This window comes from Bos grunniens, chromosome 23, assembly GCF_055505025.1.
Source record: "Bos grunniens cultivar Pamir isolate PY7600 chromosome 23, Bosgru_T2T1.0, whole genome shotgun sequence".
Lineage (NCBI taxonomy): Eukaryota > Metazoa > Chordata > Mammalia > Artiodactyla > Bovidae > Bos > Bos grunniens.
In genome coordinates, this window is record NC_141187.1 from 26,416,800 (window position 1) to 26,560,978 (window position 144,179).

At 44.3% G+C, this 144,179-nt stretch overlaps 1 protein-coding gene across 3 annotated transcripts; it reads right to left on the reverse strand.

Moving 5' to 3' along the window:
- Positions 1-8,585: 8,585 nt before the first annotated feature.
- Positions 8,586-82,325, reverse strand: ELOVL5 (ELOVL fatty acid elongase 5). 3 transcript variants are annotated; one of them, XM_086370774.1, is made up of 8 exons: positions 82,153-82,325; positions 40,051-40,116; positions 36,894-37,081; positions 16,967-17,044; positions 16,028-16,199; positions 14,079-14,203; positions 11,742-11,876; positions 8,586-10,460 (listed from the first exon to the last, which is right to left on the reverse strand). In XM_086370774.1, exons 2-8 carry the CDS (start codon positions 40,106-40,108, stop codon positions 10,317-10,319), a joined length of 900 nt encoding a protein of 299 aa, XP_086226900.1. In that variant the 5' UTR covers positions 40,109-40,116; positions 82,153-82,325; the 3' UTR covers positions 8,586-10,316. The 3 variants fall into 3 exon arrangements, with proteins under 3 accessions (XP_086226900.1, XP_086226901.1, XP_086226899.1); XM_086370775.1 differs by lacking the exon at positions 82,153-82,325 and adding an exon at positions 73,838-73,973; XM_086370773.1 differs by lacking the exon at positions 82,153-82,325 and adding an exon at positions 72,555-72,691.
- Positions 82,326-144,179: the final 61,854 nt, after the last annotated feature.

A 144,179-nucleotide genomic window follows, 5' to 3' on the forward strand; every position in this document is an offset into this window, starting at 1 on the left:
TCAGAAAACTTATTTTTCTCTAAAGGTGATTGGTCAGGAGCCACCCTCCAAAAGCATTAGATAAAGTTGCATTCCTACAGAGCAAAGGTGTGGTGGGCTATAACAAGAAAAAGAATTAACTCAAGGGTCCCAGGTTACAAACATTAAAGCTACTACTTACACCAATTATATTAATCAATACACTGCCAGGGACACAGCAGGTAAGGGATATAGAGACTTAGCAGCAAACATTGGCCCAACAAGTGAAAATCCCTTCACCAATACAATTTCTAATCAATCTTTTAACTGCTCAAAGGAATCTGTATTTAGACAGTTTAGAACATCTCATGCCTCTCAGTTTGGAGGCTCTGAGCAATCACATGTGGCCGGAAAAACCTATTCAGGCAGGCTAGAGGACTTCCAAGGGAGTTTGTAGGTTGAAACACTGTCACACCCAGGAATTATTAACTGGAGCTGTAAGCTAACTCTTTTTTCAGAGAGAGGTAGTGGGGGACAGCCCCCCGTAAAGTCAGAGGTGTAGGTGAAAGCAGAAAGTAGGCAGACTCTGGTTTTGGGGGTAGATTGCTCGAGAATTTCCAGGGAGACTCCTGAGGCTTGATCCCGCCTTTGCGTATGCCAAGCCTCCTTCCTCATGACCTTTGCCAGGGGCGGAGCTCGCTCCCCGCAATTTACAACGTCATGTTAGTTTCAGGTATATAGCATAGTGGTTCAGTTACACATATACATAAACATAGACGTTCTTCTTTTACATTCTCTTCCAGGACGGTGTCCTTCTTGTGAAGGACAAGATGACTGCAGCCCCCCACCCCACTCAGAGACGGTGTGAGCGACCTCCACGCTTATCATCTCCTGTCCATTCATTCACAAAGTCATTTATTCAAACCTCTGAGACTCTCCTATGTGCCAGGCAAGAAAAAAAGCCCTCAGTCTTCTAGGTGGGAGACAAATACATACATAACAATGAAACTCTTACAAGGGAAAATAAAGCCAACTTGAGACAGGCGTGTGTGAGGAGGGTCTGGGGGAGGTATTTTAGATCTGCTACTTAGGGAAGGGGACTTCCCTGGTGGCTTAGTGGTAAAGAATCTGCCTGCCAATGCAGGAGACCTGGGTTTGATCCCTGGGTTGGAAAGATTTTCTGGAGAAGACATGGCTACCTACTCCAGTATTCTTGCTGGGAAATCCCATGGACAGAGAAGCCTGGTGGGCTACAGTCCTTGAGGCCGAAAAAAGTCAGATACGACTGAGCAACTAAACAACGACTACTTAGAGAAGGCCTCCAAGTTTAGGCAAGTGGCATTTAAGGTGGCAAGATCAAGTCACAGAAATAGCTTATCTGGGGATGAAGAAGCAAGGAAGAGGCCTCAAGATGGTAAGGGCTCTGAGAGGGAACCGGTGAAGAGGAGTGTGGCTGAAGCTCTGAGCAAGAGTGTGGCGTGAGGCCTGAGGGAGTTTGGCAGGTCAGGGAGATCCTACAGGCCACGGGAAAGATCTAGATTTTTATTGTTGGCGAGCAATTGTTTGGAGGTGGCCCTGAGGCAGGGGGAGGCTGGCGACCCTGAGGGGACCTTGGTCAGCTCTACCATGCTGTATTCCAAATGCCATTCACTGCACACTCTGGGGTCCCTGGACCCAGTGGTGACCACCTTGAATCCCAACAAGCTGGGGGCATTTAGTGACTTTTTAAAAACTGACCTGTATAGTTGATTTACAATGTTGTTACTTTCTAGTGTACTGCAAAGTGATCCAGTTAAACATATGTGTATCTATTCTTTTCCAGATTCTTTTCCATTATAGGTTATTACAAGGTATTAAATATAGTATCCTGTGCCATACAGAAAGTCCTTCTTTTCTGTTTTATAGATAGTAATGTGTATCTGCTAATCCCAACCTCCTAATTTACCCTCCCCTACCTCTTTTCCTTCCTGATAAACAAGTATTTCTCACAGTTCTGGAAGCTGGAAGTCTGAGATCAGGTGCCATCATGGTCGGGTTCTGGTGAGACTTTCTTTGGGGCTGCAGACTACCAACTTCTCCTAGCATCCCCATATGATGGAAAGTAGAGAAACAAGCTCTCCTGTGATTCTTAGAAGGGCACTAATCCCATAAATGGGGATTCCACCCTCAGGACCTCATCTTATCTTCATTGCCTCCCAAAGCCCATCTCCTAAAACCATCACATGGGGTAGGAGGAATAGGGTTTCAACATATGCCTTTTTTGGGGTCACATATTCAGTCCATGACACATGATGTAATGTAAACTCAGATCTAATTGGCTTGAGAGCCTGTTTTTCTTACTGTACCTCATGTTGTCTAGTCCTTTCTGAGTCCTCCGTTCATTCATCAAAACACTGAACGTTTGTTGTGTCTGGTGCTATGCTCGGCACACACTAGGGATTAGACACGAGACAATTCCTGCCTTCAAGTGTCTTACAATCAAATGGGCTGTTCAGAAAACATATTGCATCCCCCAGAAAGGAATGAGATTGTAACATAGTCTCTACCACCCATACACGCACCCACACCATTTGAGATTTTCTGAAATGGAGATTTGTTTTATTCTCATTAAAGGATGCTGGCAGCTGCCAGGCAGGACGGGCCGCGGCCAGGCATGAAAATCACCCATTGCCAATTCAGTTGGATATCACTTAAATTTGGATCCTTGTCACTTAAAAAAATCTTCCAAGAGCTCACCGTATGGTGCAGGGCTGAAGTATGGTGCAGAGCTGAAATGATAAGGTATCAGTGTGGAAGCCTGCCAGGCACGTGGAGAGCAGCAGGAACCCCGGGTGCTCAAGGAAGTGTCAGAGCCCAGCATGGGGCTCACTCACCCTCCGCTGAGGGCCACAGTTCAGGTGGAGGACAGCTCTATCAAGACCTTCCAGATGGCTTCTCAGAGAATGTGGGAAACTTCCAGTGATATCTTATTCAGCTCAAGAAAATAAGAACCACCGATTTAAACACATAGGCAGACACCCCAATATCCTTCCATATGCCTCAACACCATCTCAAGTATAATAGCACCCGAGATATTCTCAGCGTCAGTACCCCACTTGTGTCATTCAGAACAGTCATGATAATATGTAATTATTCGGTTTGGTTGTTTTCGTCTTTCCTCCAAAATGAGGTTATCTTTTCATTGCTGTTTCCCCAGCAACTGGCAAAATGCCTGGAGCAGAGCTGGATCATCAGTAAGGGTGGGGGGAAGGGCATATTTCTGAGACAGCATTTACTTATTATCAGTGACCAAAGCGATTTGGAATGGTCTTCAGTGTCTGAGAAACTGACTCAAAAGTTCTACGGTAATGCTGATGAAATACGTGCTGTATTGATATCTAAGTAAATATATGCTATTGTCAGTTCTTTACAAAACAGTAATAATGCAAAATGTGATTTTTTTTCTGACAAAAATTTTTATTAAAATTTATAGGTATGATTTGGTATTATCTTTTAGGACTTGGCAGTTTTCTTTACTCAATGGCATCACAGAAGGAAGAAATATACATAATAAGCGTAAATCAGATAGTTTGATATTTGGGGATCTTTGTACAATTCTCCCAGAATCTCTAATCCATTAACTGAAACCTCTCACTAGACAATGTGTAGGTTCCGAATAATTTAAAGTCACACCCACGTAGCGTGGAGCTAAATGATCACCCTGGTTGGAAGGGAAGCAGCCAACATGGGAGTAACGTGGCTGTAATCCTGTGCTTTAGGAGCTGGTCTGAGGGGCTGCCTTCTGGTCAGCTCCTTGCAGGGTGAGTGCATCAGCTTGGAACAGGTGGGTCCATTAGAGCTCTGATGTCATGCTTACCTGGGCAGGTCACGGATGCTGGGTCTGAGCTTCCTCATTTGTGAAGTGGGGATGACAGACATCACTACCTGACATGAGGAGGAAAGCACGTGTGTCTCATGCTCAGTGGACGCAAGGTACAGGGCTCAAGTCTCAGCCGGTTGGTGCTGCTGTGACACCACCACAGACCAGCAGGGTTAGGACAGCAAACACTTCTTGCTGGCAGTTCTGTAGGTTGGAAAGGCTGAGACCAAGGTGCAGCCTGGCAGAAGGGATGCTCAAGCTCTCTGGGGCCTCTTTCCTTTATAAAAGGCGCTCATCCCAATCACAAGGGGTCCACCCTCATGACCTCATTCCCTCCCAATCCCACCGCCTTAGGTTTCAACACAGGAACTTTACAGGGACACAGACATGCAGACCACAGCGGTGCTCCCCACCTGACTCCCTTCTAGAACTCCTGAACCGAGCTGTGTGCCTTCAGCGATTTGAAGCATCAGGGCTGCTCAGCTCAGATGGGAAGAGAAACTGCTGCATCTACAACCGTCCTCCCTTTCTGGTGCTTTTATTCCATCGGTGTGTCTTTTTCTTTTTAATCTGAACTTTGTACTTGCCTCTTCTGCCTCTGCATCTTCAGAAACCTCATCACTGATCCCACTGCAGGTCTTGGGACACAAGACACATGCACTTTGATCTTGGGTCAGTGTGGACACTTGGCAGGTACTTGAATCCTTGACCTCCTTTCATAAAGTGCCACATTTAAACCACTGCCCATCTATTTTTTCTGTACTGAGATATATTTAAAACATACTGTAAGTTCTTTCTCAAATATATTCTTCAAACATCAGGCCCACAACCTAAGTTTTCAGACTCTAAAGCCCTGTCTTTGGTTTGGAGGAATTCTTCAGAAGGTCCGAGTCCTCTTTGAGTCTGCTCCCTCTTATGATTCCCTTCAGGTGTTTTTTTTTTTTAATATTTATTTGGCTGCACTGGATCTTAGTTGTATATATATATGTGTGTGTGTGTGTATATATATATATATATATTTTTTTTTTTTTAAGTTGTGGCATGTGGGATCTAGCTCCCTGACCAGGGATTGAACCTGGGCCCCCTGCATTGAGAGCTCAGAGTCTTAGCCACTGGACACCGGGGAAGTTCCATGCATGACTCCCTTCATTTTATAACATGAGTGCCAATTCTTGTTGTAATCACCCTTTTGTTCCTCCTTAGCTCTGCTCGAAAGGGAGAAGAGGAGGTGGGCATCTGGACAGGAGGCATGGCTACCAATGGTTCTTTTACGGCTAATTACTAGGAAGGAAGGCAGGCGTAATTCCAGAGAAAGAACCCTGGGAACTCTGAGCGACATTCTACACATTTACCAATGGGAACACCCAAATTACACTCTCCTTCCACTTTACCTCTTATTTTAAAAAGAAGCTGCTTCTCCCACACATCCAATAGTTCTGTGAAATGTGTTGTGTCTCTCCATACTTGTTTCCTGAACTTGGAATGCTGTCTCCCTAGCAACCTTCAGCCACCATCTATCGAAATCCAGGTCATCTCTGAAGACTCAGATTGAACGCGCTCTTCTTAGTCACCTTGCTAGAAGGATTCTCTCTCCTGGGTCTCTTATGGTTCCTGTCAACGTCATGCTCCCACCACAAACCATCCTGTGCGGGAGTCATCTGTGTGTATATCTGATCCCAGTCTAGAAACGGCTCCTCTGGGGACTGGCATTTCTCACACATCCCTGTTTGCCCAATACCCCTCAGTCCTCTGCACTAGGTGCTCTCCCAGCTAACCAGATGGTCAACACAAAACACACTCACGGGAGACACAGGGGATGGTGAGCACTAGGCAGAAGAGTTTGGATTATCTGAGAAAGTGGATGCCCACTGACCACCACGATTGGCTCTCTGTCACCACACCAGTCACGGGGTCCCACTCTGCTTGTTCCTACAACTTCCGTCCCGGAGCCCAGGATGTCTTCATAAGCTGGGTGCAACATCTCACACAAACTATGGCAAAAGTCAGCCTGGGAACTTTCTCGCTTTGAGTAAGTACCATAAATATGTTGGGAAAGAGAGAAAATGAAGCTCATAAAAATGTCAAGGATGACACAGGTAAGTTTTAAATCTATGCCTGGAATGAGAATTAGTGAGAGCAGAGAGCAAACTGAGGCAAGCACTATTCTGCTGCCATCTCCACGGAGGGCACTATTCTCCAAACTGATGCTGAAGAGGAGAAGCTATTAGTATTTGAAATCCTAGACTGATAAGGGAAGAGTGTGAGACATCTGTTTAAAATCAGTTCACGTGAAACATACCCATGTCTGTGGATGGATCACAGAACTACCAGCAGGGCACTGCAGGAATGATGCGACAGACCAGAGACCAATAAACCTGCCATTTTCCCAAGAGGGAATAAAGCAGATTCCAGAAATTCCAAAACAGTAGTGTAATGTAAAACTCGGACAAAATTTGAAATAATACAGTCGTACTCCCAACAATTGCTGGTTTCTTTTCAACTTCAATACGGTATACTAACGCATATATATGGAATTTAGAAAGATGGTAACAATAACCCTGTGTATGAGACAGCAAAAGAGACACTGATGTATAGATCAGTCTTATAGACTCTATGGGAGAGGGAGAGGGTGGGAAGATTTGGGAGAACGGCATTGAAACATGTAAAATATCATTTATGAAACGAGATGTCAGTCCAGGTTCGATGCACGATACTGGATGCTTGGGGCTAGTGTACTGGGACGACCCAGAGGGATGGTATGGGGAGGGAGGAGGGAGGAGGGTTCAGGATGGGGAACACATGTATACCTGTGGTGGATTCATTTTGATATTTGGCAAAACTAATACAATTATGTAAAGTTTAAAAATAAAATAAAATTAAAAAAAAATTGTTTTTATTTGGCTGCATCAGATCTTCATTGTGGGCATGCAGACCTCTTGGAATCTTCCTACAGCAGGGATTGAACCCATGTTCCCTGTGTTGTAAGGCAGATTCTTTACCACTGAGCCACCAGGGAAGTCCACTTTTCAACTCTTTCAATTCAACAAAGTATCCTACCCAAGAACTTCCTCTCCTTTGTGATAGGATTGTTAGAGCAACTAGTCAAGGAACTAACAGTAAAACAACAGCTGATCTTTAGAGAGACCAGTGGTACGGACTGAAGGTAATAGATAACAGAGTTCACGCTTTGCTGGATGTGGCTCCAAGAGCTTTGTATACTTTATTCATCTATTTAACCCTTGTAATGAGCCTGTAAGGTAGGTACTGACTTTATCCCAATTGGGTAGATGGGAACACTGAGGCCAAGATAAAACAATTTGCCTAAAGGTCATACAGATAGGATTCCAGCCAGGCAGTGTGGCCTCCAAGCTGTGCTTTAGCTGTGCTTCCCTGTAAATGGCAAGGCTGCTCAGAAGGGTAACGGAATCTTCCCTTTTCCATACGGGTGTGTGAACTTGCCCTTCCACTTCCATACAGATGAGAGAAAAGGGTGGAAACCATCTGACCTACTCTGCCCTCTGACTCACTCACTTCTCTAAAGGGAAGAGGGCGACTTTCTGGTCGCCCAAGTTGGAGATACTATTGAGCATCGTAGGCATCAGGACACAACCTGACACAGAAAGGGAGCTTGTAGCTAAAACTGGGTAAATTCCAGGGCTGATATTCAAAACATCTTAATCATCAGTTCATCACCACACCAACAGACTAGGGCAGCCACAACCATCAGCGAGCTGGAGCTGACCGTGGTATGTCAACAGGGTATTCGGAGAGCCCTATTGCTGTCTTTGTGTCACCAGCCAGCCTCCTCAGTGACAGATAAACTATGCTGATTTCCATCAGTCTGGTTTTGATGTCTTTTCAATTTGTTCTGGACTCAGAGGGGAAGGACAAGGATGTAAGTAATCATTATCACCAAAGCCCAACAGTCCTCTGCACTTTTCAAATGATATTCCCAATACTAAATTCAGTTTCTGATGACATTTTGAAGGTGATATTGACAAATCAGAACACACTCAAAGCCAGGGTCAGGCCTGCACTAGTAACTATGTGGTATGAAGTGGAGGAAGGGACAATAGGCTGTTCATTTCCTCACTTCTATGGGTATGGACGGACTCAGTAAGTCAGACTGGGGAAGGCGTGGGGGGTGGGGGGGGGTGTGGCGTGGGGCAGGACCTGGGACGTGCAATGGTCTTTGGCAAAGAAACTGACAAGGTGGGCCCTTGTTACTCTAAACTGGGGGTCACAGAACTACAGCCACAGGTCTTCTGTTTTGCAAATAAAGTTCTACTGGAACATAGCTAGGGCCCACCATTTACATATTAACTGTGTAATTATCTGTGTATTAGGCTGCTTTTGAACTCTACAAAAAGTGGTTGAGCAGTGTGGTCTGCAAAGCCTAAGACAGGTAGTAGCTGGCTCTTTCCAGAAAAAATGTGCAGACTTCTGGTCTAGATCTAGGAAAGTAATTGTAACAGCTTGGGGAAAGGAAGGGGGAGGGGAGGGGAGGGAAGAAAAAGGAGTGGGCTCAGAGCTGGGGTCTTTAGTATGGAAACCAGGGAAGGCTTAGAGGAAGGAACTGGGATGCAGCCACCACCATGCCTAACAATGTGGGGATCCCTCCTAATGTGAGCTGAGCCACAGTATAACCTTCCAAACTGAATTATCTACATCATTTTTTTGGGTGACTTCCTAGATGGTGAAGAAAAGAAGACTTCTCTCCAGTCTTTCAGAATTAGCAGCATATTAACAATGTAAAACCAAGCACAGGTAATCAAAAACGTTTTAATGATTAATTTTAGACATTATTTAACATTGTGGGTATATCCAGATGAGCTTAAGCACACTTTGACAGCACACTATTGAATGTTATAGTTTCTGTGTTGAAATATGTAAAGACATTCTCAAACTAGTACCTAGGAAGACATACATTTACAAATATACACATTCTAGATTTGATAAGGTAAATGTAAACAGATGCCGTGACTCCTTCCAAACAGAAAACCCACAAGACTAATTAAGAGAACCCAACTGGCTCCCTGTAATATGAATGTGCAAAATTAAAGCATGATAAACTGATATTTACATAAATATCAAACCATTCATTTATACATTGTCAATGACCTTCTCAGATGTGTCACGAGTGGTTCAATGAATGTATTTTTCCTCCTGTGGAGAAGGTATTCAGAGGCTAAATTCCAACACTTTAAAATGACACACACACAAAACAGTCTATCTGTTTGACCCCTGCTTCTAGGGTATGAGACATGATTTTATGATAAGCAGTCTTATTTTTAAACAAGCATTTCTAAATAAATCTTTAGAGTCAGAGCAGGGAAAAAAAAACCTTACAGGTGCTATTAGATTCACATTAACCAAACCATCTCTACTCAGTTCTCCAGTTTTCTCATGCTGCAGCTATCTGTTTAATTTTACCTTGAATTTTTCTAAAGTCCTTCCCACCCCACCCTTCCCCATTCATTATGGTAAGCTAGGCACATTTTCAAAGGAAGTTTGTGTCAAAACAGATAGATAGCAGTAGAGAAATCAATCCGAATTTGGACCCTGGCAACTGGTCCCCGCACTGCTCATCTATGGGCCTCTGTCAAATGGTTAACTATTCAGTTATGTCTCTTGAAAAGTATATATCTTCTCTAAGTGGAAAGCAAAATGGGCTTTGTTTCCTGTATAAAAACACTTACACTTCTGACATTTAAAACGGCCTACTCATCCTACACACTTCCTGAAATCTTGAAGACAAAGAATATATATTTAAGTTTCATCAAGACTGCTTTAGCTCCTCCCTCCCTTTTTTACATTATTAATAGTGGCACTCAAAATAAAAAAATAAGATCTGTTAAAAAGTTAAACTGACTGTTCCACTAGATCTGAACCTGCCTGATTTAAAGCCAACATTACAAAAACTGAAGGTGCCGATTTCACACAGACAAGTCACCTGAAGTTCTGTGTCACACGTTAGGTTTCATAAATCATGGTTGTTGATTTTTCTGAACGGAGCTATAAGAAATGAATAAAAACTTGAAACATACCCTAATTGAACTAATAAGCTTTGGGCCCTGCTTTTTCAATTTTAAGGCATGTGTGTTTCTCTACTGTAACAACATTATACAAATTTACAATCACATGCATGATCTATAGTTAAAAAAAAAAGTTTGGATTACAGTGTTATTAAATTGTGAATCACAATTCAGCACCTATCATGTTATAACTAATAAGGCAACAGCAGTGTCGTGTACTACAATAACACGCCCTCCACAGTCTAGCGCAGGGGTCGGTGAGAGCCCAGAAATGTTAAAAAATCTTATGCCTACTTGGATAATCTGTCTACATTTTCTAGGGGTTTGGAATTGATGGAAGAGGTCCTACGTGAGTCACACTATTGTAGGCTGACTAGTTACAGCAGCTGTTAACGAGCATCGGGCACAACTCAGATGTGCTTACAATCAGACGATGTGGTTCAGAGGCTGCCAACCCTCGGACCTCAGTCCTTCCGCTGCTTCCTTGGCTTCACATTGTTCTCCAGGGAAGAAAAGCTGCTGATGTGGCCGTTCACGGCGGCCACAGAGCCGTTCTGGTGGTCCTTTTGGTGCTCTCTCCTCCGGGAGACCCCCTTCTTGTTGTAGGTCTGCAACACATAAGGGCAGATGGGAGCCACGGCGGGGGTGGGGGTGGGGCCCGGCCACATCCCTAATGCCAGGGCAAGAGCCTCTGGGGACCGGTGCTACCGTATTAAGAAGCAATGTCTGTGCCCAAGCGACCTGGAAAATGTTTTGGGTTTTTTTTTTTTGCCACTGGTTTCAATCATTCTTTCATTTTCTGAGGCTCAGCCTGGGTATGTTCACTGAGTCACGGGCAGAGGTATGGATGTTGTTTGACGATTAGACTGAAAATACAGTTCACACTTCACTCGGCTCTGCCCTGCTGTCTCCCGCTGTCACTCACATCCTCTGCCTTCAAACTGTCTCATGGCTTTAGCAACTGTCTTGGCCCTTTACTTACAACAGCACTCTGCCATGAATGGCAGTCAAAACAGGTGTGACTTCAGCTCTGTTGGGCCCCATCTTTTCTCTAATAACCTCCCTTGTATCTGTCATTGCCCTGAAGTGCAGCATGAGCTACCAGCCAGGCAGGAGGAAGATGCAACCCAGAGCTGCACCCCAGATATGTCTGGGAAAAGGTGTCTGTCTGGAAGGGGCGCAGGGAGGCCAAATGTGCTGGGCACCCCCCGCCCTGGCATGGAGGGGGGCTGGTGCTGCTGCATGTGATCTGCCTTTCCTGCCTCTGCTCAGGGACTCTGATTTTGCTCCTGCCCAGCCCCTGTGCCTGCTCGGAGCCAGGCCCAGCTCACGGAGCAGGGACACACGAGACCCAGGGGGAATGGGAAGTAGGAGAGTCAACAGTGACCACACAGGTCAGGCTCCCCCAAAGCATCAGCCCTGAACAAGCCCTTCTGTGGGCAGAAACCTACACCGCATCGTGCACTTGAGAACGATCTGCGCCCCCAAGCCCGAGCAGTGTGGGGAGGAAGTGTAAGAAAACCGGGGAAAAGGCTGATTTCTTTCTGTAGCTGGGGACTGTAATGGAAAATTCTTCAGATATTTAATTTAGCCCTGGAGTTCAGGGCAGTGGGGCTGAGAGACTGAGATTGAGACTCATCTATGCCATGTCTGCAGCAGCCCCAGGGAAGCAGAACGGGACAGCTCTGCTTTCCCACAGGGACCTGGAACCTCTTGTGCCAAAGCCCCAGAACTCCAAGGTCTGGCCAGACTTCAGCACCTTCCACAGTGGCAGTGACCCCACCTCCACCCTGCTCCTGCCAAGGCAGGGGCTTCTCAATAAAGGAATGAATGAGGGCCTTGGCTGCAAAGACCCCAAATCCCAATCACCACACAAGAGTGAGATTTACCTGAATGTAGAAGTTTGTGAAGAGGGTGATCAGAGAAATCATGTATCCAATCTGGAAATACAACCAACCGAGAGGGAAGGTACACGGCCAGATGACCCCACAGCTGGTCTGGATGATGGTCAGCACAAACTGAAGCTGGGTGGGGAGGAGACAGAGCTGAATATGCGGCCATGGCCCAAGGTCAAGGCGTCTGCCAAATGGGCGCTGTACCCTGCACCCCCGAGTCTGGGAATGAACACTTACTAACCTTTCTGTAGGTACAGAGGTCATTTCAAAATCATGAAGCATATGCTAAACATATCCCAAACCTCTTATGCATCTGTGTTTGTCTTATGTGTACACTCCTCCCTTTCCAACTGCTGCAGTCACCTTCTCTAAAGCTCGGGGAATAGCCAGCAACGCTTTCATTGTATATTTGGAAGTTCTGGGAGTAGATTTACAACATACACACATCAAAATCCTTATGTTGTACACTATAAACTAATACAGTATTATATGTGAATTAGCTCTCAATGAAGCTGGAAGGAAGGAAAAAAGTGAAAACATTTTAAAAAACCCAACACACACACACACTTCAGAAATACAGTATAGGAGATGCAACTGTACTTTTTGCTAATTCTTCATAAAGGAAGGATGGGCATGGAGTGTATGTTTAGAGGGACCAGGAACCTCACTGCAGGATGTGCAATCCCATGGGACCCTTTCCCCATCCTTATCCGTGGACCTTCTGATTTGGTGAAGGCTGGGGTTGGGAGACAGACTTACTTTCTTCCTAGGATATAGTGCTAATTCCATAGATTATTTCTGGCAGGTACATCTTGAGAAGCAGGGAACGGCGAGAAGGGGTTAAGATAAGGGACAGCTGCTGGACGGGGACCTTTAAGGAGTGAGTGGAGGACGAGGCTCCGCCCACGGGATTTCGGGCCACCTCTCAGTGTTTCTATGTAGGGAACTGTTTTTTTTTGTTGTTGCTGTTGTTGTTTCCTTTTTTTAAGGTAAGTTTTCTAGACAGAAGTAACTGTAAGTGGCGCATAGAATAAATACAGGGAAACTAGGTGCAATCGTCCACCTCAAAGGGCAGAGGCCAACAGGAGACCAGCTCTCCAGCCTGCTCTACATGTGGCTTCAGCAGAACCACACTACGTGCAGCAAGTCAAGCCTGGCATCACTTCTCATGTGTAATGAGGAGGCGGATGAACAGTGAGTCTTCCTCACAAGTGGGTGAGGGGACACAACAAGGATCGTCCGGCAGCCGGCAAAGAGGTGCTAATGAAACACCAAACACAGAAGCAGCTCAGAAGGTCTTCTCAAATTTTTTTTCCCTAGATGGTTATTTTGCAACATTGAAGAATCACAACTGACACAGAGGGATCTGAATCAGCTTGGTTTCCTTAGAAAAGAATGTGTTAAGAAGGCAAGACCAGGGCTAAGAATTTAGTATCTAATGTCAACGAGTCAGCTAGCCCTAGGCTATCGCCTCCGCATCCTCCTCTATAAAGTAGGGATAACAACATAAAATCAGGCTACTGGAACAATCCCTGTAAAACTGCTCGCTTGACATGAGCACGTGGTAAGCTCAAGGAATGTCAGCATTCGAACAGTAGTGATAGTATTAGTAATCAGTTTATGAAAGAAATCACAAGGGGGGAAGAAAAGGCTATATAGTATACTGACAACCAAGGAAAGCTTTAACAAGGACGGTGGGAAATAACCATCAAGTGCAAACAGCTGCTGGGACGTGGGCCCAGGAAGGGGCTGTCACCTGGGGCACTGCAGTGCCATCCCCGCCACCACACGGGCTGAGCGGTCGCCTGGCACCTGCATCCTTGCTGCCTAGTAACCTACTGGCAAGCTGGGCTCGTCTGGCGGGCTACAGTCCATAGGGGCGCAAAGGGTCGGACATGACTGAAGCGACTTAGCACAGCCTGGACTCGCGCTCCTCCCAGCAAATCCTGGCACTCCTGGAAACATAGGCACACAGACGCACCTTGGATTTGGATTATAATTAGAAAACACGGACACACATGGATGTTCTGTGCACAAACTAAGAAGAAAGGGCTGAACTTAAGAGTCCAAGGATTCTGTTTAGTCTTTGTTCCCTGATTCAACTAGCTGCCTGCCCACTGGCGTGGTGTCTCCATTGACTGAAATGGATGGAATTCTCCGCTCTGCTCACTTCAAGGTGTTTAACTGGATTGAGAGAGAGGAAGGATGGGAAAGGCACCTCTCAGGAGCTAGTCAACAACACCGAAGCCAGGAGGGCAGCAAGGGCGGCCCAGGAAGAGCTCAGCGCCCCCCAGGCGGCAAGTCCTGGCAGAAAGAGGCTGCCTGACTCACCAGCTGGCCCTGCGTGATGTACTTCTTCCACCAGAGGTACGGCCGCATGGACGGGATGGACGACAGGCCGTAGTACGAGTACATGAGGACGTGGATGAAGCTGTTAAGTGTGGCGCCAAAGTAAGCTGTAGGAACAGAGGGAATTGGTGAGGAGGATGCATCAGTGTCCTGTATGTGACAGGTAACAAAACCCAAGATTCTTTTTAAATTCAAAAATGAAAAAAAAAAAAAAAAAAGTTTTTGAACAGGCAAACACTGCAGCAGCAAGCTGGCACTGCACGGGCGTGTGACCAGAAATCAATTTCCACACGGGCAGGCAGCCGTCAAGAGGCTTCAAGCCCAGGGTCAGCTATCAGGTGGGCATCCAACCAGGAGTCAGGAACCACCCACCTCGCTCTGGAATCTAAAGGCTTTGCTGCTTGGCCGCCACCCACTCCCAGAGGATGCTGCCCAAGTGCCCCGATACTGCATTGAAGCCTTGGGGAAAGACAGCCGCAAAGAGTGGGAAGCTCAAAGCTGGCCGTCTCTACACATTTGCTGAGGTCTGGGGAGGAGGGCTGTGGTGCAGAGGCCATATATCCTTATCAGTAAGACAGAGTCTAGAGCCCAGTTCCTTAGAGATGAGAGATCCATTATTTACGTCACAATTTGTCATTTCCAGTAGAATCACCCAGTCTTTTCTCAGACTCTCGGTCCTCTGCCCCCATAGCCAGCAACCAAGCAAAGCAACCAGCTTTCCCCTCCCTCTGTGGTCAGGCTGGGCTATGACAGTAACTGGGGGTGTGACCTTGGACGAGTCATATCCATTCTCTGATTGTTTCTCATTTGTCATTCTGCGGGATCTGACATTTAAAGCCTTCTTCCATTGGGGCTTTCCAGGTAGCTCGGACGGTAAAAGAATCTGTCTGAAATGCAGGAGACCCGGGTTCAATCCCTGGGCCAGGAAGATCGCCCTGGGAAAGGGAATGGCTACCTGCTCCAATATTCTTGCCTGGGAAACTCCATAGACAGAGGAACCTGGCAGGCTACAGTCCTTGGGGTTACAAAGAGTTGGATAAAACTGGGTGACTAACACACTTTAAAATGTGGGCAGGTGCCGTTTCTATTAGAAAGTTAAGTCAGATAACCTACAGCCAGGGAGCGCGAGCTCTACCAATCCTTCTACTGTCTCAGGGTTCTCCCAAAGTGGAAGGAGCTGTACTTGGAAAGCTCTTGCTGGTTCTAGATTCCTCTAACTGTGTGCATCCTGGTGGGCCAAGTTAATCAAGGGCGGTGCTATCCTGGGGGAAAACACGTGAGCAGACTGAGAGGATCAAGTTTGTCGGTGATGGATATCAGGAACTCTGACCGGGACATATTAGCCCTCCTGGGCTGAACCCGACGGGGACAACCTCATCGTAGGGAACTACGGGACACTTCCAGACCACAAGCTTTCCATATCCTTCTTAGAGAATTTACTTCAAATGTTGGTGCTTGTCCCAGAAGCTGCCCAGCTAAACATGCTCCAGGAATGTGAGGGTCACTATGTCAGAGGATGTGCAGACGCCTTGAGGTACTGCAGCGAAAGCTTGTTCCCTGAAGCCCACTCCTTGGCACGTTTCCATCTTCCTGGTCTGTCCCTGCCAGTCAAACACCTTCCAAATGTGTATAGAAACAAGGATAAACAACCTGGAACAGAGAATTCTGCCCAGATTTGTTCAAGTGCCCCAGACTGGAATCTGGTCTTTCCCTCATCCTGCCGCATTAGCACAGGGTGTGCCCCAAACCAGAGAAAGGATCTGTCGGCTTGCTGAGTGCACAGGCCACGCAGACCGTCATTAAAGGCAATCTGGACACCACGGTCAAAGGCCTGACCCAGAAACCTGCAGAAACGGCACCTTTCCCCTCAGAGCCTTAGTTTCAACTCAGCCTCTCTGCTCACACCTGTCCCCAAAGACGTTCAGACTCACAGTGGCCGCAGGGGACCCAGTTCATCACGAACCACCAGATGTTGAGCATGCTGGCGTGGTGATACACATGCAGGACCGTGATCTGGTGGTTGTTCTTGCGGAGGATGAAGAAGAAGGTGTCCATGAACTCGATGAGCTTGGAGAAGTAGTACCACCACAGGACGCGGATGATCTAGGACGAAGGGGCTGTCAGCGTCTCCCGCAGGGTTGTGCGCCCACCCCGGGACCTCACCGCCCCACTAGCCCCGCTGAAGCTAGTCTCTCTGCAGGGCCTTTGACCAGAACACCTGGGGGTGGGTGGGGGGTTGTGAACGCAGGGCAAGCTCTACAAGGGCTTCACGCCCTTCACAACTCTTTAACAAATCCCTGTAGGCTGCCTGTTCCCTCTGGAGCCATCGGAGGAGGAAAACCACGAGAAAGGCACTTCCGATTTCAGGGGCTGGCGTGGAGCAGGTGACAGGACACACGGCAGAGCGAGAAAGAAACCTGGATGTCCAGTGCTGTGCTGTGCCTGGTGAAATGCCGTACAGGGGGCTCTTCATGGGGGCTCTGAGGAAATGACTGCCAGGCTGAGGGTAGACTGCAGCCTTTTATTTAAAACAAAACCCTGAAAAATACTCCAGTATGGAAGCTGGACTCTATAGATCACACCCAGAGGTGATGATTAAAGACATCACCTGATGAACCTGTTTATGTAAACAGAGAGCAAATACTGGTAAGCGCATGCACGCTGTCTTCCCTGGAAGATGTTAACAGGACTCACTTTTGCAGACAGGGAGATTTTAGTTCCCCTCCTATACGTTCCAGGCTGCTTAATTTCCCTTACCATGGGCACACACCGCTTTTAAAATTCTTTTTAAACAATGTCCACAGGGATTACCTGGATGGCCATCTTGTCTCTGGTACAATTTCTTTATTAAGAAAACAAAGAGCCAGTACCTTCATGTCCGCTTCTCCTCCACTGCGTGTGCCCTGACAGAAGAAGTTGTACTGGCCTTCCCATACTCCCGTCACTAACTGGGGAAAAAAGGAAAAGAGAGAAAAACCCAGTCACCAACAAAATCAGAATCAGGAAATGCCCTATTCAATTAGACTTCATAGTTTGAGAATCCGTGTAGACTGTGGGCTGTGCGGGGTCAAGGGTGCTCTGGGCAAGAAAACCATGATGACAGGGGAGGGTGAATTGGGGGAGTTCAAAAGCCTAGGGACTCAGTTTCCTGAAGGGTGGGCCCAGAGCCACTGCAGCCGCCTCTACAGGCCCTGCTTGGCCACGCTGCCTTTCTTCAGAACCCTCTGTCACAAGCACCTCCCCAATCCTGAGGCCCAAGGGATCCAAACATGTGTGGGCTCCTGCTCTGATCCGATCAGGGTCCTGCCCTGCCACGGCCTTGGGGGAAACCACTGGCTTTCTCAAACCTGAATGCGTAGGCCCAGAATGAAGTTAAGGACACGTTGAAAGGCAGATGGATGGGCATCCAGCAGGTCTGGGGTGGGGCCCAAGAATTCCTATTTCTCGTAGGTTCCCAGGTGAACCTGAGGCTGGTCTAGAGCCCTCACTTAGAGAACCATTGCTGCCAGCTTGGGGCAACTGAGTCCAGCCTCAGCCTCTTCACTGTTTTCTGCATCACCTGCAGATCCATGGCTCAGATCTCTGAGAACTGAGCTGTGCCCACAATGCAGAATTCATCTGTGGCAGGGTGGGCACTGCAGTGCCACAGAGAGGACCCTGACGTGAGGGGCAGAGTGCAGGGTCGCCAGCTCCCCCTGGGGGCCTCAGCTGCCATACCAGGTCAACACCTGCTGGGGGGGACCTAAGGACCTGTTCCAGAGGGAAGGTGTAATCTGAGCCCCTGTGCATGTCCACTGTCTACCCACTGCATCCCAGCCAGCCAGACACCCACGAGATGGGCCTCTTTCTCCATGTAGACTGCAGCTCACCACCTCCTTCTGAAGCTTTGGCGTCCTCAAGTGTTCCTGGTGGCCCTCCCTCTGGTGGTCAACGGGGCAGGGGAGGAGAAATCAGAGGTGGTCTACTTCATGCCTGAGCTCATCGTGGATCCCAAATGAGGAACCGGCCCCCAGGCCTCAGTGTGTGGTTCTTGGCATGTTCCCCAGTCCAGATGCATGAGCATCACAAGGCAACTCAAGTGACATGCAAATGCCAGGGCCCCAGCTGGACTGTCAGAACCAAAACCCCAGAGAATCTAACACTGTGCTTTTTAACGTGTGGTTCCCACCCAACAGCAGCCTCTCCCAGGAGCACCCAGGAATTTGCTAGAAATACAGAATCTGGGGCCCAACCCTAGACCCACCAAATCAGACATTGCTGGGTGTGAAATTCCGTGGTGTAAGAACAGGCTGTTTAGGTGATTTTCGAGGCAACTGATGTTTCAGAACCACTGGCTTTAAACAGTGGTTCCCATCCCAGCTGTATGACAGGCTTACCGGGGGAACTTTTAAAAATGACGAATGGCTGGCCTCCTCCAGGCCACTGTGGGGCCTTTCACAACACACTCAGGCAAGTGGGATGTGCAACTAGGAGTGGGAGCCACTGGTTTCATGCTATCTGATTCCAGCAAGAAACAGTTCACCTACCAGTGTTGTGAGAAAGATGTAACTGACACACAACAGAACCTCAAGGTTCTCCCACAGAGCATGACTAGGGCCGGGGGCTGCATGCAGGGAACGTCAGCTGATCACAAGGGTCTGAAGACAAACAGGTCAACTTCCATCCAGTCTGACCTCAGAGATAGAAGCCAGCAGTGGGTGTAGCCACTGTGCTCACACTCAACACCCTGCTTCAATATGACTTTCCTTCTACTAACTTCCCTTGTTATTTTTGCTTTGCATTGTCATCTTGTGCACCTGAAAAAAGCATGAGTTATGTGGCCAAAGACAAGCACAATGATTCAGAGCACATCATTTTCTAACGAAAATAATCCAGGAGTAGGGAGCAGAATTTACCAAGTCACCTAAATTCCCCTAGCCCTTGATCATGTTTTACTCTAAGAGGAGAAGGCTGGATTAAATTATTTCCAAAGGTTCTGTTTTAATTTTTTACAGTACTACATTAATATTTTTTGAAAACAGGTCACATGTAAACTATACTATCTTCAAAAAACCAGACCCACAGAGAATTTATTGGAAGGTGTATTATCTTTCTGGTCTTTCCCTTTCTAAAGTCATGCCCGTTAAGCATACTGCATACAGACCTATTAGAAGTCCCAGCAATCAAGAAATAAAGCCTGAGTCTAAAGCAGAGACAGAGAGAGAGAGAGTGTGTGTGTGTAGCACTTGTGCTAGGGTGGAAACCTGAGGGGAGAGAGGTGTCATCTCAACTCAGTGTTCTTTGCTGCCCTTCCTTCTATCCTATGAGGAAACTGATAAATTATCTACTGCAGCTGGAGGGTACGGAAAAAGAACTTTTTGGAACTCTACTGGATTAAAGGATGGAGACAAAGAAGCCCAGATTACAGGTGTGATCCTCTCCCAGGTGGGATACACTCTCCAAGGGCAAAATCTGTTTCTTCTTCTATAAAGTGCACACCGCTCCCCTCCCCACTCTGCACCTTGAGCCCAGTGGGCTGTTTCCTGAATTGATGTTTCTGATCACAGGTGCAGCGAGTAGAGACAGCGTAGAAAGTTCAAAGCAAACTCAACACCACTTCTGGGCATCTGCTCTAAGTATGCGTACTTTTTCCCCTTGACAGTAAGAAGGGGCAAATGTTTTCAAATACACCAGAAGAGAATGTAAAGTCTTTGTTCACAGAGGCCTTCTCTTAAAAATAGAAACTTGAAGGACTTCCCTGGTGGTCTAGTGGTTAAGACTCCTCCTTCCAAAGCTGGGGACGTGGTTCAATCCCTGGTCCAGGAATTAAGATCCCGCATGCTGTGGGGCAACTAAGCCCCCAAGCCACAATGAAGAGCTCTCCCAGCCAAAGAAATTTAAAAAAACAACAATATTAAAGGTTAGTTAGTGCTTGTGCTCAGTAGTGTCCGACTCTCTGCAACCCCAAGGTCTGTAGCTTGCTAGGCTCCTCTGTCCAGGGAATTTTCCAGGCAAGAATACTGGAGTGGGTTGCCATTTCCTCCTCCAGGGGATCTTCCTGACCCATGGATCAAACTTGAGTCTCCTGAATTGGCAGATTCTTTCACTGCAGCACCTGGGAAGCCCCCAAAATAAAGGTAGACTTAAAAAAAAAAAAGAAACTTGTAGTTCTTTCATATCATATCACCAATGGCGGGGGTGGGGGGGGGAGGGGGAGGAGTGCACTTAAATACCATAAAACAGGAAACCAATAAAACTTTATTTACAAAAACAGACAGCAGCTCTTTAGATCTTAGTTTCCTCACTCCTCAAATAGGATAAAGACTGTCTCCTGTTCAGGTTGCCATGGGAAGTTAATGAGATGAAGTATGGAAGGCTTATCTCACCCAGCCTGGTAGAAAAGGTAAGCACAGTAACTGCTGGAAACAACCATTACTTTATCCTTTTCAACTGCAATGCTCTCAAAATTTTCTCTATCCTTCAAAGGTCAGCTAAAATTCTATTTCTTCATGACTGCTCTCTTGAGCACTCCAGGTCAAGCCTGGTCTCCTGCCTCTGGGCCAACCCTACCATGACTTACACCTATCTGCTCACGTGATCTTTAAGCCCTGTGTCACTGGCTCTGTCTTAAGCTCTGCTGTCTAAGTTCTTGGCGGCACTGGCTGCAGCTCCCTCATCCACAAAATCCAACAGAGGGAGGACTAATACACAAGAGATGCTGAACAAATATCTGCTCAACTAACCACAGAGTTCAAGGTGCTGCTTCTTGTCCCTTAAATCTAGACCTGCTGTTTTATTTGCAGGAAAAAAGTCTTCTGTTCACAAGATGAAAACCAGTCCTCATCAAATGTCCTACTGGGGACATGTTAAGTTTTAATTCTTGAATATCCTTGGCTTCAAAAGGGATAGGATAAAAAAAGGAGGTGGGGAGCAGGGGGCAGGATAATTTAACACATGAGGATTGAGCATTGGAGTTCAAGTTGATTTATCTAAGCCTCTCTGCACCTTTTGTAAAGGTGGCCGGTATCAGGACCCTGGTCTCTCTGTTCCCATCAGAAGAAAACAGTGTGTCTGAGTAACAGCCCAGAAGCTCTCAGAGCCAAGGCCTGGCCTCCCCTCCAGCCTGTGAGGAGTGCTTCAGAGGAGACAAAGCTCTCGACAGGCCTGGCTTCCTCCCAAGAGCAGCTCTGGTCCATCCCTGAACGTTCAGCACCCTGCAGCCTGGGGGAGGACCCAGGGGGCGGGGCCAGCGGCGAGGTACCGGAAGTGAGGGCAGCAGGGTTCAACCTTGACTTCTGAGCATCACCTCGAGAGGGCAGGACCGTGCTGCAGTGGAAAAGCAGGCATTGGCGAGCAGCTGGCCACCACCCTCCCCAGTCCTTGATCCCTCCAGCGACCGAGGCAGCACCAGGTACCCTACATCTGGCTTTTCCCAAGTAACCAAGACATAAACAGCACCACAGCAAAGCATTGCTCCCCTTCTTTGGAGTAAAGCAAACTTAGTTAGGCCAGGAGCATGTGCAGAGCTATAATTAAAGCCCAGCTAGAAGCTTTCTTCTCTCCTTATGAGACAAATTCAATAAGCAAAGGGGGTTTCATGCATCTTTTCAAAGAAGAAAACTGAGGAGAACATCACTGCTGGGTCTGGATGATGCAGTTCATGGAGAAAAGCATTTCAAGTTGATTTTCTGGGTAAGAGATGACTTTTCTCATCTAATACCACAATTTAACCACAAATAGGGCACATACCCTGTAGTACGATAACCACTTCCATGGCACTTACTGAAACGCTACCGCAGCATCTCAAGAAAACAAAGTCACCTGAAACACTAAGAAGACAAACGTCCTCCTGTGTGGCCCTTATCAGTCACTCACCCGACATCCCAAGATCTCAGAGCAACACGATGATCCCTTTTGAAAAGGGGCTAATGGTTTTAGTGATGAGAGTTTGATGAGCTGTGTGGTTATATCCATCTAAGCAGAAATGGAATGAAAGGTAACGAGAACAGACACGAGAACAGACACTAACCATGGTAAAATTCAACCATCTTAGGACCCGAGGGACTTTGCTAAAATGAGCAACCCCACCAACAGTGTGTGAGGCTGACGTCTTCACAGATTTGACTGTCCCTGTGGGTGTGTACAAGTGTGTACTTTTTTAGACCTGGATCAAGTTCATGTTTTTACTAAGGAAACGTGAGTAGCGACGTGTGTGGTCCAGAGTCACACAGCTTCTACATGGCACTGGTGGGACCAGCACCTGAGAAAATCTGACTCTGGGTTCAAATGTAATCTCCAACAGAACTTCCAAGCTCCTCTGACCTTCTTTGTCTGTTCTGAGTCCTTAATAAGAACACAACGGAGACACTCTAACCATGAAGAATTTTATGGAAAATCAGACCTTTCACTGGATCTTTACCTTCAGCAGATGTTTGGTTTAAAATGAACCATAAGACCTAGAGAAACCTATGCAGGTCAGGAAGCAACAGTTAGAACTGGACAGTTAGAACAGTCTGGAACAACAGACTGGTTCCAAATAGGAAAAGGAGTATGTCAAGGCTGTGTATTGTCACCCTGCTTATTTAACTTATATGCAGAGTACATCATGAGAAACACTGGGCTGGAAGAAGCACAAGCTGGAATCAAGATTGCCGGGAGAAACATCAGTAACCTCAGATATGCAGATGACACCACCCTCATGGCACAAAGTGAAGAGGAACTAAAAAGCCTCTTGATGAAAGTGAAAGAGGAGAGTGAAAAAGTTGGCTTAAAGCTCAACATTCAGAAAATGAAGATCATGGCATCTGGTCTCATCACTTCATGGGAAATAGATGGGGAAACAGTGGAAACAGTGTCAGACTTTATTTTTTTGGGCTCCAAAATCACTGCAGATGGTGACTGCAGCCATGAAATTAAAAGATGTTTACTCCTTGGAAGGAAAGTTATGACCAACCTAGATAGCATATTCAAAAGCAGAGACATTGCTTTGCCAACAAAGGTCCATCTAGTCAAGGCTATGGTTTTTCCTATGGTCATGTATGGATGTGAGAGTTGGACTGTGAAGAAGGCTGAGTGCCAAAGAATTGATGCTTTTGAACTGTGGTGTTGGAGAAGACTCTTCAGAGTCCCTTGGACTGCGAGGAGATCCAACCAGTCCATTGTGAAGATCAGCCCTGGGATTTCTTTGGAAGGAATGATGCTAAAGCTGAAACTCCAGTACTTTGGCCACCTCATGCGAAGAGTTGAAAAGACTCATTGGAAAAGACTCTGATGCTGGGAGGGATTGGGGGCAGGAGGAGAAGGGGACGACAGAGGATGAGATGGCTGGATGGCATCACCGACTCAATGAATGTAAGTCTGAGTGAACTCCGGGAGTTGGTGATGGACAGGGAGGCCTGGCATGCTGCGATTCATGGGGTCGCAAAGAGTCGGACACGGCTGAGTGACTGAACTGAACTGAACTGAAGACCTAGAGACTGTCATACTGAGTAAAGTCAGTCAGACAGAAGGAGAAATATCGTATGACATCCCTTACATGTGGAATCTAAAATGAAATGATACAAATCAACTTAGAATGCAGAAAGAGACTCACAGACTTAAAGAATGAACTTATGGTTGCCGGAGGAGGCAAGGATGAGGGGGAAAAGAGATAGTCAGGGAGTTTGGGATGGACATGTACACACCACTATATTTAAAATGGATGACCACAAAGACCTCCTGTATAGCACATGGAACTCTGCTCAAAGTTATGTGGCAGCCCAGATGGAAGGGGAGTTTGGGGAAGAATGGATGCATGTATATGGATGGCTGAGCCCCTTCACTGTTCACCTGAAACTATCACAACATTGTCAATCAACTATCAGATCAGATCAGTTGCTCAGTCGTGTCCGACTCTTTGCGACCCCATGAATTGCAGACCTATAGCCCAAAACAAAAAGTCTAAAAAAATTAAAAAAATAAAATGAACCATGAATACTCCCAAATGAAAAGTACCTTTTCTCTAGGGTTTAGCTGATCAATCTTAGCAGTGCTATTATGGAACAGGGTCAAGTCAAAGCATGTGGGTTTGAATTTCACATCTCTCCTGTCCAGAGCAGAAGGATGCCCATTAAGATAATTTCATACCCGTGACCTCCAAATGTGCTTTTTTCCACTTAGGACCAGGAACACCCCTGGGTTACAGCTGACTGCAATATTCTTGGTTACGTCATAAGGACAGGCTCTGTGCACTAGAGGAGGCTTCAGAACAAAGCAGAAACAAACAGCTTGTCCTCAGAGCAGCCTGACACAGGCATGTCTGGCATTCTCCCCCAGCCTCGGGCCCTATTCTCTTACGCTGCAGTTTGTTTCTCTCACTGTTCAGTGTCCTGAGCGGTGGTTTCCGGTAGGCTGCTTCCACACGTCCCACAAAGAACACTCATTTTGTATTTTATGGGGCTGCAGGTGGCTGGGAGAGAAAACCCAAGCTGAGATAGTGTTCTGAGAAGGTGATGCACAATGGCCTGAATCTCAGACTCGAATCCCAGGTCCAACCAGGACTTTGCCTCTGCAGGATGGAGTCAGTAACCATGTGACGAACACTGAGTGAGCGGGACCAGTACCAGGCACAGGCAGGTAGTGTATATGTCTTTGCTGTGATTCCAGACAAGTGCCTGCTCTTCTTGCCCAAATACTTGAAGGCTCGTGACTAGGTCTGTCTTGCTGTATACAGAAGCCCCAGGAGAGCATCCTCTGAGATTTCCAGCTTACCTACTGACTCCTGCTTTGCAAACTGAGTCTGCTTTAGCTGAGCATTTGTAGACTGGTACCTTGTTATACCGGGCTTCCCTGGTGGGTCAGCAGTAAAGAATCTGCCTGCAATGCAGGAGATGAGGGTTCAATCCCTGGGTCAGGAATTGGAGAAGGAAATGACAACCCACTCCAGGATTCATGGAAATCCCATGGACAGAGGAGCCTGCCAGGCTACAGTTCATGGGGTCGCGGAGAGTTGGACAACCCAAATGACGACTGAACAACCCACCACCAGCTTGTTAACAGCGGCTGCAAGGCCAGGTTAACAAGGTCTGCAGGTCAGTTAAGAAGAGTCTAGCCTGGCTCTGGACCAACGTCAAAGCTTTGTCTCTACTGAAAGGCCTTCCCTCCCCGTCCCCTGTGTATGCAGCTCAGGCAGAAGCTGTCTGGGCTGCATCCTTCTCTCTGAGTGCCCACTGCAGGCATTCTCTAGGGCAGTGCCAGGTGAATGGATGGGCAAGTAACTGAGGCAATGCTTCCCCTCGAGAGAGGTTTCTTTCTGAGCAAGGAATTTCAGCTGTCAGGGAACTGTGAGTAAGAAGTGTCTGAGGCAACAGTCAGGTCTTTCTTGTAAGTATTAACCTCACCAACATTTTAGCCTCTCTACACCTCTGTTCAATAGGCAAAAGCAGAAGAGTACTAAACGTCTTTTTCAAAATATTTTTGTAAACAAAATCATTTTTAAATAAAATGCAATAATTACTTGCCAGGTCTTTCAAGTGTTTTTCTAAATCTGGTTTTTCCCACAATAACCTATCTATTTTAGGAAAGCCTGAAGGGAAAGAAAAACAAGGCTGTTTAGAATATAATGTTACCAGAGCAACTGCTCTGTAGCTCTATTGAGGACCTTCAAAGCCAGAGGCGGGGAGGCAGTGCTGCAGGTGCCTGGGGAGACGTGTCGACAGCACTGACTCCACAATTACAGAGAGGCTGGAAAATAAAACACCTGTCCCATCAAATGCTCGATGTCTTTCATCTTCCCTATAAAGAAGTCCCGGACGTTTTGATGAGAAGATTCAAATGAAAAAATGACTTCTGTTCTCGCAGTGCAGGCAACCGGACTAAGCACAACCATCACCCCCGCTGTTAGCACAGTGCACAGATGCTACAGGGACCAGCCAAAGGGCTCCAGCACCACTGATGCCTAACTGTGAGGCGAGTGTCGTGTTAACTGCTCAGTCGTGTCTGACTCTGCGACCCCATGGACTACAGCCCACCAGGCTCCTCTGTCCATGGAATTCTCCAGTCAAGAATACTGGAGTGAGTAGCCATTCTCTTCTCCAGGGGATCTTTCCAATTCAAGGATCGAACCTGCGTCTCCCACATTGCAGGCAGATTCTTTACCATCTGAGCCACCAGGGAAGCCCTGATATAAGGTGCTGCTTCCCTGAGAAAGAACTCAGAAAAGAGGAAGTGAGCTTATATTCAAGTCCTTTAAAAAAAAAATCTCTCTTCTTTAGTTCAGTTGCTCAGTTGTGTCCGACTCTTGAATCGCAGCACGCCAGGCCTCCCTGTCCATCACCAACTCCCGGAGTTCACCCAGACTCATGTCCATCGAGTCAGTGATGCCATCCAGCCATCTCATTCACTGTCGTCCCCTTCTCCTCCTGCCCCCAATCCCTCCCAGCATCAGAGTCTTTTCCAATGAGTCAACTCTTTGCATGAGGTGGCCAAAGTACTGGAGTTTCAGCTTTAGCATCATTCCTTCCAAAGAAATCCCAGGGCTGATTTCCTTCAGAATGGACTGGTTGGATCTCCTTGCAGTCCAAGGGACTCTCAAGAGTCTTCCCCAACACCACAGTTCAAAAGCAGCAATTCTTTGTCGCTCAGCCTTCTTCACAGTCCAACTCTCAGATCCATACATGACCACAGGAAAAACCATAGCCTTGACTAAACAAAACTTTGTTGGCAAAGCAATGTCTCTGCTGTTGAATATGCTATCTAGGTTGGTCATAACTTTCCTTCCAAGGAGTAAGCGTCTTTTAATTTCATGGCTGCAGTCACCATCTGCAGTGATTTTGGAGCCCCCCAAAATAAAATCTGACACTGTTTCCACTGTTTCCCCATCTATTTCCCATGAAGTGATGGGACCGGATGCCATGATCTTCATTTTCTGAATGTTGAGCTTTAAGCCAACTTTTTCACTCTCCTCTTTCACTTTCATCAAGAGGCTTTTTAGTTCCTCTTCACTTTCTGCCGTAAGGGTGGTGTCATCTGCAAATCTGAGGTTATTGATATTTCTCCCGGCAATCTTGATTCCAGCTTGTGCTTCTTCCAGCCCAGCGTTTCTCATGATGTACTCTGCATGTAAGTTAAATAAGCAGGCTGACAATATACAGCCTTAACTTACTCCTTTTCCTATTTGGAACCAGTCTGTTGTTCCATGTCCAGTTCTAACTGTTGATTCCTGACCTGCATACAGATTTCTCAAGAGGCAGATCAGGTGGTGTGGTATTCACATCTCTTTCAGAATTTTCCACAGTTTATTGTGATCCACACAGTCAAAGGCTTTGGCATAGTCAATAAAGCAGAAATAGATGTTTTTCTGGAACTCTCTTGCTTTTTCGATGATCCAGATGTTCGCAATTTGATCTCTGGTTCCTCTGCCTTTTCTAAAACCAGCTTGAACATCAGGAAGTTCACGGTTCACGTATTGCTGAAGCCTGGCTTGGAGAATTTTGAGCATTACTTTACTAGCATGTAAGATGAGTGCAATTGTGCAGTAGTCTGAGCATTCTTTGGCATTGCCTTTCTTTGGGATTGGAATGAAAACTGACCTTTTCCAGTCCTGTGGCCACTGCTGAGTTTTCCAAATTTGCTGGCATATTGAGTGTAGCACTTTCATGGCATCATCTTTCAGGATTTGAAATAGTTCAACTGGAATTCCACCACCTCCACTAGCTTTGTTCGTAGTGATGCTTTCTAAGGCCCACTTGACTTCACATTCCAGGATGTCTGGCTCTAGGTCAGTGATCACACCATCGTGATTATCTGGGTCGTGAACATCTTTTTTGTACAGTTCTTCTGTGTATTCTTGCCACCTCTTCTTAATATCTTCTGCTTCTGTTAGGTCCATACCATTTCTGTCCTTTATCGAGCTCATCTTTGCATGAAATGTTCCCTTAGTATCTCTAATTTTCTTGAAGAGATCTCTAGTGTTTCCCATTCTGTTGTTTTCCTCTATTTCTTTGCATTGATTTTTGAAGAAGGCTTTCTTATCTCTTCTTGCTATTCTTTGGAACTCTGCATTCAGATGCTTGTATCTTTCCTTTTCTCCTTTGCTTTTTGCTTCTCTTCTTTTCACAGCTATTTGTAAGGCCTCCCCAGACAGCCATTTTGCTTTTTTGCATTTCTTTTCCATGGGGATGGTCTTGATCCCTGTCTCCTGTACAATGTCATGAACCTCCATCCATAGTTCATCAGGTACTCTATCTATCAGATCTAGACCCTTAAATCTATTTCTCACTTCCACTGTATAATCATAAGGGATTTGACTTAGGTCATACCTGAATGATCTAGTGGTTTTCCCTACTTTCTTCAATTTAAGTCTGAATTTGGCAATAAGGACTTCATGGTCTGAGGCACAGTCAGCTCCTGGTTTTGTTTTTGCTGACTGTATAGAACTTCTCCATCTTTGGCTGCAAAGAATATAATCAATCTGATTTTGGTGTTGACCATCTGGTGATGTCCATGTATAGAGTCTTCTCTTGTGTTGTTGGAAGAGGGTGTTTGTTATGACCAGTGCATTTTCTTGGCAAAACTCTGTTAGACTTTGCCCTGCTTCATTCCGTATTCCAAGGCCAAATTTGCCTGTTACTCTAGGAGTTTCTTGACTTCCTACTTTTGCATTCCAGTCCCGTACAATGAAAAAGACATCTTTTTTGGGTGTTAGTTCTAAAAGATCTTGTAGGTCTTCATAGAACCGCTCCACTTCAGCTTCTTCAGCGTTACTGGTTGGGACATAGACTTGGATTACTGTGATACTGAATGGTTTGCCTTGGAAACGAACAAAGATCTTTCTGTCGTTTTTGAGATTGCATCCAAGTACTGCATTTCGGACTCTTTTGTTGACCATGATGGCTACTCCATTTCTTCTGAGGGATTCCTGCCTGCCGTAGTAGATATAATGGTCACCTGAATTAAATTCACCCATTCCAGTCCATTTTAGTTCGCTGATTCCTAGAATGTCGACATTCACTCTTGCCATCTCTTGTTTGACCACTTCCAATTTCCCTTGATTCATGGACCTGACATTCCAGGTTCCTATGCAATATTGCTCTTTACAGCATCGGACCTTACTTCTATCACCAGTCACATCCACAGCTGGGTATTGTTTTTGCTTTAGCTCCATCCCTTCATTCTTTCTGGAGTTATTTCTCCGCTGATCTCCAGTAGCATACTGGGCACCTACTGACCTGGGGAGTTCCTCTTTCAGTATCCTATCATTTTGTCTTTTCATACTGTTCATGGGGTTCTCAAGGCAAGAATACTGAAGTGGTTTGCCATTCCCTTCTCCAGTGGACCACATTCTGTCAGATGTCTCCACCATGACCTGCCCATCTTGGGTTGCCCCACGGGCATGGCTTAGTTTCATTGAGTTAGACAAGGCTGTGGTCCTAGTGTGATTAGATTGACTAGTTTTCTCTGAGCATGGTTTCAGTGTGTCTGCCCTCTGATGCCCTCTTGCAACACCTACCGTCTTACTTGGGTTTCTCTTACCTTGGACGTGGGCTATCTCTTCACGGTTCTCCAGCAAAGCGCAGCCGCTGCTCCTTACCCTGGAGGAGGGCTATCTCCTCACCGCCGCCCTTCCTGATCTTAAACGTGGGATAGCTCCTCTAGGCCCTCCTGTGCCCGTGCAGCCACGGCTCCTTTGACGTGGGGTTGGTTCTCCCTGCCGCAGCCCCTAGCCTTGGGTGTGGGGTTGGTCTTCCCCGCTGCAGCCTCTGGCTTCGGGCGTGGAGGCGTGGGGTAGCTCCTCCCGGCCGCCGCCCCTGGCCTCGAGCGTGGAGGCGTGGGGTAGCTCCTCCCGGCCGCCGCCCCTGGCCTCGAGCGTGGGGGCGTGGGGTAGCTCCTCCCGGCCGCCGCCCCTGGCCTCGAGCGTGGGGGCGTGGGGTAGCTCCTCCCGGCCGCCGCCCCTGGCCTCGAGCGTGGGGGCGTGGGGTAGCTCCTCCCGGCCGCCGCCCCTGGCCTCGAGCGTGGGGGCGTGGGGTAGCTCCTCCCGGCCGCCGCCCCTGGCCTCGAGCGTGGGGGCGTGGGGTAGCTCCTCCCGGCCGCCGCCCCTGGCCTCGAGCGTGGGGGCGTGGGGTAGCTCCTCCCGGCCGCCGCCCCTGGCCTCGAGCGTGGGGGCGTGGGGTAGCTCCTCCCGGCCGCCGCCCCTGGCCTCGAGCGTGGGGGCGTGGGGTAGCTCCTCCCGGCCGCCGCCCCTGGCCTCGAGCGTGGGGGCGTGGGGTAGCTCCTCCCGGCCGCCGCCCCTGGCCTCGAGCGTGGAGGCGTGGGGTAGCTCCTCCCGGCCGCCGCCCCTGGCCTCGAGCGTGGGGGCGTGGGGTAGCTCCTCCCGGCCGCCGCCCCTGGCCTCAGGCGTGGGGGCGTGGGGTAGCTCCTCTCGTTGCAGCCCCTGACCTCGGACACGGGGTAGCTCCTCTCAGCCTTTCCTGCGCCGTCGCAGCCTGGCACTCTCGGCCGCTGCCCCTGACCTCGGACGTGGGGTAGCTCTTCTTGGCCGCCGCCCTTCGGGCATGGGGTACCTTCTCTTGGCCACGCTTCGCCTGCGCTTAGTGCGCCGGTCGCAGCCGCCACATTTACCTGAGATGACCCTACCGACACCAGCTTCAGATGCTTTACACAGGACACCCAACAAATCGTCCAGTTTTTGTTTTTAAAAAGAAGGTCAACATAGATATAACAATTATCCCAGAGGCATGACCTCACAGATACAGCTGAAAGAACACTTTTTAAAGACTATTTTAAAAAGCAGTACAGCAAATGGTTAAGTTTGAGACCCAGTCATCTCCAACCACGGATGAAAAAAAAAAATTCCAGGTTATGGAGTGGGAAAAAGAACAAGCAGTGAATTTTTGATACATAGTAACTGAAGCTAGAAATGGATGAAATAGCAGATTAGACCCAACTGAGAGTACAAGTGAATTAGAGGAATGCAGAAGAGAAAAAAGGTGCAAAAAACTCGAGAGAGAGTACGCAGGTGTGAGAATGTCCACCACACATGTAACAGGAGTTCCAGACAGAACTGATGGAGGAGGAGGAAGTATGGAGAAGACAAAGCCTAAGGACTTTCCAAAATTAAGAAATACATGAATCCATGACTTGGATGCATACAATCCTGAGACAAGAGTGAACTACTATTTAGGTACATTTTGTTTTTATTCTTAAACACAAGTTTAGAAACATCTTTAAAGAAAAAGGTTACCTACAAAACAAACAAAAATGGGACTGCAGCAGACTTCTCTGGAATAAATCTGCAACGTGCTGGGGGAAAATAACTGCTAGTTTAGAATTCTATGCCCTGCTAAATTATGTTCAAGCATACACACACACAGATGATACTCAGGGACTTAGAGTTTAGCTTTCACTGAAAAGGAACTACTTCAGAAGAAAACTGAAGCTCAAAGCAAAGAATGGGTTTCACAGATGAACAGTGTACAAAAAAAAAAAAAAAAACAGTAAGCACGGACTGTAATGATGACTGTTTAGGGTCTCAGAAAGAGGCAGAATGAAGCACTGACAACAATATCATGGATGATGGGGGCCCAAAGCGCAAATCATCTATGATCCTTGCAATGCTCAGGAGTAGAAACAGCAATTCACTTTAGAGTTTATTAAGTCAAAGGTGCATGTTGAAAACTTACAAGTAGCTACTAAATAATAAGTAACTTTCAAATCAGCAAAATGAAAAAAAAGTTCAACAGAAAGCAGGAAAGAAAGCAAAAAAGTAAAGAAAACTTACACACAAAAGGTGATAGAAATCATTCTAAAATAATAATGAGCATACCAAGTGAAAATGGATTAAAATTTCCCCATTAAAAGTGTCAAGATTCAATCATTAACTCCTAACTGTATGCCTGGCAAAAATCACTCACTCACTCACATCGGCACAGGCGACACATCCAAGAACATTCAATGCAGCATTGTTTTTTGTTTTGGGGGGAGGTTTCTGATCAGAGAGAAAAGAAGTACTTTTTAATTCCTTCTTAACTGCAAAAGCCCTTTATCTCAAATGCCAACATATACATTTATTTCTAGCTAGTAAAGCACATGAGAACTGCAGCCTAGGAGAATAAATAGGAAAATAACGAAACTGTGCTTATGTACTATATCAGAAAAATACAAAATGCAAAACAAGAATGAAGTTTCTGTGACAGAGAAAGATAGTGTTGGGAGATAATTCTTCAAGGATCTCCACACTGTTAAATTGGAAACAATGTACATGTCCACCCAAAGAAAAATGGACCAAATGACTGATCCAACAGTTAAGTAATAAAGAGAAGTTAAAACTAATGAATGAAATCCCTAAGATTCAAAGTATCTTCTCAAAACATAATGCTGACTGAAAAAAGCTACTTGAAAAAGAGTATATATAAGCCATACACCACTCATGTAAGTTTAAAAAAAAAACAATTCTCCAAATAGCCTATAAGTTGTCACATATATACATACATATGTGGAAAATGTATAGAAACATAGCCAGGAAAGAAACATGCACTTCAGAAGAACATTACATCTGTGAAGGGGCTACACCTCTGATGCCTTTTTGTCATGTTTTCTTTTTAAACAAAAAACAAACCAGTAATGTCAATATTTGTTAGGTACCTAGAGAACTATTCGTGATTTTATTTTCCATATTCTGAAGTAGTTTCAAACTTACAATTCTAAGTAAAAATTGAAAAAGGAAAGAAAAAAGAATAAGTTCTGAATCTATGCCAATTCAGATCACCGATCCAGTTGGCAACCAATCATTTTCTAAAATTATATTTAAATGTTCTGAATCTTTGTTGCATGTTACTGAATTTTCTCACACTACTTTACCAACACACAGTTCTCACTGCAAGGGAATAAACAAACTAACACTCAAAAAACAATCGTGTTTTTAGTCTGTGATTTATCTTTGTTAAAGTATTGATAAAACATGGTTCCAACATTTGCTTTTTTCTGTCTCAATGCTGGAGCCATGCTAACAACAGGACAAAAAATATGTGCAAGGAACACCGTAACCACAGCCAGTGAGGTGCCTGTGAGGGACAGGCTGGAGGGCACATCCCCAGGACACCGTGATGGGGGAGAAGGCATCAGGCTCCGTGGGACCATGAGGAGGCAGGAGAGGCTGGGATCACTGCTTCAGAGCCAAGCCCTCAAGAGGACACAGAGGAACTGACCTTGAGACAGGTCCTCAGAAATGAGACAGGGACTGTCAAACTGAGGCAGGTTTGGGTCTGAAGAAATCGGGAGTTTCTAGGGGGCAGAGACCCAAAGAAAGGAAGAACCTGGTCTTGGGGGTTTGAGTGGATGGGGTACAGGAAGGCAGCCAGCAGTTCTCTTCATTCAAGTTCAAGGTCTACGTGCTGACTGCTTCCTGCTGCTACTGCTGAGTCCTAGATTTCTGCACAGGATGCTCCCCTCTGGACTGTGACACAACAAGCAGTTAGATCCTCCTTGCTTTGGTGACAAGAGCCCAGAGGCCAGGAGAGCATGGCAGACACACCAGAAAAGTTCTAGGTCAGGACAGAGCAGCCACCTGAGTGTTTGAGATGTTAACTAAGGAGTTATTCTACTGGCTGAGAACAACAGGGGAAACCCAGTCCAGTGCAGCCCTGAATAAGGAGGGCAAAGTCACAACCTGGCATTGGTGGGTGGGGATTCTCTGATCTTGGGGATGAGGGAAGGGAAAGACATATGGATGATCTGAAAACACAGTAGGGCTTCCATTCAGATGAAACATGCCCTGCCCCTCGGGGGCAGGGTTGGCAGAAAGGCTTGCAAGATTTTTATGTCTACTGTAAGCACACAGTTTTACAAAGCTGAGTAAGTAATACAAAATTAGTTGTTTCTCTTTTATAACTTGACACTTTATTTTCAAGCCTTTACCACTGACTGTGATCTCAGACAACACCTAATCCCAATCTAAAACATACTGTTGTTCAAACATACAAAACTTCTAATTCAGAGATCTGTGACCTTTTCCCTGGAAATAAACATCAAGTTCCTGAGGTAATTAGAAGTAAAGCCATAGGTATACCTATGGCTGATTCATGTTGATGCTTGGCAGAAACAAACAAAATTATCCTTCAATTAAAAATAAATAAATTTAATTATTAAAAAAAGTTAAGCCATGTCTCTCCTTTTGATTTCCTTTCTACCAAGTGCATAAGCTATACCTTAAACTGAATTTCACAGTTTTAAGATAGTCATTTGGTTATTTTCCTTCTTCAGGTCATTTTAAAGCTTCAGTGACTCCCCTTTCATTTTCATCTCCCTCTTTCAAATAAGATTTCTCTTGTCTACTTGCAACAGTTAATTTTATTTATATTAATCCAGAACTTATGGGGAGGGAGGCGGGAGTGGGGTTCAGGATGAGGAACACATATACACCAGTGGGGGATTCATGTCATTGTATGGCAAAACCAATACAATATTGTAAAGTAATTAGCCTCCAATTAAAATAAGTAAATTTATATTAAAAAAAAACCCAGAACTTTGCCAAACAGGTATGAATTCATACCACAGGATTAAACAAACAAAAATATCAATGGTTACATATTTATTTTTAAAATTCTTTACAGACCCAAATACACAGATAAGCAGAATAAATAAAGACTAATGGTCATGACCACACCAATGGTGTGACCACAGGCAATGGATCCAACTCTTGGCATACTTCCCTGAAGTGAGGGGCCCAGCTGGGCTCCAGGATCCCTTTAATTTGTTCCGTTATAAAACCCCATAATTGTCCTATGTTTTAGTATTCACTGGACTATAAATGCTAAGAAAAGAAAAAAGGGAAAAACCAGTAGCTACAATGAAATTTAAAAGTTGACAAAAGATACGTTATCAGGATATTCCTGAAGGGTTTATGTAAGTACAGGAAAAAAAAAAAAGTCAGACAAAATCCAAAGTAAATATCATCTAATGTGGATACTAGGGTTAATTTTCAACTCAAGAATATCTGCTCTGGCTCTATTTTTATAAACTTGATTTAAGGATTATTGTCTCCGTATCCATTACTTCTCTACGTATTCTAAGTTGTGAGTTAAACATATTTAACCTCCTTTGTATATTTCCTCCATCTCTATATTCAGGGCTTAGATACTGCTCAACGTTTTCTAATGTTCCCACCAAGCTGTCTTGGAGGAAAAATTGGTACTTCCTATTACAACGCTCTTATTAATAGATCCCCCAAATCCAGTTACATGCACTTGGCAGCGATTTACCCAGCACTTTCTTCCCCTCTTTACCAGTGAATTAGCTGTTTGAGAGGTTCAATTATGAAGTTGTGATTATATCTCTACGGCTTGAGAAATATATTCGGCAGATAACTTAAGTTCTATAAGATTTAACAGTCTTAAATATTTTTTCTCTAGAATATTGCTATGTGTAATAATTAACTCTATAAGAGCCTTCATAAGGAAATGGCTCTCTTATCTATCAAGTATGGGAAAGTATGCGGTTCACTCTGAGACCTGACAGTTCACTGCGGCTTTGTCCCTGGAACACAGAGATGAGCACAGGGCTGGGCCCAGGCCTGTCACTGCCCCTGCCTCCAGGCCTGCAATCTCCATCTTGGAGGCTAATTAAACTGCTTTCGCTCTAGAACAGGACAGAAAAGAAGCAAAAAAAGGAGTTGTAAGCATTTCACAGACTGTTGGCATAAAAGCAATGAGAACAGCATCTATAAATTCTTAATCATAAAACCTTTACCTCGCTTTATGAAATTTACGTGGGGGAACCTAACCCAGGCCTCCCTCTGCAGCAGTGTCTCTGACCATCAGACACAGTGGTTCCCACCAGCTCCTGCATCACAGACCCCCGCACATACCCACACAGTCAGGCAGACCCCCATCACAGCTCGAGGCTGGTGGGGAAATCACTGTAAGATTCATATTAATTTCTCTCCTTTTCCTCTCCTTGGAGAATTAAAGTCACAATGAAAGGTTAAAAATCTAAGCAGGAGTACTTGAAAGTGTTTGTTTTATGTATGGCGTCATTCTCCGCCCCAGAGATTTAGGAGTCGTTTTGTGCTGTAAACCTGAACAGTGTAGTTCTGCTCCTAAAATGCATATAAATCGTGCTTATCCCAGAGAGAGCTTTCCTCTCCTTCTACTTTAAAGCCTGACTGTACTGTCTAAACAGGAGGCTTAAGTGCTGATCTGATGTTATCGTTCACTCTTACTTAAGCCTTTCAGATCATCAAATTTGGTTTTCAACATCTTTGTTTTATAGAATAAACAATCTGGCCTGAACTTACACAGACCATTCAAACCCTAAACACCAACCTCACTATCTACTCTTCTCAGCTTTTTATAAAAATAACTTGTCCAATCTCCAAGCTGTTGACAGTGATCAGATCAAAGTGGAGAGAGGCTGGCTGACCACAAACACACCAGACCCAGACTCTGCCCACTTCCTCCCCCCACCGCCTCCCAGTAAGAATCAGGCATTTATTAAACGCTTCCTAATAAGATGCTCACAGATCTGTTTTTTTGCGTTTTGTTCAATTTCTACTCTGTACTTTGCTTGCATGAGCACGTTTCTGAAAATGTTTAATTCTGAGCGTAACACAAAACATACATAACAAAAGAATAGCAAAGGCTTCTATTTTAGATATTCCAGAAGGCACATTTGTACAAATAACTCCAGTGTTTTGAAAAATCGATTTTAGAACATCCTCAAAATGCATTCCTGTACCTGTCCTCCCCTCCCCCACCCCACCGCTGGCCTTTTCCACTTAGGCCTGGGATCCAGGACAGTGACACAAGTACCCTGAAGCAAGGGGAAGCGTGTCAGCCTCTGACTTACCTCACAGAACATATAGAGAGACAGCAGAGTGAGTCCGAGATTGTACACCACTAAAATCCCCCGGCAGGAGAACGGTTGCCTAGTCTTCATATATTTTGGTCCCAGCCACACGATTAGCAAGTACAGGATGGAACAGACCAAGGTGGGGACGTAATTGTCCAGAAGAAACCATCCTTCTACTCGAGTATCTGGAAAATTGTAAAAGAAAAAACATTCAGTGATAATAAAGTAGATATAAAAATAATAACAATGTGCTTCGAACATGAAAAAATTTTCTCTAACCACAATGTTCCCAAGCCAAAAAAGCAACTCAAAGAGGAACTGTGAGTCTTCAATACATAGGCTCAAGGTGAGGCTCTCATTCATGTTCTAAACAGTAATGTGCATATTACCAGGGGCTTTGCTAAATGACTTTTATAAAATCTGTTCTTAAGAATCTTAAAGAAAACAAGGAGAAAGCTCAATTTTTCACTAACTGGATTGATTAACCAGGCTTGCTGAATTATGCATGGGTCAAGGAAACCCTAGAGGTGGCAATCTTTGAGCGCCGAAGCTCTCCATGTCAGCCCAGTGTCAGCCAGTTTGTCTGGCACGCAGACTCAGAAAACATGCCGCTTGGCCAGCTCAGAGATCATCTCTGATTCAACAGGCCTCGTCTGCGGAGTGCCATGGTTAACACAAGCAGGGGCGATAACTTTTTAAAAAGTGAGAGTGAAGCAGCAAACGACCGGATAAGAGAAGAGCAGAAGCATGAGAGAGAAGACCTACATTATCGATTCAAGGACATTGCTGATGCAGGAAGGACCTCCTGCCTCCCCTTCCCTCCCCTCGGCAGGAAGGAGGAGGAAAAGGACAGTGGACCAGCCCCTTCTTTGACCTCCTGGCTCAGCCATCTTGCTACTCTCTCTCCAGGGCTCTCTCCCTTGACCTTGCAGGACAAGCACAGCTTTAGTAGAACACACGTTCACTTGGGGAACCACTGTCAGTCTCCTTTCTTGCAGACACACCCTAAATTCTCCCAGCGTCTCTTTTTCTTGGCTTCAGAAGGAGACTCCATCCACCCTCTGCCCACTGATGCTAGGGTGGTGGTGATGGTGGTTTCACTGATCTGTGCTTCTCAGAAGCCCTTTAGGGAAGTGGCTGCCCCAGCAAACTTATTAGTAACAAGAGGATTCTTAACACCTTTTGTTCTCAGCTGTGGGCCTGAGTCAATTCTGAGAACCCAAGTTCCTACTTAGCAAGTAACATCAGACCTTTATGTATGTTTATGTGTTGGTGATGGACAGGGAGGCCTGGCATGCTGCAATTCACGGGGTCACAAAGAGTAGGACACGACTGAGTGACTGAACTGAACTGATGTGTACATAACAACACAAACACAATGAATGCCCCTATGAAAACCTCCCATTTCCTTTTATTTAAAGCTGTTTTGCATCTTGCAAATTTATTTTAATTAAATTAAATTTTCTAACAGATCTTCACTTTCCTACGTCACCAAGTAACCAAGTATTTCCTGGGTGGCTGGCCCTAACCCCAGGTGGTAAATCCTTAGGGAGCTAGTCAATCATGAAGCCCTAACGCACCCCCAGGAAACTGGTTCAGATAAGAGCATGTGGAGCAACTGCAGCCACTGAGCTCTGAGGAGACGACAGTCTGTAAAGTGCTCTGGGGAAGAGTTTTCTGGTTCTTAAAACCATGCAAAAGATCAGACTTTTTTCTCCTCCTCTGGAGGTGCAGCCTGGAGCTTCAGCAGCCAATCTGCAACCACAAAAGCTGGGGGGGGGCCTGACCTGAGCACAGAGCTGCTGACACACTCAGGAGCCAAGGTAGGAAATGACAAGCACAGGGTCCTTGGGCAACATCACAGAGCCCCTAGAATAACTCAGATCTCACAATGTTCCCATTGCTGTTGTTCGGTTGCTAAGTTGTGTCTGACTCTCTGCGACCCCATGGACTGCAGTGTGCCAGGCTTCCCTGTCCTTACAACAGCTCAAACTCATGTCCACTGAGTCAGTGATGTCATCCAACCATCTCATCTTGTCATCCCCTTCTCCTCCTGCCCTCAATCATTCTCAGCATCAGGGTCTTTTCCAATGAGTTGACTCTGCATCAGGTGGTCCAAGTATTGGAGCTTCAGTCCTTCCAATGAAAGCTAATAATTTTTATTACTGTTTCAGCCATTTAAAATTAGAATTTTGATCCTACAACACTGAAAGAAGGCATCATCCCAACATGAGCACAGACAGATGGATCTGGCTTGTTCTTTTCCAGGGGCCACACAGTAATTTAGCTTGTTCCCCATGGAACAAGTCTTGACAAGCAGTACCACTAAGCAGCCTCCTTATACACATCTCTGCTGAGTCAAAGGGCACATGCATTTTAATTTCAACAGAAAACACAACTGCCCTCCAGAGAGGTTACCCCTGTAGACTTTCTCCACTTCCTCACTATTATCACAGATGGCATAAGCCTTACTGCATCCCTGCCTTACTAACAGATGAAGTTCCTTTTATTGCTTTCTTTATATTTTAAAAACCATGAGTCAAATGGAGATTCTATCTGTTTAAAAGCCTCTGGGAGCTTTCCTATGAATTGTTCTGTGAACCTCCCAAGTTCCCTCTTTACAGGTGACATGTTAGAGATGAGATTAGAAGAAGGTATACTATCTGGAGCTGACTTACTTGTCCTGAAGGACAATGAAAGATGAGGGTAAGAAGTGAGCTCAGGCACATATACTTATCCAGTGATGTGACACATCACAAAAAAGGGCTTTAGAAAGCCCTTAAAACTGTAAAACCGGAAGGGTTTTAAACCCCTATTGCAGCAGTGTATTTTGAAAATCGGATTCAGCTGGAGACTCACAAGAACTGAGCAACCCATGCCACCAACAGTGGTGAAATCTGTGGTACGCTCAGGCTGTAAGCTTGCAACATAATCCCATCTCCACTGAAGTCAGCAGAGGTTCCCAGCACCTGTGTCTCTGCCCCAGCAGTCAGGGGACCTTGCGCCTGTTCATGACTTCAGGACTCCAAGCCCCTGGTATCTAATCACTGGAAAATGAGCATGGTTTCTAGACTGTCTTCATGCAATATTCACAAGTTGCCTATAACAAGGAGTGGGAGGAAGGATGGGAGAGCAAGACTCAAAACCACCTTACCTCGGGGGCCAAGCCATGCCCGGAAATAGGTGCTAAGCGATGCATCAAAGTGCTCCATTTTAAAACCTATTAAGAAAAAGAGACATTGATTAATCTCTACTCAAAATGCTTTCTGTAGTTTTTTTTTTTTTTCATAAAACAAGAACAAATTCTTTTCAGAGAAGACACTCTGGACAAGGTTAAGTTCCTCATGTTCAAACAACTTCTTTTTTAAACTCACAAAAGTAACTTACGTGCTAAGTTCTCATTTGAAAAGCAAAAGGAAAGACACAATCCCGTGAATTCACTTTATAAATAAGTGAAGCGCCAGTTTTCTGTGCTTTTCTCAGCTCCATAAAAATTCTCTCTGTGAAGCTGAAATCTCAGAGGGGAGAAGGACAGAACCGGATAGAAAGTGGGCAGAAGGGGGAAAGTCCATCAGGGCAAACAGGACTGCCATGGGGAGAAAATGGTTCCTCTGCTGGGTGTTTTTATTAATTACTGTCCTAACATACTTCACGTCCAAAGCAAAAAATTCAAACATTTAAAATGAAAAGAGGCAGTAAGAAAAATCTCATCATTCTGATCCAACACAATCCCTCAGACCCACTGTCAGAAGGAGCTTACTGGTACCATTTCTTGGGTACACTTCTGGAGGGTTCTCTCCTCTAAGCACAAAAGATGACACATGCTGAATGAGAGTTTCTGTAACTGTTGATCGCAACCCATTAATACTGATACATGATCAAGTCAACTTCGCATTAAATAGAACAAACTAATCACCATAATCAGAGTGCTGTGTCCTTAGGTAGAATGAATAAATACTGCCATGAACCTTCAATGTTTGTACCATTATTTATGAGTGCGATGTAAACTACATTCTTACTGAGGTAAGCACAAAAGAATAAAGTTGGGAAAACATGTACACTGAGTACTGTATGTATTATGACATCTTGGAGATTGTCTCATAACAGTGGTTAGAGACCCACCTCCATCTTCAAAGATTTTACAACTCCCTACTTTCCCCCCATTTGAAATTTACAAGTTAGCGAAGCATCTTTTCATCTGTGCATTTATTTACTATATGTTCTATATGAAAGTCAGGAGGCACATTTTTAACTGTCGTGGTCGTTACTATTATAGAAATAACCACAAGTATTTTTCCTTCCAAGGGCAAAGGAAAAATTGGTTTCATCAACTAGCAGTTTAATGCAATGACTCTCCCTTAGCTGGCCACGCCGAAGCCTACGTCTTATCCTTTGTCTAATTTCATGGATAACTACCTTAAAGTAGTTTGGAATTCCCTAATGGATTCTAGTAGTTAAAACAACTGAGTCAACCCAGCCTGGCTGTGGGAGGCACAGGCGTAGCCATCAATGACATCTTGAAAGCCACAGCTACTAGGGTTCTGTCCCAACATCTGTCCCTCCCTGGGGATGACTCAGGAGGTCACCTGGCGGACTCCTTTCAGCCAAGAAGCCACCAGCTCCCCACACACCCAAATGCCAACAATGAGACACACCACCTTTGCCCCTCAGCAGTTAGCCAACCAGAGAAGCACAACAGGCTGGCAGGGGGTTAAGTGGTTCCATGTGGGCTCTTTCTCAGACAATCTGGGTTTGAAACCCATTTTCTCCGCTTACTAGTAATATGACCTTGGACCACAGGAGTTATTTAACCTCCTACCTGCTGTTGTTGCTGTTTAGTCGCTCAGTTGTGTCTAACTTGCTTGCAACCCCACAGACTGTAGCCCTCCAGGCTTCTCTGTCCATGGAATTCTCCAGGCAAGAATACTGGAGTGGGTTGCCATTTCCTTCTCCAGGGGATCTTCGTGACCCAAAGACTGAACTTGCATCTCCTGCACTGGCAGGAGGATTCTTTACTGCTGGGCCACCACAGAAGTGCCTCCCATGTTCCTACCCGCAACATGTGGAAAATAATTGCCCCTTGGGGGCAAAAATTCCAGCTGGGGCAGGAACACACACGCGTAAAATATGTAAAGTAAATGTTGGCATGAAAAATAAAGCACGGTAAAGGGGATGGGATCGTGGAGCAAAAATTTTCTTTGGAAAATGAAGTTGCCACTCGCAGAAGGTAACCACAGAGCAAAGAGAAAGGGCACTCCAGTTCAAGGGCCGGCTGGGGGCAGTGGCCCGGAGACATCTGTGCCCCACCTCCCCGCCCACCAGGGTTCACAGAAATCAACCCCAAGGCGTGGGGAGCATGTGGCCACAGGCTGGCAGGAGAGGCGGCACCTTAGCTGTGCTCACAGCCTGTCCCCACATCCCCTTCACAGCTAGCTCCCCAGCTGCCCAGCCACTGCAGAACAGGACAAAAGGTCCCAGCGAGTGAACTCCTCCCGCCGGGTGGCCCGCCCCGCTGGGTGAACTGGGCACTCGCTGAGCGGCCTGTGGGCTGAGCTGTACTCTTTTGTACTGTTCTAAAAGAACAGGAGAGGCACGGGGCCCTGCCAAGCCCTTGACACTCTGCCTGGTGATCGGGGATCACGGGAACAGCATGACCCACTTTGCACAACGTCCAAGTGCTCGGCCAGGTCTGCGGCCTGACAACCCATGGCAGATTCCCATCTTCTGAGCCACCCGTGGGCCGGGAACGTCACTTCACCACCAGAGTCATCCTACTGGCGGCTCCAGGCGAGCTGGGCCACGCAGGCACACAGCTGCTCTGGACAATTGTACTGGCAGGGACCAAGCCCAGGCACTGGGCCCATGCTAGAGGAGCTCTGGTCCTGAGCTCAGCAAAGAATAAGCCATTCTTTGATGTGACTGGTTCCCCACACTGAGACGGGAAAAGGGGATGTCAGTCCTCCCAGGAGGCTGACCATGCTGACACCAAGCCAAGCATCACCTCCCTACCCTCTTTAACCAGGAGTCTCCGGCACCCACCCAACCTACGGGGGCTTCCAGAACCACAGGTCATGACGGGGAGGGGTCGGATCCATTAAAGAAAAAAAAAAAATCTAACCACGACAGTATCCAAAAGTTCTTCATCAGGTCAAGGGCCACACACACAAAATGATGATAAGGAAAACATGCTAAGGGTCAAAAACAGAGGCAGGTACATTAGAACAGATTTTGAAGAATCCCTCTTTTACGCACATTTTCCAAAAAGACACTATCTGTTGAACATTACTTCCCACTATCAAATTCTAGAGTGTTTCTGGTAACCACGTGGCTGTATTACAATTGTGTCTCTGGGGACGACAGAGGATGAGATGGCTGGATGGCATCACCAACCCTATGGACGTGAGTTTGAGTGAACTCCGGGAGATGGTGGTGGACAGGGAGGCCTGGCATGCTGCGATTCATGGGGTTGCAAGGAGTCGGACACGACTGAGCGACTGAACTGAACTGTACTAAGAAAACAAATTACTAACTGGGGCTAGGAATTACTCTGTATTAAAAACAGGATGCAACACAGTTCAGTGTACCTTCACCTAAATCAAAGGAGAAAAGGAAAGATAAAAACATCTGAATGCAGAGTTCCAAAGAATAGCAAGGAGAGATAAGAAAGCCTTCTTCAGCGATCAATGCAAAGAAGTAGAGGAAAACAACAGAATGGGAAAGACTAGAGATCTCTTCAAGAAAATTAGAGATACCAAGGGAACATTTCATGCAAAGATGGGCTCGATAAAGGACAGAAATGGTATGGACCTAACAGAAGCAGAAGATATTAAGAAGAGGTGGCAAGAATACACAGAAGAACTGTACAAAAAAGATGTTCACGACCCAGATAATCACGATGGTGTGATCACTCACCTAGACCCAGACATCCTGGAATGTGAAGTCAAGTGAGCCTTAGGAAGTGTCACTATGAACAAAGCCAGTGGAGGTCATGGAATTCCAGTTGAGCTATTTCAAATACTGAAGGATGATGCTGTGAAAGTGCTACACTCAATATGCCAGCAAATTTGGAAAACTCAGCAGTGGCCACAGGACTGGAAAAGGTCAGTTTTCATTCCAATCCCAAAGAAAGGCAATGCCAAAGAATGCTCAAACTACCGCACAACTGCACTCATCTCACACGCTAGTAAAGTAATGCTCAAAATTCTCCAAGCGAGGCTTCAACAATACGTGAACCGTGAACTTCCTGATGTTCAAGCTGGTTTTAGAAAAGGCAGAGGAACCAGAGATCAAATTGCCAACATCTGCTGGATCATGGAAAAAGCAAGAGAGTTCCAGAAAAACATCTATTTCTGCTTTATTGACTATGCCAAAGCCTTTGACTGTGTGGATCACAATAAACTGTGGAAAATTCTGAAAGAGATGTGAATACCACACCACCTGATCTGCCTCTTGAGAAATCTGTATGCAGGTCAGGAAGCAACAGTTAGAACTGGACATGGAACAACAGACTGGTTCCAAATAGGAAAAGGAGTACGTCAAGGCTGTATATTGTCACCCTGCTTATTTAACTTATATGCAGAGTACATCATGAGAAACACTGGGCTGGAAGAAGCACAAGCTGGAATCAAGATTGCCGGGAGAAATATCAATAACCTCAGATATGCAGATGACACCACCCTTATGGCAGAAAGTGAAGAGGAACTAAAAGCCTCTTGATGAAAGTGAACGAGGAGAGTGAAAAAGTTGGCTTAAAGCTCAACATTCAGAAAACGAAGATCATGGCATCCGGTCCCATCACTTCATGGGAAATAGATGGGGAAACAGTGGAAACAGTGTCAGACTTTATTTTTTTGGGCTCCAAAATCACTGCAGATGGTGACTGCAGCCATGAAATTAAAAGACGTTTACTCCTTGGAAGGAAAGTTATGACCAACCTAGATAGCATATTCAAAAGCAGAGACATTCCTTTGCCAACAAAGGTTTGTCTAGTCAAGGCTGTGGTTTTTCCTGTGGTCATGTATGGATCTGAGAGTTGCACTGTGAAGAAGGCTGAGTGCCGAAGAATTGATGCTTTTGAACTGTGGTGTTGGAGAAGACTCTTGAGAGTCCCTTGGACTGCAAGGAGATCCAACCAGTCCATTCTGAAGGAGATCAGCCCTGGGATTTCTTTGGAAGGAATGATGCTAAAGCTGAAACTCCAGTACTTTGGCCACCTCATGCGAAGAATTGACTCATTGGAAAAGACTCTGATGCTGGGAGGGATTGGGGGCAGGAGGAGAAGGGGACGACAGTGAATGAGATGGCTGGATGGCATCACTGACTCGATGGACGTGAGTCTGGGTGAACTCCGGGAGTTGGTGATGGACAGGGAGGCCTGGCGTGCTGCGATTCATGGGGTTGCAAAGAGTCGGACTGAGGGACTGAACTGAACTGACTCACCTAAATCAAGGATTAGTCCTGTGACCCCGGCCAAGTTCCTGGCACACCTGCTAAGTATTTCAGGATTGAGGTTAGCCTCAGGCCTAACTCAAGAGAAGTGTTGAAACTGCCAGAGCTCAGAATATAAAAAACCTGGAAACAGACAGCAGAGTACAAAAGGCCAAAATCCGAACCGCCTAAGAGAGCCGGGCTCCTGTGGACGATCCATCTGTCCAGGAGTCAGCTCTGCCCAGGAGAAGTGCCAGGTGAGTCACCTGCGTGAGGCTGAACAAGCGTTCTTTTTTCACTATGATCCAGAATCACACAGAATTGGTGGAGGCTTGAAATAAGATACTACAACAAGTTTCCCAGCAAACCAGTCCCCCCTCTCGCTTTCCACTTGGCCCTGGAGAGGGACAACAAGCTGTGAGCAAACAAGGCGGAGGGGGTGGCCACAGGGGAAGGTGGCTGGGACTAAAGAGAGCTGCTCCCGTCACAGTTCTTGAGATGCAGTTATGAGTCTCAGTTAGAGTGCAAATACTAATCATGTTGGCCATTTACACCTGGAGCAGGAGAAAGCGAGAAAGCTGCTGAGCACATGAAAAGTACCAGGATCTTAAGGCAAATCTGCTTTAAAAGATAACCGAGATTTTTAAAAATTACTATAATAAAGGAGGTTAATTTTCATAAACCCACAACTAGGCTTCTTGGTGACTCTAAAGCTTAGCAGTGAAGACTTGTTTTCAGGGTCAAGCCTTGGTTTCTTTTGCTGCCAAGGCAGTTGTAGCAGGGAGCAGCTAGTCTGCTTTGAAAGCCCCCTTTCCTGTAAAAATCAGTCAAGTCACACTGCTCCTGGTTTAAAAATGTGTTTACAGCAGACACTTAACTACTGTTAACTTCCTCAACATGCCCTGTTCTACTTGTTTACTCATTTAGAATCTCACGGTCCGGCTAAAAATGAGTCAGCTAAGCCAAGCTTCCAGCTCCCAGGGGTCAGGAGGAGGTCTCCCTCAGCTTTCTGTTCTCCGACCCATTTACCCCCTTAAGAGTCCACTCCTGTTAAGCAGGCAGGGGAATCCTGTTCAGGTCGCTGCCAACAACACAAAACATTAAATGGTGCTTTAATTTGGTCATCACAACACTGTTTCTTGAATTGACAAAGGTTTTTCTCAGCTGGAGAAAATCAGCTCAGGAGTGAGAGGAGGAAGCCAACCCCACCTGCTCAGAAATGTTCAAATATAAAACGATCCTAAAGACCCTCAGGGGGAAAAACATCCAAGTACTTCCAGACAGGAAAGCAAATTGAGGAGAGAATCCCTTCAGAAAGCCAGCACTTAAATAGATGTTAACTCCAGATTACATCTTGGCTTGGAAGAAATTATCTGCCACATCGACAGTAGCCTCCTCACTCTGACAACTCAGGAATCTATGCCTTTTCTCCTTCCCCCACAGGCTTCTCATACTTTCTTACCCTCGTTCTAAGGGCATGTCCAACTCCTGTTAATGTTCTGATGGAGTCGTTTTCTCTGGCTGTGCACTGAGAAAGGACATGGCTCTGCTGGGCTTCAGACAAGTCACTGCAAAGCTGGGGCACTGCCAATTCGGGCTGCCGCACCGTGGTTGAAGGCTGAGGCCGTTGTTCTGGTGCAACGGACAATCGAGGGGAAGCTAAGTGCTGCCACACTCAAGTATTCTGCCTTCCAATGCCAGGGCCACGGGTTCGAGTCCTGGTCAGGGAACTAAAATCCCACATGCCATGGGGCAGCTAGAGAAGTCTGCACGCCGCAAAGAAAAATCCCGACTGCGGCAACTAAGACCCATCTAAATCAGATAAGTAACTATAAAAACTTTTTTTTTAATTAAAAAAAAAATTAGGTTAAAAGGGAAGCCCCCTCCATTGTCTCCAGCTCCTTGACTGCCCCCCAGTTAACTGAAAAGCACTATTCTAACCATTGCCAGAGAAGGACATTCCATTCTTTTAAAGCGGTGGAGGATCACGAAGGGGCTCTGTTCTTAAATGAATCATCTGTGGTCCTTCCTCTCCATTCTGACTTTATGCTCTTTCCAAGGCCCAGGTAGATGTCAAATGACTCCCCCTTGGCCTCTGGTAGCTTCTAGGGGTATTCTTATTCACAACTAAAGAATACAACATATCATCAAAGTTCTTCTCCTACTAGAGACCCCACACACCAACCCACTTACCCCACAAGCATCTGGAGAAGGGTTCACTGTAGAAAATTACTCTTGGATGACTTAATTTTTATTTGAAATCAGGAGAATAAGACAGGTGACATTTGGCTTGGGTTGAAGCACACTGTCATTTAGAAGAAGACAAAGCAAATCTAGACACAGGAAACCCCTTGCCAGTGGATACAGACTGGACTGCTGCGGACGGATGGAGAGCTCTGCTCCCCCAAAGAGCTTAGATAACAGAAATTCATCAATCCGCACAAGGCTTTGGGAAGACAGGCAAAAGGTCAAGTGTCGGGATCAGGTCGTCTGGTGACTGGTTTTATTTCCGTGTTCCCAGTGATGCTGAGAACGACTGCCCTTCATGCCACCAGTCCCTGGAAAGGCAGCTGACTCGCTAAGTTAACAAATACTTAACAAGCACCTACTGTGTGCTAAGCAGTGTATGCTTGCTAGGAAAACGGCAGAGATGGACATCCGTCTGCCCTCCTGAAACAGAGTGGTAAGCAGAGTCTTCACCCATGATGCTTGGATAAGAGAGCCTAGAAATTTCTGGTGGCTCAGACGATAAAGAATCTGCCGCCAATGCAAGAGACCTGGGTTTGATCCCTAGGCTGGGAAGATACCCCGGAGAAGGGACTAGCAACCCACTCCAGTATTCTTGCCTGGAGAATTCCATGGACAGAGGAGCCTAGAGGGCTAGTCCATGGGGTTGCAAAGAGTGAGACACAACTGAGCGACTAAGATACAAGACCTATTTGGGAAGTCAGTGGGAAAATGGTGGCAATTCACCTTGGCCTCATTTTCAAATGCCCATCGTTACTTTCACTATCTTAATCAGTGATAAAATTACAGGCTTATGTTTAAAGTGCTGTGACTGTCAGTCACGCTGTAATTATGTGCTCATTTGTTCACAATCCCCATTAAACTCCAAGCTCTTCAAGGGCAGAACCTCTGGCCTTCTCATTTTTATCTTCAAATGAGAAGCTATGCCTGACAGACTGCTAATTCCTGGCTGAAAACATGAATGAATAAACCCACATCTCAGAATCACCTAGAAGCTTTAAAAAACAAATTTTTAGAGGACCCACTTCTAGAAAATGATTTAGTAGTCAAGGGACTGAGAAATTTTTTTTTTTTTTAAAGTTCCTTAGGTAATTTTGATGAGTAACCTTCTTTGGGAACCACTTCTGTGTATATAAACTGGGCTTTGGGACACTAATGAAATCTGCGGCAGACAGTATCCACATTATGTATTACAATGACAGTCTAGACTAGGATAGTAGTCAAGGACAAAATGCTTTTGATTACTACAAATTAAGTTACAACTCCCTGTTTGTTCTAGCTCTACCAGCAGAAGCAGGGGATGGGGTGGGGAGGTCATCTCTAAGCCCATTAAGTTAGAGATCAGTTATATTTTTAAAACACAGTATCACACAGTATACATACCATGTAGTCAGCACGTATTAAGTAGTGTAAAATCCTTGTCCACTCTGGAATGCTGTTATAAAGAATACTCCCCAGCAGTAGCTGGTGGTTGTGGTTGTTCAGTGGCTAAGTCACCTCCGACTCTCTGCGACCCCATGGACTGTAGCCCATCAGGCTCCTCTGTCCATGGGATTTCCCAGGCAAGAACACTGGAGTGGGTTGTCATTTCGTCCTTCAGGGGATCGTCCTGATCCAGGGACTGAACCCAACTCTCCTGAACTGGCAGGCGGATTCTTTACCACTGAGCCTCCAGGGAAGCCCTTAACCAGCACTTCCCAGGCTGACAGCTGTCAATGGTGGCTAGGTCTGCAAGGCTCAGCCAGGGAGCATCTGCCTTGCTGCCTGTGACCCCCAGCAGCTGTTCTTGGCACAGGATGGATTCAGTAACCATATGCCTAGTCACACTGATTTCGGTAATACAGAGGTGCCACCGAGTGGCTGCTAATGCCAGAACTCACAGCACATACCTGCCCACAGCCAACTAGACATACTGCCCGGAAGGACGCAAGATGGACAATGGGAAGAATCTGGACCCTGGCCAAGTAGTGGGCTCAGGCTTCGTTATTGTCAGTCCTATACTCAGACACTTCCGATTGGTTTCATTTCCTGGATTAGAGGACTGAGGTGTCTTCACATGAACTTGGCATCTTCGGAAGGCAGCCCCTAAGATGGTCCCCAGCGATCCTCTCCTGCACTGGACCGGGGCCGTGGGTGTGACCAGTCGAAATACAGCAAAAGGGATGGCGTGTTACTTCTGGGATGAGGTTATAAGAGCCACTGTGACTGGCATCGTGGTCAGTGTGCTTCTCAGATGACTAGCTGCTCCGGGGGGCACCAGCTGCTCTGTTGTGAGCAATTCTACTCGGTGGGGGGGCATGCACAAAGTAACCCAGGCCTCTGCCAATGACTGCCCCGTGAGTAAGGAAGTGGACCCTCTGGCCTGGGCCTGCCGGTAACTGCGGCGCCACAGCCAACTCATCACAGAGCCTGAGCCAGAAGCACCCAGTTCAGCCTCTCTGGGCCTCCTGACCCTCAGAGACTGTGTGGGATAATAAATGTCTGCTGTTTTAAGCTGCTGAATTCTGCAGTAACCTGTTACTTAGCAATAGAGTAAACTGACAGGTCAGTGGGGGTTAGAGGGGGTGTGTCAAAGCCAACTCCCCTTTCCCTCGCTGATTTTCCTTCTGGTTACCACACTCAACTGAGGCACCAATTAGAAACATGGCCCTAAAACACACACACACACCCCTTGATTTAACTAGAACTGGGAAGGAAATGAAAAGGCCTGTATACTCTAAAGCATAAAATTTGGTTATGAAAAGAGTATATAAAACTTTCATTGTTAGTCTGAAGCTTGACAGACAAGGGGTCTAACATTTATTATCTATTACACACCCAGATTACAAAGACTCAGTGGAGATTTATCCCCATTTTCTACATGAGGAAATTAAAGTTCAGAAACTTTGAGTAACCTGGCCAAACAACAAACAGATCCATTTAGTTATCTGCAGGTTTATATGACTTAAAGCAGCCAAGTGTCCCGGTTTATTGGAACTTGGTTTCCTGGGAGTCAATATGAGGGGGAAAAAAAAGGCACATTAGGATAAGAGTCAGTTACTCTACTATGCATGAATCTTGTGCTCTCTGCAAACCACCACACAGATGATTTTTTTTTAAAGTACTTCTTAAAAGCTATCATTTTGACAGCTTGTGATCTGCAATGAATTTTGAAATGTCACCAGTGAAAAAGAAAACCACAAGCCTTTCTAGCCTTTAATCTCACAGGATCCAAGAAAGACTTTTTTCCTGCAAAAAAGTAAAACAATTGCTGTTATGATAAAATCCAGCAAGGAAAATTTTCAGCCTGAGTTTCTGCAATTGGGTCCACAGAGGATGAATAGGCAACTGCTTGCCTCATCCAGACTCCTGGGCCCTTGTAGATATGCACCCAAGTCAGGTGCTCTGGCATGAGGTGTAGGCAAGGCCACAGTCTCCTCTTCCTCTACACAAGCCCAGAGAGAGCCTGCTGACACCACTGGCAAGTCCTGTATTAGCAGTGCCCAAGGGATCTCCCTACGTGGTAGGTCAGGAGGCCACCTATCAGCAAGGTAGTACCATCCCAATAGCTCTGGCCCTTTCACTTTTGAAAAGATCCACGTAACACCCACCAGAATGCTGTAATCATAAACACAATTGTCGGTGAGGACATGGAGAAACTAGAACACTCATACATCATTTGGGACTGTCAAATCATACATGTGCTGTGGAAAATAGCTTATGCTATGCTATGCTAAGTCGCTTCAGTCGTGTCCGACTCTGTGCGACCCCATAGACGGCAGCCCACCAGGCTCCGCCATCCCTGGGATTCTCTAGGCAAGAACAGTGGAGTGGGTTGCCATTTCCTTCTCCAATGCATGAAAGAGAAGAGTGAAAGTGAAGTCGCTCAGTCGTGTCTGACTCTTAGCGACCCCATGGACTGCAGCCTACCAGGCTCCTCTGTCCGTGGATTTTCCAGGCAAGAGTACTGGAGTGGGGTGCCATTAACAGCTTGGTAGGCCCTAAAAAAGTGAAACACATGGCTACCATAGGACCCAGTAATTCTACTCCTAGGTATAAGCGCAGAAGAAATGAAGACAGATGTTCACATAAAAATCTGCACACAAATATTCACAGCAGCGATATTTATCATAGCCTCCCCAAAAAGGTGAAACCCCAATTTCTACCAACTGATGAATAAATAAAAGGCAGTACTCTATGTTTTTCAGCCGTAAAAAGGAATGAAGTACTGATACATGCTGCAACACAGATGAACCTTGAAAACATTATGCTAAATTACACAAGTTGGACACAAAAGGTCACATATTATATGATTCCGTTTTGTAGGCAATGTCCAGAATAGGCAAATCCATACGGACACAAAGTACATTAGTGGTTGCCAGGGCCTGGGGAGGGGAGGATGGGAAATAATTGCCATGTGTATGGGGTTTTTGAGGTAATGACTATGCTCTGGAATTAAATGCACTTAAAATTAAAAATAAACATTAAAAAAACCAGAAATACTTAAAAAAAAAAAAGCCTTAAAATTCTGCATTCTCAAGCTCACTTGTAGAAATCCTTATGCTAATAAAATAAAAGCAGAAGTGCATTAGGATTTACTTATACGATTGTCATCAGTGATATTAGCAGCAGAAAAATGGGGGGGGGGATCTTTAAATATCCTTACTTATACGATTGTCATCAGTGATATTAACAGCAGAAAAATGTGGGGGGGGGGGGGACTTTTAAATATCAATCTAAAAGAAATTTGCTAAATTATGGGACAGGCACACAATTAAACAGTATGTTGTTATTAAAATGAAGCTCCCGGGCATTTATCCCAGAGAAAAGACTGATGCTCCCACAAAAGCCTGTGCATGAATGCTCAGAGCAGCTTTATCTGTAACAGCACCAAATCAGAAACACCCAAGGTGGTCCTCAAAAGGTAATTAAACAAACCCTGGGTACATCCACATCACTGAATACTTCTCAGCAACAAAAAGAACACATTTCTGATACATGTAACAACCCAGATGAATCCCCAGAGAGTTAATGTGAGTGGAAGAAAGCAAACCCCCTTATATAACATTTTGAAATGACAAAATTACAGAGATGGAAAAGAGATAAGTGGTTGCCAGGGGTTAGAGATGGAGTGAAGGCAGGAAAGAAGCGGATGTGGCTATAAAAGGGCAACATGTGCGGATGAAAACATTCTTCTACTTTTCTCTAACAATGTCAGCAACCGGTTGTGGTACCAAACTACAGTTCTGCACCATGCTACCAGGGAGGAGGAATTAAGTAAAGGGTACTTGGGATCTAGAATCTCTGTATTATTTCTTACAACTGCTTATCAACCTGAAATTACCTCAAAATAACAAATTACATTTTTTTAAAAGATCCACAAAAGTGAGCAAAAACAACCACCACCACCCAATAAACAACAGTAAGCAACCGACCGGTTTAAAAAATTCAAACACCTCCCTCGCACCTCCCACTGACACAGAGCTGTGACCTTCTGGCATCCTAAAAGAGTTTCTGCCAGAAGGGAACAGTGTGAACTATGACCTCATTCATGAAAACTTAACCTTTCACCTAAATGTTGGAGTTCCCACTATTTTAATTTTCATATCTGTCTAATTTAGCTTTCCAATATGATTTACCGAGACTACGCAGGTGATGGGAGTACTATTTGATCAGTTTAATGTTTTAATTTTTTTTGGCAGTGCCTCTAGGCGTATGGGATCTTAGTTCCCTGACCAGGGATTGAACCTATGCCCCCTGCCGTGGAAGCATGGAGTCTTAACTACCGGACTGCCAGGGAAGTCCCCAGTCTAATGTTTTGACTAACTTCAAGGGACCATACCTCTCACACAGGCTTGTTTTCAGAGAGTAAGAAAATCATTAAGCATACCAAATAAAATCTTCCCAAATAAAATCAAAGCTTTGATGATTCGGGGGCATTCTGTGATCCTGAAGGGTTCCAGAGTCAGAATTCTGAACGCCCCATCCCATCTAACAGAACCATGGATGAGCAGGCACAGATAACTGGGATACATCTGTAAATCTATTATGCTTGTCTGGTTTAAATAAGAACTTCATGTCCTCCGTTATTTCTGTGCCATTTTCTATTCTCCTACACAGAACATAGAAAACTTCAGGTATCAATATAGTTTCGAGTTGTCACATTCTAGATGTTTTTTGATTAAAATATCAAGAAAAGCTTATTCCATTATGAAAAATAAAAACTGCTTTCTTCCATCTCTGGGGCCATTTTCTTGTCAATCCAATGAAAAGCACAAAGCGGTGAAGAAGCACTTTTATCAAGCGAAGGAGTCCTACCGTTCTGGGATCCCAGTTTACTGGGTGTGTGCGGTGTAGGTGGCAAGTCCTGTCCTGCAGGGGGCCCTGGTGCCCCTGGATGGGAAGGAGGCTTCTACACCCACAGCTGCCCAGAGCACAGACACTGGCCAGCAAGGGCTGTGGGGACTTCTGTAACCCTCTCTGGAAATTCTCCAGCAAGATTAGATCTCTTCCGAGCAAAGCTTTTCTCCTTTTCACCAAGTGTTACTTTCAATGACTGTGCCACTGTGTTCAAACCCCCTTGATGACCATTAAAGGTGAAATACAGAGAATGAGGCCCTAAGGTGATTCCATTTTAGTGGAACTCCAAGTATTTCAGCAAGTCACACGAGTGTAACTGAATATTCTGACTGGCCAAGAACGAGATTTTCCCTTTATTTCAATTCTCCCCAAGTAACAGCACTCAACTCCAAGCTGTCATAAAAGCCATTTTGCTGTAACAAAATGAAGATTCAGAAGCCAGTGATTGAATTAGCATCAAGTCAATTAGGTGCCCACCTATAGCCAGAACATGGAAAGAGAGGCACTAACAGGTCTGAAAGTGAAAATGAAGGACACAGTTGAGGAGGAGAAAAACTATTTATGTATAGAATTTGCAAGACATCTTTCCAGGAGAGCTCAATCAGGGAATTTCAAGAAAAGAATTTAGGCGGTAAAATGGCACACATTACTATTTAGCAACAGGCCTTTCATGGGCATCAAATGTGTTTAAGGAATCATGGTAAAGGCAGAGATAGGCAATGTGGTCCGTTGATCAGAAATCGAGCTACTGTCTAGCTGGAACTCAACATTCTTAGCTCATTTAAAAACACAAATGTTCCAAGACAAGACATTTAACTGGGGCGGGGGGGGGAAGGGACAGATAGAATACATGATATCCTACTTTGATCTGGGAAAATTATCACATGTTCCTAGAAAGAACCAAATAAATGCACTTGAAGAAAATTAATAGGACTACAGAAGCAGTGACATGTTGAAAATGTATTATGGCTTTCTCCAATGATGATCTTCATATACATGAAGAATTTAATATATACCCTCAGGTTGGAGAAGGGAAGGGAGCGTGTCTTGATCAGCTCAGACTGCTATAACAAAAATACTATCGACAGATGGTTTGAACAACAGACCTTTAATTCTCACAGTTTGAGGGGCTGGCAAGACCAAGGTCAAAGTTCACTGAAACCTTTCCCAAAGGCCTCACCTCCAAATATCATCACACTGAGAGTTAGGGTTTCAACATATGAACCATGGAAGGGAGGGCGGGGGTGGAACGGAGGCACACAAACATTCTGTCTATAATAACAAAGAGGTGGTTTTAAGAGATAAAGGGAATAACTGTTTACAGAGTCTAAAGAAAATTGCTACTTTTAAAAAACCTAGCCTCTAAAGCGAATCATTTTCATTCATTCACTCCCTCAAGTTACCAAAACACATAATCTCTACTTTACAAAAGGGCTGCATTCCAGAGAGCTTATGTTCTTCCGTGCATCCTCAGTCGTGTCCAACTCTCTGAGACCCCATGGACTGTAGCCTGCCAGGCTCCACTGTTCATGGAACTTTCCAGGCAAGAAAACTGAAGTGGGTTGCCATTTCCTTCTCCAGGGGATCTTCCCAGTCCAGGGCTCAGTCTGTCTTTTTTACGTCCTCTGAATAGGCAGGCGGATTCCTTACCACTGTGCCACGATGGGAAGCCCTGTGTTCCAGATGTTAATTTATAAACTAGTCATCTGGAAAATTCTATTTCCTGTATTCTATTTTCCATAGAAATTGTGATATTTGTAGCTCTAGACCTTTTGGGGATTTCACCCCAATTGTAAAAATACGATTAAAGCAAAAGTTAAAAAAAAAAAAGAAAAAGGTGACCTCCTCTCTATCCCCAGATGACAGAGAGTTTGGGTAAAACTGACAGAGTCTCCCACATCCTAGGAACCCTCAATTCCCAAATTAGGAACCCTAGCTGTAAATGGCTAACAGGTCTCCAGATGAGCCCTAAACTAATGCTGAGCTCATAATGAAGTGCCCAACTAGCCCTACAAGAAAATAATCTCGCGTAATATGTGTGCCATGTGAGTTACTACCTTCCGGGTTCTGACACTTTCACACTATAGTACAATCTTTGGTACGCTGTACAGACTTAAGTTTCTTGATCCATAAACATGTGTAATAATGCCTTCATCCCACAGGATTCTTGTGAGATTATATGAGCCATATGGGGGCAATGCATGGGCACCTCAATTCAACTCCAAGTTGTCAAGACACACGTGACAGCTGTTTTTTATGATCATCAAACATACACTCACGGCATTGTGGGAGGCACTGGGACACGGACCATAGGACAGTACAGCCGCCTCCAGAGAAGTCAGAGTCTCACGGGAGAGAGGAGAGGTTAACTAACAAGCTGAAGGAGATGCCCTGACATAGGATGTGCAGATTCTACACAGGGACCAGTGGGTTGCGGGGGCACGAGAGGCTTGCCAGTGGGACATGGGATGGGAGGAGGAGAGAGGAAAGTGAAAACCTATGTTGGAGAAGCAGGTAAGAGCGCTAGTGTTTGCTTTTAAACTGGGGGCGGGTGGAAGGCTGGAAAGAGGGTGATTATCAAGGCTGTCAGAAGACTGCCACATAGTTCATGCAGGAGATGGAGGCACTGTGAGGCCACAGCAGGGGAGGGAATCAGGCAGGGGCCACAGGAGAGATGGCAGGAAGGCGAGGTGAGGGAGAGGAGGAACCCACGGGTTCTGACTCTGCACCCGACAGACAGGATAGTCAATGAGTCAGGGAGCACAGAGTCATAGAGGAGGGGGAAGGGAAATAGGGAAAGTTCTGAGGATCTTAGAAATGTGCTGCCAGCTACTAATTTTATTCATCACAGACCCATCGTGCCTGCTGAGTCAGGAGGCAGGCCTTGCACTGAGAGGTACCGAGGGCAAACTAGTGAACGTTCTCTGTAATGACATGTTCTCTTATAAGAAAAATCTGCAAGATGAACTGGGCACTGAGTCTGTCATGTTAAGTATAAGAAGTTCAAGGCTAAATAAGCTAGGACCTAAGCCACACATGTGTTTAGGGATTTGTGCTCTTGCTAAGAAAACACTAAGCCAGCTACGCTCTAACCTGAATTACACACTTCAGGGAGGTTTAATTATTTAGCAAATTGCTATTTCGCTCCACTAAATGGTGTGCTAATGACTGCTACGAAAAAGTTTTCCAAAGTTACCCCCCCATCCCATCTCTCCAGAAGAATCTGAAAGCCACTTAGGATAGCCCAGCCCACCTTTTCAAACGATTTTTCTTATTTTCAAGTCCTTTTCTCTGAAGAGCAGCATGATGATACTAATGGCAACTAACAGTCCTTACTATGTGCCAGTCGTTCTGCTATAATTGTACAAGGATGGCCTCACTTGACCCCCACCAGCCCTTTCCACATCCCCTTCTCACAGGGGAGTACACTGAGGCAGAGGGCAGTTAAGTCCTTTATCCAAGGTCACGTCCATAGCAGGCAGACTGACTCCAGAGGCTGCTCTTTTAACCATCACTCTAGTTCCTATGTTATAGTAAAAATAAAAAAGGGATGCTTATTGCAGAAACTTGAAAAAATCGAAGAGTGCTTTTTTGGGGGGGAAGGGGTTCATTTTAAAGTAGAAACAAAAAGCCTCTGAGAGTGTGGCAAAATCTACGTCCCTCTTTCTGCCATTTACAAACAGAGTGACCTTGGGCAAGTCAACCTCTGAAAGCTTCAATCGCCTCACCTGAAGTATTCCCTTCAAATGGAAGTACAAATAATACCTAATTGGAGGAAACGGTTAGTGTATAGCATTTGGCACAGAGCTATGGTGTTGGAGAAGACTCTTGAGAGTCCCTTGGACTACAAGGGGATCAAACCAGTTGATCCTAAAGGAAATCAGTCCTGAATATTCATTGGAAGGACTGATGCTGAAGCTGAAACTCCAATACTTTGGCCTCCTGATGCGAAGAACTGACTCATTTCAAAAGACCCTGATGCTGGGAAAGACTGAAGGAGGGATGAGAAGGGGATGACAGAGGATAAGATGGTTGGATGGCATCACTGACTTGATGGACGTGAGTTTGAGTAAGCTCTGGGAGTTGGTGATGGCCAGGGAAGCCTGACGTGCTGCGATCCATGGGGTCACAAAGAGTCTGACATGACTGAGCAACTGAACTAACACTATATAGTAAATATAGAAATGAAATATAAATATATTTCACTTTTTTCTGGGCCTTAACAAAGCATATATCTGTATAATCTTGCATTTCAACACTGCAGCAATTACTTTCTTCATAAATCTAATCTGAGCTTTGGAGTAATATTTATATAAATGCTTTCATTATTCCATTATTAACCATTTAGTCTGTTTCCAAATCTTTAGCATTCTTAAATAACATTGTGATGAACATCTTTGCACATAAAACTTTAATTGTGTATTATTTTCTTGAATGAGATTCCCAGAAGTTGGCCAATTATGTCAGAGTCTTCATATAATATATCTTACAAAATTTCTTTCCAAAACACTTTCACCTGTTAATGTTCCCACCTGCAGGAAATTTGTGAGTAGTCTATAAAACTGCATCCTGGCCAGGACGGGATAATGTTATGAAGGAAAAAGAGGTGTTTTTTTTAGTCTGATACAACATGTTCTATGTTATTAAAAATATTAATCATACAGAAAGCCCAATAGCTGAATAAACATCAAATATATGTATGTAGTCATTTCTGGCTAATGGTTGTAAAAGAAAAATGAATAATAAATTCTATATATCATCTATTTCCTGAAAGATTGATTTGTGAATGTAAGCTGGTATTTAATTGGTCGCTTAAGTTTTTCTGGGCTTCCCTGGTAGCTCAGCTGGTAAAGAATCTGCCTGCAGTGCAAGGGACCCAGGTTCGATCCCTGGGTCAGGAAGATTCCCTGGAGAAGGAAATGGCAACCCACTCCAGTATTCTTGCCTGGAAAATCCCATGGACAGAGGAGCCTCGTCGGCTGCAATCCATGGGGTTGCTAAGAGTTGCACATGACTGAGTGACTCACACAGGTTATTAGTAAATGGAACTGTCTGCATTCCACAAAGATCCCCCCTTAAGGCCAGGAATTTAGTCTAGCTAATAATTTTTAAACCAGGGAAGCATGCATCTTACACACACAATAGTGATCTTGCATTTAACAAAGTACACATCAAGTGTTTAATTATCTATTTTGCCCAGGGACATGGGCTGTTTCTTAAAAAACAATCTACAAACCCAGTCACAAAGGAGCCCCACAGAACACCAGTAAACCCAGTAACAGAGGCTCACAAAACTAGCTTTTAAAAAGCCAAATGTTTTCTGTGTTTAAGAACTTTTAAGTAAGATGATGCTTCCAGGTGGTTTTAACTGTGTACATAACATTCTGGAGAGGACAGGCCATTGTCTGCTCATTAGTAGCCAAGCCAGCCAATTCCGTTTATGTCATTAGTATTATTGTCAGTAAAAAGCATCATAATACAGCTTTTCTTTTTTCAAACCCCATGTGGAGGCACTGAGTCAGCAGTCAGAAAAACAGCTTGACTTGCTCACAGAAAACGTCCCCATGCATTTCACAGGATACAAATGAGAAGCCCCAAGGAGTCCTTCCTCTCACCCACACCCAGAACAAAAAAGTTGAAACCAAAGCTTCAACTGAGAATCAACCAACTGCTACTTGCATCATAAAAATCCTCCTGACGATAAGTGCCACCCGTGGGGAGAAGGAAGCCCCAGGGAAAGAAAACTTCGATCCACAAAATGTCAGGCGGGCATTGGGATAAGCCACCCCAGGTCTAATAGGATGAAACAGCATTAACTCTGGCCTGATTTGTTCCAGGATCAAACAAACCTTGGATCGTCACAGACTGTAATGCCTCACTAATGAGTTAAGAGGATTTTGTTACAAAAATCATAATACTCTTCCTTTAGAGAATCCGCGCCATCAGGGTGGTAAGATCATTAAAAATAAAAAACACAATGATGATCATGAGAATAGTAACTAACACTGAACACTCAGTGTGTTTAAGTGTCATTCCAGGCACCCTGACATGCACCACTTATTTCAAATCTTTGTAACCTTGGAAAGGGTCTTTTGCCCATTTTACAGAGGAGGAAACGGAGGTCACACACTGGAAGGTTCTATACATGATGACAGAGCCTGTCCTTGCTTCAGAGGATACATACTAAGTTCTTAACTACTTCTCAAACTAAAATCAGACTAAGTTTAACTTTGCAAGGAAAATACAAAAGTGCATCCAAAAGCCACCTGCAAATACGTATAACACACTGCTGGGTTCTAAGCAACAAACTAAGGTTTTGTAAGGAATGACTTATGCCCAGGGCATCCTAACCACCAAGACAGAGGTGTGCAAAGCAGAATGTCACTGGGCCCATGGTTACCACACACCTGATTTTGTTTTCCTTCCCTATTCAAATGAACCAGAAAGAAGTCTGGTGTCCTGCACACAGCATCAGTGTGGCCCTATCAAATCTCATGTAGCAAGCCTGCTTAGAAATGATAGAAAAGCAAATAAAGGTGATAAAGTAATTTCAGTGAGGCTATGACTGAAAAAAACCTCACATGGAAACTTCTGGTTTGAGTGCCCTGAGGGATAACATAATATGGAATGAGAAATGTGTCTACCATGTGCAGCCCTGGTCAGTTTCTAGAGCCAAGATGAGTAATAAATCCTCAAATTTCTTTAAAATATTTTTCCAGTAGTCATGTACATATGTGAGCTGGACCATAAAGAAGGCTGAGCAATGAAGAATTGATGCTTTTGAATTGTGGTGTTGGAGAAGACTCTTGAGAGTCCCTTGGACTGCAAGGAGATCCAACCAGTCCATCCTAAAGGACATCAGTCCTGAATATTCATTGGAAGGACTGATGCTGAAGCTCCCTTACTTTGCCACCTGATGTGAAGAGCTGACTCAATGGAAAAGACCCTGATGCTGCGACAGGTTGAGGGCAGGAGGAGAAGGGGACGACACTGGATGAGATGGCTGGATGGCATCACCGACTCAATGGACATGAATTTGAGCAAACTCCGGGAGACAGTGAAGGACAGGGAAGCCTGGCACGCTGCAGTTCATGGGGTTGCAAAGAATTGGACACAAACTTAGTGACTGTGTGTGCTTAGTCGCTCAGTCATGTCTGACTCTTGGGACCCCACAGACTGTAACTGCCAGGCTCCTGTGTCCATGGGATTTTCCAGACAAGAATACTGGAGTGAGTTTCCATTTCCTTCTCCAGGGGATCTCCCTGACTCAGGAATCGAACCCAGGTCTCCTGCATTGCAGGCATATTCTATACTGACTGAGCTACAAGGGAAGCCCGACTTAGTGACTGGAGAACAACAACAACAACGGCACATATAATCAGTTATGGATCTATCTCTAGATATTACATCAACTGATGCAATTAAAAATATACATTTTTTTTAGAATCCACAACTATCCAGTCTATTAAAACAAGGATATACAAGTAGAAGATATAAAAAATAAAGACACCTACAGCAATGAGTTTGGGATAATGATCTAGTCTTACACCAAGAGAAAAAGTTGAGGAATGCTCTATTATCAGATCAGCATGTTTCCACCTACGAAGAGGATCAAGAAACAGTAGAAATAGCTTGAGGTGTAACACAGAACTTTCAGAGATGTGCAAACAGCAGAGATGGCCTGTGGGATATTGCATAAATAAGCACTCTCCCTCAAAGGCTGGGAGTACAGATTAACCTGAGGCCAAGGACTATGTTTTGGACACCAACAACCCCACTCCCTTGAAAAAGGCAGAAAGGCACTATGCTAAAGGTTGCCAGGTCTCCTGACTGTTCTGCCCCCAGGCCCAGATTCCAAGGGAAAGATCCCAGCGGGGGGTTGATTTCTGTCAGGAAGGTTGGTGCCCAGCTGGTCCTTCAGGATGCCATGTGTGTCACACTCTACTCCTGACCAACCTCTCAGGGGTTTAGGGTCCTGTCTAAGAACAAAACCATGCATGGAGAAAAACTACAGCACTGAAGAATCATTCGGGTATTACTCTTCAGAACAAATTCTAGATTAAGACAGCCAATACTGAGTCACAAACCAGGCACATGATACTTACATCCAAGTGTCAAACCTTATCTATTCCAGTGCCCACATCTATCACAGGAATTGAGGATAGGAGCCCCCTGTGGATTGCATAAGCGTCCCAACCATTTACATACACTCTTCTTGATGGAGTGGACTGGGAGAAACCCACAACTGTCCAGTCTATCTGGAATCACATACATGTAGAAAATTAAGACCACAAGGAACCTGGTAAAAGAGAAGCAGCACCAAAGGGACGAGCACAGAGGGGAGGAGGGAGAGATCTGGGCTGGGGCATCCAGGGAGACCTCCCCAGGGGAGTGGAGCTGGGATCCATCCTTAAAAGAGCAGTGGGAGTGGTTAGGCCAAGGGATTTAGGAAAAGGGCTTCCCTGGTAGCTCAGATGGTAATCTGCCTGCAATGCAGGAGACCCGGGTTTGATCCCTGAGTCAGGAAGATCCCCGGGAAAAGGGATATGGCAACCCACTCTAGTATTCTTGCCTGGAAAATTCCACAGACAAACCATGGGGTCGCAAAGAGTCAGACACAACTGAGTGACTAATGCTTCACCTCACTTCATGCCAAAGGAAAGACACGATCCAAGAGCAGAAGGGAAAGGAGGGCTGCCATGGACTGAGAAGGATGAAGCGGTCACATGGGCTATGATTCTGCCTTCACCTGAAAGCTGACAGCAATGATTTAAAGCATACTGAAACATGTGAACGCTCTGTAAATGTTAAAGGAATTGATTTCGGCAGAATCAGGGCAGACTTCATACAAGTGGCAAGGGGCCAGGTTACTAAGGGCTAACAAGTCAAAGACCTAGGAGGCCAAATGTGGATGGCTGTTTCAAGCTGAAGCACAGCATGCAAGGAGGCGTGGAAGGATACAGGGGTGAGCAGCGGTGCGCCTGGGCACCACCACCATCTCCGCGTGCGCTGATGCTTCCCCCTGCGCCTCACACACACCCGCCTCTCCCAGCCGCACCACCACCCCAGGCCGTGTTCTTCCATTGGCTCTCCCAGATGGCCAGTCTCAGCTATCCACCCTGTTCCCGCCGCCCCCTGCCCCCCATCTCCGCAGTGCACTAGAGCCACCAAAACCCACAGGCCCACTACTGCCTGAAGCCTTTCGGCGACTGTGCGCCTTGTTCTCTGCAGACAACCCACAACCCCTCATTTGCTTAGGGCCCCTGCATCACTGGCTCACCCCGGCTTCCAGCCCAAGGCTGCCCTCCCTGCCCTGCCCAGCCCATGGCCCGACCACACCCACCTCCCACCACCTTCTCCTTTCTGCAGGCAAGCCCTGTGCAGGGAAAGTTCCCTCTGCCTCCTGCCCCTCGTCCCCCTACCCTCACCTCTGCATAAAGGTCCTCACTCAGAGAAATCCCCCCTGACTCCTCTCCCCCAAAGCCCCAGGCTTGGTGAAGTTTCTCTGTTTACACTTGAATCACAGCCCAGATACTATCAGCCCTCGAGGGCAAGGTTCACATGGACACAGCTTGGCGCTGAGCCCATCATAGGTGGGATGGATGAGTGGTGCATGGTTGCTGGGCTGGAGAGCAGACTGGGGACAAGATGGGAAGATTTGAAAGTCCTCTGACCTTTATGTCATTGGGCAAAGACAGCCTGGTCCTGCGTGGCCTCGCTGGCAACACCGCGGTCTCCATCACTGCTCCCAGCACCAACCAGGGCAGCTGACTCAGCTTTAAGACCTTCATCAAAGGGCAGCAGCAAAAAAGGCTGGATCTGCTTTCCAATCCCCTGCTTTGGGGTGTGTGAGAAGCCCCCAAGCCAGCAGAACTGCTTCGTCACCCAGCTCGGCAGGGTGACATGGCTTCCACCTCACCGGCTCAGAAGCACGGTCTGTCCACTGGTTCACGAAGCAGGGGGGACGGTGCCCCTGGTCTGTATGCGAAAGACCGTCCCCTGCTACAGATGGGCTCTGACTCAGGGCCCCAAATTTATCCCAGTTAGAAACAGGACACTCCTGCCCCTCTTAAGGGAGGTTCCTCCCCACCCACTCCTCCCCCTGTACCCCCCTGGCAGCCAATTTGCTGGTGGCGATTACCATCACCAGATCCAGAACTTAGATGCCTGCCCCCTCCATCCCAGCGCTGCCTCCTGGGGTGTGTCTTCAGTCAGCCGTCCCACAGATACTCTTGCCGCCACATCTGCCCCTGTGGAGCCTTAATCCTGGACAATCTAACTAGCTGAACTGACATGTTCTGCTGAGATTCAGGCTTGTCAGTATGAATTCCCTGAAACTCTCTCTCTCCTTCAAATGTCAAGGTGCTTGTTACCTGCTACAGGAAGAGGAAACTCCAAACATTATGCCAAGTGAAAGAAAACAGACATCAAAGGCTACATATTGTATGATTCGCTTTATATGAAATATGCAGACTTTGTTGTTCAGTTGCACAACTGTGTCCAACTCTTTGCAACCCCATGGACTGTAGCACGCCAGGCTTCCCTGTCCTTACATCAGCTCAAACTCATGTCCATCGAGTCAGTGATGCCATCCAACCAACTCATCCTCTGTTGCCCTCTTCTCCTCCTGCCTTCAATCTGTCCCAGTATCAGGGTCTAAAGAAAGATCAGTGTTGCCCAAAGGCTGGGGGTGGGGAAGGGCAGGGCTGAGAATGGCTGATGGGCACAGGGTCTCCTCTGGGGGGTGAAAATGATTTGGGATTAGACAGAGGTGGCTGGGGTACCACAGTCTGGGTGAACTACATGCCACTGAATTGTCCACTTTAAAATGGTTAATTTCAGGGGCTTTCCTGGCTGTCCAGTAGTTAAGACTGTGCGCTTCCACTGCAGGGGGCACAATGCAGGCTTGATCCCTGATCGGGAACTGGAACTAAGATCCCGCATGCCATGCTGTGAGGTCAAAAATTTTTTTCAAAAAAGTTAACGTCCTATTATATGACTTTTGCTTCAAAAAAAAAAATTCAAATACTTAAAAAAAAAAAAAAAAAGCTATTCTTTCCCTCCCAATCCATAAAAGGAGGCCCAACATCTCCTACTTGCCTGCCTCCTTCAAGAACTGACTGCTCAACTCTGCTTCCCCCTTTATCTTCAATTTTTTAGTAGTTGATAAGCCTGTTCAAGTCTCCCCAACCTAAAATTCTTCTCTTAACTCTATTCTACCCTTGAACGTCACCTAGAACCGTCTCAAGATTTCATAAAAAGCAACAAAACACTTCTAAAAGTGACAGGTAAGATATACACAAAACTCCTATAAAAATGAATGGGCCAACTTGCAAGAAACTCTTGAGATCAAGATGGAGGCAGGCATGAGTCAGTGAAAAGCAAGCTCTCAGATTCCCTGGGAGTTGTACCCTCTGGAGAGACGGGAGCCACACAGGGCTATTTAAAGGTAAATTAAAAGTAAGTGGAAAACCTCTGTTGCATTAGCCATATTTCAAGTGCTGTAGTTACTACCTGTGACTGGTGACTACTATACTGGACAATGCAAAACACACCCCATAGAAACACCTGAGCACGTGGAAGCGAGCAGCTCACTGTGCAGTGGCACCTGAATCAAGACATCACAGAAACCGAGGGTATAAACAGCCTCAAAGAAGTCCCCAGGGTAAAGGACAGGGCAGGCGGATGTGTGTCGACAGCTCCCCAAAGCAGAACGCTGCATGGTCAGACATACAAAAAGGCCAGAAGGACCTTCTGGTAACACAAGAAAACGGTAAAGGTTAAAGGGTTAAAAAGAACAAGGTGGAGATGTGAGGATGTGATGCTTGGCCTCCCTGATGGCTCAGAGGATAAGCAAAATTGTTGTCAAAATCAATAGTATTAAAAAAAAAAAAAGTTAAGAAGTATCTATTAAACAGACATGAACAGAAAAGAAACTAGCTATTTTTAAAACTATTCCAAAAGACAGCCAATCTGAAGGTCCAAATACAATAATGTACAGATGGGAAAGAGAATGAGATTTAAAAAATAAATAAAGTGAACATCGAAAAAGGTATTTACACCACACCGAGACCTTAAGTTACTCCTTTCTGCTCTGGATTTTTATTTTAAAAACTGACAGTCCTCCAGTATGGCATCTATGCAAGCAACCAGCATTGTCAGAGGATATAAATTTACTTTGAAATATTACCCTACCTAAGGGTGGTACTTACAGACCTTCAATTGACCAAAAACAGTATACTCGATGAAGTTCACATATGAAGGTGACCTTCAGAGATCCAAAGTGATTTTAAAATCAATGTCTAATGGGATGAATGTCAACAGGTAAAACCCATATAAACAAAAGCTCTCTGAGTTTCTCAACTTTTAAAAGTACAAGTCCTAAGAACAAGAAGTCTGAGAGCTGCTGTATTAAAAACCGCATACAGAATTTCTCTTCCTCTGTAAAGTTTCATCTCTAAACTGGTATTAAAATTTGGCTTCTCAACTTAAAAGCAAAATTCCTAAATATACCTCAAAAAGCACCAGCTAGCAATAACGAATAAAACGTACAATACATATGATTTAAAGCACTCTGTGAAGTAAGTTCTTACCAATTTCCCAGTAAATCAGACTGTATATAGCAGGCTGGGCTGATTTTCATATTATCATGTGGGTGAAAAACACTGAATGTTTCTTTAGCACAATACTAACTTTCCTTTCAAAAGAAGATACTCTTCATGGAAACTCATTCACCCAAACCTAAAATTTTAAGTAATAAATAAGACCTAAGCATTCTGTGGTGAAAAGTCACATTAGGTAGTACTGCAAATAGAATGTATTAACTCGTCAGCCAGTATACAGATGCTAAAGTGCTTAAGTACTTACATATGTATCATATATATATGAGAGAAAGAGAGAGCTCAGAATCAGCATTTTTCTGCCACAACAAAATACCTTTTAAAAAACCACACTTGCCATTTGCCTATCACCTCAGGTGTCCAGTTGTCACTGGGTCTTCAGTTCTCTGATTCATGATGCTAATGGGCTCAAGGGAGCTTCATGCAGGAGGTTTCCCAGCCTACTCAAGGGAGCCTGTCTTTCCTGTCTGTGGTTCACTTTCTTCTTCCTCTAAACGGTGTGTCAGTGGCAGGTACACCCCTGACATCACCTGGGGAATGTAATTACCAACAGGAAAGCAAGGTCCCCACTGAATGGAGAAAAGCAAGTCAGCAGAGACAGACAGAATGAATATGAGTAACAGGGAGAAATTTACAGGACGCGCCCTTCTCTCCAAAATAAGACTCTGAGAGTGACATTTCAGAGCTCCAAGCATGACTGCCATTGTTATTCCTTTGACAGAGAGCAGTGCTAACAAGAGAACGAAATCCATGTGCCGCTGAACACCCAGTTGCTATAAAGGTGCATCACGCCCTCCCATCTGTCTGTGAAGAAACCCAGGGCTTTCAGACTAAAGCTCAGGGCATTCACCTCAGGTCATGGCCACAGAACAGCTATTTGCAGGTTTCTCTATAAAATGTTTTTTCTGTTTGCTTTCTGAGATTGGAATACATCAGAGAAAATGACTGCACGCCAAGCTGACCGTCTCATTAAGGGAAACAATTTGATTTCAAGAGAAAAGAAACATCATGACTGTTTTGAGGGGACAGTAGCTGAAATGTCAAGAAGGGGCACTGGGGTTGGGACAAACACGTCCTCTCCCACCTCCTGATCAACGTGGCTTAACTCTGCTGTACTTGGTTACACTTCCCGGATACTGTGGGGACTCTGTCTTACAGGCGTACCAACTGATGTGAAAGACAATGCACGAGATAGCACCCACGAGTCTTATTTAACCAAATCAACGGGCACAGGGAAGAAAGAAGAGAAAGTTTAGTTGGTTAACTTAGAATGAATGGGATCTTCATTCTAAGAATAAGAAGGAAATGATCTTATTTCCTTTTCTGGAGAATGAAATGGAACTCCTGGAAATTAAACTGACTTTCTTCACATGTGGTATATGGACATTGTGCGTGGTAACTCACTTCAGTCGTGTCTGACTCTCTGTGACCCCGTGACCTGTAGCCCGCCGGGCTCCTCTGTCCATGGGATTCTCCAGGCAAGAATACTGGAGTAGGTTGCCATGCCCTTCTCCAGGGCATCTTCCCGACCCAGGGATCGGAGCCAGGGATCAAACCTGCGTCTCTTATGTCTCCTGCACTGGCAGGTGGATTCTTTACCACTAGCACCACCGTTATTGGTCAATTCATCTTATAGGCTAAGTTAAATTTAGCACCATCTTGACTGAAAACTTGTAAATGCAAATTACATGGTGCAACTCCCACCAAGTAGAAGGTCAGTGATCAGAGAGGGAAGACGGCAGCAATTGACAGGTAAGAAGGCAATGAGTGTGGTGCTACAGGAAGACACCTCTAACGTCAATACACCTGTAACTTCAATCACTATAACCAAGTTCATTATAAAGAACAAAGGAATTCAGAAATCAAGGACTTTCAGGACGTAACCAAGTCTAAAACAAGTGTATATATAGTTCATTGGCAAATTGATATTAAAAAAGGAAAAGATGTGGAAATGTTCTAGCAAGTACCATCCATTTTCCTTGTGCTAGGACAAGCCAAGTTTCGTTTAGGCTCCATCCTCCCCAGCTCAGTAGGTGAGATCTGACAGGGTCAGGACCCGGGGTATGTGCGTGGGGGCGGGGGAAGTAACCCCGTGACCACTAGTGACAGACCAACAGGAGCCACAGAGGCTTCTGGGAAAGAGACATGCGACACAAGGTGAACGATGCAAGGGTGGTAAGATTATGTTATTTCTAGTTTTTTAAAACAATAATTTAGTATTAACTTATTTTTATCTACTAAAATTTTTTAAAGGTTCATAGAATTCAGGTGGCAGAAAAAAAAATGTAGGCAAAAAACACTAGGAAAAACTTGTTAACGTTAAGGAATGTGACCTATTAAATCCTTCAAAAGAGCTGCTGAGTTTCTTCCCCATAAAAAACTTTAGAGAAAGGGAACAGATAAGTCATGACCAATGACACCAGTCCTGGATCCCCAACTCCACACTCAAGCGCTGTTTCCACGTGCTCGTGCCACCGACATATACATGGTGCGTCTGCACCTCAGTCCCAACAAGCCAAGCCTCCCTGCCTCCTGACTCCATCCAGGTGATTCTGCTCTTGCCGTCACCTTCCAGGAACCCAGTCCTGAAAGCACGCTCCCCGCTGCATGGATCCCAGGCCAGCCCTGTGACTCCAGTCACCCTACCCCCACCCTGTCCTGTCCTATCACCTCTTTGCCAGAACCATCTCCTATGAACTCCTTGGCCTCCAGAACCTCCCCGCATCCAATCCATCCCATACATACAGCTTTCACACTGATCTCTTAAAGCACAACTCATTCACTCAGCACACACTTACTGACTGCTGTGTCAGGTAACCAACCACCACAAACTTAGTGGCTTATTGTTGTATTAGTCGCTCAGTCATGTCCAATTGTGTGACACCATGGACTGCAGCCCACCAGGCTCCTCTGTCCATGGAATTCTTCCAGGCAAGAATACTGCAGCAGGTTGCCATTCCTTTCTCCAGGGGATCTTCATGACCCAAGGATCGAACCTGGGTCTCCCGCACTGCAGGCAGATTCTTTACCGTCTGAGCCACCAAGGAAGCCCTAGAAGTTCTTTTAATAACACAAGTGTATCTTATAAGTCAGAAGTCCAAAACGGGTCTCGCTAGACTAAAATCCAGGCATGCGCATGGCTACTTTTGGAGGCTTTATGGGAGGACCCTTCTCCTGGCCTTTCCCAGCTTCTACAGGCTGCCTTCTGTCGGTCCATTCACAGTTACCTCCTCCGTCTTGAAGGCCAGCAACACTGGGCCCAGTCTCCTCACACCCCACCCTTCTCATTCTTTCCCACGTGCCTCTTCCACATTAAGGACCCTTGAGAAGTGAAAGTCGCTCAGTCATGTCCTACTCTTTGCGACCCCATGGACTATACAGTCCATGGAATTCTCTAGGCCAGAATACCAGAGTGGGTAACCTTTCTCTTCTCCAGGGGATCTTTCCAACCCAGGGATCGAACCCAGGTCTCCTGCCTTGCAGGTGGATTCTTTACCAGCTGAGCCAGGAGGGAAGCCCCTTAAGGACCCTTGGGGGTTGGTTACACTGAGCCCACCTGGATAACCTAGGACACTCTACTTCAGCTGACTGGCAGCCTTAATTCCATCTGTAGCCTTAATTCTCCACATAGTCACAAGTGATGGGAAACTGGGGCACATCTTTGAGGGACTTTATTCTGCTGACCACAAGCACCTTATACGAGGCCCTGGGCATGGCCAACATTAAACACAGGCTGCCGTCAAGCTCAAGTCAGTCCTTCAATACCAAATGTTAATTGGCTCCCAGTGCTTAAAGAGTTAAGCCTAAACCACTTAATCTTACAGGGAAGCCTTCCTTGATTTCGAAACACTCCTGAGCGACTTACTTTACCTGACCTCCCTGAAGTCCCCTAGCACTGATCTCAACCTGCAGAACTGGGAGCACCCAGCTCACCCACTTCTGCTCCACACCCACTCCAGTGCCACTCTCAGTGCCTGCACCATGTTCGCCCCAGCAGACACTCCCCACGCTCCAGCTCACACTCCACCTGCCCTCTCCGATGCCCAACAAAGCCCTGTGGCCCCAGCTGGCCATTCGGCAGGGACGCAAAGAGTTCAGGCAGACGGGTGACCCAGCACTACCATCAGCTGACTGTGCGGCCCGGGCCCGCCATCTGACCTCTCCGCCTTGCTTTCATCAGCTGTCAGGTGAAGAGCAGCCCAAACTATTTCTAAATCTGCGCCCAGTTCTAGGAAATCCTCGATCCTGAAACCCACTATCTAATCAAGGTCAGCATCATGTCAGCTGAACTATTGCACTCCCTTCTGATGGAGGGTCCCTGCCTCTGGTCTTGGCGTTGCTTCCCACTTCCCAAAAAGCATCTTTCTAGATTACTCCTCTCAAAACCAGTTAAAGGCTCTTAGGACAATGCTCAGATCCCTCAATGCGGCCTCAATTCCTCCTTTGCTTCTCCTTACAATCAGTTCCTCATGTGCTACCTGCCTCCTCCCTCACAGCCTCTGCCTGAATGCCTGCTTCCTCTCTCCAGCAGGCAGATGTCTGCTCAGTCTCCAGGCACCCTTCCCCGGACCCCTGGGTCTAATTTAGGGGGTCCCTTCCTGTCTGCGCACAGCACCCCACACTGTGCTCTCGGTGCTCATCACTATGGTATCAGTATCTGTTCCCTGGCAGTCTCTTCCACAGACTCCAACTTCCACATGGGCAGCACAGTCACTCTCATCCACCCTAGTACAGGCCGGGGGGCGGTCACCAGGATTCCGCCCAGGTCAGCAGGACTCTGAGCTGCCCACAGCCACTCAGAATCAAGATGAGATTTCTCAGTCTGTCTGCAGATTCGTGTGGCTGTATGTTTAAAGTCCTGGCTAAGGGAGACATAAGCGACACTGTCGGGGGTTGGTTTCTGGGAACGTGCCTTAAGAGAAAACAGAACTGAATCCTCGGCCCCGTCTACTCTGTCTCCTTCTCCATCCTGCTGCCTCCGAGCCCGACACACAGTGAGCTGGGAGCCTGCAGCTGGTCACCCCGTACCCTTTCCCCAGCCCTTTTGTGCAAAATACAAGTAACACCTTGTTTTGAGATGCCATTAGTGGCACCATGATTATTTTGGGATCTCTGTCACCTGCACTCAAACCTAATGCCCTACCCACAGCACCAACAGCGATCTACTGCATCAAGTTCACACCTCACCTCTCGAGCTGGGTTACAATCTGTCAGTAGGTGTACTGTCATATGTCCCTGCAGGATCCACGCACTGGAGCAGAGGGCAGCAGAGAACACAATGGGGAGTAAGTGGGTATGGTCAGTGAATCAATGACCACGTGGCAACTGAAGCAGACAGGCTCCGTCCAACCTACACGGGCTGCCTTAACCTTGGCTCAGTGTTGCTGCTGCTGCTGCTAAGTCCCTTCAGTCGTGCCCCACTCTGTGCGACCCCATAGACGGCATCCCATCAGGCTCTTCCGTCCACGGGATTCTCCAGGCAAGAATACTGGAGTGGATTGCCATTTCCTTCTCCGTGGCTCAGTGTTGAGGCCAACCAAAATTAGGTTAAAAAGAGAGTGTCAGTTTCAACCATTATTTGACCAGGAAATAGATGAGTGCATAGTCACCAGCGTGCGTTCTCTTCCTTCCTTGGGCACAGTGCCACAATAAATCCCTGGCTTATTCCACCTAAAAGCTCTACAAGGTAACATGCAAATAAGCAAGGCCCTTTAACACAGCACACTGAAACAGCATCCTCTGCTCCTGGCACACGGCGGGGGGACGTTTTGCAATTTGCTCTACTCCCTCAGCCTGGGTGGGGGAACAGCAACCCTAAGCAGGGAATCCAGCCCCCTAAGGCTGCTATCTCCTAGAGCTGGCTTCCCTGCGAGGGCTCATCTGTGCAGTGTTACAAACTCTCAAGCTTCTCAGGCTATTGAGGCATACTCACCTTCACAAAGCCATAAGCACAGATTACAGAACTGATTATACCCAAAAGGTACAGAGAGAGAAACATTCATGCAAATAATTGCCAGATACCTACCACATGCCAGACAGCACACAGGTACCAAGGATACACAGGGAACCTGGAGCAGACAGGGGAGGAAAGCCCTAGTTGTCCTCCTGATGAGAAGGAGGCTGACGCACACAGAGGTCAGCTGGCTATAACCAAGGTTACAAGAGCCGGAAGGGGTAGGAACAGCTAATTGAGTAAATAGCATCAGAGGTTCCAGGGTGTGTGAGTCTGACTTACAAGAAACAGGGCCTTTTCTGTTTAGTTGGGTTTGCTTTCGTGTGTTTTTGTCAGTGGGAAGCAATCGAGGAAGCGTCCGGACACAGATGGTGCAGAGCAGAGATGGAGCTGACGGGGCATGGGTGGGGAGATGTGGGGTGTTCAGAGTGAGAGGTGCAGGCAGGAAGTCAAGCGGGATCAAGGATGGCCCTAAGTGAAAGTAAACGAAGCTTTTCGTATGGAGTGCATGGATCCCACTGACGTGTCAGAAGATCTCCGCAGGAAGGAGCCGGGGGAAACCAGGCACCCTGCAAGGGCTGGCGTGCTATGAAAGGAGGGCGGCAGCAGACACAGCAGAACCCGAATGGACAACACTTGGCGACTGACGGATGGAGGGAAGGAGGAAGGATGTGGTTGACGGGAGAAGGACCCTGGCACTGATGGCCTGGGCAAACTGGTGACGGGGATGCGCCAGGTCATGCTGGCAGACAGGAGACAGGTTTGGAGGGCGACCAAGTGAATCAGCTGATGAGAAGTTGGAGCTTCTGATGAATCTGGAGCTCACAAGACAGAAGTGGATAAGAAACAAATGTCTGAGATGGACAGCAGGTGGGCAGGTGGATACGTGAATCTGTGGGCAAGGCAATCACCCACTGAGATTGGGTTTCCAACAGTACTTTGCAACGATTCATCTATATTTTGAATTTTGGAAGTCCTTTATAACATGCCAGTCCCATTTGCAAAACGATGGTACACTCAAGCATGGAGCTCCGTACCAGGGCCCGATGTAGGGCACCTACCATCACTCTGCATTCAGAGCCACCTTCCTCTGGGGTCCCTGCTGCTGCTGCTAAGTCGCTTCAGTCATGTCTGACTCTGTGCGACCCCACAGACGGCAGCCCACCAGGCCCCACCGTCCCTGGGATTCTCCAGGCAAGAACACTGGAGTGGGTTCCTGAGCCTCTTCCAAACCTACTATGTCTTGCGAAGCAAACAGAAAGGAGCTGCCATAACAAGCACAGTACATAAAGCATTCTCTGGGACGTGAAGTCCTGAAACACTGTACTTAAGGGGCTATTTGGAGAAGCTCTGACCTGTTTTAAGGCAACCACCTTCTTGGATGAAGCAGACTTGCAGACAATCAACGGCTGCACTGATGAGGACAGGCGATTCTCTGCAAGTCTCTAACTGGTCCCTTGAAGCCCGGCTTCAGGAGAGTGAGCTCTACTGCAACCCCATTTCTAATATACAAATCAGACTGCAATTGCAAGTGGCCGGGAGACAAACATTTAAGAGGCTTTTAAGCAACATCAGCTGCTGTGAGCAGCTGCTTGTAATTCTAAATCTGACTGCAGCCTCTTAACTGATGTGATTACTTGAATATTCAAAATAAATTATCAGGATCTCCAAGATAATTCATACAAAATATACAAATGCAGTGTTACAGCCTCAGCTGAAATGAAGAGAGAATGGAGGAACATAATTAACAAAGATAAGTTATGCACCCCCTCGAGAGAAAAGGTCTTAGATTTTAATTCAAACAGTGTAACATAAATATAGATATGACAGGAAAACACATTTCTTTTTTATATAAAAAAAATTCAATCTAAACCCCCACATTTTATAATTGTTTGGGTGTGGGGTGCGAGGGGGATGAAAAGAATAACAGGCAGAGTTAAAATGTATTTAAAAAAGAAAAAAGCCTACAATGTGGCATATTTAAAAGCAAACACAACCCAGTAATTATCTATCATCTCCTCTACAGCCAACGGTTATTTCACCACCTGGTTACATTCCATGCTAATATATAAACCACTCTGAATTTTGTGATCCTCATATTTTAGGGATTATGGTACTTAGAGCCATCATAATATTGTCAGGCCTAGTGACCCACACCCAGAAAGAAAACTAAGAAGTCCTAAAAGAGAAAGAATCCCAAGAGAACTAAAGGGGTGGGGAAGGTGTTAGTCTCAACAACCTGAACAAGCAGCCTTTAATCAGGCCTGTGTCAGAATGACCTAGATGTTTCAAAACACACACGATGTACATCTCTACCCAAGGGGAAGCAGACAATCTGGAGGTTCCCTAGAGGATGAGGGTGCCCTTCCCTCCCAGCCCACAGCCCTCAGGTTTTACATATCTTGTAGATCAAACCCAGGTGGGCCTGGGGCCAAACAAGGAAACTGATGCTGGACGCCTTCGACCAGGCTGGATGCGAACCCTGCCTCTGCCACCTGCTAGCTGGGAAGCCTTGAACAAGTCACCTAACCTTTCTGTGCCTTAGTTTCCTCATCTGTAAAACTGGGGGTACCGATTTCATGGGGGAGCCTTGGTGGTGAAGCACCTTAGAAAAGTACCTAACATGTAGTATATGTAGCACCCACAGATAGGCCTCATCCTCTTCATAAGTCCCGAAGTATTACACTGCCCAACTGCAGCATCGTTTATTCTTCGGAAGAACATCACTCAGCTGACTCAATCTTCTATTATAAACAATGCTTCAGTGAACATTCTAGTCAATAGAGAGATTTTTTTTTAATGATGCTCATCAAATTCAGTCAGTCCCCTACTTAACTTTTAGGTATAATACTGATAGTCTCAACAGCCCCTCCACCCCAAACTAGGCACAGAAGTCTCAAAGAGGTGGAGTGATTGGCCCACCAATGCCTGTCCAGCTCTCAGGGCAGAGCTGGACCCCTGGTTCCCTGCAGCTGCTAACCTGAAAGGCCTCTTCTCCAGTCCCCTTCCTACTGGTTTGCTAACTTTTAAAAGCATGTAGTAGATACTTTTTGGAGAAGGCAATGGCACCCCACTCCAGTACTCTTGCCTGGAAGATCCCATGGATGGAGGAGCCTGGTAGGCTGCAGACCATGGGGTCGCTAAGAGTCGAACATGACTGAGCGACTTCACTTTCACTTTTCACTTTCATGCATTGGAGAAGGAAATGGCAACCCACTCCAGTGTTCTGCCTGGAGCTGCGGTCTATGGGGTTGCACAGAGTCGAACATGACTGAAGCGACTTAGCAGCAGCAGCAGCAGCAGTAGATACTTTTAATAAATGCACTTTAGATCCATAGTAAACATTTGGAAGTTTTGTAACAGGTAAACTCAAACTTTCACAGAGGTACATATCAGCTCAAAAACAGGGTAGATACAAGTGTCAACAGCCCCTATAAATATTCAGGTAATGTACTTTTTCTGCCAAAGCCTGAAGCAGAGGTACCCTAAATACTATCCCCAAGGGACATCAGCACATGGCGAAACTTCCCAGCGAAGCAAATGAATAATTATTGAATTTGGTGTCATGAGAACGATTCTTTGGGGAAGGAGAAATTGACAACAATTACTCTGTAGGAGCATGTGCTGTGCCAAGACAAAAGGAACAGGTACTTCAGGGTTCAGGATAACTCAGATAAGATAAGAACCGGAGTGGCCAACTCTGCAGTGTGGCTCTAATTAGGTCTGTTTAGTATGCACGCCGGAGAAGGCAATGGCAACCCATTCCAGTACTCTTGCCTGGAAAATTCCATGGACGGAGGGGCCTGGTAGGCTGCAGTCCATGGGGTCGCTAGGAGTCAGATACGACTGAGCGACTTCACTTTCACTTTTCACTTTCATGCATTGGAGAAGGAAATGGCAACCCACTCCAGTGTTCTTTCCTGGAGAATCCCAGAGACGGGGAGCCTGATGGGCTGCCATCTATGGGGTTGCACAGAGTCAGATACGACTGAACCGACTTAGCAGCAGCAGCAGTATGCACGTATCAGAGGTTAGCTCTGACAGGGTGAAACTGTTGACAACGGGGGAAGAACTGTAACATAGAGATGGAACCTGTAACCAGCATGTGCTCACAAGAGGGCGTGAATTAGTATCAGGATTGTCATTTGAAGCTGCAGTTGTTTCAAGAAAATGGTTATTCTAATCAGAGAAAGCATGAGAGTCCCAACACTAGAAATCTTAAGTGAAAAACTATTCTCTAAACCCCAGTCATTAAGAAGACATCAAACAAAAGGTAATGAAGTCTAACAAGATACAAGGAACACTGGGGTTATCACACATCACTGCGCTCAACTAGGACCAGAAGGGGAGCGGGCAGGGAGGACAGGATTCAGTCTTCCTAAAAGCTCAGCAAGTACGACTATTTTCAATCCAGGGGCCACACAATTTTAAAAGCAAATGTATTTGAGTCAAATAAAAGTATCCTCATGGAGGAAACATGTCAGAAGGAACCAAGCGGCTTGGTAATGGTAACGTTTATGGGTTGAAATCAGGGTGGGGTGGGAAGGCGATTCTATGACACAAACCCCAATATGAGGAGGGTCTACCTTTCTGAACAACTAACTCTGCTAGGCCGGAGTAATTCCAGCGGTTATGTTTAACTTCTTAAAGAGAAAACTGTAATTTCCATTCCTGATTTCTGACATCTACCTTTCAAAGACCTAAAGGATTTCAACTTTGATTCTCTATCCCTGATCAAACAGAAGCAAAGGATTTGCTCTCTGCAAAAGCGAACATAAAAAATTTTCGTTCTGAAAGGATCCTGAAATTCACCTTGGTATAACTGTTTAGTTTTAAAGGACCAACGCCCAGAGTTGATTTAAGGTTGAAGGCAGGTTTAGGATAACAAACCAGGGCGGCCGGGTTCCATACAAGGACAAGGCACCCTACCCTAACCACTGTACCTTCCAAACCTCTCAGATTACTTCCGTTTCAATAAACAAAGGAATATGCATGTGCTTTACTATAATCCCGTATTACAAGGCAATGTTTATTTTATGTGAGTTTAGGTAATTCAGTGGATGAGAGGACCCAGAGGCCTTGGTTCTTACTCTGCCAGCAACTGACTCCATGAGCTCACCAGTACTGAGACTTTCCTTTTCTCATCCACAAGCACCCTGATTTCAGTAATATTAAAACAGGAAAGAGGGCTCGTGTGATTTTACCATGCCACTGATTACAAGATGCATCACTACCCAGGTATGTTAAAACGTGAAAAACTGCCTGAAAATGGATGAAATGTGGTGGAAACACATCTTTCTAATGTGGCAGACAAACACTGGCTGCAAAGAGGAATGGGGACCAGAGCGGGAGAAAGAGCCTGTCTGGATGGATCATGGGCCCTTGAGATGTTTCCAATGGAGAACAAAGCCTCCTCTCCCTCCCTCTATGACGCTGCAGTTCTTCTAACCCCCACGCCCGAGAGCACCCTTCCTCTTGCTGGCCCTCAATCCGGCTGGTCTTCAAGTTGCGTAGATCTTCTCCTAGAGACATTCTCAAATGATTAGCTCACTCCAGTGTGTGCTCGTGGCCGTGGCTCCTGGTGAGGCCTCACCACTGCCTGGCCTACTCCAACAGCCTCCCAGTCCACCCTCATATCCCCCATGTCCATCCTCACCAATCCACCCCACGCACTCTGACAATACTCATGTCCTTGCAGCACAACATTCAGGATACACTCCTTCCAGTCCAAAAGCCTCAGTGGTCTTGTGACAACATCTCAGGAAAGACAATAGGCTAGGAGGTCAAGACCACCCAGGCTAGAATGCTTTGTGACCTTGGGCAAGCGTCTAAACTTCTGAGCCTCCATTTCCTCACTTGTAAAGTGGGAATGCTTAGAGTACCAACTAATAGTACTTGAGAAAAATCCATGTAAGAGCTCAATGCAGAGTCTGACACGTAGTAATAGTTTAATAAAAGTTAGCCCTTATTATCAACAACTTGTCTTACTAACCTTTCTTCCCACTTCTGCCTGTCAGCTTCATGCATCTGGGCTACTTGCTTTAATGCCCAATGATGCACTTGTCGGCTCTCTAAACTTTCTCTCCAAGAATGCCTGTTCTCTGTGCACCTGTAAGATTCCTCTATGATGGGTAAGGTGAAATTCAAATGTGGATTCCGTTCTGTTTCATTTAATTCAATCCTCTCTTTGATGGGGCCTGACATCCTTGGTGGCCCTTATAGCCAATACTGGCACACCCCTATATCCACAGAGACTTACCCTGAAGGTGTAGTTTAGCAGCCAGGTAGGTGTGGTGAAACTTAAATGCACTTCCTCAGTTTGGGATAGGTCCCAGGATATCAGATTTCCACTCTTCTAGTTATTACTTCAAGTAACCAAGGCCTAAATCAAGGCCAAGGACCCTCTCTGGAAGGTGGCCACAGTTCCCATATGTGAATATGGTAATAGGGGGTCTAGACTGGAACTGGCAGTCATCTTGCAAGATCAGCCTATGGACCTAACAAACATCTGGGAAGACTTCAGAGAAACAGAACATAAGTTCTGCCTTTGGGACTTTTCAGGTCAGGTGGTCATTTAAGTCCATCTGGCACTGGGTTCTCTGTCTCTTGCACAGAAAGCATCCTAACCAGCTGGGCAATGTGAGGCGCTGATGACCTGGCAAGCTCTGCCATAAACCTTTCCCAGATACAGTGAGAAAAGCCCCCTCTCAGAAATCTGCTTCTGATCCCCTTCTAGTATAAGGTGCAGATTAAGTACAGGTGTAAAAGGATTAAAGTATAAGCTACTTCAGAAACTGTGTTGTTCAGCTTTGTATACAACCCCAAGACACACACACAGCACACACTCAGTAGCTGACAAGCCAATAAACTGATAGAAAGAGTGAATCAAATGTGGGCTAAAAGGAAGGAACAGACTTTACAGATGTGAAAGATGGCGAACTGTTAATCTTGGATGGCTTGAAGATGGACCTTTATTCATGAGGTTAGATTTTTAAGTTACAGAGTAACAGAGTTACATAAAGGGCAGAGCCCACTGAACAAATCCGAGCAGCACAAGGACAGAGGACGGGGCAGGTAAGTTGCAGGAGACAGATCTACATGATTTGGACAAGTCACCTGGCATCTCTAGGCCTCAGTTCTCAATTCTTTATAAAAGAGGTAGGGGATATAACTTCCCACAGGGTGGATGTAAGAATTATCTATGGAAAGCAACTATTAACAGGAAGGTGCCCACATCAGTAATACCTGAAACTGAATGTATGCAAAGACAAACCCACTGGGTAACTAATGGAAACAGTAACTGTTCCCATCAGTAACAGAAGAGTTGGTAGGCACAGAGGAGGGCTTAAAAATAATTAGAAGTTTTCTTAGGGGAGAGGGACAGGATGTGGCCGAGTAAGGGGCTGAGTAAAAAGTAAAACCATCATTCATACTCTCTACTATCTACTTAGGCATCAAAGTCACCCTAAAAGATGGTAAACAGCTTTGCCGTGATTTCTGTAATTCAAGTTGGAAATAAGACACCCAAGGACTGATACTCACTTCTACAAACAGGAGGACAATCAACAGTTATGCTGAGAGAAAACGAGGAGGTAGTGGCAAAGAGATCCTTGCAAACACCCCCAAATTAAGAATTCTGACACCACTCCCCCCAAAGAAAAAGCTCAGTAGATCCCAGGCAAAGAGATAACTCACCTCATTTTCAAAAACAGCTTTGTTGGAATACTGGAATTAGTGTCTGTGAAAACCTAATTTTAAATATTTTCCCAGTTATTTGAGATTCTCCAGCTTTATTCCTGGCCACATCCCCTAAACCTCACTTCCCTTCCCCAAGAAGAAAAATAAGTGAAGAAGAAACATTTATCAAACCACTATTTGGCAAGCCCCCATGCTGGGCACTTTCAGCTGTATTATCTCATGGAATCCCTAGCAATTCTGGAACATGAAACCCTGAACAGAAATGATTTCGAAATTGAGTCAAGAAGCTGAGGACAGAGTCTGAAGCAATGTACTTCTCTTGAAAAAAAATCTGACCGTCAAATTTTAATACACTTTCTACTTTCACTTTCAGCTAAGTTCTATTCTATATTCTGTAAAACTAGCCATCAGTAACCATCAATAACATTTCTCCTTTTGTCTTCAGTTAGAAACAAAAAAGAAATGCGAAAAAGAGAATCTGTCCAGAAAAACTTCCTGTCAATGAGAAGTTATAATCTAGGGTAAGAATGCAAAAGGGACATGAATGACTTTTCTCTTCCAAGTACTGAGCTTTCCCTGGAGAATCCCAGGCAGCATCCAAGCGGACTGAAACAGTGATGCGCTTGTCCCCTCACCGCGGATGCAAAGTTAAACTGTTCATCCACAGCCACCGAACGCCAAACCGGTTGTGTCCGTATCTCTAGATTCTGCCCCAGTGTTGTTGGCTGAGAGGTGCAAGCAAAACAAGCGCACCCAACAGGTTATCTACTGAGTGGTTAGGGAAACAAGTTACAAAACCTAACAAGGAACACGAGCTCTTCCGTGCCACCCTATAAAGAAAGCACTTCCTGCCACCGGTCCCGCTATTAAAGAATTAAGGCTCCCCACCACTCTCCCGTCGCAACCCTAGGTTCCGCAGCCCAGTTCGTAGGTCATGCACTGGATTCTTCCATTCGGGACTCCCCACCCCCACCCCAAAGTGGGCCAAGTGCATTATCCACATTTGCAATCAAGAAGCCAAGAGCTGAGCTCAACTACAGTCGTGAGCAGGGGAAACCATCACCCTAAAAGTGCAAGGGCACGGAACGGTTGGTGGCAAGACACAGTTCTGAAGAACAAGTCTTGCTCCAGGCACGACTCCCACCACCCCGAGGCGGGCTTGCGAACGCTGGGGTAGGGTGGGGGGCGAGTCTTATCTGCGTTTAAACTGTAAAAGAGGACTTTTCCTTGCTACTCACAGCAGACACGACCCGGCTGCGAGCCGCTCCAGCCCGCGACCCCACCGCCCTTGCGCCCCGATTCCCTCAAGAGTAGCCCAGGTGGTTCCCGAGTCTCCGCCCCCGCGCTTCCCCACCGGCCTCATCCTCTCCGAGGACCCCTGGCTACAGTTATCTGGTTTTAATAAAAACCGAAGTGTTCCCAGGCTAGCGGGCTCGCCTCCGGGGCGGGGGCAGAGGCGGGAGGGCAAGAGAAAAAACGAAAGGCCCGAGGGGACCGACCCGCGCTGCGACCTCCTGGCCCCGCCGTGGTCCTCCCGGCTCACGCGGGTTTTGTTCTCCGAGGAAGCGCGATCGCTCTCGGGCTCTTCCCTGAATCTCCGGCCGCGCGTTCATCTAACCCGGGCGGGTGAACTCGAGCTCAGAGCCCACCCGCCCTGCCTCCCGTAGGCGAGCCAGGTGCGTTCCCGCCGCGCCAGTCAGTGGGCACACCGTCTACCGGCGGCTTCCACCGCTAAACAGGTGAGACAGCATCTCGCAGAAACGGCCGGGGCGCCTGCCGTCGCGCCCTGAGACCCGGGTCCGGCGGGCTCCTTCGCCACGCGGGCGCAGCGCGGGCCGGGCCGGCAGTCGCTCGTGCGCTCCGGGTTCAGAACCCAACAGCGGGGTCGCATCCCTGGGTCCCGGCTGCGCGCCGGCGCGGGTGTCATGGCCGAGCGGCGGCCAGCCAAAGTTTTCCGGAGCCGCCCGCTTACCTCTTAGGCCGAGCGCAGCGGCGGCTCGGAGAAGCGGCTAGGCGGAGGTGGCGGCGGAGCCCCGGGACCAGCCGAGCCAGGAGGAGGCTGGAGGGAGGTACCGGCCAGCAGGAGCAGCCGCGATGAGAAGAGGAAGGCGCCGGGTATCTACAATCAGAACGTGGGCTGACCGTGACGTCACAATGGCGCGGCCAGCCAATCGCCGTCCGGAGGCCGAATCTAGCGCTATGATGTCATGCGGCCCGGGAGCCAATCGTGAAACAATAGAACTTTCGTGATTGTAAATTCCAGAATCCGATGCAGTGGAGAGCAGTGGTCCGGGTTGGTCCCCTCTCGTTCACGTGTCTCTGGACAATTTTATCCGCTTTCTTCCTAATAAGCCTGCGTGGAACGCAGAGCCTGCGCAATAGCACCGGTGAAGTTCCCGATGCCCTGAACTCTGTTTCTCTCAGTGCCAGGCCTGGCAGGGTTGTGTGGCTGCGTTTGGACGGCAGACGCCCACTGTGGTGCTGTCTCCTCGCGGGCTCTGGAAGGGAGCCAGTTCTTGGTTTTAGATGAAAGGGTTAAATGCCTACGGACGTACTAGAGCTAACGAAATAGGGCAGCAACAACAACAAAAAAAGCGCTGGAAACTGGTGCTGCACTTAACTCCCTGTTGGTAGATTTACCGTGATTTTTCTTAGGGATTCTGATTTTCCCTTAGTGATCACTGCCAACTCCATTTCTCCTCAAGACTTTTTGTAGGAAATAAGGTGAGGGAGTAAGTGACATCTTTTCAACTAGACAAATACAAGCACATAAGACAAAGTGCTTTGTGTTTGGGGCATGAGTAGATCCTTGCTGTTTTTAATTGATATTTGGATAATTTAAGGCCTTCATCATCCTAGTATCCTATACTTTCTTCATGTCAGGTCTCAGAAATTAAACCTTTCTCCCAGTGCACTCTAATTGTATTTCTGTTACCCAAAGCCCATGGATCCGACATAGCCAACTATTTAATGCAGGCAAATTTATCTTACATACTTTTTATCACGTGCCAGGTGTGTTCCAGGCACTGAGCCATTGCCCATTGCCTTAAGAATTAAGATGTTGAAACTATACACAAATTAGATAATGTAAACATACACAAATAACTAAGATTTTTTAATATCTGATTGCCATCCTACTCCACAAACACTGACTGCAGTTTGCAATATTATGCTTGGTGTAAAAAACTGCAAGAATTCCCTCCCCAAGTAAAATGATACAGTCAGGAGACAGCTACTGTACAGAACGGTAAACTGCTTTGACAGAAGCCAAGATACATAAATTGATGAATCACTTTCTGTCAAGGGGCATGTGAAAAAGCATCTGTCAGAGGCATAGAAGAGTTGAGCAAAGATGAATCCCTTACTCTTCATTCTTCTGCTGGAAGTTCAAGGCCAGAGCTGGTTCAACTCTCTGTCATCCTATCCAAATCTATCTTTCCAGGTTTTAAAATTTTCAAATGTAACTTGCTATTCCAAAAATCTCAAGTTTTATACCACACAGAATTGTTTTTATTGTGTTTACCTATCAATAAAATGTTTTAAACCCATACTATCAAAATATCTGTTGTTGATTAGTCGTTCAGTGTCCAACTCTTTGAGACCTCATGAACTGTAGCCTGCGCAGCTCCTCTGTCCATGGAATTCTCCAGGCAAGAATACTGGAGTGGGTTGCCATTTCCTTCTCCAGGGGATCTTCCTGACCTAGGAATCGAACCCAGGACTCCTGTATTGCAGGCAGATACTTTATTATCTGAGCCACCAAATCTGTATTTATTTTTAATTATGGACTTATATGGGCTTCCCAGGTGGTGCTAGTGGTAAAGAATCCACCTGCCAATGCAGGAGACATAAGAGGCCTGAGTTTGATCTGTGAGTTGGAAAGATTCCCTTGGAGGAGGGCATGGCAACCCACTCCAGTATTATTGCCTGGAGAATCCCATGGACAGAGGAGCCTGATGTGCTTACAGTCCATAGGGTCACACCGAGTCAGACACGGCTGGAGAGACTTAGCACGCATGCACATGAACTTATATAACCATTGTCATACATTAAATATTAAATATTTTTTCTCATTTTAAGACAAAAGTAAATATAAAGTTTATTTTATTCCTATCTCCCAAAGGATGTCTTTTCACATGCTCTTGACAGACATGCCTTAGTTACTATCTGTGTATCTTGGTTTCCATTAGGGCATTTTTCACTCTGCATTGTAGCTTCCTGATTGTCACATCTTGTTCAGTCTGTGGGGTGCTTGTTCCTCCACTTTCAAGACCCCTACTTTAGACTGTAAAGTCTATTGGAAGGGAGTTTCCTATGTGTTGAATTTTGATCATTATTTTTTCTTAGATATTACTACAGTCCTGATATATAATAAGAGCTTAGTAAATATGTTTTTAATAAGTATGTGAGCTCTTATCCCTGCCTCACCATCATCACACTGGTACTTACTTCCATTTCCTGCTCCTGAACTCCAAAACTCTGTCAGACAGATATGTCCCAAGACTGTTGACTCCTCTCAAACTTAAGCTAGTAAGGTCGTGTTCTCATTCTCTCCCCATCCAAAGACTTAGGGCTCCCAATACATATATAATTCAGGGAGGAACTTCTGCCCTCACCTAACTCATCTTATGCCGTGCAGTGTAAACTGGCTACCATGACTTCAGTATGAGTTACTCCCTCTGGTTGCACCATCACATTCATGGATAAAGTTGTAAGAAATGGCTCTCCAACTTAACTGTGGCTATATTTTTTTTTCCCCAAAATCAAAAGAATGGCTAGGACTCCATGCCAGGGTTCAAGAAAAGTATGTTAGTGAGTGTCAGAATCAACTTCCTGGCCAGGTTGGGTCCTACACCCTTTGGTGAAGTCATTCCAAACTTGACAACCAACCCTTCAAAAATGAACCTAAGTAGGTGCCATACAAAGCCCTGTAACTCTTGCTTGGTTCCATAAAGCATCCATGGAGTACCCCCAAAAGGGATTGTTGAATTACCTTCATGTAATAGTTGACTATTTTACTCCTTCTCCTCTTCCTCCTCCTGCTTTTCTCTATTTTTAAAATTCTGGCAACATTTTTCCTTCAGTGATCCCAGACCTCCTCCAACCATACACTTCCATTTGTATCAGAAGGTTGCTTCAGTATTGAGAAATACTGGAAATTTTTTTCTATTATTATAACATCTGAAGTTGAATTAAGAAATATGATTGAAAGTTTCATCAGCATACCATTCTAAGGAGTGTTGTTTGATTTAAAGATGAAATACTATATATGCTGAGAAGGTATTTGCACAACTCAGTGAAACCTGTCCTTTGTAATAAAATATAAGCCCCTGTTTGCCTCTAGACATTTGAATTCTGGTTAAAATAAAGGCCACTAAGCTAGTTAACCGGTAGCTCATATGGTAAAGAATCTGCCTGTAATGCAGGAGACCTGGGTTCGATTCCTGGGTTGGGAAGATCCCCTGAAGGAGGACATGGAAACCAACTCCAGTATTCTTGCCTGAAGAATTTCATAAACAGAGGAACTTGGCAGGGACAATCCATGGCATCCCAAACAGTCAGACATGACTGAGTGACTAATATTTTCACTTTCATAAGCTAGTTTATAGCTAAGGTTGACGCTATTCAATCTCTGCCTTTTGTTTTTCTTCCCTGTGATCCTACTTTTTTCTTCTTTTCTAATTTGTGTTTTCTGTTATCTTGTTTGTGGGGTTCCCATTGGCCTGCTTTGTCTTTGCTGGAGAGAGAGATTAAAAGGCAGTTTCCTTTCCTTCTCAGACCTTGGAATTAGTTCCGTGCTTCCACTGTTACTTTGCTGCCACTCCTCTTTATTGCTAGTCAACATGTACCCAGATTTATCTCTATTCCTGTTATCTTGATGGATGTGAGCTACTGGAAGGCACTGCCCATGCCTGGCTACCATGTTGCTACCCAACAACTAGCAGAACCTCTGGCAAATAGCAGATGCTCATAAATATCTGCCGAATGTAAACAATTTGAACTATTTCTGGATTCTCTGGTCTTGTCTTCTCCACTTCATTTTAGAGTATTTAGTACTCTGTCTAGGAGCAACTGGATAATGAAAGAAAGGATCTGTGTCCTCATCTCTATCTTTACTTCCCAGGTGATGTTATCACTCACTCCCCCTTTAATGGCTTTGCTGCTACTAACTCTAAAATGTATTTTCTCCAGCCTGGACCTTTCCCCTGAATTCCAGACTTATATTCTTAACTGCCTATTAGTGACTCCTTCTCTTGGTGTCTGTCTAAAAGTTATCTCAAACGGAGAATAATAAAAAAAATGAGCTCTTGATTTTTCCCCAGACTTGCTCCCTCTGGGGTGTTTTCAAAACAAACACCTTAGAATTATGTTTAACTCCTCTCTGTTTCACATCTTATCTCCATGCATCAGCAAAATCCTGCCCAGAATAATCTAACCCAGAAATCTCCAAGGCTTGCACCCTGGCTTCACTCTGATCTCTTTAAATGTCCTCTTTTTAGAGAGTTCTCCTTGATCACTCTCTAAATTTGTAACATCTCCCTCTTTGCCTCTCCCGTTCTGGAAGCTTTTACTCTGTTTTTTTTTTTTCTCCCTAGCACTTATTATCAGACATAGCATAGGTTCACTTTTAATATTTATTTATCCTCATCCCCCCATTAACTTACTGAGAGCACAGACTGTTCTCTTCACCACTGCTTGAAACCTCAGCACTTGGAACACTGCTGGGCACCTGCTAGGACCTCAGGCAACACTTACACTTATTCAGTGAATAAATTGAGAAACAAATGAATAGAAAACTGAAACGCAGATCAGTAAGATATGTTTGTACTAGGTTACCACTTGGCCAAAAATGAAGTCTAAGAGAAAAAAAAATACCAAGTACAATAATTTTTAAAATGACTATTGATGGGTATTATTTTTCTGTTCCCCATTATGAAATTTTTTCCTGCCACCTTTATGAAATGTTAAAAGCTGAAAAGTTAGGGATTTCCCTGGTGGTCCAGTGGTTAAGAATCTGCTTGCCAATGCAGGGGACATGGGTTCAATCCCTGGTCCTGGAAGGTCCCACATGCCGTGGAGCAACTAAGCCTGTGCATGCACCCCAACTATTTAGCCTGTGCTCTAGAGCCCGTGAGCCGCAGCTACTGAGGCCCACATGTCAACAGCCAGTGCTCCACAGTAAGAGAAGCCACCGTAATGAGAAGCCTGAGCACCACAACTAGAGAGTAGCCCCTGGGGCTCGCCACGACTAGAGAAAGCGTGCACTCACCAATGAAAACCCAGCGCAGCCATAAATAAGCAAATAAATAAAATTTTTAAAAATCTGAAAAGTTAACACATTCTATGAGAATACCTAACCTTTTAAAAGAGGACAAAGACTATAACTCTGGTTATGATGAAAAAGGCATACCATTGTCTTAAATTGGTATGAATTTGAGATGTCTTAACTGTGGTGTTGGAGATTCTTGAGAGTCCCTTGGACTGCAAGGAGATCAAACCAGTCAATCCTAAAGGTAATCAGTCCTGAATATTCATTGGAAGGACTGATGCTGAAGCTGAAGCTCTAATACTTTGTCCACCTGATGCGAAGAACTGACTCATTGGAAAAGAGCCTGATGCTAGGAAAGATTGAAGCCAGGAGAAGAAGGAGACAGTAGAGGATGAGATGGTTGGATGGCATCACTGACTCAATGGACATGAGTTTGAGCAAGCTCTGGGAGTTGGTGATGGACAGGGAAGTCTGGCATGCTGCAGTCCATGGGGTCACAGAGTCAGACATGACTGAGTGACTAAACTGACTGATTGACTGATTCTTCTATAAATGTATCAGTTATCTTGAATATCAAGTATATTCTCTTGAAATAGAGACTGTTATGATAATCATTTAGCTGATAAGTCAAATTTGGTACCAGTTCTTTTTCTTTTTACTACTCATAAATTTCTAAAACCTTTTCCATTTACACTCTCCTTTTACCCTTTTTAAAAAAAATTTTATTTTATTTTTAAACTTTACAATATTGTATTAGTTTTGCCAAACATCGAAATGAATCCGCCACAGGTATATCCGTGCTCCCCATCCTGAGCCCTCCTCCCTCCTCCCTCCCCATACCATCGTCTGGGTCGTCCCAGTGCACCAGCCCCAAGCATCCAGTATCGTGCATCGAACCTGGACTGGCGACTCGTTTCATACATGATATTATACATGTTTCAATGCCGTTGTCCCAAATCTCCCCACCCTCTCCCTCTCCCACAGAGTCCATAAGACTGATCTATACATCAGTGTCTCTTTTGCTGTCTCGTACACAGGGTTATTGTTACCATCTTTCTAAATTCCATATATATGTGTTAGTATACTGTATTGGTGTTTTTCTTTCTGGCTTACTTCACTCTGTATAATAGGTTCCAGTTTCATCCACCTCATTAGAACTGATTCAAATGTATTCTTTTTAATGGCTGAGTAATACTCCATTGTGTATATGTACTAGGGATGCAAGGATTCTTCAATATCCGCAAATCAATCAATGTAATACACCACATTAACAAATTGAAAAATAAAAGCCATATTATTATCTCAATAGATGCAGAGAAAGCCTTTGACAAAATTTAACATCCATTTATGATAAAAACTCTCCAGAAAGCAGGAAAAGAAGGAACATACCTCAACATAATAAAAGCTATATATGACAAACCCACGGCAAACATTATCCTCAATGGTGAAAAATTGAAAGCATTTCCTCTAAAGTCAGGAACAAGACAAAGGTGCCCACTTTCACCATTACTATTCAACATAGTTTTGGAAGTTTTGGCCACAGCAATCAGAGCAGAAAAAGAAATAAAAGGAATCCAAATTGGAAAAGAAGAAGTAAAACTCTCACTATTTGCAGATGACATGATCCTCTACATAGAAAGCCCTAAAGACTCCTTTTACCCTTTCAGCACCATAATGAGATGAGAAAATTGGGCCACAGAAGAGTTAAGTGACATACCCAAGATTGCAAAGTCAGTTAGTGCAGAATTAAGATTGAATTCAGGTCTCAGTCCTCAACATCTTTACAAGCTGAGCTATGCTAAAGACACGATCTTGTATCAGGAAAGCTTCTCAAAAGCTTCTCTTTTACTTTTCTGGTTATCGAAAGAGAAATTTCTTAATTGATATATTTCATTCTACAACATATGAAAGAGCTAAAGAATTCTAGAAAGTAGACAAAAGCAGATGATAACCACACTTCTAGCTAAAAACCATGTGCAACTGGCAAAGAGCAGTGATGTGGTTTTGTTGTTAAGAGCATGTTTGTGTGGACTATGTCCTACTTGAGCAGTGGGTTCTAGAAGTGTTTTAGATGGCTTGGGTGCTGGTGATATAGTATAGTATATGCTTTGGTCTAATTCTGACATTTATAAAACAAGTTTCCCAAACATTAGCTATAATTGGTTTAATTGTTCTAGGTTATGCAATGTATTAGTTTTATGCATAACATGTCATAAAATTTATTCCTTTGTGTACCTGCAGAGCTAGATGTGTTCTTAACATGTCAAAAACTGGCAATGCCATTTCATTTCACAATCTCGAATTTTCTTGAGAGTGAATGTGGCATCTTAAGTATATGTTGCTGTGTAGTTATGTCTGCAAACTATTGCTTGGCATCTGGTGTTGAAGCATATTTTTTTTTTAAATTTCATATATTCCTTAATGTCAGATTTACTCAGTCAATTCTCTTTCAGGTTTAATGGTTTTGTAGTATTGTCTTCTGATCTGAATGTTTAAAAGATCCATTGACTTGCATCAGATGTATTTCAGTAGAATGAATACATTCTATTGTCAGATTGATACTCTATAGACTTAAAGTTATTTAAAGTCTAGAAAATTAGAAGTGCAATAATATTTTGTTATTTATGTATTTTGCTGATCAGTAAGATTAATTTCTACATAGTCTTAATCTGTATCTAATCTTTTCATTTTTCTCTGCACCTTCCTGCACCCTTTTTACTTTCTGATGTGACCTAGGACAAAATGTTTCTTTCCTATTCTCCCTGTAATCAGAGCATTCTGTACAGGCCTTTGTTTTATCACTTATAATGTTAATATTGTAATCATTTGCTTATACTTCTCTTCCTTAAGGCCAGAAGATGTGTCATTTATCTTTGTTCCTCTAGCATTATGCTATGCCAGATACATAGTAGATATTCAATGTTTACTGAACAAGATTTCCAAAGACTGTTTACTTTCTTCATGATAAAGACATCAAATAAAACATAGTAGGCTGTTTCAGCCTATGCATGAGAGACTTTGGGAGGCCCAAGTTTATTTCAGCAGTTTAATATTCTGTCATAATGTAGTAGGCAGCTTCTGAAAGTGCCTCCAGTAATCTCTGGCACCTGCTATTCATGTCTATGGGCTAGATCTAGTAACTTGCTCCTAACAGAAAGACCTAGTAACTTGCTCTTAACAGAAAGAACATGGCAAAAATGATGGAATGACATTTCCAAGATTAGATAGGAAAAAAGTGACCTCTGGGATTTCCACAGCTGTCTGGTGGCTAAGACTCCAAGCTCCCAGTGCAGGGGGTCAGGGTTTGATCCCCGGTCAGGGAACTAAATCCCACATGCCACAACTAAGACCTTGCATGCCAAAACCAAATGATTCCATATGCTGCAAGGAAGATCGAAGCTCCTGTGGGCCGCAACTTTGATCCAGCACGGCCAAATAAATAAATATAGCTTCCTGACTTGCAGGCTTTGTTGAAACAAGTACCATGCTGGAAATGCTCACATAACAAGAAACTAAGGGTCGCCTCTAGCCAACAGACAACTAGGAACTCAAATCCTCGATGTGACAGTCTACAAGGAGCAGAATCCTGACACCAACCACTTGGGTGAGCTTGAAAGTGGATCCTTACCCACTGAAGCCTTGAGATGATTACAGGCCCTGAGGGCATCTTTTATCCTGATTGTAGGCATCTTGGGTATAGTCTGTGAAAAGCCCTGGAGCACAGAACCCACCTAAGTAAGCAACACACTGATTTCTCCTATATAGAAGCTTTGAATTAAAAATGTGAGACCACTGGCAGTCCAGTGGTTGGGACTTGGCACTTTCACTGCCATATTGTTGTTTTTATTCAAATGCTAAGTCATGTCCAACTCTTTGTGACCCCATGAACTGCAGTACGCCAGGCTTCCCTGTCCTCTATTGTCCAGAGTTTGCTCAAACTTATATCCACTGAATGGGTGATGCTATCCAGCAATTGCATCCTCTGTCACCCCCTTTTCCTCTTTTCCTCACTGCTCTGGTCTGGGTTCAATCCCTGGTTGGGGAACTAAGATCCCTCAAGCCAAGTGGCTTGACAGAAAAGAAAAAAGAAAAAAAAAAACCAAAAAACTGTTGTTTCAAACCACTGTTTTGAGATAATTGTTACAAAGCAGTAGGTATGCAGCCTATGGTGGTGCTAGTTGTAAAGAGTCTGCCTGCCAATGCAGCAGACATGAGACGCAGGTAGGGAAGATCCCCTGGAGGAGGGTATGGCAACCCACCCCACTATTCATGCCTGGAGAATCCCCATGGAGAGAGAAGTCTGGCGGGCTACAGTCCATGGGCTTGCAAAAGAGTCAGACACGACTGAAGCAACTGAGCATGTACATGTGAAGATAACATCAGTAGTTTGCTTTTAAAAACAGAAATCAGAGACAGAAGAATTGAAATAAAATCTATTTACTTTACTTGTCAGAACAATCTAGGTATGCCTAGCATTTTAATAACTAGGTCAATATTCCAGCTGCAAAAGCTTGCCTTTCCCATTATGGTTTTCTGTTATTACACAAAACAATTTTACACATATGGGGAGAGGCTGCCACATTTGAAAAGGAGGAGATAGTGATCAAGACAGGTCATCCTGGAACCAAATTAAACTGCTACTGCATTGAACGAGGGCTTACTGGAAAGAGACCCTCATTTTCATTCTGATATCAATAAACATTTTTTCAAATCAGGGGATTAGTCAAGTGCCTCCAATTTTTATTTATTACTTTGAATTAGTTTTTATTCCAATACCAAAGAAAGGCAATGCCAAGGAATGTTCAAACTACAGTGCAATTGCACTCATTTCACATGCTAGCAAGATAATGTTCAAAATCCATCAAGTTAGGGTTCAACTGTACCTGAACTGAGAACTTCTAGATGTACTAGTTGGATTTACAAAAGGCAGAGGAACAAGAGGTCAAATTGCCAACATCTGTTGGATCATAGAAAAAGCAAGGGAATTCCCAAAAAACCCCAACTACTTCTGCCTCATTGACTCCGCTAAAGCCTTTGACTGTGTGGATCACAACAAATCATGGAAAATTCTTATGGGATGGGAATACTAGACCACCATACAAGATCAAGAAGCAACAGTTAGAACCAGACATGGAACAAGGGACTGGTTCAAAATTGGGAAAGGAATATGTCAAGGCTGTATATTGTCACCCTGCTTATTTAACTTATATGCAGAGTACATCATGTGACATGCTGGGCTGGATGACTCACAAGATGGAATCAAGATTGCTGGGAGAAATAGCAACAACCTCAGATATGCAGACGATACCACTCTAATGACAGAAAGCAAAGAGAAACAAAAGAATCTATTGATGAAAGTGAAACAGGAGAGTGAAAAAGCTGGCTTAAAACTCAGCATTAAAAAAACTAAGATCATGGCATCCAGTCCCATCACTTCGTGGCAAATAGTTGGGGAAAATGTGGAAATATTGACAGGTTTTATTTTCTTGAGCTCCAAAATCACTGCAGATGGGGACTGCAGCCATGAAATTAAAAGACACTTGCTCCTTGGAAGAAAAACTATGAGAAACCTAGACAGCGTATTAAAAAGCTGAGACATCATCTTGCTGACAAAGGTCCTTATAGTCAAAGCTATGGTTTTTCCAGCAGTCATGCACAGATGTGAGAGCTGGACCATAAAGAAAGCTGAGTGCCAAAGAATTGGTGCATTCAAATTGTGGTGCTGGAGAAGACTCTTGAGAGTCCCTTGGACAGCAAGGATATCAAACCAGTCAATCCTAAAGGAATCAATCCTGAATATCCACTGGAAGGACTGATGCTGAAGCTGAAATTCCAATACTTTGGCCACCAGATGCGAAGAGTCAACTCACTGGGAAAGACCTTGATGCTGGGAAAGACTGAGGACAAGAGGAGAAGGGATCGGCAGAGGAGGAGATGCTTGGATGGCATCACCGACTCAGTGGACATGAGTTTGAGCAAATTCCAGGAGACAGTGAAGGATAGGGAAGCCTGGTGTGGTGCAGTTCATGGGGTTGCAGAGTCAGATATGACTTGGCCATTGAGCAACAAAAACTTTGAATTGAGGCATTACAGGTTACTATTAAAACACAAAAACAAACACAAACATTATATGGTAAGAATAATGCATTGAAGTCATGTGTATGGGGTAATGGAGCAGCTGACAACATGGGATTCTGTCAGTGTGTTTCTGAAGAGTCGGCAGTGCACAGCAGACCAGTATCCAACAAAACCAGCTACACAAGGGCTTGACGAGCGGCAGCCGCGGGTGTGATGGTGCATGATCTCAAGTTTTCAATCTGAGACCTCCCCCCCACCAAAAAAGAATAATGCATTGTACTTTCATTCACTAATGAGTGTACCCATTTAGTTTACTGGATCAGTCAATTAAGAAGTAACTAAGCTCTGAAAGCTGAAAGCCTGGAAAGTTGGGTTGTGGTTAAATAAATCAGGAAAAATTCCCATAGACTAGGGATTAGGGGGTGCTATAATGAATGTATAGCACAAGTAGGAAAGAACAAAATGAATATTCAAGGTACATTCATGAATAGCCTGTTCACTTTTTAAATTAACTGGGGCATTTATCAGGGTATCTGAAAGTCAGTGGATACTAAGTTGATATTTACTGATTGTTTTTAGGGGACATGGTGTGTGCCAAAAATTGAGATAATAAAACTACAATACTTGGTTAAAAATAAAAGGTGATGTACCTTAAGAACTGCATAAAAAGGTGCCACAGAAATTCAGATTTGGAGAGAATGAGAAAAGGGTCTTGAGGCAGCAGAGCCTTGGCAAAGGCTGTAGTTAAGAGACTGCCCATCTCCCCTTTCCCCGTCTCAACTTATAAGTCCCTTTTTCAGATAGATCTCTCCTATTACCCTGGCTAAAATCAGTCCCGCCTCAGGAGTCGCTGTTCCCTCGGCCACTAGTTTACACTCAGTTCACAGCACTTCACACAACCTGCGATTGTTTTGCTTACTAATTTTATCCCTACCTTCCCAATTAGCCTTTAAACTTCGGGATGGCAGAAACAAGTCCGCCTTGTTCACTGGGGTGTGCCGGGCATAAAGTATGTGCTCATTAGACACTTGCTGGATGACCCAGTGTAAAATGTGAAGTCAAAACAGGGTGCTGGTGGAGGGATGGAAAAACGCTGCGTGTCAGGACATGGACTCCTAACGTAGCTCTTACTCCGAAGAGCTCCGTCCGAGCCATCTTTACACAACGTGCTCCGAGCCTCCAGGAGGGATCCTCGGGGGTGGACAGGCGCTGTGTAGTCAAAGAGGGCGGGCGCGGCTTTTCCTCCGCTACTCCAATATCCCGCCCCCCCAGTCTGGACCGCACCCCCTTCCGATCCTCCATCACTTCCGGGCCCCCACACCCTCTCCGGGCCCGGGGACCAGAGCACGTCCCGGACCCCTCCTCCACTCGCAGGGCGTGGGGACTGTTAACTGCCCGCAACGGCGCAGGGCGGTGCCGCCCCCGCCCGGCGCCCTCCGCCCTCCGCCCTCCGCATCCCCCGCCCAGCTCCGCCGCCACGGTCACCCCATTCATCCAGCGGCCGTGCCCGCCAATCACCGCGCACCCATGGCGCCACATCTGGCGATGGGGCGGGGCCGCGCCCAGCGCGCGCTCTCGTCCTCTCCCTGCCGGGGCTCGTGCAGGCCGGGGTCATTCCCCGGCAGTGACCAGCCTCCGCCCCTCGGTGACCCTGCGGGGACTTGGGTGGGGGTGAGGAGGCGGAGAGCTGCGCTGCTTGGAAGGCGGGGTCTTGGGTTCTGAGGGTAGTTAGGGCCTCGGAGGAAGAATGGAAAGTGGTCCTGATCTCGCAGCAGCCAGCCCCTCAAGAGAAACCCTAGATCCCTTCTTAGGAGTTGAACATGGACATCCTGGATGAAAGCCAGGAATCCTAGCCTCTGGACCGCCAGGGCTGGAGGCTAGAAACAGTGGTTCTGGCTCTCTCCTGGCCTCCTCGTCCCCCCACCCCGCACCCCCCACAAAGCAAAAAATGTTTCAAAGAGGCAAACACTGTAGACAGAGGTACAAAGTTTATTATTAGGGACACAGTGCAACATATGGGAGAGCACACAGACAAGCAGTTTATTTATTTAAGTCAGAAGCAAGACAGAAATACATACTCCGAGAAAAAGGGAATGGGCATCCTCTCTGGTGAGGAGGAGCATAGTAAAGAGATGATTTTCTTTCTTTTTTTTTTTTTTAAAGGATTTCATTTTCCCAGTTAGACATTGGAAATTTTTTTTTTTTTTTTTACTGAGACACATGGTTTGCAAGATCTTAGTCCCTGTCCAGGGATGGAACACATGCCCCGTGCAGTGGGAGCTCAGAGTCTTAACTAGTGGATCTTTAGGGTAGTCCCATAAAGAGGTCGGAGAAGGCAATGGCACCCCACTCCAGTACTCTTGCCTGGAAGATCCCATGGATGGAGGAGCCTGGTGGGCTGCAGTCCATGGGGTCGCTAAGATTCAGATACGACTGAGCGTCTTCACTTTCACTTTTCACTGTCATGCATTGGAGAAGGAAATGGCAACCCACTCCAGTGTTCTTGCCTGGAGAATCCCAGGGATGGGGGAGCCTGGTGGGCTGCCACCTATGGGGTCACACAGAGTCGGACATGACTGAAGCGACTTAGCAGCAGCAGCAGCAGCAGCTTAAAGAGGTGGTTTAAATTCCTTATATAGTATAATCCTTCTGGGTCTTAGTTTATCTTTGACCAATTATTTCTTTTTCACACATGACCAGTCCTAGGAAACTTGCCAACATGAATGTGAATCTTTTTGCTAAGATGGATCCCACTACAGAAGCCTGGGAAGGTACGTCCACCATTATTATGGGGTGGTGTCCTCTCCCATTTTGATCGCCAAGGAGCTTTCCTGTGGATGTATGCATAAGGAAGTTTTCCTTGACCTCAGGAGTGGTAATCTTATCTCTTTACTTCAGCAGAGCTCGGCTTCTGCCACTCTCTTTGTTCTTGGAGTATCTGGGTGAGAACAAAGTTTGTTTTACTCCACTTGACTGAATACCAGCTGTCCGACCCAGGATCCCATTTGTTTCCTACTTCAGTCCTGACTGCAGTGGTCCCATGCCCCTTGGACACAGAGAACCCTGAGGAGCATCCAGACTAGCACAGAGGATGCTCCCAGTCCTGAGACGGGCCATTGGGTGGAATTTCGTGGAGCGGAAGAAAACGGGAAGATGAATGAACAATAAAACGTGTCTTTGGGCAGCTCATCCCAAGTGTGATGCTAGGGAAGGGGTGGAGGAGAAGCCTGAAGTTCTTAGGCATCTTTCACAGTCATCTTTTATAACCCAGGAATTAGCCTGCATCGTAGACTTTGCTAATGCTTGTCCAGGCTGCTGAAAGTGGGGGTAAAACAAAAGGCTGCTTCTGTTCAGGTAAAGTTACATTTATTTTTGTATCTTCAAAAACTGATGATGTTGACAATATCTCTCCTAGTATGTTTCATAAATGGGCTTTTGTTTTTCTTCTGAACTATCTACCGTAATGTCTTATTCACCATTAGGTGAAGAATTAGGAAGAAACGCAGTGGCTTTTCTGTTGGTGGCAAAGGTCACTCTCTCCTCCCTCCCCCTCTCTCCTCCCTCTCACCCAAAACCTTAAGGCACAGAAAGCAGTTTGACCACGAATGCCACTAGATATTTTCACTTCTCACCTAATGCCCCTAACCAGTCTGTTGTGATAGATATTATCACCTATTTAGACATCAGAACAGGCTCAGATATTAATCTGGCTAAAGTCAGTTTGTACGTCACAAAGTCTGGCCCTTTTCCACTCTTCTTCACCCCCAGATGATGGAATCCATAATAAATGGAGGGTAGAAAGGAATCTAATGCTTTTGGCATTCTTAGCTAAGGTTGGCACATCTAGCCCAGTGCCAGCGCTTCTTAGAGTTGGGTTTTCATTGCTTGCAAACTCTGTGAAGTACAGTTTCTGTGTCAGAACTTTGAAAGGTAGAAGGAGAGTTCCTTGAAGCTCTGAAATACTAGGTCACATGTGAGCTGATGCCTTTTATGATCCTAGCCTGACGTAAAACAAAATCCCTTTTCGTAATTAGGTATTGCCAGGCTGGATATGGGAGGACTGCCCAGACCTTGCTCAGGAACTTCAGTCTTTGTGGCAACCAGAGTACAGAAAAGTTGGATCAAAGAGTTAATTAGGTCACAGAATGCTTTTTGGAGAAAGTAGCAAACTATGATTCGATTTTGACTTAACACACACACAAAGTATATTTAGAACAATGTGGGTATGTGAATCTTACTTTTTCAGCTATAAATTTTATGAAATCTAAACAGAGATCAATTTTTTGTTGAAAATTTTGTCTTCTGAATTGGGAAGTACGATAAATACCCTGGATTTTGAAAACCCCCCCACACAAAAATACTGTAAAGTATCTCCTTTTTTCCTATTGATTACATTTTGAAATTGTAACATTTTGGATATAGTAGGTTAAGTAAAATATATTTTAAAAATTGGTTTCACTAATTCTAGAATATGCCTAAAGAATTGAAAATGGGACCCAGACAGATACTTGTATATCAATGTTCCTAGCAGCATTATTCATAATAACCAAAAGATGGTCACACCCAAATTTCCATCAACAGATGACTCAATAACCAAAATATGATGTATGTAATGAAGTATTGTTCGGCCTCAAAGAGGCATAACGTTCTGACACGTGGTACTATAGAGATGAACCTTGAAAACATGCTAAGTGAAACAAGCCAGCCACAAAGGGAAAAATATTATATGATTTCATTCACATAAGTAGTCAAATTTATAGAGACATAAAGTAGAATAGAGATTATAGGGGTCTAGGGAAGAGGGAGATGGGAGTTAGTATTTAATGAGTACAGAATTTCTGTTTGGGATGATGAAAATGTTCTGGAAATGGATAGCGATGATGGTTGCACAACATTGTGTACTTTAATGCCACTGAACTGTACATTTAAAAGTGGTCAAAATGTGAATTTTGTGTATACTTTACCACAATGCAGTTTGAAAAATTGATTTTACTTTTTCCTTTGAAAAAATGTGGCTTCCAAAACAATTATCTGCCAATTACAATTTAATTTGAAAACACACACACGCACAGAATATGACTTCTAGAAAATTTAAAATTATATAAGTGGCTTTCTCCTTATGTTCTATTAGATGGCAGTAGGTGAAACAATTGGGAACCCTGGGGGAGGATGAGTAAATTTCTGCGATGAGGGGTTCACTAATGTCCATGACACCAGGAAGTCTGTTTTACAAGGAGGGCAGGAGGGTAGCAGATAGTGATGAACCCAAGAATTTAGAATTTGGTGGAATATGCTATGTATAAAAAGGCATATGAGGAAAAGCCTGGGTCGAAGGAGAGCATGCACAGTAAGATTTAATGTAGGTGGGGCTTCCTCTGTGGCTGCAGTGAGAACCTTCTACAGATAGTATTTCCTTTACTGTAACAGGATAAGTTGACAGTAAGCCCAGTGTAATGTTCCTTAATTGTTATGGGATCAAATGAGTACCTAGGGTGAAAGAGCTTTCTAATCTGAGGCAAGAGGCTCAAGTGAGGTGAGAGGTATAGGTGAGGCACAATTAATGTTAATCACAAGCATGAGCTTCTTTTTCACTGTGATCATAGCGATGCTTTCTATCTGTTCTGGCTTCTGAAGAGAAGCTTAAGCTTTGGGGCTATTTATACCAGTGCCACATGTTTGATCTTTTATACAAAACTGAGAAGGTTCACTTGTTATGACTCCTTGGTACTTCAACTGTAGAAACCCACTTTTCCAAACGTCTCTGGTGGTCCAGTGGTTCAGCCTACATGATTCCACTGCAGGAGTCACAGATTCGATCCCTGGTTGGTGAATTAACATCAAGCTTTCTGAGTGGCATGGTCAAAATAAAAAGAGAAAAGAAACCCACTGTTCAAAACATTGCACTGTTTTAAGTTTAAGAATGTTCTTGGAGAATGGCTGTCTTCATGTGTCCAACATTGTCCTATTTGTGAGGTTTTCAACCACCCAGAAGCCGGGCAAGTAAGGACCCAAACACAGAATGTGCACTAGGCCTGAGGACAAATGGTATGGGAGAAGATGGAGAGACACCAGTTAAGACAAATTCCACTGTTGGGCATTGCTGACACTCGGAAGCCAGTGTGAGAGCCAAGGCCCAGAACTGATGCGGGGCTGATCTTGTGGGTTCTCAGGGATTTAAGCCTGACCCCAGCACGTGCTTTTGAACTGTGGTGTTGGATAGGGCTCCCGAAAGTCCCTTGGACTGCAAGGAGATCCAACCAGTCCATCCTGAAGGAAATCAGTCCTGATATTCACTGGAAGGACTGATGCTGAAGGTGAAGCTCCAATATTTTGCCACCTGATTCGAAGATCCAACTCATTGGAAAAGACCCTGATGCTGGGAAAGATTGAAGGCAGGAGGAGAAGGGGATGACAGAGGATGTGGTGGTTGGATGGCATCACTGACTCATTGGACATGAGTTTGAGCAAGCTTTGGGAGATGGTGAAGAACAGGGAAGCCTGGTGTTCTGTAGTCCGTGGGGTCGCAGACAGTCGGACAGGACTGAGCGACTGAACAACAACAACCAGCACATCCTTACAGCCTTCCACACACTTTAGGAAACAGTCCAAGTCTTTGAGCTTGCCCCAGATTAAGGATGGCCATCACTTGGGCTGGACACCAAGTCCAGCCTGTGCAGAATGATGTAGGCATCTACAGAAGTAAAATTTCATCTGAGTTGGGCTGAAACTGACTCTAACCCTGGGAATATGGGGGGGAAAACCCAAGTTCACAGAAGAAAAATCTCTACATCTAGAATATGAATTCAATACTCTACAAAAAAAAATGCAGGGATATTCTCTGTGCAAATGAAATCAGATGCATAGTATATGCTAAACTGTACCAAATAAGTTTTTATCTTCTCAATTTATATTTATTGCTGTTTTTATTTTTTAATATAAATTTATTTAATTGGAGGCTAATTACTTTACAATGTTGTATTGGTTTTGCCATACATTAACGTGAATCCGCCACTATTGCTGTTTTTAGATTAGTGTAGCTTAGTTCTTTTTAAAGATCTCTGTACGGTCTAAGATTATATCCTTGTCTGACTATTTAGTAATTATCAAAATTCAGTACCTGGACCAATGTTTATAGCGTTGTTTTGTTGCTGGTATGGAGGGGATGGGTAAGGAGTATATTTTTAATACTACCCAAATTCTCACATCCTAATCTCAGTGAAAATCGTGTCTTTGATGGGACTTTACCCTTAACTTCTATTGTAATGGCCAGATCATGGCTAGGACTTTGCATTATGTTTTTAGATATCACAAGTCCTTGAGTTACTATTGTGAATTATTCCTGTTTGTTAGTTTTGAAAAGAAAGCTATTTCTGTCCATTATTTAAGACATTCCATGGCTGGTGACTCAGATGGTAAAGAATCTGCTTGCAACGCAGGAGACGGGGTTTCAATCCCTGGGTGAGGAAGATCCCCTGGAGAAGGGAGTGGCTACCCACTCCACTATTCTTGCCTGGACAGAGGATTCCGTGGACAGAGGAGCCTGGTGAGCTGCAGTCCATGGGATCAGAAAGAGTCAAACACACTGAGCGACTAACCCTTTTACTTCCATGGCTATGTTTGCTCTTGACCATGTGGGAATTAGAGGTAGTTATCTGAAAATAGAGAAGCGTCAACTTTGGCTGGAGTCTCTTAAGTAACAATTGGTTTAATTTAACTTGATAATGATTCTAGCATCCATCACCTCCCACTTCAATGGAAGATGTGAGCATTACAGGGAAACGACGAGGCATGGGGAACAAGCATTCCTATTAAATGCTTCTATTGTCTGAGATTAACTTTACAGATATGGCGCCAAACAGGAGACTATGAAAAATCACTATTATGTAAATCAGCAAGTTTCTTGACTCATTTCTTCTTATCTGTAATGCCAGAGAAGACATTTCAACAAGAGATGCTAAGGGACTATGGAATAATCTAAACCTTTTATTCTAGTAATAACTACGTCATATAAATGTCAAGGTTCCTTAGCTTTTTAAGTGGCTCTGGGAAAGCTCTAGTGATATTATATGTAATGTGATTACAGTGTCTTCACACTAAACTGTCCTGGTGTGAACATTTCTGGGTTCTAAACTTGTGGTAGTAGTTACTGTAGTTATTGATTTTTATGAGCAAAATTAATGGTTATAGTTTTGTATTGTTTCTTGTGTCTTTGTCTCTTGATAAGAAGCCATCTTCCTAAAATCATGTGAATATTTACATAACAGTGTTAATTAGAACTTTAATAGGAAGGGCAGAAACCATTGTTTGTGGCTGTTTCTGTTTCCTAAAGTGTTCATAAATTCCCAAATCCACATCTGTTTTAATGAATACAGATTTTAAAATCAGCTAAGCAGGGCTTCCCTAGTGGCTTAGTGGTAAAGAATCCACGGGCCAAAGCAGGAGACACGGGTTTGATCCCTGATCTAGGAAGATCCCACAAACCTCGAAGCAACTAAACCTGGGCACCACAATGAAGAGTAGCCCACACAGCAATGAAGACACAGCCAAAAATGGATAAATGAATAAATAAATAAAATTATTAAAAACGTCTAAAAAATCAGCTAAGCAACATTATAGCCCTCAATATAAAAGGAAGACAATGATTCGCTCTCAATATTATAGATTAACAAATCAAACTGTCCTTTTATATTGATCTTGTACCTTTTTTGTCATCCTGCTTATTCAACTTATATGCAGAGTACATCATGTGACATACTGGGCTGGATGAAGCATAAGCTGGAATCAAGACTGCTGGGAGAAATATCAATAACCTCAGGTATGAAGATGACACCACCCTTATGGCAGAAAGCAAAGAAGAACTAAAGAGCCTCTTGATGAAAGTGAAAGAGGACAGTGAAAAAGTTGGCTTAAAATTCAACATTCAGAAAACCAAGATCATAGTCTCCGGTCCAATCACTTTATGGCAAATAGATGGGGAAACAATGGAAACAGTGACAGACTTTATTTTCTTGGGGTCCAAAATCACTGCAGATGGTGACTGTAGCCATGAAAGTAAAAGGCGCTTTCTCCTTGGAAGAAAAGTCATGACCAACCTAGACAGCATATTAAAAAGCAGAGACATTACTTTGCCAACAAAGGTCCATCTAGTCAAGGCTATGGCTTTTCCAGTGGTCATGTATGGATGTGAAAACTGGACTGTGAAGAAAGCTGAGAGCCGAAGAATTGATGCTTTTGAGCTGTAGTGTTGGAGAAGACTCTTGAGAGTCCCTTGGACTGCAAGGAGATCCAACCAGTCTATCCTAAAGGAAATCAGTCCTGTATATTCATTGGAAGGAATGATGCTAAAGCTGAAACTCCAATACTTTGGCCACTTGATGTGAAGAACTGAGTCACTAGAAAAAGACCCTGATGCTGGGAAAGATTGAAGGCAGGAGGAGAAGGGGCTGACAGAGGATGAGATGGTTGGATGGCATCACTACCTCAATGGATATGAGTTTGAGTAAGCTCTGGGAATTGGTGATGGACAGGGAAGCCTGACATGCTGCAGTCCAGGGGCTTGCACAGAGTCAGACACAACCGAGCGACTGAACTAACTGAATGTTTCTTTTCAATTTGAACATGCATCTTTTACACAGTTGTGCAATTTTAGTTCCACTTTTTTGTTTTTTTGGCCTTACCACGTGGCATGTGGGATCCTAGTTCCCTGACTAAGGAGTGAACTTGTGCCCCCTGCAGTAGAAGCTCTGAGGCCTAACCACTAGACCGCCAGGGATTTCCCTGGCTCTACTTTTTTTTAACCTTCTAGTTAACAGTAATGTTTTTCCATTGCTACATTATCTTTTTATAAAATGTCTGTTAAATGACTGCACCACAGCCATTGCCTAGCCATTGGTGCTCAGTGCAAATGTCCAGGCATTGAACCAAACCTATTGAATTCAAAATACAGCTCACCCTTGAACAGGAAGGGAGTCAGGCATACCGATGCCCCAAAGTCCAAAATCCAAACCTAACTTTACAGTGGGCCCTCTGTAACCCAGCTTCTTCTGCATCCTTGGATTCAATCAACCTCAGATCGGTAGTACTGTGGTATTGACTATTGAAAAAAATCTGCCTTTAAGTGGACCCAGTTTGAACTGCCTTTAGCAGTTCAAACCTGTGTTGTTTGAGGGCCAACTGCCCTGGGAGTTGAGAACCCAGTTTTGCTTTACCAAAGGCACTCACGGAGTTTGGGGATCAGGGAAGGAAATAGACACAAAGGCCTGCCCTTCCAGAGTCAAAATGCATCCGCACCTTTTCTCTTTCTAGGAGTTTGACACCCCTATGGAGTATGCCCCAGGCCTGATGTTAAGTGTCTTTCTAGCTTTAGTCCTGTCCCCTTACTGTGAAAGAAATGTGTGACCTCTAATAGCTAAAGAAGTTTGATATGGCCCTTCTACCTCTTTCTGTTAAACTTGAATCTGCAGAAATCTGAGCTTCAGAAGAAGTTTTGGAATTTTAGGGAACTAATTCGGCAACAAAGAGTGAAAAAAAGTGTGCAAAATTTTGACAGCAGGTCACGGAGTCATGTGGCCAGAATGAGGCTCATGGAGCTGAAAGCTGCACATTTAGGCCTGGTTTGAGATCAGAGCAGAGGGTTTCGGGAGAGGCCATTTAAGTTTTGGGTAACTGAGAGTTTTTTGAGGTTTTTGAGGAGGAAAAATAGGATTCTACCTGGATTAAGAAGTTACTTTGGCAGTGGTGAGAAGGAATCACCAGACGGGAAGAAGATGAATCAGAGGGTGTTTACACAGAATTTGTAATGAAATTATGGACCCATAGCTAGTGGGTCCATTCACCCAGAATGACGTGGCTGCAGAAGGACAGAACTTGTGAAAGTGATGCGCATCTGGGAAATGTATGGTAGCATTCATTATCTAAAATTCAGGGCGGGGACTTCCCTGGTGGTCTAGTGGTGAAGACTCTGTGCTCCCGATGCAGGGGACACATGTTTGATTTCTGGTTGGGGGACTAAGATCCTGCATGCTGCTTGGCACAGCCAAAAAAAAAAAAAATTCAGGGCAATAAGCAGGCTTTTGACAGATGTGAAGAACATAATGAATGCAATTTTGGATATTTTGTACCAGTTATCTAGGACAGCACAACTCATCATTTATGCCAAGTAATTATATTCAATTCAGCTCAACATGTATTTCCAGAGGTCCTACCACTTGTTACGTGTTAGAGATCATACAAAGATGAATAAGACAAATCTTGCCTTTAATAGCTTTCACGCTGATGAAGAGAATAAATACAAGCAATGATAAAAGGTGAAATACAATATTTTGTAACAGAGGTACAGGAGCCATCCAGACCTGAAGAAGGAAAAGACTGTAGTCCTTTGGGGGTGAGACCAAATGGTTAGAATAGGATAGGCTAGGAAAATATTTTTTTTAATTAAAAAATGTTTGTTTCTTAAATACCAAAAATATCTATTGAAATCATCAAATTCAGAGACATCTAGTAAGTGTTAACTCAATGTGCACCCAAGTATAATGAATATACTACCAAAATCTTAGTGAATTTATTCCTAGGGAATGACATGAGATGTGTAGGTGAAAATACATGCCTAAAAACAGTGAAGAAAAAGATTGGCAAAGATTATTTGGAATATTTGGACATACTGTAGACTATATATGAAATTCCTAGGTGGTTCAATGGTAAAGAACCTGCCTGACAATGCAGGAGATGTGGGAGACTCAGATTTGATCCCTGGGTCAGAAAGATCCCCTGGGAGGAGGGCATGGCAACCCACTCTAGTATTCTTGTCTGGAGAATCCCAGGGACAGAGGAGCCTGGTGGGCTGCCGTCTATGGGGTCGCACAGAGTCGGACATGTCTGACGCAACTTAGCAGCAGCAGCATTTCTGCTTCTGAATGATCTAAAATAACCAAGTCAGTAGGTTTTATCTGGCACAATCAGTTCCCAGGCAACTTGCCAGTTGAGGTCAGCTTCCCTCTCTCTTTTTTCCCCTTGACTTTACTGCTGGGCATGTGGGGTCTTAGTTCCTGGATCAGGGATCACACCCAAAACATGGAGTCTTAACCACTGAACCTCCAGGAAGTCCCAAGGGCAGCTTCTGTGAATGCTACAGTAAATAATGGGAGCACTTTCACAAATGTCTTATGCAACTCCTTGATTTTTTAGTACTGTCTTTTTTAGTTTATTGATAAAAACGAATATGCATTTTATTCCAAACTGTCAGTGGTAAGTTCTCTGATAAGTGGAACATGAGAGCCAGGCTGTGCAGCAAACTGGTCAGTGTCCATCTCCTCCCATGCGCAAATCTTCCTTTCTTTCCCCCTGGAAAGAAGTTCATGCCTGGTGGACTCTGGTGCAATTACAACTAGTGCGTGTTTGTAATTGTAAATGAAAAAATTTTTCATTTTTCCTTAGAATATCCAATCATTGCCCCAGAGGAGGAAAATACTCCCCCAGCATCAAGTATTACACCAGCTCCTGCTCATTCTGACCACAAACGTATGTTTTCAACCACACGCCTTCTTCTCTCCTCATTCTTTTTTGCAGTTTCCCCTTTTCTTTGCATAGTAACTAGCTGCTTCCTGTCTCCCAGCTGGGCAGTATATATATTTTTTTTTCATAAGAGTTTTCATAAGAGTTTTTTATCATAAGAGTTAGGACTATGGCCCATGATTCTATTGGCTCTTTTTCTTTGTGGTCGATGATAAGCTTTGTCTTGTTTTCATTGTCTTTGCTTTATTTAATAATTGTGAGGTTGGCTTCTAACAGCACATCATTAATTGCAGAGTGAGACAGCTTAGGAAGTGTGACTCAGTGTCCCTTCAAGAGAAGTGATGCGTCATCATTTTCAACATGAGCGTTCTCTGACTCAACAGGAACACCTGTATTCTCCAGCTTTTTGTCTCAGGACTAGGAGGGTAACTGGAACCACAAGCCAAAGCAGACTTCCCAGCATCTCTCAGCCAAAGCCGCTGCCGTGTCCCAGAGAGGATGCTCAAGATGACCTAGGATCAGGATGGGATCTGCTCAACACAGAGTGTTGATATTGTCTGCTCTTATCTTTAAATTTTTTTATTACAGTCACAATGGCTTATAACATTGGTTTATGACTCAAGTTTCATGTCTACAACATTATATTCTACTTCTGTATGCCCTATAACATGTTTTCCACCCCAAATTTATTGACAGTTCCGTCTGTCACCCACTGTTGGTAGCCTTCCCACTTGGCTCTCCCTCCCCTCCTCCCCTCTGTGTCCCTTCCTACATTGTAACCACTCTCTATTCTATGTATCTACATGTTTGTTTTTGTTTGGTTTGTTCGTTTATTTATTTAAATATTGATTTTGATGTGGCCCATTTTTAAAGCCAGCTTCCCAGGTGGTGCAGTGATAAAGAAACTGCCTGCCAAGTTAGGAGATGCAAGAGACTTGGGTTCCATCCCCTGGTTGGGAAGATACCTTGGAGTAGGAAATGGCAATCTACTGCAGTATTCTTGCCTGGAAAATTCCATGGACAGAGGAGCCTGGTGGGCTACAGTCCATGGGTTCATGAAGAGTCAGATACTGAGCAACGGAACACACACACACATTTTGAAGTCTTTATTGAATTAATAACAATATTGTTTCTGTTTTATGTTTTATTTTTTGGGCCACAAGGTATGTGGGATCTTAGCTTACCCACCAGGGACTGAAGCACCAACGCCTGGATTAGAAGGCAAAGTCTTAACCCCTGGACTACTGAGGAACCCCCCTATTATTTTTTTTCATTTTTATGTTTATATTCCACATAAGGGTGAAATCATACAGTATCTGTCTTTATCTGTCTGACTTATTTCACTTAGCATGACATCATGTAGTTTCATCCATGTTGTGTGCAAATGGCAAGATTTCATTTTTTTAATGCCTGAGTAATATTCCATTGTACGTATGTACTACGGTTTCTTCTTCTCTTTCAGAGTTGATTTACAATGTTGTGTTTATTTCTTTTTTGGCTGCACCTGAGGCATATGGGATCTTAGTTTCCCAAACAAGGGATCAAACCTGCATCTTCTGCATTGGAAGGTGAAGTTTTAACTACTGGACCCTCAGGGAGGTCCTTATACCACAGCTTATTTTTTGTTGCTATTGTTGTTGTTTTTGGACTTTTATTTATTTTTAACTAAAGGATCATTGCTTTACAATATTGTGTTGGTTTCTGCCATATAGCAACATGAGTCAGCCGTGGTATACATATGTCCCCTCCCTCTTGAACCGCCTCTACCTCCCACCCCATCCCACCCCTCTAGGATGTCACAGAGCACAGCTTTACCACTCACTCAGCTTCTTTATCCACTCATCTGTCGATGAACATTCCATATCTTAGCTATTGCAAACAGTGCTGCTGTGAACATAGGGGTGATATATCTTTTCAAATTAGTGTTTGTGTATTCTTTGGATAAATACCCAGAAGTGGGGTTGCTAGATCATATGCTAGTTCTATTTTTAACTTTTTGAGGACACTCCCTACTGTCTTCCATAGTGGCTGCACCAATTTACACTCCCATCAACAGTGTATAAGAGTTTTCTTTTAAATATATGCTAGTTCCAACTGTTTGGCTTAAGAATCTAAGTTAAAAAAAAAATTTCTACTTTCTTTTTGTATGTTTCTGTTTATAAAAAAGTAATACAGATTCATTGTAGAAAACTAGAATTGTAGAATGTTAAATTTTGAAGAAAATAACCCAACCTGCCCATCCTATCACAATTCACTATTAATGTTTTATTTTATTGCCTTCCTGTCTTTTTTCTTTTGTTTATAAAAACATAATTTATACACATTTACTTTAGTATGTATATATACATATACACACATATATGTACATATATATATGTGTATATATATATTTATGCATGCTCAGTTGCTTCAGTCATGTCTAAGTTTTTGCAAGTCCATGGACTGTAGCCCTCCAGACTCCTCTGTCCATGGGATTTCCCAGACAAGAACACTGGAATGCGTTTCCATGCCCTTCTCCAGGGGATCTTCCCAACCCAGGGATCAAACTCAGGTCTCCTGCATTGCAGGCAGATTCTTTATTGCTGAGCCACTGGGGAAGCCCATGTATGTATGTTTATAAATATAAAACATACTAAATTTTCACTGTAATTTTGTAATTTTGCTTAGCAAATTTTGTGTATTTTTAATGTTTAAACAATAAATGCCTTGTACTTTGGAGTTGCTTGTGTTTCCCTCTGTTACACATTTACTTGATACAAGAATCCTAGTGTCTGGTCAGCATGGACCTTTGGCCGCATTTCATTAAGTACAGCAGATGCCTAGGAAGGAGAATTATGCCACTTTTCCAATTCATTTCAATAGTCTAGTGTATAGTTTGATTATTCTAATGTAAGACTGGATAGAAATGAGCAATTCTAAGTTGTGCCAGAAGCTGTTTCATAAAAGTCTTGGACCCACCTGCGGCCCTCCCATTAAATATATCCATGCAGTGGTCTTTGCAGGCCTTAAAAATTACTTTCACAGAATTTATCCTCATTTGGTCAAATGCTCAGAATCTCCAGTTGCTGCAGGCATATTCATATAAACCCAGATGTTTCTAGGGTTCAAGATTGGCTGCAGCTAGGATTAAAGACTAGTGCATTTAGGGAGTAGGAAATTAAAAGAGTAAATCACCCACCATCTCTCACCTTCTTTCTTTTTTGAAACATTGCTTATGTCCACGTCAGTGGAACCCAGACCTACAACTTCAACTGTGTTTCTAGAAAACCATATATAAATGGCCACTCTGATAGGTTCTTATCAGAGTCAGCTGGGAAGAGAGAAAAATCATTTCTAAACTTTGCTGACATCTGTGGAATTCAGTAAGTAAGATGGGTCAATAATTAAAGACAAATGTCTGAAAATTCAGAACACTTTTTTTTTTTTTGTCCTGTAAAGAACAGCCTGATTAGCTGAAATTAACTCTGATGTCAACTACCACCATCGCCAAATCCATAGCCGGCCCCCAACCCCATGTCAATTCAATTGTCAGTTGTAGACATTAAATACTCTTATAGCTAATTTAGGCAGAAAAGCTTGGGTATGTGTTTTATACATTTCTTGTTTCAATCACTGTTTTGCTGTGTAGTGTTTTCTCAAAAGTTTTTCAGTTTCTGCCAGAAAAATATTGTAGAGCATAGCAAATATTCTCTAAAATTTGAAACTTCTGAATCTGAATGCCTTAGTGCTGAATCTGTGACCTGCTTCTTGAGATATGTTTAGCCAAGGTGAGTCAGAAGATGAGGGCATAAGCACTTTGGGGGTAGGGGTAACTACAGCTTGTGGATTTCAGAGTTCTTTACCCTTACTTTAGATGATTGGGAAGAAGAGTAGCAATAGCTGTCTATTAATCAATAATAACAGCTAAATTAATCAAATATGTCAACATGCAGGGTACCTTGTTAACCACTGTAATGTTCTTTACCGTGTTTCATCTTCATCACAGTCTTGTAAGGTGGCTAGAGTGATAATCCCCATTTTGTAGAACAAGAAAGGTTAAGGGCTTTTCCAAGGTCATGGAGCCCATAATGGCAAAGCCAAGACTTGAGCCCAGGTCTTCTTGATTACAAACACAGGCTGTCAAGCTTTATGCTGTGTGCATCACTTCTTGGTGATTAGCTCTTGTTTAGTTGCTAAGTTGTGTCCCAACTCTTTGCCATCCCATGGATGGTAGCCCACCAGACTCCTCTGTCCATGGGATTCCCCAGGCAAGAATTCTGGGGTAGGTTGCTATTTCCTTCTCCAGGGGATCTTCCAAACCCAGGGATTGAACCTGTGTCCCCTGCACTGGCAAGCAGATTCTTAGCCACTGAGTCACCAAGGAAGTCCTCAGCATCTATTTGTGATAGAAGTTCTCATATTCTTGTTGTTGTTCAGTTGCTCTGTTGTGTCTGACTCTGTAACTGCATGGACTGCAGCATGCCAGGCTTCCCTGTCCCTCACTATCTCTTGAAGTTTGCCTAAGTTCATGTCCATTGAATCAGTGATGCCATCCAATCATTTTATCCTCTGCCACATTCTTCTCTTTCTGCATAATTTGGTGCATGTTTTGAAATACTCGGTGAGTGAAGTGAAAGTCAGTCGTGTCTGACTCTTTGTGACCCCATGGACTACACAGTCCATGGAATTCTCCAAGCCAGAATACTGGAGTGGGTAGCCATTCCCTTCTCCAGGGGATCTTCTCAACCCAGGGATTGAACCCAGGTCTTCTGCATTGCAGGTGGATTCTTTATCAGCTGAGTTACCAGGAAATACCCAGAGGATAAATAAATACTGGGCCAAGAGATATATGCATGTTTTTATTGTAACACTTATCTAACATTCATTATCTCTTGACCCAATATTTTCACTATTAATATCCTCTGGATATCTCATGCACCAAATTACGTATATAATTACATATATGTCTGCAGAAGGAAAGGTGTCTGTATGTTTGTACAAGGGTTTTTGTTTTTAAGCCTTGATTCTTTTATTGCTTAAACAATTATAACCAGCATTTATTATTTTTTAATGAAAAAGAGGAATTAAAGTTGATGTTACACTCATGTGTTGTGAGCATGGATACACATACATGTACACACACACGCACACACACACACACACACACACACACACAGGACCTTATCTATTTCTGAGAATTCTTCCTAAAACCACCTTACAGGGCAATTGTTTATTTTTTTTTAAAAAGGCTTGTTTTTGTTTTAAGATATATTTTAGCCCAGATCCTCTAGAAAGCAGTCAGAGGCAAAAAAAAAAAAAAAAAAAAAGTGCTGGCTCTTTATTTGGAATTGCAGTTTCCAGGACTTGAGGGTGAGGAGTAAAGGGTAGGTAAGGCCAGGAAAATTGTGAAGCAACAGCCATTCTCACTGGCTGATCTTTCGCAATAAAGTGCAAAGGGATGCAGCTGGTGGTTGGGCTGGCATTGAGGCTGGAGGAGGAGGAGGGAAGGGAAGGTAGAGGGAGGGAGGAGCTGGGCCTCTGAGTCGTCTGCAGGAGAGACAAAGCTGGGGGAGTTTTCTTTCCAGTCCCTGGGGGCTTCCCAGATGGCGCTAGTGGTAAACTTGCATGCACATCTCTCGCTTCTTAGTGGTTATGATTCATCCTGTGCCCCTGAAGTGCAAGCACAGTGTCCTAACCTCTGGACAGTCAGGGAATTCCCTCCACTGACCTTGGCTGCTCTCCCTTTATTAGACACACAATCTCGTCTGCCCCGTCCTTGGCCATGCTCTGAGCTCTAACTATACATACTGTAGAGTCTTCCTCTTAAGACAGTGGTGAGGATGGTCTTGGGTACCCCCAGCAGTGTTTCCTGCATACATTAACAATCCCTTGGAGAGGACCCTCTGATTGTCATTCCTAAATATCACTATCTTTCATCACCCTGTAGCTCCTTAACCAACTTTAAATCATCGCTGTTATTGTTAAGAGTGGGGCTGTGTTACTTTGGTTCTTAGCATCACTGCCACTTGATGGTACCATATACATCTTTGTTTTCTGTCTCCTCCCTTGACTGCAGGCTCCACAGAAGGCAGGCCTTTGTGTGGCTCTGTTTTCTGTTGTATCCCTGGTGCCTAGCTCAGTGTTGGGCACTCCTGGCCATCGGTAACCAGGAGCATGCAGGAGGAGGATCTTCATTGATTCTATGCCCCTTTCCTGCTTAAAAAGGGTAATTACTATTCAATTCCTAAGTATTAATGGAGTATAATTAAGAAATGGAGTAGCCATCATGGTCAACAAAAGAGTCCGAAATGCAGTACTTGGATGCAATCTCAAAAATGACAGAATGATCTCTGTTCATTTCCGAGGCAAACCATTCAATATCACAGTAATCCAGGTCTATCCCCCAACCAGTAACGCTGAAGAAGCTGAAGTTGAAATGTTCTATGAAGACTTACAAGACCTTTTAGAACTAACACCCAAAAAAGATGTCCTTTTCATTATAGGGGACTGGAATGCAAAAGTAGGAAGTCAAGAAACTCCTGGAGTAACAGGCAAATTTGGCCTTGGAATACAGAATGAAGCAGGGCAAAGACTAATAGAGTGTTGCCAAGAAAATGCACTGATCATAAAAAACACCCTCTTCCAACAACACAAGAGAAGACTCTACACATGGACATCACCAGATGGTCAACACTGAAATCAGATTGATTATATTCTTTGCAGCCAAAGATGGAGAAGCTCTATACAGTCAGCAAAAACAAGACCAGGAGCTGACTGTGCCTCAGATCATGAACTCCTTATTGCCAAATTCAGACTTAAATTGAAGAAAGTAGGGAAAACCACTAGACCATTCAGGTATGACCTAAATCAAATTCCTTATGATTATACAGTGGAAGTGAGAAATAGATTTAAGGGACTAGATCTGATAGATAGAGTGCCTGATGAACTATGGACTGAGGTTTGTGACATTGTACAGGAGACAGGGATCAAGACCATTCCCATGGAAAAGAAATGCAAAAAAGCAAAATGGCTGTCTGGGGAGGCCTTACAAATAGCTGTGAAAAGAAGAGAAGCGAAAAGCAAAGGAACAAAGGAAAGATATAAGCATCTGAATGCAGAGTTCCAAAGAACAGCAACTGAATGCAGAGTTCCAAAGAATAGCAAGAAGAGATAAGAAAGCCTTCTTCAGCGATCAATGCAAAGAAATAGAGGAAAACAACAGAATGGGAAAGACTAGAGATCTCTTCAAGAAAATTAGAGATACCAAGGGAACATTTCGTGCAAAGATGGGCTCGATAAAGGACAGAAATGGTATGGACCTAACAGAAGCAGAAGAGATTAAGAAGAGGTGGCAAGAATACACAGAAGAACTGTACAAAAAAGATGTTCACGACCCAGATAATCACGATGGTGTGATCACTGACCTAGAGCCAGACATCCTGGAATGTGAAGTCAAGTGGGCCTTAGGAAGCATCACTACGAACAAAGCTAGTGGAGGTGGTGGAATTCCAGTTGAACTATTTCAAATCCTGGAAGATGATGCTGTGAAAGTGCTGCACTCAATATGCCAGCAAATTTGGAAAACTCAGCAGTGGCCACAGGACTGGAAAAGGTCAGTTTTCATTCCAATCCCAAAAAAAGGCAATGCCAAAGAATGCTCAAACTACTGCACAATTGCACTCATCTCACACGCTAGTAAAGAAATGCTCAAAATTCTCCAAGCCAGGCTTCAGCAATACGTGAACCGTGAACTTCCTGATGTTCAAGCTGGTTTTAGAAAAGGCAAAGGAACCAGAGATCAAATTGCCAACATCTGCTGGATCATGGAAAAAGCAAGAGAGTTCCAGAAAAACATCTATTTCTGCTTTATTGACTATGCCAAAGCCTTTGACTGTGTGGATCACAATAAACTGTGGAAAATTCTGAAAAAGATGGGAATACCACACCACCTGACCTGCCTCTTGAGAAATTTGTATGCAGGTCAGGAAGCAACAGTTAGAACTGGACATGGAACAACAGACTGGTTCCAAATAGGAAAAGGAGTACGTCAGGGCTGTATATTGTCACCCTGCTTATTTAACTGCTATGCAGAGTACATCATGAGAAACGCTGGACTGGAAGAAACACAAGCTGGAATCAAGACTGCTGGGAGAAATATCAATAACCTCAGATATGCAGATGACACCACCCTTATGGCAGAAAGTGAAGAGGAATTAAAAAACCTCTTGATGAAAGTGAAAGAGGACAGTGAAAAAGTTGGCTTAAAGCTCAACATTCAGAAAGCTAAGATCATGGCATCTGGTCCCATCACTTCATGGGAAATAGATGGGGAAACAGTGGAAACAGTGTCAGACTCTATTTTTGGGGGCTCCAAAATCACTGCAGATGGTGACTGCAGCCATGTAATTAAAAGACACTTACTCCTTGGAAGGAAAGTTATGACCAACCTAGATAGCATATTCAAAAGCAGAGACATTACTTTGCCAACAAAGGTCTGTCTAGTCAAGGCTATGGTTTTTCCTGTGGTCATGTATGGATGTGAGAGTTGGACTGTGAAGAAGGCTGAGTGCCGAAGAATTGATGCTTTTGAACTGTGGTGTTGGGGAAGACTCTTGAGAGTCCCTTGGACTGCAAGGATATCCAACCAGTCCATTCTGAAGGAGATCAGCCCTGGGATTTCTTCGGAAGGAATGATGCTAAAGCTGAAACTCCAGTACTTTGGCCACCTCATGCGAAGAGTTGACTCATTGGAAAAGACTCTGATGCTAGGAGGGATTGGGGGCAGGAGGAGAAGGGGACGACAGAGGATGAGATGGCTGGATGGCATCACTGACTCGATGGACGTGAGTCTGGGTGAACTCTGGGAGTTGGTGATGGACAGGGAGGCCTGGCGTGCTGTGATTCATGGGGTCGCAAAGAGTAGGACACAACTGAGAGACTGAACTGAAGTATTAATACCACCTAAACAGCCCTTGTACAATCAGTATAATGTACTTCTTGGGTTCCTCCTGTTTGTTTTAGAATGACCAAATGTTATATCAAGATACAGGACCCATTAGGTGATCTAATCAATCCTTTACAGATAAAAGGTAAACTTAGGGCATCACAAGAGCTGCAAAAGTTAAGGAGGAATAGAAGGATTTGCTTCCTTAAAGTTACAATCTAAGATGAAAGGAGAAGATATAAGAAAAAGGGAAATAGTTTGAGGCAGTACATTATTATGTGTTGAATTATATGTGTAACTTCATTATTAGGATTTTATAATCTCATAAAGGGCATCCCTGGTAGCTTAGATGGTAAAGAATCTGCCTGTAATGCAGGAGACCTGGGTTTGATCCCTGGGTTGGGAATATCCTCTGGAGAAGGGAAAGGCCACCCACTCCAGTATTCTCACCTGGAGAATTCTATGGACAGATGACTATTTAAGCAAATGATATCTTTACAGTGTTCAATAAAGACCAAAGCAATGAGAATTACAGTAGGGGAATGGGCCTGGGGAGCAGACTGGAGGGAAGGATTTATTTTGTCTCGAAAAGTTGCCGTGGTTTCTGGAGGAAGGGGCAGTTAAGCTCAAGTTGAAAGTATGCAAAGAGTGCTGGTCAGACATGGAGATGTAAGGATTGAAGGCATAATTGCATAACCATACAAATAACGATGTGGAGAAACAAAGATGCTGAGCATAATTGAAACATGGAAACTCTCTGGCATCTCAAAGGCGGAACAGGGACTTGGGCCAGAGAGAGAAGGAGGCCGAATAAGGTCTTGGGGCAGACTGTGCCTCTGTGCTGAGGGTTTGGATTACTTTATCAGTTAAAAAATGAGGAGACTCTGAGGGATTTTCACTGGGGATGTGAAAAGATCAGATCTTGTCTTAGGTGATTCTGATAGAAGGTCAATGACACATTGGATGGAGGTGGAGGGGAGAGCTAGAAACAAGGAAGAAACTTTTGAGGTTGATGGCTATGGTGTGTGTTGCTGGAGATCTGAACTAGGAAATCTCTGAAAATGAAGTAACACTTTTAAGGCGTTTAGAGATATTTCAGAAGTAAATTGATTGGAAGGACTCAGGGATTTGGGAAAGTGCTCAGAGGAGTGTTTATAGATAACTTCAGATTGTATTGTCAGGTCAGTGGGACTGTCAAGACCACAATTTTCAGCTTGTGGTCTTAGCCAGGCAAACTAGGGGCGGAACAACAAAAAAACACACGCACAACGCACCCCCCCCAAAGATAACAAAAAACCCGGAAAAGTAAAACAAAAACAAATTGCATCTCTACCTCCACCCTCATTCTCAAAGTGACTCAAGTCCTTTGTGTTCCAAGGATCTCACACAGAAGCGGTGTGTGGATGAGCCCGGTTATGCTAATTCAGTGTTTTTAAACTCCCCTCTTCCTGATGCAGAAAAGCCTTTTGGGGTTTGCACACAGTCACCTGTTTCGCTGGACAGAGCCTTTCCTTGGCCAAGTTGGAGAAGAGGCCATTACAACTCAGAATGGCAACTTAACCATCTGTGACTCAATGCAGAGTAGGTGATTCCCTGGGTTGCATGCATGCGTGTGTAGTCACTTCAGTTGCGTTTGACTCTTTGTGATCTTATGGACTGTAATCCACCAGGCTTCTCTGTCCATGTGATTCTCCAGGCAAGAATACTGGAGTGGGTTGCCTTGCCCTCCTCCAGGGGATCTTCCCAACCCTGGGATCAAACCCACATCCCCTGAAACTCCTGCATTGCAGGTGGATTCTTTACCTACTGAGCCACCCAGGAAGCCTGATTCCCTGGGTTACTGACTCTCTAACCATGTGGACTAGTCTCAGTGCTCCCTTTGTTTCTTTGTGATCCTCACCCCTCCACTCTCACTAAACCTGTCACTAAAATGATGTCGGTGCCCACCACTGATTTCCAACCCTGACAAGACTGCTTCAGGCTGAACGTCAACTTCCACAAGAGCCTGAACCTCAGTATATGCTCACTGTAACACATTAGCAAGCTAAGTGACACACCCACAGGTGCCATGACAGTTCCAAGACATGGACCATGGTTTCATCAGATTCTCAAAGGGATCTATTGTCCCAAATAGATTAAGTGGAAAGAATGTGGGATCTGGAAGCAAAAGAAAAGCACCCAAATCTTTCCTGGCTGTGTGATGGGGTTGAGGGAGACTTGGTGCCTGACTGCTGCCCAGATCCTCAGCAGAGTGGACTGAGTTGGTCCAGCTGATCTGGTTTTCCCTCCTCTTAAGGATGGGAAAGGTATGACCTACACCAGGCTCAGTCATGTCTGACTCCTTGTGACCCCATGAACTCTAGACCACCAGGCTCCTCTGTCCGTGGAATTCTCCAGGCCAAGGAATTGATGCTTTCAAATTATAGTGCTGGAGAAGACTCTTGAGAATCCTTGGCTTGTGAGGAGATCAAACCAGTCAATCCTAAAGGAAATCAGCCATGAATATTCATTGGGAGGACTGATGCTGAAGCTGAAACTCCAATACTTTGGTCACTTGATGCAAAGAGCTGACTCATTGGAAAAGACCCTGGTGCTGGGAAAGACTGAAGGCAAGAGGAGAAGGGGACAACAGAGGATGAGAGGGTTGGATGCATCACCTACTCAATGGACATGAGTTTGAGCAAACTTTGGGAGATAGCGAAGGACAGGGAAGCCTGGCATGCTGTGGTCCATGGGTTCGAAAAGAGCTGGACATGACTTAGCAACTGAACAGCAAAAACACCAGGCTGGCCCAGGGAGAAGATAACTCAGCCACTCCCTTGGTGTCCATCATAGTGTCTCACAGTTTGAGTTGGAATGGTTGTGGTGCACACACTTTCTCCTTCTGTCTACACTCCTTCACTCCCTGTTGTTACAGATTCGCACCTGGACTTCACCAGCTTCTCCTGAGGAGACTCCTCTCTCAGATCTTACAGCTGCCTCCTCCTCACAGAGGTCTTGGCTCAAGTGTTGCTGCTTCCCTTGGTTCCTCTAGTCAGCACCATTCAAAGATCTACGATGGGAGCCACAAATGTAATTCTAAGTTTTTCTATTGCCATATAAACAACAAGTCAAAAGAAACAGGTGAAATTGATTTTAATAACCTATTTTATTTCATCCAGTATGTCTAAAATATCCCTTCAACTTTATCTTGTAATCAAGATAAAAATTATGATCAGGATACCTTACATTCTCTTTTGGTAATAAGTCTTCAAAATCCAGTGTGTATCTTGACTTATGACTTATCTCAGTGTGTCTGAGCCATATTTCAAATGCTCAATAGACACATACAAGCTAGTGACTACTATATTGGAACACCCTAGGCAAAGCCTCCCCCACCTCCCAACTCAAAAGCCCTGTTTAATAGCTTTCGTAGCACTTACCACAGTCTAAAATGAGCCTATTAATTGTTCTTTATTGCTTACTGTTAGTTTTCACTCCTAAAATGTAAGCTTCATGAGGGCAGAGATTTTAAACAGTTCACTGCTGTGTGCCTGGTCATCAGTACTTTGCAAGTACTTTTTAAATGGTTGAATGAGTGAATGTTTCCTTGCTACAGAGATGAATAAATAATCAATAATTTAAAAACAGGATGGAACTGCCTGGTCTCTAGAGGCATTTGAATATGTGACCCCTGCTTTAGCCAATCACTTGACTTTTCTGAGCCTCTATAAAATGTGAATAATTTTATGAATTTCATAGGGTTGCAAGTATTAAATAATAATGGGTGTGAAATTGTTTCATGAAATACAACGCTCGCTGTAAATGGCTGTTCTTCTTATTAAGTGACTTGCCCAAATGTAGATAGTAATTGGGCAAGTGATAGACTTTTTTTTATCTATCCAGTTATTATCTATGATAGTAGACATCTATGATAGACCAGAGGACGAGATGGTTGGATGGCATCACCAACTCAATGGATGTGAGTTTGAGCAAGCTCCAGGAGATGGTGAAGGACATGGAAGCCTGGCATGTTGCAGTCCACGGGGCCACAAAGAGTCAGACACCCTGAGGGACTGAACAACAACAAGTGATAGGCTAGTACACATAGATAGTAAGAGCGTGTAAGAGTGGGGGTTTGGAATCACGGCATCTTGGCCCTGCCACTCACCAGTCACGTGACCTGGACATGCTGCTCACACTTTCTGACCTACTAAAACAGAATCTCCAAGGCAGGGGCCTGGCAAGCTGGATTTTTAACAAATGTCCCAAGTGATTCTCATTATCAAGCAAGTTTGGGAAACATAGGATATGAAATTACTGCTCTGCCAGGGTTATCTGTGATTCCAGCTAAGACACGGTTACCCTGCTAACCCCTTGCATCTAAGTTCGTGCCCAGCTTTGGGCAGATTCGTGAGCAGCCTTGAGAAAGACGATAGCATCGTATGAGCTAGATCGGCAGTATCAGCCTTGTGGTCCTGGGGTGACAGAAGCTGCTGCCAACCACTCCCCTCCTCTCACTCGAAGGCTGATGGCATCGATTACCTGGTCATGGTGTGTTTTTCAGATCAGAAACCAAAGTCATGACAGAAGGCTTTAGGAAGGAGCAGCAGACTCTTTCTCCCTTAGAAAGGTCAGATATCTAAAAGAGGGATCCCTGGTGGGGGCTACCCAGAAGGCACTTGCCACTGTTGACAGGCCCCCAAGTAGAATGTTAGGCACCAGTGTGAAAGCCTTGTGGGTTGTGCCAGTCCTTTTGGGTTGGAGTATAGAACAATCAGAAGCCTGCAAATGGAGCATATAAAATCTTTACTCTCTAAGGTGAATTTTTAAAATATTTATTGCCCTCTTCTAATTTCCTTCAGGCATTATTTAATATTTAGTAAATATTTAGTACTTGAAAGTTCCTCCCACTGCCCACCTAAAATGTACCATCCTCAACTTCACTGATAATAAGAGACTTCTAATGCCATCTTTTTATCTTTTCTTTTTCTTTCCTCTATCCACTTAACAAGTATCCAAAAGTCAACACACTGTGTTGGCAAGAATATGGGAATTAGATACTCTTTCACATTGCTGATGAGAGTATAAACTGGTCCAAATTTTTCAGTGGGTTGTGGGGGAGGGTGTAATTCAGCAATAAACATAAAAATTACGATTGTATATATCCTTGGATCCAGTCATTTCATTTCTATCATTTGTTAACATATGCAAAATATCACATATTCATATACAATGAAATGCTGTTCAGCCTTAAAAAGAAATGAAGTTCTGATATATGCTACAACATGGATGAACCCTGGCTCAATAGAGTAAGTGACATTAGCCATAAGTAGTTTATAAATGGGCTTCCCTGGTAGTTCAGCTGGTAAAGATTCTTCCTGCAATGTGGGAGACCTGGGATCAATCCCTGGGTTGGGAAGATCCCCTGGAGGAGGGCATCGCAACCCACTCCAGTATTCTTGCCCGGAGAATCCCATGGACAGAGGAGCCTGGTGGGCTACAGTCCATGGGGTTGCAAAGAGTCGGACACCCTGAGTGACTAAGTGCACGCACACACAGAGCTTATAAATAAATGGCTAAGTAAAATGACATGGTTCAAAAGGACAAGGAGAAGGCAATGGCAACCCACTCCAGTACTCTTGCCTGGAAAATCCTATGGACGGAGGGGCCTGGTGGGCTGCAGTCCATGGGGTCGCTGGGAGTCTGACATGACTGAGCGACTTCACTTTATTTTTTCACTTTCATGCATTGGAGACGGAAATGGCAACCCACTCCAGTGTTCTTGCCTGGAGAATCCCAGGGACTGGGGACCCTGGTGGGCTGCCGTCTCAGGGGTCGCACAGAGTCAGACACGACTGAAGCGACTTAGCAGCAGCAGCAGCAGTAGCAGCAAAAGGACAAACATTATATGCCCCCACTTATATAAAGTACCTAGAGTAGTCAAGTACACAGAGACAGAAAGTAGAATAATGGTTACTGGGGCCTGTTGGGGAGAAGGAATGAGGAGTTATTGTTTAATGAGTATAGGGTTTCAGTTTGGGATAATGAAACAGTCTGGAGATGGGTGTGGTAATGGTTGTGCAATAATGTCAGTGTACTCAATGTCACTGAATCGTACACTTAAAATGTAATTTTATGTTGGGTATATTCTACCACAATAAAAAAATCCTATGTGCAAGGTTACTCATGATATTATCCACTATTTATATTACATCACATTACAGTAAGGTATCCATAACAGTATTGTTTATAATAACAAGATTGGAAACAACCTAATAACCATCAGCAGAGGACTGGTCACATGTAGCTCACTGGTATATTCTTACAGTGAAATTCTATGCATCTGTTAAAAAGGAAGTTCTTTGTACATTGACATATGTACTGAATATTGTCTATTTTCCTCTCCAGATTCACTATTCACCCTCTCTGCCTTGTTTTGGTCCCTGGAAGGCTGCCTGTTTTGGAATGGATCTACTGGGCTCCGTTGCCCTTTCCCTGCATTGTCGAGGCCCAGCGAAATTACCAGCAGGAGTTGGTTCCTTGGCTCTCTCTCCCCTGAAGCTCTGGTTGCCAGTAGCAGTGTTCCTTTCCAAAAACCATAGCTCCTACTGGGTAGGGTTCTGGCAACATTGCCCCCCCACCCAGGTCCAGTTGTAGAGGAAGCTTCTCACTGTCGCCGGCATTCTGCAGCATCTCTTGTTGGTGTGTGGTGATGATTTATTGAAGCCGGGACTCATCAACAACACGCAGTCACTGAGAATGATACGTTGTAACTTCTGTGAAGTACTGTACAGAGAGCCCAGAGGCTTACGGAGAGAGAAATGCTTCCACAGATTGTTTATGTGCAACCCACAAAGCCACCTGTTGATGATGTGTGTGTCCTCAGTTGCTTCACCTGGGGACTATAGCTTGCCAGGGTGTTCAGTCCTTGGGATTCTCCAGGAATACTGGAGTGGGTTGCCATGCCCTTCTCCGGGGGATCTTCCCAACCCAGGGATTGAACCAGCGTCTCCTGCATTACAGGTGGATTCTTTACTGATGAGCCAATGGGGAATCTCCCTGTTAATCATATACCCCAGGACATTTACAGCTTCCTCTACGACTGGACCTGGGTGGCGGGCAATGTTGCCAGAACACTACCCAGTAGGAGCTATGGTCTTTGGGTGAGGAACACAGCCACTGGCAACCAGAGCTCCAGGAGGCTTGTTTCCTAAGACATTAGGAAGTACATTCTTAGTGAAAGGAGCGCCGGCATCTTCGAAAAGTCCCGAGGCGGCCATTCTCTGTGGACTGGAAATGAGGGTAGAAGATGTTGCAGTGGGGAGAATGGAATCTGGGAACATGGAGGGAAAGGGGGCAACAACAGACGAGGAGCGTACATTACTACAACAAGCCAGGAGGGCTCTTTACAGGAAATAAGGACCTCTAGGGATCTGTGATGGTGGCCAAATGTGGTATCCTTAGGAGTGAAATAGATGGACAGACTTCTAAGGTACTGCTTGACCTGATGTGCAGAAAAAAAAATTCTTGAAAATGTAGGCAGACATCTGCCCTGGTCTCTTGTTCAGTTTCCATATCTAAGACAATCCACAGGCTTTAGAACCCCTTGATTGAGAAGGACCTAAAACCTATTACAGAAGGACTCAGAAATGTGGCCACAAACTTTCCATGGAGAAACCTGCAGTAATTTATTGGGTGATGATGCAACAGAAAAAGTTTATGCCCAGACCTTCCTGGAGTTACTAAATACTGGCTCTAACATGAGGCTAATTTTTGGAGACTGAAAAGGTCATTGTGGTCCCCCTGTTGAGAAGAGACTTACAGAGTCTCGGTGTTCAATGAAATCTTGTTCCAAACGTATTGCAAAATGGGTCCCGTGGCATCCTGGACCCATCCTGTGCTCATTTCCTTTGTCCCAAGTAGTAGAGTGGTTACAGATATACTTGGCAAAATTGATGGACTCTCATATTGGCTCCCTGACCCACAGAGTGAAGGCCGTTAGGTAGAAAGGGGTCAAATAAAATCTCCTAAAACTTCCCCATCCTGACCTCCAACCCATGCATGCGTGCATGCTAAGTTGCTTCAGTCGTGTCTGACTCTGTGCGACCCCATGAACAGCAGCCCACCAGGCTCCTCTGTCCACAGGATTCTCCAGGCAAGAATACTGGAGTGGGTTGCCATTTTCTTCTCCAGACCTCCAACCCAAGACAGCAACTGAAAAGCAGTACCACATCCCTGGGGGAGGGATGAGTAACTCAATCAAAATCTTGAAAAAACACAGAATGGGTAATTCCTACCATCTCACCATGTAACTCATCTGTTTGAGCAATACAAAAGCCAGAGAGTCTGGGAGAATGTAGGTTATTTATTCAGGTGTAGTGCCAATCTCAGTTGAGGTTCTTGATATGGCATCTTTCCTGGCACAGGTGAGCACCTTACCAACCAGTACCATTATCCTGCTATGGATTCATCATATATGTTTGCACATTGCTGTCACCAAAGATAATTGAGTACAGTTTGTCTTCTTGGAGCAGAGAGGTTAGTGCCTTAACTGTTTTACCCAAGGGACTGTGTCCATTCTGTTTCTGTCATGACACAGTCCAGGCAGAACTTGATCGTCTTATTAGTCAGCTATATTGATAAAGTTATTTTAATTGGACATGGTGAGCTGAGCAGTAGCCAGGACCCTAGATAAAGAACACGCATGTCAAAGGATGGGAACTAAATGCAGCAAGGGGCTTGATGCTCCTGTGGACATCCAGGGGACCGGTGCATGTTCAGATAACCCCCTTAAAGAGAGAGAAAAGTTGCTTCACTTTAAACTTCACACCATGCTTTGAGCGCCTCTTGATTCTGGAGGCAACATCTATCACCTTTGGGGGTGATGCTCTGACCCAGATGCTGGGTCAGTTTTGTGTGGTGCTCAGTGAGAAGACTTGAGCAAGTCGAGACTATGGTATACAATGCCCTGCCACTTTAGCCTTATAACCCAGCAGATGTGGTGGCTGTGGAAGTGTCTGTGGCAGATGGGGACATTGCAATGAGCCTCTGGTAGGACCAGGGAAAGTATCACAACTCATGTCCCTAGAGTGACACGGTTGGGCTGTGGTCCCTTTGGACAACTGTTCCCTCTTTAAGAAGCAGATCCTGGATTATTCCTGGGTCTTAGTAAAGGCTGGATGACTATCTGATTGTGGTAGGTAACTCTGTGTCCCAGATTACCTACCATGGATTGCATGTTGTCAGAGCCACAAAATCATGAAAGTGGACGTGTGCAGCAGCCTTCCAATGTTAAATGGGAGTGGAATAGGGAAGACCAGGTGGAGGAAGTCTGGAAGGCAGCTCAGAGTCCCACGATGCCTGGGCTAGTGCATTGCTACCTACCACTCAGCTTATACCCTGGGCCACCTGGGGATTCCCTAGGAACAGTGAACAGAGGAGGAAAGGCTGGCTTCACATCTGGGCCTGCGTGTTGTGCTGACATCGGCAGATTCAGACACTGCTCTTTCAGCCTCGGTTAGAGGTAGCCCTGAAAGTGTGCTCAGGGCAAATTTTCCCAGTGGACAGGAACATCAGGTGGATGTTTGGTCATCCACTTGGCGCGGGAGGAGAAATGATCTGAGGTTTGTATCAATCCTAATTTACAGGCAATGGTTAATGTATGGGTCTGCTTGTCAGGGAAAGAACAAGACTGAAAGATTGGGGACAAAGAAATCCAGGGGAAGAGTTATCTGGGGTGAGTGGACACAGAATGTGAAATTATTTTTGACCCGAGTGAAAGCTCTACAAAGGTCATGCATTGCAGAGGAGTTTCTCAATAATCCGGGGGACGAGATGCTCATTGCTGTGCAGGTCAGTCATCCCTCCTCCCCAGTCACTCCTGCGCTTGCTCAAGAGGGCAGTGTACAACACCACGGTGGCAGCGGGGACTTTGCACACCCAGGTGACGTGGTCACTATGGCTTGAGTGCTCAGCCTATTGGTAGTGGACACCAAGGTGAGCTCCTCACATGGTCCATTCCTGAGGGGTCAGCTAGGTGCTAGGTGCCTGGTACAGGCTGATTACATGAGACTCCTTTCATCACAGAGAGGGCAGCAATCTGTTCCTAATGAACAGACACATATTCAGGCTATGTATTTACTTTCCCTTTTCACAATCCTTCTCCCAGCATTTTTTGGCTGCAAGGAAATTTTATCAGTTATCACAGTACTGATTTAGCATTGACCTTGACTGGAGTCACATCTTAGAACAAAGATGTGCCACACTGGGCTCACGCTCTCAGAATGAGCTGATCTTATGTGGTTTATCACTCAGAGCAGCTAGCTTGAAAGAATGGTAGGAGTTCTACTGAAAGTTGAGGTGCTGTATGTAGTACATGCCTTGACCCTCCACCGTGGTGTCTGCCTTATAGTCAGAAACTGGGGCTCAAAGAACCAAAGGGTAGACATAGAAATGGCCTCTCTCGTTCCTTAGAACTCACTTTCAAAATTTTCTCTATCTCTGTAACCTTAGATTCAGGGTTTTGGAGGCCCATGGATCCAAGGAAGAAATGCTTTTCCAGGTCACAGAGTCGGGCAGTCTTGTTAAACTGAAAATTGAGATCTCCTCTCTCTGGCCCATTTTTGGCTCCTGTTTTTTGTTTTTTAAATTTAAATAAATCATTCACTGAATGAACCAAAAAACTTTATTTTTAAAAAAACAGAACACATCATGAAATGCTAGTTATATTGATTAATGTTTGAGTGCTAAATCTACCTTGGGTTCCTGAGATAAATCTTACTTGATCATGAAAACTATGTATATTTTTTCCAATTTTTCATGGAAACTAAACATTGTTTTCAGCTTCTAAAAAAATTATTGAAGCATATCTGAGTTACAATGCATTAATTTCTAGTGACTCAGTTATACACACACACACACACACACATATATATATATATTCTTGCTCATATTCTTTTCCATTACGGTTTATCGTAGGTTATTGAATATAGTTCCCTGTGCTATACAGTAGGACTTTGTTGTTTATCCATCCTATATATACCAATTTACACCTACTAATCCTAAACTCCCAATACTTTCCTCTCCTACCTCCTACCGCCTTGGTGACCACAAGTCAATTCTTTTTCTTTAATTTACTTATTTTCAATTGGAGGGTAATTGGTTTACAATATTATGTTGGTTTCTTTCATATATCAACACAAATCAACCATAGATATACATATGTCCTTTCCCTCTTGAACCTTCCTCCCAACTCCCACCCCATCCCAACCTTCTAGGGTATCACAGAGTACCAGGTTTGAGCTCCCTGCATCATACAGCGAATCCCCCCCCCCGCTATCTACTTTACATATGGTAATGTACATGCTTTGCACATGTACATGTCTCTCCAACTGTCCCACCCTCTCCCTCCCCCATTGTGTCCACAAGTCTTTTCTCTACGTCTGCATCTCCATTGCTGCCCTGCAAATGGATTCATCAGTACCATCTTTCTAGATTCCATATATAAGCATCAATATACGATATTTGTTTTTCTCTTTCCTACTTCACTCTGAATAATAGGCTGTAGGTTCATGCACCTCCTTAGGACTGACTCAAATGCCTGCAAGTCATTCTTTATGTCTGTGAGTCTGTTTCTGTTTCATAGATATGTTCATTTGTGTCATTATACATTGCTTTTAAAATTGGGTTTCTTATAAGATTTTACCTCCATGGCAAATCACAAAAGCCACTGAGATTAGCATTCTTTCTTCTGTTATATAGAGTTTCACATTAAAATATAAATTCTGCAAAAGTAAAAAGAAAACCAGGTAACATCAAAGTACTAAAGTTCTATGTAGTATCCATATTAATTGCAGAAATAATTACTGGAATTTTCAAAACATCAAATAAAAAAGCAGACTCAATGGTTACAGCTATAATTTCCAATGAATATACAGATTTTTGTACAAAGTCTATGCTTGATTTCTTTGATTTCTGTTTACTGTTATTCACATATATTCCCTATGCCTGTTTATCATCAAATGGGGCTACTTGAAAGTCTAATTGGGCTATGTCTGGATTTCAAAAAGACAGAGAAGAGGTGACTCTACTGTCTGGGGAGATGACTCTCAATTAATAATGAGAATGCCGGTTGCTGCTACACAGTGGAGATGAGGAAGACTCTATTTGAAACCCAGGGTATTCACTTGAGCGATCAATCAAGATAAAACCCCAAAGACCAAAATGCTATAGGAATGAGGTTTGGCTATCTCCTATAGCAAAAATACCATGAACTAGATGGTTTATACCAGAGAAGGCAATGGCACCCCACTCCAGTACTCTTGCCTGGAAAATCCCATGGACGGAGGAGCCTGGTAGGCTGCAGTCCATGGGGTCGCTAGGAGTCGGACACGACTTCACTTTCACTTTTCACTTTCATGCATTGGAGAAGGAAATGGCAACCCACTCCAGTATTCTTGCCTGGAGAATACCAGGGATGGGGGATCCTGGTGGGCTGCTGTCTATGAGGTTTCATAGAGTCGGACACGACTGAAGTGACGTAGCAGCAGCAGCAGCAGATGGTTTATATAATGAATGCTTATTTTTCAGTTTAGGGGGCCAGGAAGGCCAAGATCATGGCCCCAGCATATTCAGAGGCTGGTGAGGGCCCACTTTCTGGTTCATACACAGAGTGTTTTTGCTTTGTCCTCATGTGGTTGAAGGGATGAAAGATTTCTCTGGTGCCTTTTTTAAGAAGGTGCTCATCACCTTGTGACCTAATCACTTCCTAAAGGCTCCACCTCCCAAGACGGTCACCCTGGAGCTCAGAATTCCAACATATGAATTTTAATCAACTGATTAACTGATAAACAAAATGTGGTATAGTCATGCAATGGAATATTATTCAGCCTTAAAATGGAATGAAATATTGATACATGCTACAACATGGATGAACCTTAAAAATGTTATTCTAAGTAAAATAAGGCAGACATAAAAGGCCACATATTGTATGATTGCTTTTGTATGAAATGTCCAGAATAGGCAAATTAATAGAGGTGGGTTGTCTACATGAAAAGTAGATAGTGATTGCCAATGCTTGGAGAAAAGGAGAAATTGGGAGAAACTGCTAGCAGGTGTGGGATTTCTTTTTGAGATAACAGAAATGTTCTGGAATTAGATAGTGGTGATGGTTGTACAACACATGAATATACTAAAAACCATTGAATTGCATACTCCTGTGTGTGTGTGTGTGTGTGTGTGTGGCTGGGCTGTGCAGCATGCAGAATCTTAGTTCCTCTACCAGGGATGATACCCAGGCCCTGCTTCAGTGAAAGTCTCAACCACTGGACCACCAGGAAATTCCTCTCTGATGACTATTGTTGAACATCTTTCCATGTGCTTACTGACCACTTGTATATCTTCTTTGGAGAACTGTCTATTCATACCCTTACCATTTTTTTTTAATGGTATTTTTGTTTTTTTTTTGTTGTTGTATCATTAGAGATCTTTATGTATTTTAGATACTAGACCCTTATCTGAAATATGATCTGCAGATTTTGCTTCCCTTTCTATGAATTTGTTTTCCAATTTCTTGATGGTATTGTTTGCCACACAGCAAAATTTAAATTTTGATCAAGTTCAATTTATCTATTTTTTCTAAAACTGGTGCTTTTAGTGTCATATCTAAGAAACTGTGGCCTACTCCAGAGTCACAGAGATTTACAGAAAGGATTCTAAGACTTCTATAGGTTCAACTGTTTTGTTTAGGTCTTTTTTCTATTTTGAGTTAGTTTTTGTATATGGTCTGATGGAGAAGTCTAAATTCATTCTTTCCATGTGGATAGTCACTTGTCTCAGGGTCATATTTTGAAAAGACTATTCTTTTCCTATTCAGTGGTCTTGGTACTTTTGTTAAAAATTGAATGAATATAAATGTATGAGTTTATTTCTGGGCTTTTGATCTATTAATATTCCAATGATCTATATATGGTCTATATACCTGTCTTTATGCAAGTAGCATAATATTTTGATAACCATTGCTTGGTAATGAATTTCAAAATCAAGAGATGTGAGTCCTTCAACTTTAGTCTTCTTTTTCAGTTGTTTTCTTTCCTTTTTGGGATCCTTGGCATTTTCATATGAACTTCAGGATCAGCATGTCCATTTCTGCAAAAAAAAAAAGCAGTTGAAATTTTGATAGAGATTGCATTGAATTTGTTGATCACCCTGTGGATTACTTAAATTATTTAAATTGCTCATTTAGGAGAGCAATGTAGTGGCTCAAGTTTAATGTATTGGAATATGACTGAATAATATTACCTTATGAACGCATGGTAGCTGAGGGGACTTTGTATGTTCCCTGTGTTAGGGACACAGTTTTTCTCTTCTAAACAAAAGACACTGCTGAGGAGTAACATGGGTGAGTAGCACTGTATATTTCATTTTTCCCTCCTGATGATCTCTGACTTTCTCCATACTGCTCTGGGCTCCAGGGTGGTGAACTCTGAAACGCATAAACCAAGCTTCCTGGCCCTCAAGCTTTTGCTTGGATTCAGGAAATAGGAGGCACCAGCAGGAGATTGGAGAATAGGAAGAAAGCAATTAGGATATTCCTCAGGCTCCCTCCCTGCTGAGGTGAAGGTTGGAAGCAGCTATTTTTTAAATCAAAAGCCATACTTCTGTTGGGTAGCCCTGTCCTGTAGCAATAAATCTGAGTTCTTATAACCAGTCCATTGACTTATCTTTTCAGGTATAAAATTACTAGTGGCTTTCCACCGTGGCTTCCTCTTCCCTTATTGATGTCTCCTAAGCCTGCCCAAATCTTTATAAATAGTGCTGTTATTTTTCCCTTAACACCTGTTTGTAGTGTGCCATCTATGTCTTGTCTTCCCTGGCAGTACGAAATGGGAAGACCTACAAGATAAGTCCTTAAGTCAAAGAAGCAAAATATGGAACAATGTAATATTGAATTATCTAATCTTCTATTATTTTGGTAACAGAAAAGGTAAGGGAGACTTTATCTTCATAGTTTTAAAAATATTGTATTAGTTAAGAATTAGATTGAGCTTCAAGTGATAATACTCAAAAAGAACAGTGGCTTAAAAAAGATAAAATTTGCGGGACTGGTGGTCCAGTGGTTAAGACTCTGCGCTTTCAATGCAGCGGGTGCAGTTTTGATCCTTGGTTGGGAAACTAAGATCCCACTTGCCTTGCAAAAAAAAAAAAAGATAAAAAATCATCTCTCCTTGTAAATATCTGGAGGAAGGTATTCCAGAATGGAGACAGGGCTCTGTTACTTGACACACTCACAGGGCTAGTTTCCTTCTAGCTCACCTGCCCTCCGTTCTTGAGGCATGGCCTTGTCCTTGGTCCAAGGGAGCATCCCCTTTCAGGCAGTGGGATGGAAGATGAGAAGCAGAAGGGACAATGGGCAAAGAAGATTCCTGGAACCTGCCACACCTGGTCGCACCTAGCTATATTGAACCCTGGGCAGTGTAGTTTTTATTCCTGGCACCCATTTGCTCCATTAAAAATTCTACTGCTATCTGAGAAGAAGAGAATTAACATTGGGAGTAATTAACAGTTTTTTTTTTTGGGTCACATATACACATTTACAATAACTCAGGGAGGATGTTAAGAAGCTAGTAGCAGTGGTTCCCTGGGGAGAGGGTTTGCAGGTGACCACATGCAAAGGGCGATGAGGGGTAACAGTGGCAGAGAGAGATGTACACATGCTGTTACATAGTTTGATTTGTGAACCATGTATACATGTTACCTATAACAAACTTTATAGGTTGATTTAAAAGTTCCTCCCTAAAGATAAGTAAAGAGAGAGGACTTCCCTGGTGGTCCAGAGGTTAAGAATCTACCTGTCCATGTGGAGGACATGGGTTTGATCCCTGGTCTGGGAAGATTCCACATGGTGGGGGAGACTAAGCACGTGGGCCACAACTGCTGAGCCTGCCCTCTAGAACCCGTGAGCCACAACTGCTGAGCCCGAGTGCTTTAGAGACCGTGCTCCACAAAGAGACAAGTCACTGCACTGAGAAGCCCCTGCACTGCAACTGGATAGTAGCTCCCGCTTGCTGAAACTAGAGGAAGCCCATGCTCAGCAACAAAGACCCAGGCAGCCAAAAGTAAGTAAATACATGAAATTTAAAAAAAGAGAAAAAAAGGAAAAATGTTTCATTCCATCTCAACTTTGGACAGGACAAAGGAGCCATGAAGTCCAGTTGTCTAATGGCCTCAGTGATTAGAATGACCTCATTGAAAGAGGAGGGTGTGATCAAGGTGTATTAGTTTTATCTTTCTGTGTAATAAATATCATGAATTCAGCAGCTCAAAATAGCGGAAATTTATTATCTTGCCATTTCTGTATGTCAGCAGTCTGAAAAGTTTTGACTGAGTCCTCTGTTGAGGGTCTCATGAAGTTGAAATCAAGATGGTTGATGACTGGGGACTTCTCTGGTAGTCCAGTGGTTAAGAATCCACCATCCAATGCAGGGGGCATGGGTTCGATCCCTGGTCGGGGAACTTAGGCTCCACATGCCTCAAGGCAGCTAAGCCCTGTGCTCTAAGGCTGGCATGCCACAGCTAGAGAGAAGCTCATGTGCCACAACTAAGACTCAATACAGTCAAATAAATAAATATTAAAAAAAGAAAAAGAAAAACTTTTGGAGATCTGTGGCACAGCAACATGTATATACTTAACATTACTGGACTGTTCACTTTAGAGTTGTTAAGATGGTAAATTTTATGTAATATAATTTTAAAAAGTCCACTGTGCCATATAATATAACCTTATCCCAGGAGTACTATCTCATCATATTCACAGATTCTACCATACTCCAAGGAGAGGGGATTACACGCTATTCAGGGGTCATCTTAGAATTCTGCCTACCATATAGTAGGAATAACACAAGTCACTTTCCCCGAGACCTTTCCTATCTGGATTTGCACTTCCCAGCTATGAACTTTAGAGGTTCTGGATTTTATTTAAGAGAGACAGGATTTCCTTCTTTATAATATTGGATGATGCCTGAGTACCACTGCTCTTGGTAGAAATTTATTTTCCAGGGTAGACTCACCACTCATTTGTGGTATGTCCTTTGTGTTAAGACTGACCTGCTTGTGGCTACTCTGGGTTTGTCCACCTTGGATAATCATCAAAACTTATCTGGGGAAATCTTATTTTTAGTGGAGAAATGTATTCTTAAGAGTTAATGTTTTGAACACACATAGGAAATAGGGAAAGGTAAGGACTTAGAAGCATTGTTTCTAGCACACTTAACCTTGTCCCAGATCTCAAGGATTGAACAATACCCATGGAAAAATCTGAGTTTGAATAATATAAAGGCTCAGTATATACTTCTAAAGGTTAGAAGACTGAGAGGATTGTGAATACAACATTGAATGCAGCAAAGATACACAAACACAGATATAATGGCTGGTTTACCAAGGGAACTTAATGTAATCAGAGTCCATAAAGCATAATTTAACTACAAGAGAGGTGGACAATAAGCCAAGCAGTTGATGCTTAATTCATAGCTGCTGCTGCTAAGTCGCTTCAGTCGTGTCTGACTCTTAGCGACCCCATGGACTGCAGCCTACCAGGCTTCCCCGTCCATGGGATTCTCCAGGCAAAAGTACTGGAGTGGGGTGCCATAGCACTAGTATTCTAAAAGCAAAGCAAAAACTTTTGTATATCTATATATAGCTTCTCGACCTTTTGGCTAAGATCAAGTGTAGTATAGGGGCTTCCCTGGTGGCTCAGTGGTAAAGATTCTGCCTGCCAGTGCAGGAGATGCAAGGAATGAAGGTTTGATATCTGGGTCTGAAAGATCCCCTGGAGAAGGAAATGGTAACGATTCCAGTATTCTTGTCTGAAAAATTTCATGGACAGAGGAGCCTGGCAGGCTACAGTCCATGGGGTTGCAAAGAGTCAGATATGATTGTGTGTGTGTATATATATATATATATATATATGCAGAAATATAGATATAATTTTTAAAATATGTGATATAAAAATATGTAGCTTGCATGAAGAGAGAAGACCCCTGTAAACTTTCTTTCTCTTAAATTAGAATGTGAACTTTAAAGAGCACACCAGCTGCCCACAGTTTTTCCCATCTCAGCTTCTCTTTCCCAGTGTCCTCATTTTTAGAAGTCAAGCGACTGACATAGTTCTTGTGGGAAGGGAGATTAGTGTAGTCAGTTTAATGATTTGGATCATTAACCTGTTAGATGACCCCAAATTTTACTCAGCTTAATGTTCCCAAAATATCACAAGGAGTCTGAAGGGCCATTTTTCTCAGCAAATGAAAGCCTGAAGAGACTGCATCTTAGCTCTCCCCAGAACACCAGAAAATACCTTAGTTAGAAAATAGAAGTAATACCTCTTCCCCAGACAAGATGCTTTTAATTTTTTAGGAACGCTCGGTGATCTGTTGCCGAAAGCATAACCCAGTTTCAAAGCTATTCTTGCCAAAGAACCACTTTGATGTTTCTAAGTGGTCCGTGGATTGGTACGTTGGGTTGTCAATGATAGCTTGTCCCATTTCAGACCAGTTTTTTACCCTGAGAAATGAAGACATGCTAATAAAGTGTCTTAGTTGATCATAATTGTGCTGGGGAGGGGCCTGCTGATGTGAGCTCCTTCTGGCAGAAGGTCTGTCTGCATAATAAGGAGTCTGACCGTATGGTCTGTGGACAGGCACATTACAGGATAAATTCTCTTCCACTCTGAATCCATCTTGGATAATATTATTTCTCCTTTGGCTTTATCTGAAGGCTCTCTGAGCAATCTCTATACTCTAGGGATATTGTCTAAACTTATAGGTACTTTAAACCATTTTATACCTGCCTTGTCTGAGGCCATGCATCTCCTATAAGAATGTAATGAGGCACTCAGATCAGCTTAGAAAATTCTCTAGTAACCATTGTCTCCCAAGTACCTCTTACTATTTGATTTTTTTCTAATTTTTGTCCTATCGATTTCGTATTTGGATTTTCCCCCTCTCTGCCAGGTCTTTTCTGGTTCTTAGCTGATAAATCCATCAGGTTTTGGGATTTGGCTTCTCCCTGATTTAGTGTTGGGATGTGAACTTGCAGCCTAGAGTCCAGAGCCTGCAGGTACGGGCTGTTCTGGGGAGAGTCCTGAGACTTGGGGGCTTTCTTGGGGGTGAACTGCTTTCTTGAGGCAATATTCACTTCTGTCCCCAGTCCTATCTGTTTTGGAAGGCAGTTCTTTGTGGTATTTCCCATACTTCTGTTTGCTTGAAACATCAAGGATGTTTCAAGAGCAAATGACCTTGGAAGCTAGAGATAAGAAAGCTTAGAAATATCTCCCTCCCCAGATGCATTCCAGGTTAGTAAAAAGTCTTCCTCTCCTTGGAGAGATTTGCTTACATTCCAGAGGAAAAATAAAACCTCTTTCTTCCTCTGGAGGGGACAATGGGCAGGTCGGCAGTAGCCTTATATAAATCAATTTTTCCTGCTGGAGATTTTTGTTTTGGTAAAGATAGTAAAGAATACCATCGAGTTATTAAAAAAGAAATAAAATAGTAAAAAAAAAAGTCAGTTTTTCCTAATTTGGGGATTTCTCTCTTGTGATGCACTCCAGTGACTGCCTATGTGACATCTGGTCCCCATTGTATCACCTTGTGGGGATTGGGGCTTTGGGAACTGATGCAAGATACTGCTTTGGATGTTCATTTTCTTATGTTCTTTCTTATTAATAAAGAGTTTTGTCTGTGTCCAAAGGGTGTATGTTCCTCTATCTATGTATATAAAACCGTACATAGCAGCCTTACTGCTGCTGCTGCTGTCAGTCACGTCCGACTCTGTGCGACCCCATAGATGGCAGCCCACCAGGCTCCCCCGTCCCTGGGATTCTCCAGGCAAGAATACTGGAGTGGGTTGCCATTTCCTTCTCCAATGCATGAAAGTGAAAGTGAAAGTGAAGTCGCTCAGTCATGTTCGACTCTTAGTGACCCCACGGACTGCAGCCTACCAGGCTCCTCCGTCTACAGGATATTCCAGGCAAGAGTACTGGAGTGGGGTGCCATTGCCTTCTCTGAGCAGCCTTACTAGTAAGCTTGCAAATATGGTAAAGTCTCTAACCCTTCAGTTTCTGACTGAGTAATCTCCCTCAGTATTCCAAATTCTGAAATAGAAGAATGCAGTGAATGGGATCTCAAATTCTGGAAGAAAATAAAATCTAAGCCCCATTCCAGTTTCTTATAATATGTATGTTGACATGTAGAAGACTTATCTGTAATCTAACCCACACGTACTCTGGAACATTCTCATGATTCTACTTTAGGAGATCCAAGATGTTTGTGCTTCTCATTATCTGTAATGAGGAAGAGCTTTCATGAGTAATAACATTCCCAGAAGTGAATATGGAGGATGAAGACAATAAGAAAACATTTATACTTAAAATATTGAGGAAAGCAGTTTACTTTGTCATAGAAATAGATTAAACACAACACTGCATTTTTGGACTATTGCTCAAAGGATTTTATGAAACTGATTTCAATAAATCAGTCAGTGAAAAACAAAGCAAGACAGAAGCAATGTCCAATTAATAAAAATAGGAAGTATTTTGGTTTCTCTGGAATAAAAGAATATTGAAGTCTCTGGAGATGGTGAGATATTTTCTCTTTATAGAAATGTCTTGAACACCACCAGGTGAAGTATGAGAGTTGAATTAGGAGTAATAGAAATGAGCCTTCTAGGGTCTTAAAAATTCACATGTCTTTTGTCATTTATCTCCTTTGCAAAATAAGTTAGAGGTTCCATTTTGTCTTGAGGCTTTGCACTTAAGCCCAAAGTGAGCATCATGGTATTAAATAGTAATTGCTGAAATATAATTTTTTAAATTTATTTTTTATTAGACTATTAATTTTGTATTGGAGATTAACAATATTTTGGTAGTTTCAGGTAGACAGCAAAGGGACTCAGCCATACATATGCATGTACCAATTCTCCCCCAAACTCCCTCTCATCCAGGTTTCCACATAGCATTTAGCAGAGTTCCCTGTGCTACACAGTACATCCTTGTTGCTTATCCATTTTTAATATAACAATGTGTACCTGTTCATCCCAAAGTCCCTATCCCTTCCCCCTAGCCTTCCCCCTGGCAACGGTAAGTTCGTTCTCTAAGTCTGTGAGTCTGATTTGTAAATACGTTCGTTTGTATCATGTCTTTATTCTGCATGTAAGGGATGGATGACTATAATTTTTAATGAAATTGCCTGCGTGTATTTGTTGTAACATCCGTGGAGAACAAAAGTATGTTTAGTAGGTAGTAGGATAGTAGCTCAGACCTAAAAGAAAAGAATGTTTGAAATCAATACATTCCATCATTGTGATAGGATATTTTTGGTGTGGTCACAAGAAGTAAGCCTTTTGCAGGCAAAACAAAGACTGCACATAGAATTTAGAGGTTACCATGTGGGAGAAGGCAATGGCAACCCACTCCAGTACTTTTGCCTGGAAAATCCCATGGACGGAGGAGCCTGGTAGGCTGCAGTCCATGGGGTTGCTAAAAGCTGGACATGACTGAGCGACTTCACTTTCACTTTTCACTTTCATGCATTGGAGAAGGCAATGGCAACCCACTCCAGTATTCTTGCCTGGAGAATCCCAGGGATGGGGGAGCCTGGTGGGCTGCCGTCTATGGGGTCGCACAGAGTTGGACACGACTGAGCGACTGAACTGAACTGAACTGAACTGATGACCTTAAAAACCACACAGAGCAAACAAGAGTCAGCGGCTTTGCAAGAGTTCCATGGCCAAGACTAGAAGGGCATGTGCCCCCTACCCTGTGCAGCACCCCTACACTTGATCTGTCTTCACTGCCCATTGGGTGGAACTCTCAGGTGGGCCAGGGAGGACATTGCCTGTGAAGAGTCTGAAGACGAGTTTCAGAACTAATGTTTCTTGGGCTCTTTTCTGTACTTAACATTAGGCTGGAATGATGGCTAGGAGCATGGGCTTTGGTGTCAGTCATACCTGGACTTGAATCGTTACTAAGTCCAAGCTGGTACTGCTCACCACAGTCCAATAAATTGAGAGACAAGTTGTTGGGGCAAATAATAGCAACTTTATCTGGAAGTCCAGCAGATGAAGTTGGTGGACTAGTGTCCCAAAGAAACATCTTACCCAAGTTAGAATTCAGGCTTCTTTTATATTAAAAAGGGAGAGGGTGTGGTTAATTTTTGCAAACTTCTTGATATCAGAATTCGTTCTTGCAGCTGTTCATGCAGGTCAGGTCATGATGCTCTTCTAAACCTCCAACAAGGCAAATGTTCTCTGTTTTTCAACTTTTTATCTCTGTATGAATGGAAAAGTCATATTTTTTAAAGGTCAGAGCTTTAAGAATGGGCTGTCCTGTGTATGTCAGGCTATAGGCAACATTCTTAACTTGTAGCAGAAACAATAGAATACAAAAGTTAAAGTAAAAGAAACAGATCCAATATGGAGTCATATTGGTTCTTTCCTAAATTTGGCCTTGGAATGTGGAATGAAGCAGGGAAAAGGCTAATGGAGTTTTGCTAAGAGAATGCACTGGTCATAGTAAACACCTTATTCCAACAACACAAGAGAAGACTCTACACATGGACATCACCAGATGGTCAACACCAAAATCAGATTGATTATATTCTTTGCAGCCAAAGATGGAGAAGCTCTATACAGTCAGCAAAAACAAGACCAGGAGCTGACTGTGCCTCAGATCATGAACTCCTTATTGCCAGGTTCAGATTTAAATTGAAGAAAGTAGGGAAAACCACTAGACCATTCATGTATGACCTAAATCAAATTCCTTATGATTATGCAGTGGAAGTGAGAAATAGATTTAAGGGACTAGATCTGATAGATAGAGTGCCTGATGAACTGTGGACAGAGGTTCGTAACATTGTACAGGAGACAGGGATCAAGACCATCCCCATGGAAAAGAAATGCAAAAAAGCAAAATGGCTGTCTGGGGAGGCCTTACAAATAGCTGTGAAAAGAAGAGAAGCAAAAAGCAAAGGAGAAAAGGAAAGATATAAGCATCTGAATTCAGAGTTCCAAAGAATAGCAAGGAGAGATAAGAAACCTTCCTCAGCAATCAATGCAAAGAAATAGAGGAAAACAAAAGAATGGGAAAGACTAGAGATCTCTTCAAGAAAATTAGAGATACCAAGGGAACATTTCATGCAAAGTTGGGCTCAATAAATGACAGAAATGGTATGGACCTAACAGAAGCAGAAGAGATTAAGAAGAGGTGGAAAGAATACACAGAACTGTACAAAAAAGATCTTCACAACCCAGATAATCATGATGGTGTGATCACTGACCTAGAGCCAGACATCCTGGAATGTGAAGTCAAGTGGGCCTTAGAAAGCATCACTACAAACAAAGCTAGTGGAGGTGATGAAATTCCAGTTTAACTATTTCAAATCCTGAAAGATGATGCTGTGAAAGTGCTGCACTCAATATGCCAGCAAATTTGGAAAACTCAGCAGTGGCCACAGGACTGGAAAAGGTCAGTTTTCATTCCAATCCCAAAGAAGGGCAATGCCAAAGAATGCTCAAACTATTGCACAGTTGCACTCATCTCACATCCCATGGATGGAGGAGCCTGGTAGGCTGCAGTCCATGGGGTTGTGAAGAGTCGGACACGACTGAGCGACTTCACTTTCACTTTTCACTTTCCTGCATTGGAGAAGGAAATGGCAACCCACTCCAGTGTTCTTGCCTGGAGAATCCCAGGGATGGGGGAGCCTGGTGGCTGCCGTCTATGGGGTCACACAGAGTCGGACACAACTGAAGTGACTTAGCAGCAGCAGCAGCACATGCTAGTAAAGTAATGCTCAAAATTCTCCAAGCCAGGCTTCAGCAATATGTCAACTGTGAACTTCCAGATGTTCAAGCTGGTTGTAGAAAAGGCAGAGGAACCAGAGATCAAATTGCCAACATTCACTGAATCATGGAAAAAGGAAGAGAGTTTCAGAAAAACATCTATTTCTGCTTTACTGACTATGCCAAAGCCTTTGACTGTGTGGATCACAATAAACTGAAAGAGATGGGAATACCAGACCACCTGGCCTGCCTCTTGAGAAACCTATATGCAGGTCAGGAAGCAACAGTTAGAACTGGACATGGAACAACAGACTGGTTCCAAATAGGAAAAGGAGTATGTCAAGGCTGTATATTGTCACCCTGCTTATTTAACTTCTCAGAGTACATCATGAAAACGCTGGGCTGGAAGAAGCACAAGCTGGAATCAAGATTGCTGGGAGAAATATCAATAACCTCAGATATGCAGATGACACCACCCTTATGGCAGAAAGTGAAGAGGAATTAAAAAGCCTCTTGATGAAAGTGAAAGAGGAGAGTGAAAAAGTTAGCTTAAAGCTCAACATTCAGAAAACGAAGATCATGGCCTCTGGTCCCATCACTTCATGGGAAATAGATGGCTTAACAGTGGAAACAGTGTCAGACTTTATTTTTTTGGGCTTCAAAATCACTGCAGATGGTGACTGCAGCCATGAAATTAAAAGACGCTTACTCCTTGGAAGGAAAGTTATGACCAACCTAGACAGCATATTCAAAAGCAGAGACATTACTTTGCCAACAAAGGTCCGTCTAGTCAAGGCTATGGTTTTTCCAGTGGTCATGTATGGATGTGAGTTGGACTATGAAGAAAGCTGAGCGCTGAAGAATTGATGTTTTTGAACTGTGGTGTTGGAGAAGACTCTTGAGAGTCCCTTGGACTGCAAGGAGATCCAACCAGTCCATTCTGAAGATCAGCCCTGGGATTTCTTTGGAAGGAATGATGCTAAAGCTGAAACTCCAGTACTTTGGCCACCTCATGCGCAGAGTTGACTCATTGGAAAAGACTCTGATGCTGGGAGGGATTGGGGGCAGGAGGAGAAGGGGATGACAGAGGATGAGATGGCTGGATGGCATCACCGACTTGATGGACATGGGTTTGGGTGAACTCCGGGAGTTGGTGATGGACAGGGAGGCCTGGCGTGCTGTGATTCATGGGGTCGCAAAGAGTCGGACACGACTGAGCGACTGAACTGAACTCATTACAAATCTTGGTTCTGCTTGTGACCTCAGGTAAATTATTTAATTCTCTGAACTCCTCAGGGTTCTTGTCTGTGTGCTTAGTTGCTCAGTCATGTCCAACTCTCCTTGGCCCTGTGGATTGTGTAGCCTGCCATGCTCCTCTGTCCATGGAATTTTCCAAGCAAGAATACTGAAGCGGGTTGCCATTTCCTGCTCCAGGGGGTCTTCCCAACCCAGGAATCAAACCCACGTCTCTTCATTGTCAGGCAGATTCTTTACCACTAGTGTCACGTGGGAATCTCTCTTGTAAAGGGCACAAAATAAACATATTATTTATAAAGAGCAAATGAGACGTAGTAGTGCTTAACATAGTGCTTGGCAAGTAATAGGCATGGAATAAGTGATTAACCTCACAGTGATCAGATACATAGCACTGAACTAGGAACATTCTTCATATTCAGTTTTTGAGGTACCTTTGTACACCTTTGTTATGTTCTCTTTTCTTAATTGTTCTGTGATTCTATTGTGTCCCACTTTGTACTTCTCCATACCCCAGAGAAGGCAATGGCACCCCACTCCAGTACTCTTGCCTGGAAATTCGCATGGACGGAGGAGCCTGGTAGGCTCCAGTCCATGGGGTCGCTAAGAGTCGGGCTGACTGAGCGACTTCACTTTCACTTTTCACTTTCATGCATTGGAGAAGGAAATGACAACCCACTCCAGTATTCTTGCCTGGAGAATCCCAGGGACAGAGGAGCCTAGTGGGCTGCCGTCTATGGGGTTGCACAGAGTCGGACACAACTGAAGCGACTTAGCATACCCCAGAGACCTACTTCTTGCTCAGTCTTATCTTGACTTTACACTGATTTTCTCCTTACTCTAAACAGCAAAAGTGAAAGTGTTAGTCACTCAGTCAACTCTTTAAGACCCCATGGACTACTGTAGCCCACCAGGCTCCTCTGCCCATGGGGCTCTCCAGGCAAGAATACTGGAGTAGGTTGCCATGCCCTTCTCCAGGGGATCTTCCTGACCCAGGGGTCAAACCCATGTCTCTTACCTCTCCCTCATTGCTGGAAGATTCTTTACTGTCTGAGCCACCAGGGAAGCCCATGAACAGCAAAAGTGAAGTCAACTCTTCTTTTGTTCCATCTCAAGTCCTCCTCCTGCCCCATGAAGACTCCTCAGATTTCTTTAGTTCTCAAGGATACCTTCCTTTTTTGAAATACTGAGCTATCTCTTGCATCCAGAAGCCATTTAATTGATTGCTCTGTACCTTCATATATGCTATTCAGTCTCCCCAAATATGCTATATGCTTCTGTAAGATTCCACTCATTTTTGACTGTCATAGCAAAGTGCTGAAACTATCAGAGGAACTTGCTGAATAATTAATAGGCAAGTTGATATACTGTGCCCACCAATGACACAAGCCTACTTCAAGAGCAATTCAGGATTTTAGAGACCCGTTATTTCCAAATCAAATCACTATGCGTCATTTGTCAAGTATCGGTTGACCTAAGGGAAAGTGGAGCAGAAGATTTGAAATTTTGACTGTTCCTGAAAATTCAGGAGGTTTCTTCATGATTCAGGGAGAGAATAAACATCAATGTAGGAAGTTACTTTTCTCAGTGAATCTTTTTGGCATGCAAACTTCATTGTTTCCCTTCTGTGTTTGTTTCTTCTTTTTTTCTCTCCTTTTCCTCTTCCTCCTCCTGTTCCTCCTCCTTCCTCTCCCTTCTCCTACTGTAGAAGAACTGGGACTATAACACTGACTGGGAAAAATGAATAGACAAGGAGAATCTTAAGGCAACTTTAAATTAAAATTTTTCATTTTAGTATAGTTAATTTACAATGTTGTGTTAGTTTCAGGTGTACAGTAAAGTGACTTTAACTTAAACTTTAAATTTTATAAGAATGATTTGTGTGGTAAGTGTGACTCCTATATACTCCTATAAAGCATATATAAATATGCTTTCTGCAATAGAAGTGTTCTCCAAAAAATTGAGTGTAAGTTGATTTCTGGAAAGGCTTATCTTATTTTGAATCCATAGAAGATCTTTATAGACATTCTACAGTGATTACTTTTGTCAAGACATGGGTATTTAGTTGTGTATTTCTGTATAAAAAATTATCCCAACATTTGACAGCTTAAAGCAACAATGTATATTATCCCTCAGTCTCTGGGTCAGGAATCTGGTGCTGCTTATCTGGTTCCTGTGATTTACGCTTTCTATTATCAAGGTGTCAGCAGAGCTGCAGTCATCTCCAGGTCAATTATAAATGGATTCATTTCCAAGTTCACACATTTGGTTGTTGGCCAGAGGCTTCCTATACAAGTTCCTTACTTGTCGGTCACTCCGAAGATCAGCTCACAACATGGACCCTTGCTTCACCAGAGCAAGCAGGTGAGCAGAGCCAGAGCGAGAGAGAAAACCAGCAAGGAAGAGCCACAGTTGTTTATAACTTAATCTGAGAAGTGACACCCCATCACCTTTATTGCATCCTTATTATTAGACGTGACACCCTAGATCCAACCCACACTTCGGGTTAGGGTGTATATGCAAAGACGTGGTGACCACGGAGTGAGGATCCCAGGCAGCTGTCCCAGAAAACAGGGGACAAAGGCAAACAATTGCTTTTGTTAATCTGGACTTCTGCGTTTCAAATTTGTGTGACACATCTCAGTGCAAAGTGGGGTTGAGAACTTCCTAATTCATGTTTCATCTGCTTGCATCCCTTAAGAAAATCCTTGTGGAGACAATTTAGTCATTTAATGTTCTCTTTCTCCAGGCTCATTCACAAAATTATAGGTTAAATCAGCAAGAAGCAAAGACCAAAAAGGGGAGAAGCTGGAACTAAAATTTTTTTTACTATAAAAAATTTTCAAGATACAGAAAAGTTGAGAAAGAGTATAATAAACTGCCAAGTACTCATTACTCAGAAGAAACAGCTCTGGCATTTAATGAGTACTGGTACAAGTCATTGTACAAAACGTTTCCAGAACATGATTTTCATTTCACTCAACAAGCTAGTAAAATAAATGTCATTTTTCTTAAGGATAAGATAAATATTTGTATGGAGAACACTGATACTCAGGATGGGGTAAAAGAAAATTGTTCATCGTTATATAACTGGCAGAGCTAGGATTTATCGTATTTTATTTATTTACTTTCTCCAATTTTCTTTCTATTTCGGTACCATTCCTTTTCCTCTTCCTTCTTTCTTTATTTTTATTTTTTATTATTCATTTATTTTTGGCCATGCTGGGTTTTTGTTGTGGCTCGCAGGCTTACTCTAGTTGGTGAGTGAGGGCTAGTCTTCATTTCAGTGCATGGACTTCTCCCTGTGGTTGGCTTCTCTTGTTGCGAGCACAGGCTCTAGGGGTGTGGGCTTCAGTAGTTGCGGCACTCGGGCTCAGTAGTTGTGGCGCGGGGGCTTAGTTGCTCTGCAGCGTGTGGAATCTTCCTGGACCAGGAATTGAACCCATGTACCCTGCATTGGCAGGCGGATTCTTGTCCACTCTTCCACCAGGAAGCCCTCACATTCTTTATCGTGGATTAAATAATTTGATTCTCTGAATAAGAGTACATTCACACTTACAACTTCACTTAGTTAGAAAATATTAAAATGGAGTGCAACATTTGAGATGGTAAAGGATCCGCCTGCAATGCGGGAGATCTGGGTTGAGAATATCCCCGGGAGGAGGGCATGGCAACCGACTCCAGTCATCTTGCCTGGAGAATCCCCATGGACAGAGGAGCCTGGGAGGCTGCAGTCCATGGGGTCACAAAGAGTCTGACATGACTGAGCGACTAAGCACAGCACACATTTCACGGCAACTGGTTTTAATCAGTTAAAACTGGATAAATGACCCAGAACTCCGTGTGAATGTGCAGCAGACTCTCATCGAATCTAACTGAAGATCCTTTTTTTTTTTTTTGTCAATTTTTGGTTGTGCTGGATCTTCCTCGAGGCGTGGGGTTCTCTAGTTGCGGTGCATGGGTTTAGTTGCCCCCTGGCATATGAGACCTTAATTCCCTCACCAGGGATTGAAGCAGTGCCCCTTCATTGGAAGGTGGATTCTTAACCACTGGACCATCAGGGAAGTCTCCAAAGATTCTTTCTTGATTGATGAGAACTGGGAGTTGCACAGACCTATGAACACATTCTTTTCTATCCAGTGTGCAAACTTTT

Bases quoted from the DNA above. Each gene is read 5' to 3' on its own strand.
- ELOVL5 (XM_086370774.1), bottom strand. From the start codon at position 40,108: ATGGAGCACTTTGATGCATCGCTTAGCACCTATTTCCGGGCATGGCTT. The intron at 37,082-40,050 runs GTAAGGTGGTTT...ACAATTTTCCAG, and splicing joins GGCATGGCTTGGCCCCCGAG to ATACTCGAGTAGAAGGATGG. The intron at 10,461-11,741 runs GTAAATCTCACT...TATGTGTTGCAG, and splicing joins TCACAAACTTCTACATTCAG to ACCTACAACAAGAAGGGGGT.